This window comes from Sarcophilus harrisii, chromosome 4 (genome assembly GCF_902635505.1).
Source record: "Sarcophilus harrisii chromosome 4, mSarHar1.11, whole genome shotgun sequence".
In the NCBI taxonomy this organism is placed as follows: Eukaryota; Metazoa; Chordata; class Mammalia; order Dasyuromorphia; family Dasyuridae; genus Sarcophilus; species Sarcophilus harrisii.
The window spans coordinates 429140103-429284281 of NC_045429.1; the positions used below are offsets into that span (position 1 = coordinate 429140103).

The 144179-nt window shown below is 39.9% G+C and overlaps 4 protein-coding genes across 13 annotated transcripts; 2 read left to right on the top strand and 2 right to left on the bottom strand.

Moving 5' to 3' along the window:
* The first annotated feature begins 229 nt into the window (after positions 1-229).
* RFFL (ring finger and FYVE like domain containing E3 ubiquitin protein ligase) lies at positions 230-45650 on the top strand. 9 transcript variants are annotated; one of them, XM_031967591.1, is made up of 9 exons: positions 240-522; positions 17732-17789; positions 25441-25650; positions 28021-28208; positions 35627-36037; positions 38744-38827; positions 39344-39554; positions 40048-40071; positions 42973-45650. In XM_031967591.1, exons 4-9 carry the CDS (start codon positions 28029-28031, stop codon positions 43152-43154), a joined length of 1092 nt encoding a protein of 363 aa, XP_031823451.1. In that variant the 5' UTR covers positions 240-522; positions 17732-17789; positions 25441-25650; positions 28021-28028; the 3' UTR covers positions 43155-45650. The 9 variants fall into 9 exon arrangements, with proteins under 9 accessions (XP_031823450.1, XP_023359368.1, XP_031823449.1 ...); XM_031967593.1 differs by lacking the exon at positions 240-522 and adding an exon at positions 8683-8762; XM_023503600.2 differs by lacking the exon at positions 25441-25650 and having other exon boundaries at positions 239-522.
* Positions 45651-48237: 2587 nt separating this feature from the next.
* LIG3 (DNA ligase 3) lies at positions 48238-70133 on the bottom strand. Of its 2 annotated transcripts, none has more exons than XM_031967596.1 (20): positions 69963-70133; positions 64465-65009; positions 63582-63725; positions 59833-60030; positions 59431-59582; positions 59095-59261; positions 58899-58976; positions 58495-58663; positions 56443-56598; positions 55669-55800; positions 55153-55232; positions 54668-54755; positions 53587-53664; positions 53048-53171; positions 52526-52668; positions 52215-52289; positions 51985-52131; positions 51104-51311; positions 49967-50064; positions 48238-49023 (listed from the first exon to the last, which is right to left on the bottom strand). In XM_031967596.1, the coding sequence occupies exons 2-20, from the start codon at positions 65003-65005 to the stop codon at positions 48790-48792; spliced, it is 3012 nt and encodes a 1003-aa protein (XP_031823456.1). In that variant the 5' UTR covers positions 65006-65009; positions 69963-70133; the 3' UTR covers positions 48238-48789. The 2 variants fall into 2 exon arrangements, with proteins under 2 accessions (XP_031823456.1, XP_031823457.1); XM_031967597.1 differs by lacking the exon at positions 48238-49023 and adding an exon at positions 49032-49733.
* A 17716-nt stretch (positions 70134-87849) lies between these two features.
* Positions 87850-89444, bottom strand: ZNF830 (zinc finger protein 830). Its single transcript, XM_012549760.3, has one exon. It carries the CDS (start codon positions 89419-89421, stop codon positions 88327-88329), a length of 1095 nt encoding a protein of 364 aa, XP_012405214.2. The 5' UTR covers positions 89422-89444; the 3' UTR covers positions 87850-88326.
* On the top strand, positions 89433-122441 carry CCT6B (chaperonin containing TCP1 subunit 6B). The gene is made up of 14 exons (XM_031967598.1): positions 89433-89759; positions 93239-93302; positions 93930-94064; positions 99594-99767; positions 107779-107882; positions 109072-109182; positions 109344-109503; positions 109611-109693; positions 111949-112045; positions 112339-112486; positions 113743-113876; positions 120252-120354; positions 121404-121476; positions 122244-122441. The coding sequence occupies exons 1-14, from the start codon at positions 89623-89625 to the stop codon at positions 122314-122316; spliced, it is 1596 nt and encodes a 531-aa protein (XP_031823458.1). The 5' UTR covers positions 89433-89622; the 3' UTR covers positions 122317-122441.
* The last annotated feature ends 21738 nt before the right edge of the window (positions 122442-144179 follow it).

The window sequence follows — 144179 nt, forward strand, 5'->3', positions numbered from 1 at the left end:
ATCCACTGCTAATATTAAAATGGTTTCCCAGAGGAATTAGATGAATGAGTTTTATGCTGAAAGCAACAGGCCCCTTTGTCATATTTATGGGAAGGCCCAAAAGAGACATCCAAGAGATTTAATTGGAGACACCCAAGGGAGTAAGAGATAGAGACAAGACAAGGATACTAGGACAGCCTAATGATCCCCTCAATGGGGTCAGGACTGACACCTCCAAACTAGGACAGCCCTTTAACCCCCTCACAATGGGTATGGTACTGACACCTCCAAACTTGGGTTAGCCCACCAAACCCCCCCTCACACTGGGGTGGCTAACACTTCAAAAGTGGGATTGGGAAGGGATACCACCAGGGATGTCACCAGAGAGCCTCAGGCAGGATGGTATTCAAGTCATAGCTGAAAGAAGAAATCCACAATGGACCCTTGAGTCCATTCTTCGAGGCAACTCAGGCAGCCCTTGGATCAGGGCAGCTCCTGAATCAGCTACAGTGTCATGGCCAACCCGGGATCAGAGTGGCTCAGGTGTTTTTATAGGGTGGGGAGGAGTCCTAGCCAGGAAGGGCTGATTGGTTTCCCACTCCTGAGGTCACAGGCAGGGAAGTGCCAATCACCTAGGAAACAGGAAGTTTCTAGCCTAGAGTGTTCCAAATATACAGGTTTCCAGACCTGGTGGGGTTGGGAAATTTCTTAGAAAAGGGGGCAGGGTAGGACTGTGGAAGAAATATAAATATGCAATAAACAGTCTATTGTACAAAGAAAGAGTAGGCCAGGAAAGTCAGAGCTTTCTTCCAGGTTTCAACACTTATGCTCAGGGGGAATTAAGTTAACATGGTCATACATTGTGCAGGATGTTGGACATTCTACAATGGAGATTCCTATTTGGGGATTCCGTTTTGCTTATGAATTTTATACTTTGATTTCATGTGGCTATTCTTTGCAGTACTGAATTGGGCAAGCCTATCTATATCTTCTTTAGGGTTAACTGTTTCTTGCAAATCCTACACAGGATAAATTCTCAGTCCCTTTGGGGGCTTTTGTGTAGTTCTGATGTGTGCATATGCAGGCTGTCCGTCAGTTTTGTCTGGTTCTTGGGTGTGACTGTCCTGTTTTGTTTTAGTTGGTGTCTTCCTGGTGAGATGCTTCTATTGTACAGAGTTCTTAGTGATGTATTGCAGCTTATTCACATGCAGCATTTGCTTTTATATTGTTCATTGGGGATCTCCATTTTAATTTTTTAATTTTTTGACTCTAATATCTATGCGTTGGGGCATGGATAGGATCATCACTAGTAGATTGGTTCCTCTACCATCCCCTCTCACTAGTCATCAATCTCTCCTTGTCTATTGGCTGCTTTCTAATTGCTGACAAACATACCTATGTCTCCCCAGCCTCAAAAAAAACTCACTTGACTCATCCATCCCTGCTAGCCTATTGTCCAATATCTCTTTCTTTGTATGGCTTAACTTCTTGAGTAGTCAGTCTCCATTCAGGGCCTCTACTTCCTTTTCTTTCATTCCTTTCTTAACTCTCTGTAATCTGGCTTCTGACCTTATCATTCAACTGAAACTGCTCTCTGTGAAGTTACTAAACGATCTTGTAATCATCAAATCTAATGAGCTTTTCTCAGCCTTTGTCCCTTTTGACCTCCTTATAGCCTTTGACACTGCTGATCACTTTCTTGTCCTTGATATGATATTCCCTCTCATTAGATATTTGTGACATTGGTCTCCCCTACCTTTCCTCCTGTCTTGCTGACCTCTCATATCTTCATATCTACATCACATTATTTTGATTACATGTTTCCTTGACTCTTTTCTCTCTCCATACCCTTTTCCTTGGCGATATCCAATCCCATGGATTCAACTATTAGCTCAGTGTAGACGATTCTGACTTCTAGTCCTGAATATCTTACTGACTCTTGGACACTTCACACTGGGATGGCCTGTAGACATCTTAGAGTCAGCATGTCCAAAACTAAACTCATAATTTTACCATTCCTAGCTTTCATCTATTCTTAACTTGTCTGTTGTTATTATAGATACCTCCAACTTCTCAGATATCATGTCTTACAATTTAGCTGTATCAGCCTTGATTTCTCACTCTCTCATCCCTTTTATTCAATTGGTTGCTGACACTTGTCATTTTTGCCTTTTTAACATCTCATCTATACATATTCCCTTCACTCCTGACATTGCCACTGTCTGGTTGTAGGCCCTTACTGCCGCAAACTAGACTTTTGCAGAAGCCTTCTGAAGCTCATAAGGTCTCTTGACCTTGTCTTTCCCTGCCGCAAACTAGACTTTTGCAGAAGCCTTCTGAAGCTCATAAGGTCTCTTGACCTTGTCTTTCCCTGTCTCTAGTCAACTGTCCAAAAGTATAATGTTCCTGTTCACTCAGTTGTTTCCAAGATCAAATATGAAATCCTTTATTTGGCTTCTAAATTTTTGCACAAATGTTGCCCTTTCTACCTTTTCAGTGCTTTCACACTTCCCCTTTCCACCCTAACATCCTACCACGTGTCAGATACAGTAACTCTGGCAATTTGCTCTTCCACAAACATGATACTGTCTCCCTATTGTGGATATTTTCAGTGGCAGTACTATATGCTTACAATTATACATCCTCATGATGTCATTGGTCTTTGAGAATGAAGGATGAATAAAAAATTCCCTCCTCATCTTTGATTCCTAGAATCTCTGGCTTCCTTCACTATATAGCCTTTTTCAGTCCTTTCTAATTTTAGTACCTTCTGAGATTATCTCAGTTTAGCAAATAATGTATTTTTGTTGTAAACCTTCACCAAGATCCTTGAAAACAAGGGAAGGTTTTTTGCCTCCTTCTGTATCTCTTATGCTTAGTATAGCACCTGGCACATAGTAGGTGCTGTATAAATGACACCAGAATAATATCAGTGTTGAAAAGCTCAGCTTTTGTTTCAGGGAGAAGCTTAGGGGTCCTTAAAGAACTGCATAATTCCCCAAAAGTGCTAAGTTGTAGGATGTTGCAGAGCCATAATTCAAAAGAACTGGACTTGGCCATACACACAGGGAAAACCCAAGTGGATACTGACTGCTTATCAAAATTATATGAAAGGCAGATGAATGAACAGATAGATGATGCTGGTCCATCAGTCAGTATATTTTGGCCAACACTGTGGACAGTGAGCTTGGATTCAGAAGTGATCAGGAGTTGGAGATGGGACTGATTGCCTCTAGAAGGTTGTGCAGTGTTTTTAATCACACCCGGCTACTCCCAGAAACAAAGACCCATTCTATTCTCTAAAATAACTGTTATTGTGGTGCTTTTGTGTAGTGAGATAAGGATGGGAGATTACTTTCAGATCTCCATTCTGTTGAAATAAAGAGCTGGGTCAAAATGAGAAGTAAAACCCAAACTTGATCTATTTTGTGATCTTGATCTTGCTTTGGAATATGTCTTGCTGTCTGTACATTAGTACCTTAAGAAAGCACTGAGAGGGGAAGCATATGGGAACCATTGGCAATATTACTGTTCCCAGATCTCTTCTCTCTCGTTAAAATTGTTACTGTGACAGTTGCTATAACTTTTGTAAGAAAACTGTTTGCATAAGCCTGTCAGATGTGTGGTACCACACCTGGTGAGTACATCTTCCATGTATTTCACTGCGTTAATTTGTCTAATTAATGCTAAGGTATATTTGATTCCAGGCAGATACTAGTTAGATCCTGAATTAATTAATTGGACTACTCAATTCTGGATAGGCTCTGCCAATTCCATTCTGGCCTAATCGGCACCAGGATAGCTTGGATAAAAATACATACCAAGAAGGGGCAGGATTCAGGTAGGGATTGCAATTGAATTTAGGTATCTGGGCTAGAAAAGTAATCGAAATTTATTTTTTTTTCCTGGCCAATTCATATGTACAAAGTGCAGGTTGATTAGATTATGTCATAAAACTGGTAAAAAAATTAAGCTTTTTTTCTTGAGTTTTATCATGAAATATTTAGTCCTGTATATAGTTGTATACTTTTCTCAATAATTCCTCAATCTATTTCTATGAATGCATTTCCAAATAAACTGAAAGTACTTCAGAATGGATCTAAAAAAACCTTTCTTTGCTCAGCTTTAAAACTTAAATGGACTTCACCAATTGGGCTTTCCTTCTGAGCACTTGCGTTTTCTTTTATATGAGGAAAGGACAATGAATACTTTAGAAAAAGCTAAGAAACATTTTTGAATTCACAGTTGCATTTGGGTTTAAATAAACTTGAAGTTTATTTCCAAATAAACCGGAAGGCATTTATTCCTGTATGTTACTGTATTTTTCCATTTTATTATAAATAATGTAAGCCAGATTTTATGATGAGAACTCTTACAGAACCTCAGGGGGGGGGAGAGAGAGAGAGAGAGAGAGCACGAGCGAGCAGTGTGCACAGTAATCTTTAGAGAGTATACAGTCTTTTGGGAATTCATCTTCTCATCAGCCATGTAGGTAGATGGAGTGTTTTCTTAAGCACTACTGAAATGTGCAGTTCAGTGCTGATTCTGGAATCTCTCCTGCCTTCTCTGCCTCTCCCATCACTTTGCTTGGATGGACCATTTATGCTGTACAGGCTTATTCTTTTATTTCTCTATCCTGCAGAAACCAGTTTGAAGATTAACTGTCAGTGAACAGGTAATCTAATCTACTTGGCTGAAACTGTCTGTCAAAGTGAAACAGTATGGGCAACTGTCAATGAAGGTTCTATTAGGCTGAGGGATAAGGTAGAGAAGTATCTCAGTTTTTGCCATTTTTAGTGGAAATCATGGTGAAAATTCATCTAGAAAGGAAGGTTTAACTAATAAGATAAAGATGAAACAGGAAAGATATCCAATAATCAGGAATTTTAGCAAATTTCTAGTCCTTCATGAACTCTCCATCTAGATTGCAGAATTTCAGTCTATTGTCATTCCCCTGAGAGTTGTTTACGGAGGTAAGGGAGAACGATGTAACATTTGTCACTTTATTTTCCTGCCTTTAAATTTATTCAGTAATATTAGCGGCTTTATCTCCCATCATTCCTTCCCTCCTATCTCCTCCCACTCCTCCAATATCTCCTTTGAATTAGCAGCTCAGCAGTAGCTTTGTGTAGGAAATTACTCTTGCTGAAGGTTTCCAAGAATTTGGATGCTAAGTTTCTGAGATGAGCTGCTCAGGATAATGATTTAGTCAAGTCACCGGCTTCCCATCCATGTACTAATGCATAGCTTTCACTTTCTTTTTTAAGAATAATGAGTGCTATGGGCTGTTGGAACCCTGGGCTGCCTGAGGTCCTTTGTCTGTAAATGAAAGTGGCTCCTTAAAGATTAAAGGGACTGGCAGTCTTTCTGGCCCCAGGATGGAATGATCCCTGTTATGGCGACAGGTTTTATATCCCAGGAGAGGCTACTTTATACAGCAGGTCTTTGCTTCCAGGGTTACACTGAGCCTGTATTTGCTGATGTTGCAGAGATAAGTTGGCATTGGGGTACTCTTAAGATACTTGAGCTGAAGTATATTGAGGTTTGAATTTCTAGGTAAAACTTGCATATCAGTAAGTCAAAAGCTTTCCCCCTCCCTTTTGTTTTATTTGACTTAGAGTTAAGTGAGCTTTAATTTGCACAGGGGTAAAAATAACATTATTGTGACATCTCAGGTGCAAAAATGTCTCTGAGTAACAAGACTTCATTTGACAGTTGAAATACTTAATAGAAATTAGGATCATTGACCCTGGAACCTCCAAAAAATGAATGGTTTAACCCTCAAAATTAATAAAATTTAATTTGTTTATTCCCTGGGTGTTATTAAGGACAAGAGACAATTCATTTGGGGGATTTTGCGCTAGTAAGTAAAATCTAGCTTGTGTAGTCTTTGTAAAAACAATTGAATTTTTCTATAGTGAAAGCAGAGGGGGTTTGGTGAGTTAGGAGAACTGAGTTGCTGGAAACATCTGCCACTGGGGACTGAGCTAGATGTGGATTCTGCCTTTTTTCCACCCCTGTCCTACCAATGTGATTCCTACATATCATATTAAAATTATTTTTATATTCAATGCCATGTCATCTTCTAGGGAAGAAAGAATGTTAGGGGAGAGTAAGGCAACTTAGAAACTTCAAGTTATATATATAATGTTGTATAGTTTTTTCCTTGTGAGCATACAGAAATTGCCAGATAGATTAAACTCACTATATTCTTTGGTTGTGGTGTATTTCATAGCACTGAGAACTGATATATTTTGCCTCTGTTCTGACAAGTACTTATTGTTTATAATCTAAAATACATGGGAAGAAAAGGGAATGTGGGCTGTGAAGAGCATTACATATTTCCTCTGGAGCAAAATAACATGGGTGTGTGTATATATAAACTTTAAACATCTGTTGTGACCACCCATGAAAAATAAAACAACCTATTTTAAATTGCTGTTGGGTGGTAAATTACCTGTCTAAATTTTGAAATACTGTACTGAAAGAGCTTTGAATCTAAAGCTCAGTTTTATTTTCTCCTACTTAGCAACTTTGTGTATTTTCATGAAGTCTCTGGTGTCTGAAGCAATGGAATGTCTGGAATGTGGGAATAGTATGTATTGAATGAAAATCAGTATTTTTTTATAGGGCAAAAGTCTTCTCCCTCCCTTACTCAAAGAAGATTATGGGTTGAACAAGTTATTGTTGTTTAGTCACTTCAAGTTGTGTGACTCTTTGTGATCTCAATTGGAGTTTTCTTGGCAAAAAATATGGGAAAAGGCAATTTGCCATTGCCTTCTTTAGCTTATTTGACAGATGGGGAACTGAGGCAGGCAAGGTGAAATGACTTACCTAGGATCATACAGCTAGGACGTGTCTGAGGCCAGATTTGAATTCAGGAAGATGAATCTTCCTATTTGGGGGGCTTCCTACCTGTCTGCTCCCTTGTACAAATAACAGCACTCTTTTGTCATTCTGGTGTCTTAAAGGAGAGGATTAATGCAGGTGCTAAAGGCCATTTCCTATTAGGCATCTATAATACATAGTTTTCTTCAGGAAACAACATTTTTAATATCAAGGGGCTCTAATAGTAAAAAACAACTGGGACAGGTGTTCTTTTTTATCTTTCCAGTTTCTAAAATTCCTGTTTGTTTTGGTGTGGCACCACAGCTGGCATCTTACCCTTTGTGTTTCCAAACCAATGAAGGAACCATTTTGCTTTCTCAAGTGTGTCAGTAAAAAGAAGCCAGACGTCATTCTTTGTCCTGAGTCTTTTCCCTGAAGTTGCTACGGTAGTAGTCTTAACTTTGAGAGCTGTTTTACCTACAGTTTCTTACCTTTATCTTTCGCTACCAAACTATTTTAGCAGCATGGCATGTGAGATAACAGTTTCCACCAAATGCAGCTAAAGTAGACACAATACTCATCATTTTAAAACTGTTGATTAACAAATAAATTTTAGGGAGTCTTCTTAAGCTTAAATATAACCTTTTCTGTAAAGAAAGATGTTCTAAAAAGAAACTGTTTTATGTAATATTATAAAACTTTAATTATTTTAGCAAATACCCTACTTAAATAATGGTATTAAAGAAGTCCAAGGAGTTTGGGGATAAAGAATTAAGTTGAATACAACCTCTCCTCCTCTTTCTCCTTTCCCTCCCTCCCCTCCCCCTCTCCCTCCTCCTTCCTCTCTATTCCTTTTCCTTTATTTATTCTCTTTTCCTTTCAGCTTCTGACTAGATGTATATATTTTAGGCGGTTTTCTTTCCAGATGTGCTCTTGTACAAAGTAGGGATTTTGTCTCTGTATGGCACCATTAGAATTGCCACTGTGGTTGGAGAATTTTGTAAATATTAACAGATGATGATCGACTAGTTAAAAAAAAAAAAGTTTTAAATAAGCAAAACAAGAAATGAAAATTCACTAGCTCTTAAGGAACTTGGAAAGTGGGTATTAATAGATGCTTCGGTTTGAATTTCATGGCTATTTTTTAATATTCTTGTTTTTCTTTATTTATTATAGTGGCAGGATAATTTAGTTTTTCTTTGCCTCACTGGAAACCTTTAGAGAAAGTGGTAACTGATAGAATGGCTGAAGTGCTTCTGTAATAATAAGCCAGGCTTTGTGTAGTTAAAGAAAATGGAGAGGAGAGTCCTGAGGGAAAAAAGAAATGAGCCAGGTTTGAATTGACAAATTCACCCGAATGATCCGACTCGCCTGGGCTGAATGGACAAGTAAGTTCCCAGGGGCCAGTGACCCAGATGCAAAGTAACTTTCTTTATCCCCTTCCTTGGGAAATCATCAGAATTTACCAATGAAGCAGAGGCCGGTAACCTAGCACCCCTAGCACCGTTGAACTCCCCTGCAGTTTTCAGATGGAATTTCAGAAACTGCCCACAGGGGCTCTCAGGAAAAGTGTCCCCAGACTGCGGGAGCCCTGGTGCAAGCAATACTGCCAGTGTACCGTGAGTGCTTTACTTCATCTGAGTCATTGGTTCTAAATTTTAAAAAGTCGGACTCAACTTGATCATCTTCTCTTGCTCATAGAGGGCATCCAGAGGCTTTGGGTAAATTCCAGTTTTGCACGGCATGAGTCAGCACTTCTCAGAGTAAAGTTTGCACTGTGGCAGTATTGCTTGCCAAAGACACATCCCCAGGAGGCACCATTCACTTTTCCTGAAAGCTGCTGCTGTTGGTTCCTGAGATGATCTCATCTGGAAATGGCTCTGATGTCTCCAGCTGCAGGAACTGGAAGGAGCTTGCTTTCTGCTTGGGCGATGTTCTGAAACAGGCAAAACGAGGTAAATGTGACATATTTCTCTGTAGTTCCTAGATTCTGGATCAGGGAAAGTTACTAAGTCATTAGACCCTAATACCTTAGATCTTTTTATTTCGAAGTTAATAATAGGACTCTCTGAAGAAGTCATGGAGGGAGGAAAAGTTTAATTTCAGCTTTCAGTTGGCTTAATTCTAGCCTATTTTGACTAGTTAGGCTTAAATTAAATTCAACACCTGATAGAACAAAATTGTAGTATGGTTATTCTCTGCTCCTCTTGGGTCAATCTTATGAGATGTTTTTGTCACACAGCTGTTGCAAAAGGTAGGAAGACCTGAGTCATTGTAAACCCAATATGATAATGAAGTAGTGGTATCTTTTATGGTCAGAACCCTGCATGAATTTCCCTCAATGCTGATGAAACATTGCCTTTTACACTAGGGATGTTTACCTTTGCGATGTTGCCAGTGCCTTTGCTCTGATATCCCATAATCTTTTTTTGGGAGATATACTAGAAAGGATTTGTGGTAGAGTCAGGATCAGAACTCTTCTGTTTTGACTACTATGCTACCCTTGACGGGAAAGAAGAGGGAAGAAAAAGGAAAACCCCTGATTTGATTAATTTGAGCTTTTGTTTGTCAGCTTCCTGAGAATGTTGAAGTCAATTTCTAAAACCATCTCTCTGATCAGTTAGCATTATTTAGAGGATTTTGAAGGACTTTCTATAGGCAAGTTTTAATTAACATATAGATAGGAAATTGAAGACATCATCCAGAATGCCTTTTTGACTGTGACTGTGACTGTGACTTTGACTGTGAAGTTTAGATTTAGTTAATTTTTTGTTTTAAGTTAAACATATTGATGTGCTTTGCTAGCTCTAACAACATGACGATAACTAAAGTATTGGTAGCTACCAAAGACTATTTATCATGGATTAATTTGGGATCATTTCATCGTTTGGGCAGAAAGAGCATTAGGGCTTACCAAGGGGCCTAAATATTCAAAATTTCTAGGAGGCCTAGAAATAGACAAATGTTTTGAGACATTCATTTTTTTCCTTAAGCAGCTTCATCTTGCCCCAGCCCAGGTCCATTTAATTTAACAAAAAGTAGATAGTATGCACTACATGCAAGGTGCTATGGGTATTCTTGATAGAACCGCAGAGTTGACATAGATCTTGCTTTTTAAGTTTATAGGTCTAATGGGGAGAGAATAAATATATCAGTCCCACTCACATCACAGTCCCTTGTACTCTGGCTTCTGTCAAGTTGCCTTCTACAAAGTCAATGTTACTCTTTTTTTTTTTTTTTTTTTTCCTAAATCCAGTTGTTGTTTTTTCAGTTTTCAATCTTCTTGACCTCTTTTCTCATTTGACGTTGTTGATCACTCCTCCTTCAGTGTGCTCTTTCCTCTCTATGTTTTCATGGCACTGATCTTTGTTCTCTTTCTAGCTCTTGATTGAGTTTAACTTTCTCTTAGGTCTCTTTTTCACCATCTCTGTCCTGACACTTATGTGTAGGTGTGCCCAGGATAGCGTTATGGGTCCCTCTTCTCTCTCTAGAAGACAGTCTTGGTGATCTCATCAGCATTTATGGATTTGATCATCAGCTCAGCTCTTTGCAGAAAATTTCCAAATCTTATTTGCAGCTCTCATTACTGTCCTGAACTCTAATTTCAACTCTTCCTGTCTGCTTGACACTTCTACTTAGATATTCCATAAGTATCTTCCATCCTTCTCTCTTTACTCATACCACACCAATCTGAGGCCAGCTTCTGATTATTTTCTTCCTGAACTCTTGGGAAAATGTATTCATGGTAACTTCTTTACATTCTCACTTGCTTTCTTGCATTTAATTATAATCTCTTTGGAAGTGAATTCCCAAATCTGTGCAGCCATCTCTCTTCTGCGTTCCAGTGCTTAATCGCAAATTTCCTACTAGACATTTTCAGTTGGATGTCCTGAAGACATCTCTAACTCAGCATGTCTAAATAGAACTCATTAAATTTCCCTTCAATTCATCTCTGTGCCAAACTGATGAGATCACCACTATTTTTCTAGTCATCCAACTTCTTGAAAACTGGTCTCATCCTTCTCTCATCCTTCCTTTCATTCTATATATCCAGTTAGTTGTCAGATCTTATCATTTCTACCTTCACAACATCTTTGGGGGTGACTGGATCCTTTACAAGTCCATATGTGGAATTCGGGAGGACATAATTGGGGGAGGTCGATCATGGAAAATCTTGAGTGGCAGGCTAAGAAGCTTGGATGATATTTGAATAGACATTAGGGAACCATTGGAAGTTTTTTTTTAAAAGCAGGAAAAGTGACAGGGGCAGCTAGTTGGTGTAGTGGATAGAGCACCGGCCCTGAAGTCAGGAGAACCTGAGTTCAAATCTTATCTCAGACACTTATCACTTCCTAGCTGTGTGACCCTGAGCAAATCACTTAACCTCAATTGCCTCAGCAAAAAAGAGAGAGGAAAGAGAGAGAAATGACAGCACCAGAGCTGGCATTTGAAGAATTCACCTTCAAGTGATATATTGAATGGATTAGAGGTAAGAGATTATTGTGTACCTCCTAAGAGGTTTGAGAGGTAGTGAGGATTTGATTTGTATGGCGTTGGCCATAAAAGGGTAAAGGAGAACAGAAATACTGCTGAGAGGTACTTGCTGACTGAGTAAAGAAGGAGGCACTGAGGAGCAGGGGAGGAGGGAAGCTTCTGATTGAGTAAATGGAAAGCAAGGAACAGAATTAGGGAGAAAAAGCTGATTGGGGAAGAAGGTGTTGAGTTCGATTTGGAGATTTCCTAAGCACTTAGCAGGAAAGGATGGGACCGAAGACACAGCTCTGGGATGGGAGGCTTTCTTGGAGTTGACATTGTGGGAGTGACTGAATTTACCAAGGGAGAGAGAATTATAGAGAAAGGAGGGAGGGTCAAGAACAAACAAAACCTTAGGGAATGCCTCAAATAAAGAAAGGGTGGGGATGAGGAGGACAGAGGAAAGGAATTGGAGAAGAGGAACAGTAAGAAAGGTCAGAGAAATGGGATAGGGCAGTGTCATAGAAGCCAGAGGAGGAGATGGCATCAAATGGGTCAAGGAATAGGTCAGTAATAGCTAACTTTTATATTGGGCTTAAAGGTGTGCTGAGTGCTGCACAAATATTTTCTCATAGATTTGTAATACAGCCCTGAGCAATAGATGCTCTTAATTATCTTCAGTTTACAGGTGAGAAAACTGAGGCAGACAGAAGCTAACTTGCAGATGGTCTTGCAACTAGTACCAATCAGCCTGAATTTGGATTTGGGTCTTCCTGATTTCAAGTTCATCATCCTATCTATTCACTGCATCATCTAGGAACTTTGATTTATCTATGAGAAGACCTCTGATCCTTCTCTTTGGTTCCTCAGACTACCCATATTATCCCTTTTCCCTTTCTTCTGAGCAGAGGACCTTCTTTTATACTTGTCCACAAGCATTGAGACTGTCTGTCATGAGCTCCCTATTCTTATTCAGATACACACTTAACATCATCCCCAATTTTCTTCCTCTGTTGCTCCAGCCTTGTAAGAAAAAGTGGCCCTTTTTCCTTGCCAATATCAAATCTTTCTCTTTATCCATTGTCTTCCTGTCTTCTCCAGGAGCTCTTCCCTTGGACCATATCTTCTCTCTAATTTTTAGTTTGCCATTATCCTGTGTCTCCTTTCAGCCTAGTTAATAATATGCTTAGATCTCTCTCATCCTTTAAGCCTCCCACTATCCCCTTAAGCTTTCATACCACATTCTCCCTTTCACAGCTCAACTCCTACAAAAAACTGTCTCTCCTCCCAGTTACCCCCATTTTCTTATTTTCCATTTCTTTCTCAAAAGCTTTAGAGTTTGGCTTCTGACTGACTTTGAAGCTGTTCTCTCTAAGGCCTTTTTCTGAATCCAGTGACCTTTTCTCATTTCTCATTCTTGACCAAGATCTTTGTAGCATTTGACCACTCCCTCCTCTTCAACACTATCTTTTCAAAGGGTAATTATTGTGTATGTGTGTATACATATACACACACATATATGTATGTATGTGTATATATATATATACACACACATATAGTCTCTCTTTGTCCTCTCTGCCTGTCTGATCACTACTTCCCTGTCAGTCTCTCTATCTATCTATCTATTGGCTTTTCCCCTTCTCCTTATATAGTCTCTGTCTTTTGGTGAGTTCATTAGTTCTTTTCTAGCCTCCTTCTGCTGATGACTTCCAGATCTGTATAAATCAGCTATAATCTTTTTTCTGACCTTCAGGCCTACATCAACTACCTTTCTGTGCCACTAAGAGTCAAGATGATTTTCAGCCATATCCTGCCCCAAGCACTTACTCTAGTTATATGATACAGGGCAAAGCATTAACTCCCCTCAGTCTTAGTTTCCTTATTTGTAAAATGAGGAGCTTGGAGTTGAAGCCTTCTAAGGGTCCTTTCAGCTCTAAATCTAGGATCTTATAATGTGAGGGTCTGATTTCCAATAGGATGTCCTGTAAGCATCACGAACTCAAAATTCATTCAGAATCGGAACTCACCTTTTCTTTAAACCCTCCCGTCCATCTAACTTCCTTATTTCTGTTGGAAATGCCATCATCCTTCCAGTTAGCCAAATCCATAACTCCAGAGACATCCTTAACGGGTTGGTTATTCTCTCACTCCCTCTCCTCGCCATTAAATTGCCCTGGCTTGTCTATTCTGTGTCTTCCTCAGACAACTCTTGCATTCTTTTTCACGAATGATTCAGGTCTTTATCACCCCTCACTATTGTAATAATTGCCTGATTAGTCGCCTCTCCTCTTACCAATCCCCTTTCCAGTCCGTCTTCTGTGCAGCTGTTAAATTATTATACCTGTCCAGATTTGACCATATCACCCACTTTCCCATCCCCCACACAAAGCTCCAGGGACTTTTTCCTGTTACCTCTAGACTTAAATGCATTGTGCTCTGTTTGGTGTCTAAAGAAAGCCCTTTTCTGTCTCCCTCCAGCTCAGCTCCTGAGGTTTGTTATACATTTTTGTCCTTCATCGATTCTCTGTTTTAGTTAGACTTGCCTCTTTACACCTTCCCTTTCATGACATTCCAGCTCTCTGCCTCATCTCTGCCTCCCAGAAGCCCTTGTTTTCCTGCTTAGCTCCAGTGCCACCTGGTTATAGGAAGCCTCTCCTGATCATCCAAATCGCTAGTGCATTACTATGTATCTGTTTGATATTACTGTTTCAGTGTATACAGCCCTAAGACTTTAAGCTTCTTGAGGGCAATGGATTTGATTTTTTTTTTTTTAAAAACATCTCCAGGGGTAACATCTGGCACTATCTTCTCAGTAATGTTGGGAGAGTGAGTGGTAGAGGCAGTGGTGAGGATTTGGGGAAAGTGAGTTGGGAAGGGTTGGAAGAACACTAGGAAATACGAGAGAGTTCCTTAACATGCTTGTTTTCCTTTTTTTTTTTTTTTTTTTAACTTGACAGAAGGTACTTGATAATTACCATCTTCAAATCCTGGCACTACCCATCCTTCCCCTTACTTGTGGATGAATGAATTGATGATCTTCTAGAGAATATTTTTAGTTGTTTATAGGAACCACATGACAGAGTGCAAGGGTATAATAAGTTGGTGAGGAATCAGAACAGTCATAATAAATTTTAAGTCTAAGGACTGGAAAAGTTACCAGTCTGTGGTTCTGTGCTAATGTGGCAAAACCATATTGACAGGGAAAAATCTTTGGTATAAAGGAGACTGAAGAAGGAAATACTGGAAATGGAGTGGGGAGGAATTAGGGAGAAGAGAGGATTTGAGAAAAAACAGAGTGGAGGAGGATACATTTAGAAGATCACCATTGAAAATACCATGGAATTGCTAAGCAGTAGCAGTGAGGGACAAATTGAAGTTAAAAAACCATCCATTTGTTATGGACTTTGCTATAACATTGGGTAGCCCTATAGCAAGAATGGAGAAAGCATATTATATTCTTATTTAGGGTTGGGAATTGGCAAAAGGGATGGCTCTTGATCTTGTTCTGGGGTCTTAACGAGATGATCGTTCAAAAGGAGAATGATGAGATGAATAGATAGAGTAGGGAGGCAAATAACACCAGAAGGGTATTGTGGTGGGTTTGGTAAACTGGGATAATGGAGCATTGGAAGGGCTGGAGGCTCAGGACAGATTCAAGGAAATAGAAGGTGCTAATTAGGTAACTAATCTGTGATGAGGCTTTCTTTTCTTGGACCATTGTTTCCTTATTCTGTAGCAAGTCAGTTCTTTTTATATCTTACTAGCCCATTTGTTATCCACATATCCCCTACAGCTGTTCCAAACCAGTCTTCCTATGACAACCTCTCCCTTTGCCTTCTCACTGTTCAGGACTTTGCTCTCTTTGTTTACTGAGAAAATTGAGGCTATTTGTATTTCACTCCATCCTCTCTCCCCTCCTCATCTCATATCACTTGAGAGAAATATTTCTCTGCTTTCTTCATTGAAGAGTTCCAGGGTAAACCCCTTTCCATATACCTTTCATCTCTTCCCTTCCCAACCCAGCCTAGGCAGCTAGGTGACGCTATGGACGCCCATAGTGCCTGCAGTTAGGACCTCCTCAATTCAAACAGATAATAATAGTGTCCACCTTCCAGGGTTGTTGTGAGCATCAAATGAGATAATATTTGTAAAGGGCACTGGTACACAGTAGGTGTTACATAAATACTTAATTCTTTTTCCTCTTCCCCTATCCGTCTTTTCCAGTAAATTGCCCCTTTCAGCCACCCCATAGAGATTGAATATGTGCAAAATAGAGCTTACCTCTCCCCCAGGAACCATACCAAAAGACAAGAAATCCATCCTCTTCCCTCTTCTAAACTTCTCCGCTCAGCCAGGATCTCGGTGATCTGTCCACTCTCATTCTCCAGATCTTGTTCTATCTCCATAATATCCTGGTCTGGGTGCTTTCCTCTCACAACCAGCATCCGGTACAGGTTCTCATCACCTCTCTACCTGCACTGCAGCAGTCACCTGTTAGTTGGACTCCCTGCCTCTTTATACCCTTCAGTCCATCCTACAGTCAACTACCAAAGGGATTTATTAAAACCCTCTAAGTCCATCAATTCCAGAGGCTCCCCATTACTGACAGGATCAAGTATAAAACCACCTTTTAGACTTTGGAAACCTTCCATTACTTGGTCTTTTCGTTCCTTACTCTTCTGGTTCAATCATAGCTGTCCTACTTGTTGTTCTTTGTACATGATTCTCCTTTACTAGTTGCCTCTCTAGACCTGGAATGCTTTTCAACGTCTTCTTCCTATCTTTCTTCAAAATTAAGTTCAGTCACCTTCTATGGAAGATCTGCAGGAGACAACTTGATGTTGCATGGACAGAGAATTGGTTCTAGATTCAGGAAAATCTAGTTCCGTTCCAGCCTCAGATACTTAGTAGCTTTGTGACCCTGAGCAAATCACTTGAATACTTTGCCTTGGTTTCTTCAACTTGTAAACTGGAAATCATAATATCATCTGCCTTGCAGGGTTGTTGTGAGAATCAGATAATACCTGGTACATAATAGGCACTGTATAATTGCTTATTTCCTGCCTCTTTCTCTTTCCTTACTGCCAATCCCTTTCCTATGAAATTACCTGCCATGTACAGTATAAATCATGCGCACACCTTTTCTGCTTTTTGTCTTCCCCATTCGAATGTGAGCTTTTTAGCCTCACTGCTTAGCCCAGTGCAGGGTGTTTAGTAAGAACTTAATAAATTCTTGTTGATTGATTCTCAGCTTCCTTTTTCCTCTACCTTGCTTGTTTGTCTTATTTAAATTTTTTTGTTTCTTCCCTTGAATGGATTCATCTATGTTTTGTACCCCCTTTTTGTGTTGATTTTGTTCCATTCTTTCCCTTTAACATTTGGTGGGTGGGAATACCACATGCTGGGAGTTAAATTTTATGTGACCATCTTATCTTCCTTTTGAGTCCTCTTACTGGTGTGGGAACAGTTCTGATTACATTACACAGCCTTAGAAAGCTAAGCAGCAGTTTTTGAGGCTCTCTTGCCTGCTGCTTCCATTTGAAAGTAAGTTTCAGATCCATTTAAAGGAATTAATGAGGAAAATCTTTTCATTTATTTTGAGGAAAGATCAAAGCTCTAGATTCACATTATAGGATACCTGAGGTGTCCCTTCTTGTCACCATAGTACAACAACAAGATAGTAGGGAAACTTGAACCATTAAAGTTGGCCCAGGATTATAGGATTTTTTCAAGCTGGTAGGGACTTTAGAGAGTATCTTCTCTAATGCTTTCATTTTGCATAAGAGAAACTGAAGATTACCTAAAGTTACACAGACACAGATGTTAGGTAGTTTAGGATTGATGAATTTCTTTCTTTCTTTCTTTTTTTTTTTTTTTGGCTCAGGATTTGCATTCCTCCTCAGAGATCTTAGCATTTTGGTCTTACAGGTTGCTTGTAGGTCACTTCAGTTCCAAGACTTGAAGATCAGTTGCCTAAATTATGCAGTGTGGTGTAAGAAAGCGATCTCTTTGGAGTTTTGCTTTAGGTGGAGGGAATGTTTCTTTCTGTTTGCTCTCTTCCATTATAGGTATCAGTTACATGATCTTTCCTTATTGGTGATCAGTCTTTTGTATAATAGAATGTCCAAAACCAATTCATTTGAGAAGTGGCCAAATGTGCAATTATTTAAACTTTGCAGAGTTTTCTTGTTTGCTTTTTGTAGCTTTACATTATAAATTTTTGCTTCAAATTTGTTTCTACCACCTGGGTATCATTTGCCACTATAGAGTAAGTATCAGAGTTGTATCAATCAGTCCAAAGTGACTGTTGCCACGAAGCCTGGATTTTCTGAAGTCTAGGAAACTTCTCTGAGATTTTGGGTTATTTTATAGGTGCCCATTATTCAAGACCAGCTGTAATCATTTTATGCTTAGTGAGGGTAATTCATCTTGTTCTCTTCTGTACAACTAGGAATCTAATACTTAAACTGCTTACCTAACTGGATGTGAGGAAGATCAAAAGAGATAAGGTATGTAAGAAAGGGTCAGGTAATTAAATGTTAGCTCTTGTTAACAACAGACATTAAAAGACTGTTCTGTAAGTCAGGTGTAAGTTAGTTGTGATAACATATGAGAAAGGATATGTGTTTGTTGTCCACTTCCTGATACTCAAGTTTTTTTGTTGGTTTAGGGAGCAATAGTGAAAGAGACTGCACTGCACAGAACAGGAAGTTGATTGCAAACAGGATATTCTGGTCTTCCACTGTACCTTGTGACCTTGAGCTTTAAAGCTTGGGGTAGTTGAAAGTAGAAAGCACTGTCTTGGATCTGGACTTATACAAATGCTATGATCTTTCAAGTGTGGAACAAAGCTTTGTGTGAATTTGACTCCACCCACTAAAGTCCAGGCCTTTCTCCTTTCAAAGAGTTAATTTCCTCCCCCCTAGCTATTACAGCATATTGCATCCATATGAATTGTAAAATGAAACCTTTGATGGTTGAACTGTGGCTTTGGGGAAGACAATCTTTTCTGGGCTATATGGTTTGTAACAGCAGAAGGAAATGTTAGACAACACTGGAAAATACAAATTCTTTACTATTCTAACTTTTTATATAGGTCCTTTAATTGGAACTTATTCTCTGTGCTTAGATTGGTGTGTGTTTGGGCACACTTCCAGAGCTTAACTACTATTTCCCTATAGAAATTCTTGGAAGATTGGCACCAAGATTTGATATGATGGTTATAATATTGAAATATACCTTGTTTCTGATAGACTGGTTCATTTGCTGTTCCCCGTTTATGACATTCTATATCTGGTATCTTTTGCCTTTGTTTGGAACCCACCCACCTCCTGACCTCTTTGTGAAGCCTTTCTTCAAGTGTCAGGAGATTTAGGCCTTTCCTAAGTGGTGAGGACTTCTCATTTGGAAGTGACTTTGTGCTTATTTTGCTTACAATTTGTATTCATTTATCTATTTTCTTATGCCCCTAATCACTCTATTGATATGGACAAGTAGGGAGGTCACAACTATTAGACAGTAATTGGTGGAGGAAAGGGAAGAGAAGCTTTGATGAGGAGAGTATTGGAAAACTGGGAGACTTGTGGAAAGCTATTGAGATAAATACCAAGGTTTGGTATCTAATCTCTAAACATTTTGCTTTCCTGTATTTGTTTTTCTGTTTTAGATGTAAAATTTCCTTTATATTAGTAAACTTAACATTAGTAAAAAAAAATCCTTATCTCAGTACTTGATCAAAGTAGTTGAAGAAATCCTTGATCCAATGAAGGTGATACAAAAAGCTGATGTCAGTCTTGGTTTAAGGAATCCCTGATCAATGCAAGGATTTGTTAATGACAGTGACTAAGCAGGTCTAGGAACTCAGAGGTGGGGCCTGATTTCGGACTGCAATCTGGACTATGGTCTTGTACATAAACTAGTGACATGGCTAGCCCAACAACTTCCGCCTCTATTAAATCAAAGGAAAGTGATGAAACTGCTGACGGTACCTTTCTGCCTCTCCTCTTAGATTTGGTGGTGATGTCACTAATGGGTTGATTTGATTGAGTTTTGTTCTTTGTACATTGTAGAGTTCAGAGCTTACAGTAAAACAGGAAGGAGACCTAAATTTGAAAGTCAAAATAGCTTCAATTCTATGGAGTTGAAAAATCATATTCTGCGACTTGGGGATGTTGTTAAATGATTGTGGATATTCAAAGGGTAAGAACAAAAGTGTGGACTTTGGAGTTTGGGGATCAAAATGCCAAGTAAAAGCTTCTTAAGTGGTGATCTGTCTGTTGTTTGACCTAAATCACAGAAGTTGAACCTAGTTTTAGTATTTATTAAGGATCTCCCTCCTGTATGTTTAGCATTGACTTCTTGATTAGTCCCAGTAAGGAAATGCTAGAAAACCTGTATTTAATTCTATGTCAAGTCAATAAGTACTTAACTATATGCCAGGCATTGGGCTAAACTCCAGTGACTCGAAGAAAGACCCTAGACTCTGCCCTCAAGAAGCACTTAATCCGCTGGGGGAAACAACATGCATCACTCTGTATAGGAAATGAGTATAGAGAGAAGGATTGACACAGAGAAGGCCCTAAGATAGACTTTTTTGTAGATATGCTACTTTAGCTGGGACTTGAAGGAAGGCTGGGAAACCAGGAAGTGTGGACACTGCTGGGAATGGTTCTGGGTACATCCAAGGACTTGTCTGTTCTCTATCCCTCTCTAAATTCAGGAGCAGAAAGGGATGAGACTGTACAGAAACTGGGGAAATCAGTAAGTAGAGATGGGATTCCCTTCAGGTTCTGCTAAAATCCTAGGAGGGAAGAGAGTCCCAGGAATAGAAGATAGTGAGAAAAAATTCCTGGAATCAGGAAATATGGACTGTTGTGTGTTCAGGGAGCAGTTCTTTTGATAGTAGAAAATATAACCTCCCTTCCTTCTTGTCCAACAGGTTGGATTTGGACCCTTTTTAGTCTTAATAGACTTTGTCAGGTAATTAAGCTACAGGTCTATTTATTCTTGGTCTTCAAGATTATTAGTTGGCTTCTCTTTGAACTGCTCTTTCCTGACTGAGTTAGTCCCCAGGGCAAGAATGACTAGGCTGGAATTAAATGTGTGGGCTTCTCTTTCACAGTGTTCAATCTGTTAGCTATTCTGAATCCTACCCAGATTAGAAGCTACCATATCATTTATCAGACCCGAGGGCAATATTTTGGCACAGTTCCATTGGTCAGAATTACTTTTTATTAAACTGTCTCTGGCAGCTATGGCAAGCCTCCTCATCTGTATTTGTCATAAACTAGGTGGAACAAGAGGGAATTCCTAATAATATTTACAATTCAGAGTGATTGTCCCCTGTAAGGGGGGCTCTGTTCCCCCTCCCCCCCCAATTTTTTTTTTTGCGTTTTTCTAGTGAAATTCTCGTTTTCCATAATCACATGGTTGGTATGAATATGCTGCTCTAGACTCAGGTATTTATTAGTGATTCTACTGCACGTTCCCCTATCCCCACCTTCTTTAGCCTACAAGGTAAATTGTAGGCTACCTTGTATTATTTTGTAAATACTTTATACAGATATAGAATATACTTAAGTGTTATCTCCCTTGCTAGAATGTAAGCTGCTTTGGATATACTGAATGGTTTAGTTCCTAGCTGCTACTGGAACAACATGTCCAAGCCCAACTTTGACATTTTAATGCTACTTTTTTTTTGCAAATGGATCTGTGGTTCCATCTTTGTACTGAGCTCCTAATGAAAAGTTCTATGGTGCAATTGATTACCCAGGGTACTGAGCATTTAAAACTTGTCTCAAGGTCACCCCCAGGCTGCTCAGGTCCTGGCAAAAGATCGGACTGGAACCAAGTCTTCCTGACTCCTTGGATGCTGCTTTTCTACTACTTTAAGAACTTAAAAGTCTTGTCATCATTCTTGTTGCAAATTCTTCCTGAGATGTTCTAGTATCAGATTTTTTTCTTCAAGAGTTTCATGATGGCTATAACACTGAGCAAACTAGATATAGTGTGGTTGGGAGTGGGATGGAGTTTAGACATAAATTTAGGTAATTGTCCTCTTATTATCATTAGCTACATGTCACAGATCACACAACTGTAATTGAGATATTGACAGTGAGAAAAATCCAATTTGAAACTGGTTTGGAAAACCATTGAGACAGAAACATTCTTTCTAAATGTCAATAGTTTTAAGGCTTTATCAATTTACATCATGGAGTTTTTATAGTGCTCTGTAAGTTGAAGTATTAGAAGATTAATTAGCATAGTCAGTGAAACAATCAGTAGTTTAAATCCAAGATCTCTAAGGAAAAATCTGCAAAGGCTCCACTATCCTCCAGACCTGGAAGTTCCCTTTCTTCTGTATATGCTACCCCCCCCCCCCCCGAATCTCTTGGGGGCTATCTTGGGCAGTAGTTTGCCCCACTATTATTGGTATTCTTGAAAAGTAGAAAATATTTGCATCCTTTGGTTGCTATTTTCTCACCTGGTTCTTTAGGTTAAAATGAAACTTGGATGCAAGCACAAATTATTCATTCATTCCCTAACTGTATCCATGTACCCCAATTCAGGGCTGTCTTTGAGGATGGAGTATCAGTTACCATTTAAAACCTTGTAAGTGCTTTCAACACCATGAACCAGCCTTGCAGAAATGTGCCTTGTTTATGTCCTGCCCATTCACCACTGCAGTGGTGGAGTTTATACTAATTCAAACCCTTCGGTCTGAGCACTTGTCTCCTTTATGACTAAGGTGCTCTATATTTTATGTTCTAAAATAAATATCTTTGAAATAATCTTAGCTTCACAAAGAACATGTTTCATTGCCTAGAATCCAGTAAGTTAAACTAGGTAGTTATTTCATGATTTACAATGTAATTTTCTTATTTGTCCCTACCATAGCAGTGTCATTTTTACTCTTATCCTTGTTATCTTTTAAATCTTCCTGGCCAAGATGGATAACAGGTTTACTGGAAAATTCTATTTGCCACTTTTAAGATTTGTTTTAAAATTAAACAGTTTTAGGTGCATTCTTGTGTCCTTATTAAATTTTCTTGTGAAATAAGTAAACCCCCAAATTTAGATGTTTAAAGCACCATGTATCGTAATATTTAAGTTCTCAAGCTAGGTAACAGTTTACTAGATGCTGCTGACTGTTTCTAGACCTTCATGCTGCTAAGTTCACAACACTGCATTGAAAGCATTTACAAATCTGATGGACTTTGGCCTTTATCCTTGAAGACAAGTGCTCAGTACTTCTGAATTCTTCCTGGGTCCATTTTTTCTCTTGATTCTTGATTGATTATATTTCCTGTTTTTAATAAAGGTACTTTAGATAGAGATTCAGTCTTAACATTCTCATTTTATAGGTAGAGAAGTTAAGGTCAGGCAGATCACTCAGAAGTGACTTGTTTAAGATTATCACATCATTGGTTATTGGCAGAATCCATCTGAAGGGGCCAGGTTTCCCGAATCCTATTCTGCTTCCATGAAAGTGGAGCCCAGGATTCCATACTGTCTCCATCTTGTAGTTTTAAGTGTATCATTCTTGATCCAGTAATGGTTTAAAGTGTAGAGTACTGAGTTTACAATCAGGAGTTCGGATCTAGCTTGATACCTCCAGCTGTGTGACACTGGGCAAGTCCTTAACTTCTGCCTACCTTTTCTCATCTGTAAATGGGAATTATGTTGCAGGGTTGTTGTAAGCATCAAACGAAATAATATCTAGAAAGCACTTAGCCCATAATAAGAGCATATAAATGTAAGTTAGTATTACTTTGTTTGTGAAGAGGAGCAACCAGAAATTCTTCTGTCTCAGAGCCTGAGACCATGAACATGAAAACCTTTAAACCATATCGAGATTTGGATGGATAAACTGCACTCGGTAATTGTTAGCATTGTTTCTGGCTACATATTCAGCCCTGATTTAAATCTTACCCTTCAATATCTCTTCCAGTCTTTCTGGTAACACCTAAAGGCCCTCATCCTGCAGGTTGATAGTTATTGATTTTCAGGTGGAGACACCATTTGTCCCTACCCTGCCCCTATTTGGGACAATTTTTTTTTTACCTTCTCACCACCTTTTCCCACTTTGATTTTTCATATTTGTTTTCCTTTGCTTCTGGTTTTTTGTTTTCTATCCTATAAAGGTCATGTCACTTGATTGCTATTTTGTTCTACCCACCATTTTTGGGATTTCCCAGTCCCAAACTCCCCTTTCTGGTTACCAAACCCTTATATCAGTTGTCTTCCTTATTAAACAATAATTTTTTTTGTGGAACAGGCACTGCCTTTCTGTATGTATGTCCCCAGTATAGTTCTTGTCACATAGTGAGTACTTAATAAATTCTCATTCATTCATTCATGTTAACTCGAACCTTGCAAGTCTTTCTTACTCTGAATTTATGCTGTTTTATTGGACATAGTGAGTACTTAATAAATTCTCATTCATTCATTCATGTTAACTCTAACCTTGTAAGTCCTTCTTACTCTGTATTTATGCTATTTTAATATTAGACTGGCTTAAATACTAAAATTTAAACTATCCTTTAAGAGAGTTATTTACAACAAAAACAATTAGCATGCTTTTTTTTTTTTTTTTAAACTTCTCAATATATATCATTACTTAAAATTATTTCCAAGGAATTTAGCTAAACTGTTTTGATAGGTTATTCAGGGCACTTGATTGCAGTCATTATAGTTACAACTCTGATTTACTTTTTTGAGGGTACCAGACAAGATGAAGGACATTCTATATGAATGAGGCACAGTATGCTTCTCTGTCTCTCCTCATAGCAGCATAAATACTTTTAACTGCTCCTGGAAAGTATTAGTGAGAATAGGAAAAGCTGCCCTAAGTAAAATACTGAAATCCTTAGGAGTTCCATACTCTTTAAGTAAAAAAGCTAGTTTATGTCAGTAATGTGATTCTTTGAACTTTGGGTCATTTTAATTAGATTTTGCAAAAGACTAAAACACTATTGAGGCAATATATATATATTTTAAATTTCATTGGTTTAGGAAGATTCCAGATGATGAAATTCCTTCTATCAAGAAGAGATGTTCCCAGCAAAGTAGATGTATGTACATGGATGGATTACACGGTATAGAAGAACCGTGACAATTTAAAGCAGTTAACTTTGAAATAGACAAGACTTCAACTGTGGAGAGTTAGCTGATTCTTTGTGTTGTGCTTAATTGGAATGAGCTTTTCCAAGTAGTAATGCAAATTAGCACCAGAATTTACTAGGCATTAAAAAAAAAATCCTCCTTTCCCTGGAAGCACTTTAAATATTGCTAATTGCGTTTATATTATTTGCCCTAGGCAAGTAGGCCAAAATTTTTTATAGAAGTTGATCTTTTGTGGCAGGGAGAGGCCCACTTCTGACATCCTGAATGTAACTAGGACTTAATGCACCCCACCTGCAGTAGAGAATTCATCCTACCCAGTTGTTAACATTTTAATTTTCCTTTTGAGCAGGTGAACGTGAATATTGAGAAAATGGATATAATATGTAACATATTGGTCCTACTTGCCTACCAGGAACTGGTTTACAAAATCCTTCCCCTCATCTTTTCCTTTTTAAGATAAATACAAGGCTAGAGACAAGGTGATTTAAAAACCATGGCGAGTGTCAGAGCACCCTGGCCACTTTTGATTACTTAATAGGAAATGAAAGCCCACCTTTTTTTGAAAAACTTGCTGAAAATTGGTAGGAAATTTTTTTTTCCAAGATCACTCACTAAGGGGATTGAATACTGGAGACTTTTATTTGATCATATTCAAAATTTCTTAGGAAGGATCCTCTTCTCATAACCGATCTTGCATTTGAGAGGTTCTGCTGCCTGGGACAACCCTTGTAAAATGGAAACATTGAGTAGGACTGAGAAATAAAGGCTTGTCCGTGAGCTAAAGTGTCTGTTTGATGCTGCATGGCCTAGGGTTTTACCGCAGGCACCCCCAGATCTAGTTTTGGATTTGGTTTAGGATTTCTTGAGGCCTCCAGAATAGATTCTGAATAAATTCCGTTTTGCCTTGATCGATTAGCTAGCTGGCCTCCCCAGGTGCAGGACTGTGCTGAATTTGATAGACAGCGTGAGGAATTAGTTGGAGATTAAAGGTCCAGAGCACTAAAAGCTCTCTCCTTTCCATCCGTTCTGCATCAGTGAGGAATGGGGAGAAGCAGATCTTCATCTGAACTCTTCAGACAGTGCCAGCTTCTTCCCCAGGAGCCCACCATGGTGTTGAGTAACAACTAGAGGAGCCTTTTCTTCCAGAGATACTCCGGAAGTGATCCTGAGCTCGAGTTGAGACAGAGCTGGCCATAGTGCCGAGAATTGAGAGGTGATTCTCCAACTCCAGCCAGAACAGAGCCTGTAAGCCAGAGAGGATGATAGTTTAGTAATGAATTAAGAAATGTGTAGAGCTCACTAACTTGCTTGTCTAATTGAATTCTGTAGCCATATTCCTAGCCTTGACTCTTCTGATGAATAGTGTTACCATATAAAAGTAGAAAGACTTATTTCCCCTTTTTTTTCCCATTCAAAATTTTAGGCAAAATTAAATTTAAAATTTATCTTGTTATCTTGGGATAGACTGGGGAGAGAGTGAGATCATACCTCAAGTGGCCCAAGATTATTTACATTTTAAAATTCTAAACTTTTCTCTATTTTTCTGTGCCTCCAAAGGCCAGAAGCTTGTGACTCTTTCTCTCTTGATTTACTCTGTGATGTTGGTCAAATTAAAGGATAAATTAGGACCTTCAACTGTCTGGGCCTTCCCAAATTCTCATGGGAAGAGAGGATTGTTAAAAATACATACATCCGTAAATAATAGATTTATGATTATTTTGAGGGAGAGATGTTGGTTTTACTCGATGTTCCAGGGGCCTGAAATCGAAAGATTTCTGCCAATACTGTTTGCACAGTATTTCTTTTAGAGCCCCATGTCTAAGTGAAGCTGTATTATTTATCTGACAAGGCAAATAAGATAAATTAGATGGGTGCCTTCTTGGGGTTTAATCAATTAAAACAAATAGAACTGAGCCAGGAGAAAGTGCTTGGGATTATAAAAGATTATTTATTGAACATTAAATATTAAATAGATCCTTAAATAGTTAAGCTTAAACATTTGCACTTTGTGTAGTTGGTTTTATAGGAGCTATAATATATGCCTTAGAAATAGAGGGACTTGATTTTATATCTTTGCATTTCTTTTAGTTGGGGGCAACAATACATTGTCCATAACAGACATTTTAAAAGTCTTTGAATAAATGAAGATGAGTTTTTTTTTTTACTGTTGAGGTAAAAACTCTATTTCTTTTGTGTGGATTAGTTTCAAGCAATAAAGTATTTAATTTTTAACCTCCAATAACAAAAGCCTTTATTGCCTCTGTTAGTCCACCAAGAACATGCAATCTTTGTATCACATGACATGGTGAAAGTTAGATTTAAATGGACTCTCCTGTAGCTGTTTAGGTTGCTCTGAAATACTGATTAGATCTGGAAGTACTTGTAGAGCAGGTGAGTAGAAATCAAGGGATCAGATTGTATAGTCTTTTTTCAGAGCTCCAGGTTCCCACTTGTGAATGGGGTATATAATCCCTGGTCTCTCAATAAAGTTATTGTGATGGAGAAACTGTGCATTTGGACAGAAATGGCCCTATTTTCTCCTTTTAAAAAAAAATTATCTTTCATTTTTATATCATCTTCATTTTTAAATATCTTTTCCCCCTCTTCCCTACCCTAGTATCTCTTGTAACAAAGAATCAAAAAGAAAAAAAAAATAAAGTCAAGGTATTCTAATCAGAGGCCAATATGAACCAATTCTGAGAGTATATACAGTGTTCTACTCCCCTACCTCTTCTCAGAAAGGAAGGAAGTACATTTTTCCCCTCACTTATTCTCAGGGGTCATGTTTGGTCATTATAATTTCAGTGTTCATTTGGGGTTTTTTTCTTTTCTGTTTACATTGTTATAGTCATCATGTATATTTTAAAGATAATTTATATATATATTTTGCTCTGCAATTGGAGTTGAGTGACTTACCCAGGGTCTCACAACTAGTAGGTGTCAAAAGTCTGGGGACTAATTTGAATGTAGGTCCTCCTGATTCCAGAGCTCTCTCCATGATATCACTTAACTGCCCCTTAGTTTTATATACTTTATTATATACTTTATTCTGAACCATTTCACTTAAGTTTCTTTCTCTGAATCATCCTTCATATTTGTCACTTCTTATAATGTAATAATATTCAGATATATTCATACCACAGTGTGTTTGGCCATTCCCCAATTGATTGAAAAGCCTCTTATTTTAAAAATAAAATGTCCTGTAAAATATTTTGATTCATACTTAAAATGTTACTTTGGTTTTATTGTTAGTGGAAAATTTTATTACAGTAGAGTTTTTTTTAGGGATTGACAGTCTTTGATAAATGGGATGCCAAGTTAATGACTCCCCTCTAATTTGACATGAGGCTGGTGTGGTGGTGGTGGGATATTAATGACTTTTAGTGATTGTAATGTCATGATGAGAATGACTAGATGATAGTAGCAGCCATTGAAAACTCTGGCTTGTGTGCCATTCTTGTGAAGCGGCCATATTAAAGATAAGCCCAGCGGGTCCTGGAGGTAGTCCTCCAACTGCCCTGATTTTGTGTCATTAACTCTAGTCCTAGAGAATGCAACAATAGATGCCACATGTTAATTCTGCTGTTTCATTTTTTTTTTTCCATCTTAAACCAGGTTTTACCATGTGGGCAACTTGCTGTAACTGGTTCTGTCAGGATGGACATTCTGAGGAAACTCAGCAGGCCCAGGGAGCCAGAACACAAGCCTATTCCAACCCTGGGTACAGCTCCTTCCCTTCTCCTACCAGCTCTGAACCTAGCTGCAAGAACTGTGGGACTCACTTTGGAAGCACAACTAGGAAAGTAAGCATCAAGCTCTCTTCCTCCTCCCCCTTTTCTCCCCTTTTGGCTACTCTGTCACTTTGCTGTGCCCTTGGACAAATCGGCCAAGCTCGTGACTCCTCTTTGTAAATTGCTATTGTTGTTAGTCCTTCATTCTCTAGGAGGACTGTGGCATCAGGGAGGGATGCCATGACTTGCAAATGAATTGGATTTAAATGAGGGAGGGCTGTGGAGGTCACCTGCCTCACTGTCTCTTCCTCGGCCATCTGGGACCAGTGGCCAGACATAAATCAGGACAACTGGAGATGGCCCTGGATGTAATGGAAAACCTTGGTCTTTTCAAGTTAAGGTCGTTCCCAAGTCTCAGTTTGACTGAGGCAATGCCCATTCAGTGATTTAGATTAGGTAAGAAATGAGGCAAAGAAAAACAAACGTGTTTTAATTTAATTTAAAAGAAAAATCGGTCTGAGAGAAGACTCTTTCTGGCCAAAACAGAAACAATTGCTCTTTACATTCACTTTGAGCCATCTGGGCCCAAACAATGACCTAGTGAGGCTTGTGCTGGGACCTATTGTTGGCCAGTAAATGAGAGCCAGAGTCATTTGGGTTTAAGGCTTGGTTCTTAAGAAATGTAGTGCTTAGCAAGATATCTTGGGCACAGCTTCCATAAGAAATGGTTTATGGCTGTGGGCTACCAATCTGCTGATGCTGCATGATCAAGGGTTCCCAGGGGCCAAGAGTTAGAGGAACAATAGGAAGAAGACCCCGACCCTTAGAAGTGGTTTTCAGAACCCACTCATAAAAGAAGATGGAGGTTTGGGTGCTGAGAATACCCCTTATTTTTCCAATTTAAGGCTTGTGGAGGATTGGAACTTTTAGTCCTGGACATGAATATGAGTAGGAGGTTGGGCAAAAAAACCCCAGAATACTATATGGTCATTCTTTTAAAAGCTGTCATCCTGAGAGGATGCTTCATGTTGACAAATGTCCCTTTGTGTCATGATGAAGGATCCTAGTTTGTTGTTTGAATCAGTTTTGGAAGCAGAGATCTGGTTAGAGGACATATAATCAGACTCCTAGCTGTTACCATCTGACAGAAAAGCTCTTTGGTCCAGAGAGCAATAATGGAAAGTTTTTCTATGTCCAACAAGTTCCTTCTGGGATTTTCAAGTAGCTCCTTGTCCTTTTGTTAAACTCATTCTCTCAGGGATGATTAACTGGGTGCAGAAGCACAGTGCTTACCTGGGACGGGGAAGATAATATTTGGCTTAAAAATGGGCTCTGGCCTCATGAAATTTACGATGTAGGAGGGGATTTCAAGACCAAGGTAAGGGAATGACTAATAATTCAGTAGATCTGAGCTCTTGTTGTCCATACAGAATTCTTCCTTTCATTATAGGTAGTCTTTAGGAAGTTTCAAATGAGTCTTCTGTATGGTTTAGGGTAATAAAAGTCATCACTAAGTGAATGGAATATCAGAGCAGACTAAGGAGGGGGGGGGAGGAAGAACATTATAAGCACCATATGAATGGGGCAAAAAAAGAGTAAGTAGCACCAAGAACAGTTTCCTTTGCAACATTGATTATCTGGAAGAAGTATGAGACAAAGTGGGAGAGAGGGAGTATGGTGGCAGCAAGTTATGGAGAGCTTGCAGGCTGGGGAAAGGACAGGGAACCAGTGCAGATTCTTGTGTGGAAAAGTGACAAAAGATAAATACATCAGTTAATGAGATAGTGTGGCAATAGTAGGTGAGGGAAGGGGAAGCAGTGGGAAGAGGAAGATGACAGGATCGGAGGGAGAAATTTGGGAGCAAGCCACATCAAAGTTAGCATACCACAATTTACAAGACCACTTTGATATTCATTATCTTGTGTTATTTAATTTACCAAAACTCTGTGACTTAAGTGAGACAATCATTATTTTCATTTTATAAATGAGAAAACGGTGACTCAGGTTAAGCAATTTGTCAAGGTCATGACTGCCTGGTGGCTCAGTGGGCAGTGGATAGTGTTTGGGGTCTAAAGTAGGAAGACCTGAGTTCAGATGTGGCCTCAGACATGTAGTAGCTGTGTGATGCTGGGCAAATCACAGTTAACCTTGGCTTGCCTCTTTATCTGTAAAATGGGGGTAATAACAGCACTTAAGTTTCAGGATTATCATGAGAATCAAATGAAATAATATTTTGTACCTAGCCCAGTGTCTGGCACATAGGAGGCCCTATATAAACATTAGCTTTATGATGATGGGGATGATGACAATAACTGGTAAATGGTAGCACCATGACTACCAGTTTGATCTCCATGACTTCCTAGTCAGGTGATCTTGCCATTATACCACTCTGCTTTTCTACTCTAGGCCACAGATGATATGAAAGTGAGTGTTAGTGAGCTGAAGAGGGCAGAGAGCAGGCTGAACCTTGAGAAACGCCCACTGTTATAAGGGTGAAAGGACGGAAAGGGAAGCAGTGGAGGGGAATTAAAAGGAATGTTCTGAGAGGTAGGAAAGAAAAAGGCTAGGGATTCCTTCAGAAAGGATAGGGATTGTTCCACCAGGGTCAGATGTTGTACAGGTCACTAAGATTGCGAGGTGAGACATGGGCTTTTGTCTTGATAGGTAAGTTAGCTGGTGATGTAAGACTTTTTGTTCAAGTATGGCTTCCAGTGAAGATGTGGAGGCTCTGGGGGCTTAGAATAAAGGCAAAGGGAGGAAAATGGGGAGCAGGCCTAAGTAAGGAGATCACTATGTGCAGAATTTTGAGAGAGAAAAAAAGTCAGGTTTATGGAGGTATGGGACAGCTTTTAGGGAAAAGATTTTCAAGGGCATGACTACGTCTATTTTAGGCTCCTTGAGGATGGGAGTTTTAGTTTTCTCTTTGTATGCACAGGTTCCTGATAATGTTTATCAGATTGGTTGTTTGAAAGCAGGGTAGGTCCCTAGAGAGAAGGACTGAAGTTGAATCAGAGTAAGGCAGGACAAGGTTCTGGAGGAGGAGTTGGGAGGGGATGGATTGGAAGGACATGTTGAAGGATTTAGGAACTTTGCCATGGAATAGGGACTGCTTATTTTTTTGAAGGTGGATATGCTATGATTCATATTTGAGAGGGAGAAGGTAGATCAGATGATCTAAATTTAATTTTTCAAGGAAAAGATGGGACTCGTTCTTCAAGAGGGTTTTGGAGTGAAATGAAAGGCTTTAATTAAAAGAATTACAATCAGAGAGTTTGGTGCATGATGCGGCATCACTTCAAAGTCGTGAGCAGATAGGAAGGATGCAGCCCAGGTCACACTATCTTTCTGACCTGCCTTGTCCCAGGATATTCCCCTTTCATGAATTTTAAATATAGGCTTACCTTTGAACCCTGTCCTTTTTGTCTGCCAGGCCCTTGAACCTTCTTGGCTTCAAAGGTCTGCAGCATCCGATCCTCTGTGGTGCTGGCAACTCGGCTCCACAGGAGGATGGGGAGACCCTGTGTCAGCTTTACTTTCCCTTCCTACTCTCTGACCTCAAGCCATGAGCATTTCTGGCTCTGAATCTTTTGAGATTTAAGTATTTTCTTAGGATTTGTTTATAAGGCAAAAGGAAAATTTAGTAGGACCAGATAAAAGTGTAAATAATGAGATTTGATAGTACATAATTTATTCCCTCTATATCTGCTCACTGTTCTCTGAGCTCACCTGATTTGCTCTAAGCCTAGAATGTCACTTTTGGTAGCTCACTGTCTACAAGAGCTTCTTCTTCTTCTTTTTTATTATTATAGCTTTTTATTTATAAGATATGCATGGGTAATTTTTCAGCATTGACAATTACAAAACATTTTGTTCCAATTTTTCCCTTCCCTCCACCCCCTCCTCGAGATGGCAGATTGACCAATACATGTTAAATATGTTAAAGTATATGTTAAATGCAATATATGTATAAGTGAAGGACAGAGCTTCTTAAACTGAGTTGGTGATATGTTCCACTGGACTCTTTAGATCAGATCCATTCCATTCTGTGATTCCTAGCTTACTCTTAGTCCATAAAGAAGCCTCTACATGGCATGGAGTGGGATTTTGTTGCTGCAACCATAGAGGCCTATCATTTTACTAATAAAAGTGCTTAAATTCTTTTAATATTTTATTTTTTCCTCAATTACATGTAGAACAATTAACATTCGTTTTTAAAACTAAGTTCTAGATTCTCTCCCTCCCTCTCTTCCTACCTTTTCTTCCATTGAGAAGACATATGTAAAATTACTCAAAACATTTCCATAAAAGTCATGCTGTAAAAGTCCCCCCCCCAAAAAAAAACCCAAAAAAAAACCAAAACTCCTCAATAAAAATAAAATAAAAAGATACAACTGATTGTGTCTTTCTCTGGGTGTGGATAGCATTTTTCATCATAAGTCCTTCATAGTAGTCTTGGATCATTTTATTGCTGACAATAGCAAAGTCACTCACAGCTGATTATCCCACAACATTGCTTATTACTTTGTATACTGTACATTTTACTTTGCTTGAGCTGATGGAGGACTTTTTCAAGTTTTTCTGAGAGCATCTGCTTATTTCTTATAGGATAATAGTATTCCATCGTAATCACATACCACACTTTATTTAGCCAGTCCCTAATGATGGACATCCTCTCAATTTCCAATTCTTTGCCCTGAGTAAAAAACTGCTATAAATATTTTTTGCATATATAGGTCCTTTTCCTTTTTTTTTTTTTTTTTTTTTTAAATCTTGTGATACGTGTTGAGTAGTAATATTACTAGGTAAAAGTGTATGCATGATTTTATAACAAGAACCTATATTCTAAAAAGGGGAGGCAGCATACTTATATTTATAAAGCACATTTGGGGTAACGGTGGTGGGTAAGCACTTCGGGCAGTTGGGGAAACAAGAAAGGCCTCATTTCAAAGGTAGTATTTGAGCTGAGCCTTGAAAGAAAATTGATTCCAAGAAGTGGAACTGTAGAGGGAGAATATTCTAGGAAGGAGGAATAGCAAAGATTACAAAGAGTTTCTTATATAAAGAATAGCAAGTATTGCTAGACTATAAAAGGTGGGGAAGAAATAAAATAATGCATATTAAAGCTGAAAAATGATACAAGGAGCCCAGGTTTGTGAGGAGCTTTGAATGCCAAAGAGAAGAGTTTCTACTTCTATAAGAGGCAATGAATAGAGAGATACTGAAATTTATTGAATAGGAGATGAGAGAGTGACATAACATGTATTTTTCCCTTTAAGAAGATCACTGTGGCAGTAATGTGGAAAATGGATTAGAACTGGGGAAAGACAAGAAGCAGGAAAATCAATTGGGAAACCATTTCACTAGTCCAGGCAAGAGATGATAAGGATCTGAATGAAGGTGGTGAGGCTGAATGTATAAGTGGAAGAAAGTCTAAAAGGGGTTGTGGAGTTAGAAACTGCAAGAAATGTGCCAACAAGTGTTGGATGTGTGAGGGCTAAGAGAATGAGTCACTGATGATACTGATCCTGAGTATTGGGAAGGATGGCAGTGCCTTGGACGTAAATTGAGTGGTTAGAAAAAAGAGTAGCTTTGGGAGGAAGGAGAATGAGCTTTGAGTTGAGGTAGCAGCCCAGGGGTCTTCCTTAAAGGCATAGGTGCTTACTGGAGATTTAAATGAATGTATGTAGTAGGCCTGAATGGAACTGAGTAAGTGGGTTGAGGGTCTGTGTTGGCTGTTTGGTAGAGGAATTGGCAACAATGGTTTAATCTCCTGTCTCTCTTCCCCCTCCCCCAAAGTGACTTTCCCTTCTTTTTCTTAGCAGCGTTTTATTGATGCTTAACATTTTAGTTAAGTACTCTTGGCAGTTTCATAGAAACATTTATTGAGATAATTTATCTTCCAGCCACCTTGCCTCTCACTTGTTTTGAGCAGATTGTAGTGTTTACATGTAAGTCAGTGTTTCCTGTGCTAATTCTACCTATATTTGTTGACAGATTACTTTTTTAAACCTTTTTTTCTCCTTTCCTGTCTTTTTGGACTAGGATTTTAGCTTCAGGCATTTCTTACTCATTTATGATGCATCTCAGAAAGCTACTTATTCAGAATCATCCCTGGTGTGCTGGGTACATGGGTAGCTATAGCTCAGATTTAAATGATGCTGTCTTTGCGTTTTGATCTCATACCTAACAAGCCAAGTACATTTGGAGAGAAGACTCTGAGACCACTGGGAACTTCACTGATTGGTAGAGCAACTCAAAGCTTTTATAATTTATTAGATATTCCACAAAGCTGTGTCTTGTAAAACTACATTGTCTTGAGCAATGTTTCTCGTCACAACCTGAGGCTTTATGACTCTCAAGTCTCTAGATTTCAAAATCTATCATCCTAAACGGGGACTAATTGAGTACATCACATTCCCAATAGACAATTCTACTTCACATATGGATGAACTTAAACAAAACAAAAAAAAAAACCCATCCATTTTCCAGTTGAATGCTGTTGTTCCCAGAATTGCTCCTAATCTTAGTTCATATGGGCATTCAATTCAGTTAGGCTTTCTGAAAATTTTCTTGTGATACTAAAACTTTTTTGGAGAATACTGGGGATGGTTTTTGTCCTGAGATTGAAAAGTCAAAATTGAGATGAGATAAAACAACATATTAAATACATAGAACTTGTTTTTATTTTGATTATTACATTGGTAGTATACATGAAAGAGAATGAATTGTCTGAACCTTTGATTTAATTCCATGCATAACTATTGAATATGAGAATCTTCATTTAGTTTGGATAATTCCCAGGATATACAAGTGCATTTCTGCATTTAAAAGCAGTAAAGCAAAGTTATGTAGATTATATTTTAAATTAGAAAAAAGTTTTGTGATGTCTTGGAAGGATTAGTGAGAAACTTTCTAAGGTGAAACCTCCAAGGTACATGAGCATAACCTGTTCTTTCTTTTGACCAAATGTCACTATAATATCTCACTTTCGGGAGGAACAGCTGAGAGAGACACTTTGTTGTAAATAGACTGACAAACTTGCTAGATAGTACCAGCTTACATCTCAGATCCTTGACTCGAACTTTTAAAAAACATGTACGCTTTCACAAAGGAGAACCTTGATATTCCAATAACTGTCTAAATATATAAATTGGGATGTGGTCTTATGTACAGAGCATCTTATTTAAACTCGTTGTCAGGAGGCCTCGTCATTGCGGCCAGATTGTGGCTGGATTTGGAGTTGGAAATGTGGATGGGGCACTTTGCCGTGGGGTTCGGTGAGACCTGACAGGAACTTCACTTGACTGTCAATTGGGTCTGATGAGACTGTCCTCCGACTCCCGCACTGGGCTTGGTGAACTGTGTGGGGCCCTGAAAGAGGGGCGAGCTTTCTTGCTGAGCCACCATTGACTAGCCCCCCGTCCAGCTGGTTCCCTCCTCCTACAGCCTGACCCTGTGCTCATTTTCTCCCCCTTCCTTCCACTGAGCAGCACACGTGCTTGGATTGTAAGAAGGATTTCTGCATTTCCTGTTCGAGCCAAGTAGGGAATGGTGCCCGCCTCTGCTATCTCTGCCAGCGTTTCCGCGCCACAGCCTTTCATCGAGAAGAGCTGATGAAAATGAAGGTGAAGGACCTGAGGGACTATCTCAGTCTCCATGACATCTCCTCTGAAATGTGCAGGGAGAAGGAGGAGCTGGTGTTCTTGGTGCTTGGTCAGCAGCCGGTGATCACACAGGAAGACAGGACTTGTAATACCCCTTTCCCCTCAGGCCTTCCTGAGCATCAGGCCTTCCTGGCCCAGCCTCATACCAGCACAGCACCTCCTACCTCTCCCAACCTCCCTCCGTCACCGGCACAGCCCACGTGCACTCCCTCAGCCCAGGCTCAGGAAAACCAGCAGGTATGGGCCCGTTTTCAGTCTATGCTACTCTGGGCTCGACTGCCCTTTGCTCCAGCTTCTGAAAGCTAGACGTTGGAGAGTGTGCGTATATATGCTTCTGATTTTCTTGGAAGTCTATCTATATAAACTCTCTCTGTTCATTCATTTTTCTCCTATAGAGTCAGGAGCTGCTTACTGGACATTGCTTTGGCAACCTTAACAAGGGGCTCTTGCCTGGATGCAGGCTACTAGCAGACTTTGAAACCTGTTTTTATTCCCTTTCTTGGTTGTCATTTGCTGAATGTAGGTATTTTGGTTGGAGCTTTTGTAATTATATAGTCTAGCATCCTCACCCTTCCCCTCCACAATTTTAGAAAACCCATGTACCAGCCTCTGAATTCAGCTACCTGTCAGAATAAAACATAATCAAACACCTGTCATTCCCACCTTGTCTTAACCTGTGGGGAAGGATAATTTTAATTTTCCAAAGTTTACCAGTAGGTCTAGAAAATAATGTATTTGCTGTGGGACAAATGAGGGAATAATTTGAGTTCTGTGATCAGATCTAAGAAATGACCTCTTTCCTATGACCCTGCTTTAATCTTTAGCCTGTTTTACAGCCAAACAAAGTGGCCTTGTTTCTCTCTTATTGTATGCTAGGGAGCAGTGATTTGAGAGCCATGAACCTGTATGGAAGTGTCTTAGTTACTTTCTTATTCACTAATTTTAACACAGGGTATATTGGGAAATAGAGGCCTGGTTTTCACTTGGCTTTGTTACTGATTCTCGATTCCCCGTGGGTAAATCCGTTCATCTCTTGGCCTTTAAATCAAAATGGGGAATGCAGTGAATGGCCACAAGCATGGAAAGTCACCAATTCCAAGATGTTATCGATCACTTTTCCCTTGATGCTTTCTCAGTTCCTGCCTGTTGGGCATATCTGGTGTATTTTCTGGGCAGGATGGAGTGCTGGTAGGTGCTGGAAGTGTTTATTTTGCAAAAGGAGAAAAACAAAAAAGTCACATGTTTCCCTAATGATACACCAAGGTAGCAATGGAGCTAGGCCTTCTCTTCAGAGCCCTGGAGTGTCATCATAACAGTACCGGAGTACAGTGTTTATAACTTTAAGCAAGTTTTCTAAACACATTTCAGTTTCCTAGTAGGGGGAATAAAAAAGTAATTAAGCTCCCTTCCCTTCTCTCTCAATCCTTAATTCCTTTAAAGGATGACAAGAGGTTAAATTGAGAGTCATATATGAAAGAGCTTCCTAGAAGAGATCAACTGGAATTTCATGCACTCCAGCTCTTTCTAGCTTGAGCAATAGGTTATTGGGGACAGAAGGTAAACTTTATTCCGCAAGTTCTCCTTCACAGTGAAGGAGAGGAAAAGGCAGGCTGAAGTCCAATAGCAGAAGGAATCGATCTTATAGGGAGGACTTGGTTTAGGTACATTTTCTAGGTTGGTTTTAGAGGAAGGTACTAGTTTATGGTCAGAATCCTTTTGATCTTGGTGAGGGAAATTCAGGTATTTTACTTTTAAATGAAATAAGAAATCTTTATTAATTAACTCTCAGGGGAAATCCTCCATATATTCTAGGTGGGGACATTTGAAATTTTAGTATCCTGTGAAGAGTAAGACTCAAGGGGAAAATTGTGCACACTTTTATGTTAACATGGTGTGAGTGAAGAGTGTTCAAATCTAGAGAGATGTTACTCCCATTGTACTGTGCTGCTAAGACCAAATAAGTACATCACACACAGCCCATTTGAAAGGGAAATTTGGTAAATAAGAGTGCATCCAGGGTGTGCTAGAAAAGAATGGTCAGGGGCCTAGAAAAACCATATTCTGTGAGGAATCATTAAAGGGATAGTATGGAAAAGAGGTGGCTTTCTAGAGTTGTGATAGTTGTTTCCAGGTATTTGAGTGTTGATATTACTAACAGCTGACTTTTCTTTGTGTGCATTTCTGGTTGATCCTCACAACATTTCTTTGTAGATTTGCTCAGTAACAATTCTTTGTAGATTTGCTCACTGTATGTCCAGAAGGCAGAACAAGAATCAGTAAGATGGGCATTATGGAGTAAATACATTTTGGCTAGATATAATGAACAACTTGCTGACAATTTGAGCAGTCTAACATTGGAATGGTCTTGCCTGGTCAAATCCTTTTAAGTCTTCAGGAGTAGGAGATGAGATTCTAGAGATGCTGGAGAAGGGAGAGATGTTCTGGAGTAGATGATCTCCAAGGCCCTTCCCACTCAAAAAATGTTATAATTCCATTTACATTCCCCCGTCCAAGTAGTTGGCATGTGGTGGATATTTAATACGTGATACAAAGAAGTAAATGAGGTTGTAAAACAAAACTGGGCTCAGTAACCCATGTTTCCTGCATCTTTTTATTCTCAGTCTCAGTGGTGCCAACCAGGATTAAGTTAATAGGAACCATTATCCATAAGCCAAAAGCTGTGGAGTTATTTTGAATGGCTTTTATTTGTCTATTTTCACAGCACCTATCTCCTGGCAAGGTAGTACTCAGCGAGATCATATTTGGGACCATTATTTTGGGCGATTTCCTCTCTCCTTGACAGATTTCTGGGTAGATTCTTGAGTTCATTGTCAGGTCTGGAGTATAGTGAAAAAAAAGGGCTGGTGTTACAGAATCCTAACTGTTACCCAGGAATCCTCTGAGACTTCCCTCCAGCTGTGACCATATCTTTCTTTCTTACAGGCTAATGGCCATGTGCCCCAGGACCAAGAAGAAGTGACATGTGTGGAGAATGTAGCAAGTGCTCCTGTGGAGGATGAAACACAGGTGACTCCAAAGGTCCAATGATAGGCAAGAAAACCAGTCCGTGGGAGTGGCCCCTGGGAAATCCCATTCCTGTTGTGGAAAAAAATACTTCCATCCCATCCAGAATCTTGAAACAGTTACAGCTGTGGGAGGGGGCTTGGCTCCCTGAAGAGCTCAGGGGAATGTCTAGCTGAGGCTCTATTATAGTCACTCTGACACCTTTTGCTAGGGGTGGGAACACAGTGCCATGTAATGAAGTTTCCTTCCTCTTTCCAGCCAGTGCTGGAGAGAACATCTAGGAGCTCTAGTCTCAGGTCTCCCAGCAAAGGCCGGGGCCTGGGAAAGGCTTGTGAGAGTGGAGTACTGAATGCCAAGGACAGAACTTGGCCTTGGCACCGAATCTAGAACCCGGGGTCATGGCTCCGGAACTGTTTGGAAGTCAGAGGCTGGCGATCTAGGACCATCGCTGAGCAGAAGCAGTGCAGTGGGCTCTGGGCAGCGAGGCTGCCATCATCGTTTGTCCTTTGTGTTTTGCAGTCCATCGATTCCGAGGACAACTTGGTGCCGGGGCGGAGGGCCTCCCTGTCTGACCTGGTGAATGTGGAGGACATTGAGGCCCTCACTGTGCGGCAGCTCAAGGAGATCTTGGCCCGGAACTTTGTGAACTACAAAGGCTGCTGCGAGAAGTGGGAGCTGATGGAGCGGGTGACCCGGCTGTACAGGGAGCAGAAGGACCTCCAGCATTTGGGTAATGGGCAACTTTGGGGTGCTTGCTACTCTTAGATACTTTTCCTTCTGCTTTGATCTGTGTACTTCTGAACTCTTGAGACATTTCCTACACTTTTGAAATGGAAAGAGGAAAAAAAATATGCTATTTCTCCAGAGAGAGCTCCCTACACTGGGGATACTCCTAGAATGCTCCTACTCCACATATAGGATCTCTTCAGCAATCTGGAATGATGGCATTCCTGGTTTTTTTCCCCAGACCTATTCCAACTTGGTAGTTTTCCAGTACACACACTATTCCTACTTGGTTCAGGCAAGGTGCAACAAAGGGACCAAGGGTTTTCCTATGTTCTAGGCAAGGTAGGACGGGCAGACTCCTGTCTTAGTGACTGGCACCCAGGGTATGCCTATAGGGAAGGAAGTCAGAAGTCAGCTTGGGGAGAGGGAGGAGGGGCTTTTCTTGTTTACCATGTCACCAAATAACATCTTTCTTTTTTTTTTTTTTTTGGTTGCAGTATCTGGCACTGCAGATCAAAATGGTATGTCCTATTTATTTATTTACTTTTTGAGAATTGGCTTAATATTTTTCCTTTTCTTCTTCCTTCCTCCTTTTGATTTCTGTTAACTGCCTAAGAGGTCTGAGCATCTATGTATCACAAAGAATTGTATGGAAAATTTAGAGATAAGTAGGGCTTGTCAGCATCTTTTTGACATCCTCCTAACTCTTCCCCTGATGATGGAAGAACTGCAGTCGACCCTTGAGCAAGCTCATTTGCAAATCTCTGTGTTGCCAGAGTTCAGAAGCTGAAGCTCATAAAATATTGAACAAAGCTAGTGGTGACTTACATCACACTTACTCTGTTTTTCATCTTCTTGGCACTGAGGTGCTTCCGCTTCCCCCACCTTTCCCTGTGGTTGTGGACTGTGTGGGGCAGCCTTTGAGCCAGCTCTTAGGCCTTCTCCCTCCCAGCAGCTGGAGTGGCCCATTGTGCTGCCCACATGGAAGGCCCTGAGCTGTTAGAGCAGACTCAAAGGGAGAGGCACACAGGAAGAACAGAACACATCTCGGCCTCCCCGGACAGACAGGGGCTCTCGCCTTCCCTGCTGCCTGCCTTCTTCTGAGCCCGAACTTCCCCTTGCTGGGCTGCTAAGAAGGATCTGTTAGTCTGGAAAAGATCCCCATCTTGAGACAACCTTTTTCCTTGGCCTAACCAAGATAAGAGAAGTCGTCATTGAAATTCATATAATCTCCTTCCTCCTTTTGACTGCCAAGTAGAGTCCCCCAAAGCATTTCTTTGATGTTTTTGCCTCTTCCCACTGGCCATGTCCAGAAATGGAGGAGGAAAGGGGGAAGCAGAAGTAGCTTCAGGGCAAAGGTGGGGTAATGGTTAGTCTGCCAGAGGCCTGAGCAGGCCCTGTGTTGGTGGAGTACAGCTTCACTGAGCACTCTCCCTAATAAAGTTACTCAAGATAGGCTCTTCTTTTGGCTTTGGCCGGGCTGAGACAGCACCTCCAGGAATCGAGGCCCTAGATCTAGAACTGGGAGGGAAATCGCCCTTCATGGTTCAGTGGCTGAAACCCCGAAGCCCTGAGGGGTTGCTCCAGGCTGTGTCTGTTACCCAGGCAGTTGATGATGGACTGGAGTTTGAACCAAGACTGTCTGCCTCCAGGTCCCATGTTCTTCCCACTGTACCACATTGTGCCCTTCAGGAACATGGCTGTCCAGATGTCTCTTAATTTCTCTTAATGCTGTCTAACACTGCTCCAGGGGCCTCAACTACCATCAACTCAAACCACGATGTCCCTTTCCAGTTTCTTGTCATTAGTCCAGGACTCCCCTGCTCCTCCTGTGCATGTGCATGAGATATCCCTCAGCACGGTGCACCAAGTGTCGGGGCACACTGTCTCCTCCTACCCTGAAGTACAAGGTCATCTGGACCTAGCCAAGCACAGCCAGTACTACCTATTCATGGGCTTGTTTGCATTTTGCCAGAAAGATGGGAGCTGAGATTGCCGTAGACAAGAGAAGGCAGCCACAGTTTATCTTCCATTCAGTTGGCAAGACAGCCCCAAAAGTTGGGGAACTTCACAGCCCTGTCATTTCATAGGAGGAGGAGGAAGAGGAGGAGGAGGAGGAGGAGAGACAGGCTCAGAGAGCCTCCAAAATCAATCAGGGTTCTGAAGTGAATTAATTGGCAGAACTGGTTCAGGCATTTAGGTCTTTTGATAGCCAGTCCACACTGGCATCCTAAAGCAAACCTAACTCTTGGTGAGATCACCTGATTAAGGACGAAAACAATGAAAATTGTGCTGTGGGAGGGGGAAGAATTGGAGCAGAATGATTCCATAAACCTAAAAGCTTAAACTTGATTTTCCTACTCAGAAGTTTTCTACCTATCAAGCTTAAAAAGTTGGAATCTCTTTCCCTCGAACAAAAATGTAAAGGGACTCTCTTGTCACCCCTTGTAAAAACAGCTTTTCTTCTTCAACTTTCCCACTCTTTTGGAAAGAAGAGGAGAATAATTACTGCCATTCTGGGTCAGAGCGGTAACAGTCTATCGGTGCTGATGGTGGTGGCCCTCAAGGGACATTTTGCAGCGAAGCCTGTGGCTTTCTGGGACATTATTCTCAGAGGGTGGGGTCGGAAGCCTTCCAATGCCAGAGCTAGCAGATGCCCGTGTCCCCCCCCCCCCCCCCCCCCCCCCCCCCATCAGCTCTGCCAACAGCTTTCTGAATGACTCACTACTGAGCCTCAGCTTCAGGTTGCACTGGGCCACAGGTTTTTAACATAGGGTTTGTGGACAGATTATTTTGGGAGGATAGATTATTTAGTCTGTGAATTTAAAAAGGGAAAAAAAAAACTTTCTTTTCACTAATCTTTGGTTTCCTTTATAATCCCATATTTTTGTTGAATTTAAAAACATCCTGAGGAGTCCAAAGGCTTCCCCCACACCGCCAGTGGTCCCAAGTAGCGTCTCTCTCTTTTTGGTAAAATATTTAGGATTGAGTGACTTGCCTCCCAGAGTCATGCAGCTAGTAAATAGCAAGTGTCCGAGTCTGGATTTGAACTTGGGGCCTCATGACTCCAGGACCAGTGCTCTATCCACTCTCTCCATCTTTTAACTCACCTTAACCAGCCTACTCTATCTCTATTTCTATTGAAACTTTTCCTGAACCTATTTATATTTCCAAGTTGTACCTAATTTAGGGGTAACATCCCATTTGTCCCCAAACTAGTTTTCAGATTTCATGGGGCTCCTTTAACTGAATCTAATGATTGGGGTTCAGTGATGAGGCCGTCAGAGGAGAACCCAGAAGTGGTCCGGCTGGCTGGGCCGGTCGGGAGAGGCGCCTCCTGAAAGGAGCTGAGTTTGGGGCTCCAGGCCTTTGGCTCCCACGTCCTCCTTGACCTCTCGCCTTCTTTCTTTGTGTGTGTATAGGGGAGCCGGCGCCATCTAGTGCAGAGGAAAATCTATGTAAGATCTGCATGGACTCCCCTATCGACTGTGTCCTGTTGGAGTGTGGCCACATGGTCACCTGCACCAAGTGTGGGAAACGGATGAACGAGTGCCCCATCTGCCGCCAGTATGTGATCCGGGCTGTGCACGTCTTCAGATCCTGATGGCTGCGACCGTGCCCCTCCGTGCCTTCTGGGGCAGAGCAGTTCATTTGTGGTTTGACTGAGAAATTTGCAAAGTATCATCCTAAGGTCGTGGCCAGCAAGGACAGGAAGAAACCCTGGGAGCTTCCTGTTTGTCTGGTCATTTGTGCCCTTTTCACCACATTTTCAATCTCAGTGTTGGGATCTGATAGGGCTCCCTAGCCAATGGGGATTTATTAGCCCTGCTTGGGGCAGAAATCAAATGGGCTCAGTCCCTGTTTCATACGATCAATTGGTGACAATAAATTTGTGATGAACACAAACTTCCCAGCACTCAGACCATGTTGGAGTACTTTTTCCTCCCTTCAGTACAAATAGTTTTTAAGGATTTTTTTCTGCAGAATTATCCCACGCTATCGTAATTCATCCTTCTGTGGAGACAACTCAGTGCTGGCTTTTTAATCATTCAGAAATGTTGGGTTTTTTCCTATTATACACATGGCTGTGTTTTTTTGGTTTAATTCAGTCACTGCTAATTTCTCTCCTCATGTCTTCCTTTGGATTTTTCAGTTCAGAAGCATTAATGTCCTCAAGAGTGAGTAACTGGCTATAAATGCTGTCACTAAAACCAAAAGGACGGTGTGCTTATATTAGACATAAGCCATGATGTCTTTTCCTGTCCCATCTGTCATGTTGTGAGGAGGCAGAGGAAGCTCTGGGACCATGGGATCCAACTTTCCCCATGGATTTTGACTGACTCCTGTTTTGTTTTGTGCTGTTTAGTGCCTTAGACTGACAAGAAAACAAAATTTTTATGCCAGTGAGTCTTTTGCTCAATGAAGATGAATCTTTGAAATGTTAAGAAGCCTCAACATAAGTGTTGATTACTTGAGTGCATGATGGGAAGGTATTTGTGTCTATAAAGACTTGCAGTGACTTCTTGAGGCTGCCTGATTAAGCAGCATCACTCCCAAGATGGACTTCTCATTGTGAGGACTTTTTTTTACCTACCTTGGAAGCCAAAAAAAGTTTGGCTTGCACATGAAAGATGAAATTCTAAGGCCCAGAGAGAGGGGAAACTTGAAAGGCGGACTTAAAGTTGCCGTGCAAGATGTGGGTGGTTTACCTCTGTCCATCCCCTTGAGTGAAAGGAATGCCTCCTGCCGTTCTCTGAGCTTAGTCTGCTTGGTTCTCTTGTTTTCTGGTGCCTTGAATAGTCTCTGGGGACTCAGGTACAGGTTCTTTCTCAGCTGTCCTCCATCGGAGTATACTCAGTGGGACAGTTAGCACAAGATCTTGGACATGGCTTCTTTTCAGTGTGGACAGATGACAAGAAAGCCTTAAAACTCCCAGGTGTCTTGGGGGGAAACTCCTGATTCCTAGTTCTTTTCTTCTGTTGTTTCTGTTCAGCATTGGCAGAAAGGAGGACTGCTCTTCCTTGGCGGTTCATTTTCAAATCTGTCCAGTGGCTGATGGAGGAACAGCAACGCAGTGAGCAGGCTCAGCGTTGGCAGAGAGAGCCATTCTAGGAACTGTATTCTTCGGGGCTGGGCTATTTGTAGAAAGCTACCACAGCAAAGCACAAAGCAAACCAGGTGCCTAGTTACTTAGCAACTATGCAAAACTTAGCCACAACCAATCTTGGCCATCCTTAGCAGACCCCCACTGTGTGCAGCCTTGCTTGATCCCTTTAATCATAAAGGGTGAAAACTACTATTTTGGAAGATGAGGTGAAATTGCTCTCTCCTAAGGAGAATTGGTAATAATAGTACAGATTTTGTAATGATTTCCTTTCCTCTAACTTCCTTTGGAAAGAAGAGACAATTTCAGGAACTGTTGGCTTAAGTACTCATTTGTTTATTTGGACGTTAGATCAGGTCTTGGGGATCCCATTCAAGAAGCTTCATCCTTTTTGTCTTTCACTGCTTATAGCCTGTAGCATTTCTGAAAAGGGCTGTTCAGTTGTCAAGTGATTCCACTGTGAAATCAGTATGTATGCAAATCAATCATCATTTAGAAATAAGCTCAGAGCAGGAACAGGTCCTCTACCCGTTTATTATGCTTTCTTTCTCTTCTGAGATTGGGAACAGTGTTCTAGCTTTGGGGTTTAGGAGGTTTTCCACATGTTGAAAGTGGCCCTACCACTGGATGAACTGAGGATGGGGGCAGGCCTGCATAACCAGTTCCCCACTTGGTCATGAAGCAGAGCCCTACCAATTTTCAGTCTTGATTCCTACCAGACAGGTAAAAGTGAAATAAGTTTGTTTCTCCGGGGGTAGATTCCCGATTTGCAGGTTTATTAGAAGACCGTGATAACTTTAGCTCTATTTTCTTGGTGGGTGATTTTCCATCCAGGGAAATCCTAATCTTGTGCTAATTTTCTATTTTTACAGAATGGGGGGGGGGGGTGTGAGTCTATGACCATGTATGTCACCTTAGTGAGAAATTTGATTTTACTCCTGAATTACCTCCTGCTTCCCTCCCCATATCTTGGAGTACTTAACTTTCACTGCAATGGCTAATTACCCTTCCAACAGTTTCTTTATTTTTGATACAGTTGCTGAGATTTCTGATTGAGACTTCTAGAAAACTGTCTGGTGCACAGTCTAGTGGTATAGATGCATCCAAACTAAGAAAAAAAGCTGTTAATGAGTGCTTCATGTAAATTGTGTAAATTTAAGTCTTTTGAAAGTTTCTGAGCTGCTTGAAATAGCTGAAACTGAGATTCTCTCTGACTTCTAGTGGGTGTTAAAGCAAGCCGAAATGTGTATTTTTTTTTTTTTTTTTTTTTGGTTACAGAGTTGTGCTTTATAATTTTGTAATAAAGTTGAAATATGACTGAAGAAACCTGTCTTGATATCTGGTGTGATATTATTCAGTTAACCCGGTGGCACAGGCCACTTCTGCAGAGAACCTAGAAACTGGGTTATATGTACTTCAGTTAACATTAAGCTTTTGTGTGCAAGGCTGTGTATTTTGTACTTTGTACATTAGACTTTATAAATTAGTCTTCAGTGGTTGATGATTTCTTATCCTTCAGTCTTGCTTCCAATGAATGTCTGTAAATCAAACGTGCATTGGGCTTGCTGTTCACTGTCAAAGAAATCCTAGCAGCTCTACAAATGGCCCAACCCAGAGGTTAATTTTGAATTGAATGACTGCTTCTAAGTGGTTTGGAACTTGAATAGAAAAAAAAAATTTTTTTTTTTTATTTCTATATAATGTTTCATGTACTTTTAAAACATTCTGAGAAGGGATTTCTAGGTTTCACCAGACTGACTGCTACATGGGAACTGAGGCTCAGGCCAGCACTGGCTTGGGGGGAAGGAAGAAGGGTAGAACATGAACATGGACATGCACAGCCCTCCAGATGGTTTGAAAAGTCTCCTTGGGGCAGAGGTGTCGGGCATCTTTAGGCATTGTCATGAAATACAAGGAGCTTGGTAGAGGATATGACAAAGATGCCTCCAGGGGTGTGAGGGTGGATACTTCTGCCTGTGCCTTAATGGTGGGGTGGTAGCAGCACGGGGGAGTGGGAAGGGCACTGGATTTATGAGCCATAAGACTGGAGTCCAGATTCTCAAGGGTGAATCATCTTGTTCCTCTAGTTCTTGGCTTTTTTTTTCTTATCATTAAAGCACTTCCATTCTCCTCATTTCTGCCTTTCATGTGACAGATGAGGAGACCGAGGCAAACAGGTCCAGGGTCACACAGCATCTGTGAGCATCTTAGGCCAGATTTGAATTTGGGATGACTCATCTTGACTGTTGGCCTGATGCACTGTGGTGCTACCCCAATGATTAATTAGAAACCAATGGCTGGGGATAGCTCACCCTGTACAATGGCCCCCAAAGTAGCTTCCTCCTTTCGGTTTTACTAGCGTCATTCATTATTCCCCTTTTCTAGATGAATTAGTTCAGTAAGGCACAAGACGTTAAGAGCATTGCAGAACACAAAGTTGCCAGACTCTGACTTTAGATACAGTTTTCATGCTGCTTCTATAAATGACCTATTGCTCCAAAATGTTCTAAAGCAGAGCTAATAAGTGGGCTCATGGGAGGAGTGGAAGGCAGATTAGGAAAACATCCCATTCACTTAGTCTGGCATTAGTGACTGCTGTCCTTCATGAAATAATCTAGGAATTCTCCCATGGGGAGTGGCACACGAATCCTAAGAGGAACCTGCCTCTGCCTGGATGATTTGGGCAAAATGTCTCATGTTTCCTGGGAGGAAATACGGGCAGGCGTATGGCTCCCAGACCAACTTGCCCACGGCATCAATGTAGGATGCTTCAGGCTGGCATTGAGGGAGAGCTGAATCCAAACTCTTGCCATATCTGTAACCTTCATTATCATGGGCAGCTTATACCATCTTGTGATGGATCTTACTAAAATTGTGGGGGGATTGGGCTTAGTTCTTGTCTTCCAGCTCAGCTGATCCTATGGTATTTGGGACACAGAATGGAAGAGACTGACTCAGCTTCATAGGAGAGTTTGGCCTGTTTCAGCCAGAAACAATTTATTTATTTATTTATTTATTTTATTTATTTTTGCTGAGCCAATTGGGGTTAAGTGGCTTACTCAGGGTCACACAGCTAGGAAGTTAAGTGTCTGAGACCACATTTGAACTCGGGTCCTCCTGACTTCAGAGCCAGAGCTCACTTTACTGTGCCATCTGGCCCACTAACAACATGACTACCAGTCTAGCTTTCTCTTGGGGGGGGGGGGGGGGGGGGGGGGGGGGGGGGGGGGGAGCGCGCGTCTCGTGCTTGCCATGGGGGTTTGGGGCCCTCAAGCTCAGCCCATGGCACAGAGGTCTGGAGCAGCTGGCCCACCTGAGCTGTGCCCAGCTAGCCTGGCAAGGAAAAGTTTGTAGAGCCGGGACTCCAGACCCTGCCTCCTGTTTGGGCACAAACTGATGAGTGCAGGCAACACTAACAAGCACTCTTAAGAAGGACCTTTCCGCATCCAAAAAGCCCCCAAGGTGGGAAACCCCAGGGGCGGCATCTACTTGCCTCCTGCTGCATCTTCCTCACCATGAGCACCGGTGTCAGGGTGGCCAAACAGGCCATGCCCGCCCCACAGAGCCGCGCTGACACAAGGCAGGGTCTTTCAGAGGAGTTTATTCCACTAATCTTTTAAAACTGATGCCCCCACAGAGGGCGGGCCAGACTACAGCCATCTGCATTTTGCTTTTTTGGGAAAAGTACTTTGCCAGTCAGTCTTTTTAAAATACCTTTTAAAAATATTGAGTGAATAATGGTGAGAAAGGGCAGAATGGCCCTCCCCGGGCCTCTCTGCCCACCCAAGAGCACCAGGACAGGAACCGGGCAGGAGGGTGAAGCCGCTCTCAAGATCAGTTATACAAATACCTGGGCTTCTCAGACACAAACGAGAACAAGAAAGGACAGAGCCAGCACCTGGATTGCCAAGGCCTCTCCAGACAAGTAAGGGAAATGGGTTTTCCTCCTTCCTCCCCATCACCCCCACGTTCCGGCTCTGAGGTCGGGGGCACGGTTCACGTCTGCTCTGGGAAGACAAGGCTGGAGCACCTCGGGGAGGATCCTCGCAGCCTTTCTGTCCTTGGTTGCCTCATGCCAGGGGCCTCAATGTCCGCCCCATGGGAGATATGGGAAGGGAAGAGTTGACCTCGGGCCCTAGCAAGGTGCCACCAGCCTCCTTTTCCGGATACACGCCCAGATCCATTCAGGAGAAACCTGCTGGGCCTCAGGGCTCTTGTCCCCACTGCCCACCACGTGAGTGGCAGAGGCCATGTCGTATTCTTGGACCAGATCCCCATTATAGGCCACGAAGTAGCGGCGGAGCTGGCTGAAATCCTGCGTGGAGGGCGGCAGGTAAAGCCGCACACCTGTGAAGATGTCCAGCAGCGTCTGCAAGTACGACAGTCCAAGGCAGTGAAAGAGAGGGGTTAATGAGGGCGTGGGGAGAAGGTCCTTGCCAGTCAGTGTCCCCTGGGGGATGGGCCTGATGCGGCACAGCCTCAGGGAAGCCCGGCCCCAGCCCTCTCCAGAGAACGGCCATTCCATCTGCCGAAAGAGGAGGCCTCCTGGGGCCGGCAACTCCACCTTAGGAGAAGGGGCTTGAAGTCTTCCCTGGAAAAACTTTTAGGCCCTAAGGGAACAATGCAAATGGCAGCAGAAAAGAAGGAAGCAAGAGCCCTGAGAGGGCAAGGTGGCAGCGTGCTGAGGGGGAGAGAGAGGTGCCCTTCGACTGCTGTCCAGAACAGGCAGAGACACGGGCAGTGAGGACACAGGGATGCCCAGGCTGGGCCCCTGCCCTAGAGTGTCAGGCAGCCCTGTCAGCCTCACTCAGGCCCCCTAGTGCCAAGGGGGCAGGTGGGAGTTCCTGAACACAGCTCAGAGGGAGAGGAAGATTGTAGGTCAGAACTGGGGTGGGGAGGGAGGGGAAGGGGGCCTCCCGACCTTGTACACACAGTCACAGGCCTATTCTCAGCTGTACTTTAGCCCTTTAATGGAAATCACAAGTCTGGTTAAATGGCTGCCGAGCCTCGAGCCTGGCTGCTCTACTTCCTGCCTGCGTGCACATCTCTCCTTCCTCTTTGCTCTGCAGCCAGTCTCCTCTGCAAGGCAACGAGAGGCTTCTGAGTCCTAGGGGGGGGCCATCCCCCACTGTGCACACCCATGCCCGGGAAGTCCTGGCCTGGGGGGGGCCTGTAAGTTTTTTCCTATTGTTCCCATCACACTGTGGGGTGGGGTAGGGAATGATTGGGGCCTGGGACAGCCCCAAGAAGAGAAAGCTCAATGACTGGCTTTTTCCCCCCCTTTCCCCCTCCCACCAGGCCCTGGTCATCACCTTCTTTGGGCTTGGGTTTCCTTCCTCGGGGGCCTTCCTTTTCTCCCCTTTCCTCTCCTCCACTTTCCCGGGGGGAGGTTTCATGGTGGGCTTGTTGCCTGTGAGGAAGAGAAGGGAAGGGATGAGTGCACTGGACCCCCTTGGGCAGGCTAGTGACACCTACAGATTCTCAGAATCGCAAAAAAACCCGATGATTAACAGTAAAATACGTTTGATCACAAAGGAAAAACCAATCATCAAATTAAGTCATCAAAATATTTTTTAACAAAATTTCCCAGATGGACTTGGCTCTTCTCAATGATGCGATGATTCCAGGCAATTCCAACAGAGTGGGGATGGGAAATGCCAGTCACATCCTGAGAGAACCATGGACCGAATGTGGATCCAAGCATTGTATTTTCACCTTTTTTGTTTGTTTTTTCTTTTTTATGTTTTTTTCCCTTTTGGTCTGATTTTTCTTGCATAACATGACAGATATGAGAATACATTTAAAGGGACTGCAACAGATTTAACCTGTGTCAGATTGCCGGCTGCCTTGGGGAAGAGAATGGGAGAAAAATTTGGAAAACAGTCTTAGAAAAATGTTACACGTGTGTGGAAAAATAAAATCCTACTGAAGTTTAAAAAAAAATTTCATAGAGCCTAGTTTGAGATTAAGAATCCAGGCTCTAAAGGCAGAAAATAACTCCCCACCCCCCCACTCCCACCCCATTAGAATAAGGTTGAGAGCCTGATGCCGTCCTCTGCCTGGGCACCAGTCAGGCTTTTTGACTGTTGGGTAACAAAATCTTCCCCACAATTCTGTGCTGGGGAGGACAGCTGGTGTGGCTCAGCCTCCCCAGGATCCATCATTCTGCACAGACAAATACTCAGCCCCCAGACTCGGCGGGAAGCTGCTATGGAACATAAATGAGGATGCCCAAGGAGGCTGGCTTCTGAGCCCCACAGAGAAAGGCCCGGACCAGCCCAGGGGACAGCACTGGGCCTGGAGGCAGAAAGCCAAGTTCAAATGAGACCTTTATAAAGCATTTCATTACCTAACGGCCCAGCACTTTAATGACAGTTATGACTGCTTAGCTCTCGGGCCAGGCTGCAGCCATGCTGTTCCCTTCCACCTTCCCCTGGCTGCCATCTTACCTGCTTTACTCGGAGGGCCATTCATCTTTCTTTCTGCTTTTTTGGCTGGGCCAGAGGCCTTATTGGGAGAGGCTTTGGAGGCTTTTCGAGAGGTGGAAGGCCCCATGTTGCCCTCATTCTCTCCACTGCTGCTACTAGTCACCGAACTCCCCTCATCTGCAGCCACCACAGTGAAGTCGGCCTTTTCCTTGGAGAGCTGGTACAGCTTCTAAGGAGGAGGACAAACCCCCCAGACTGTGAGCAAGGTGTGGCTGGCAGCTCCCAATGGGGGGGTTGGCCGCCCTGTTCTGGGATGCCCCCCAACTTAGAGAGGACCTAAATCACTCCACGCCACAGTGCAGTGAACTGGGGGGAGGCAGGAGCTGGGCTTCCCTCCCTCTGCCTTTCCTCAGCTTCTCTTGGGACCAAAGCCGTTCAGTGCAATCTGACTCCACCTGTGTGTGAACAAGTGGCCCCTTCTGTACCCCAGGCTGTCCTCAGCGTCCCCCCTGTATTTGGGAAGCTCAGCCCCTCAGCCCCTTGGGCCGTCTCCCAGTGTGTCTGGCCCTGCTGCGGCTCCTCACCTGCAGCCCCCTGCCCATGGGCACCCTGTCGTGTTCCCCTCCCCGTTTCCAGCTCCCTCAGGTGCCTTACAGCCAGGGATTCTCTGACGAGCATCTTGAACTTCACCCACCTTACAAGACAACCCTCCAGAGAGGTCCCACAGGGACTCAAGGAGAAGGCTCTCCTCTCTATGGAGACAGCAACCCCCTGCCCCTCATCTTCCATGAGACAGAGGAAAGTAGCAAAGACGGCACTTTATGGGACTAGGCTGGAGGGCCTGAGCCATCCCAATTAACCAGTGCACCGGGTAGAAGAGGGGCCCTGGGGAGCCCAAGTACCTTCAGCTGTGGGAGGTTGGTGGCCGACTTCCAATCTTTATCATCACGAATGCGGGTGCAGCGGGGGAAGCGGATGGAGATGCCATCGGCTGTGTGGGCCTCGGCCTTGGAGAACTCTGCCCCTGTGATCTCCCAAACAGGAGCTTTCTGCAAAGAGGCAGGGAATTAGTTGGGGAAGAGATCATTGTGGGCCAGGCTGAAGAGGGAAGGAGGCAGCATGAGGGCAGTACCTTTGGATCCGGGACGATGAAGTCAGGGTAGTAGTTCTTATTGATTTTCAGCCAACTGGGAATCTTACTGGGATCCTAGGGATCAAGAGCAGAGATGCCAATTAGCCTTCTCACTGTGGTTCACCGTTTTACTGAAGGAGGGAGTGGATTGAGGGGAGCTAATTTATATATGAGCCAGGGTCAGACTTAATTTTCAGTGTTAGTGGGAAGCATCAGTCCAGAGGCTCCTTCCCAGAAGGCCGGTGGTCAGCGGTCTGCTCTAATGCTGCTGCTTCTTCCTCACTCCATTTGCAGACCCTGCTGCCCCCTACCTTGCTGATCTTCACCATGTCCAGCTCATTCTGCAGGCGAGCGAGGGTGGCGTCGTCGTGGCCGCCGGCGCACTTGGTGACAGTGCACCACTTCTGGCTGCTGGGGTCATAGCAGCCCATCAGGAAGATAGACATCATGCCCCCTAAAGGAAGGATGGGACAGAGGAGGATGGCCCTGAGGGACAAATGCTTTTAGCCAAGGACACTCAACCAGGCAGTTCAGGTGGCTGAGTCCTTGGGCGTGACTCCCCCCTCTCTGCCCCAGGCCCAGATTTCCCTTCCAGGCTGGGCAGCAGCCCGTCGCTGACTCGGACAAGTAGAGGGGTGCTCAGTTTCTTAGGGAAGAATGACCAAGCAGACTTCTGATGCAGCCGCAGCTCCCAGGGCTGTCAGTTTTGCCTCTGGGATATGGCCCAGGCAGGTCATCCACCAAGGTCTAGCCAGGAAACAGCCCCCCTTCCAGCCAGGTGCCCTCCCCCCAACAAGGATCCCCAAGCACAGCCCAGGGAGGGTCAGACTGACCTTTGTTCCCTTGCCCATAGAAGGCTCCAAGGACCACCAGATCTGCCGTGTCTGCCATGGCCCCCTCGTTCAGGTAGTCCTTCTTCACTTTTAGCCAGTGCCGCTTCCCTGGCTCATAAGTACCCTGAGGAAGACCAGAGGGGTACAAAATGCTGTGGTCCACATACCAGGCAAAGGAGAGTCTCTTGAGATGCTTGATGAAAAAGATCTGGTGGGCTCCACAATGGGCCTGTACTATATATATAAACTGCCCCCAGAGATTCTGTCACCTACAAATCCTGCTCATTTCTGTACAGCTTTACAGTTAACAGAATGTGCTGCCATACGTTCCTATTTAATCCATAACCACCCTGTAAGTTTTTGTCTCTATCTCAATGGAGATTCCGAAAGCTTAAGACTTGTTCTCAGTAAAAACCAGGAATACAATTCCCAGGAACTTGCTTCCATCTGCCACTCCCAGGCAAGAACAGTTGGAGGTGAGGCTCATCACAGGCAGAGGAAGCAACCAGAAATCTCTTGGGTAGAAAGCAATACCTCACCTTCACATCTTTTAGCACCAGTCCTTCCAGCCCTTCCCGGATGACACGATTAATCATATCAGCCAAATCTGAAGCTTTCTGTGGGACAGAACAAGAATGTGTTACATCAGTTTGTGGGTAGAGAATGGCTAGGGATTTCTGTTTCCTTTCTAACTTCTCCTTTTCCTCCCAACCCAGCTCTCCCTACTTTTTTAGCATCCAAATTAATCAACTGTCTACCAGGAATCTGGAGGTCACAGTTTGTGCCTTTGAGCAATTTTCCTTGTACCCTTTTCTCTTATTTTTATTTTGTTTTAATTTTTTAGGTTGTATATGTATATATTTAAAAAAAAAAACAACATATTTCCATTCGAGTAATGTTGGGAGAGAAAAATCAGAACAAAAGGGAAAAACCATGAAAAAGAGAAAAAAAAAGGTGCCAATTGTGTGCATATTGATCCACATTCAGTCTTTACAGTTCTCTCTTTGGATACAGATGGTGTTTTCCACCCAAAGTTTATTGGGATTGTCTTGGATACTGAATTGCTAAGAAGAGCCAAGTCCATCACAGTTGGTCATTATATAATCTTTTTGTTGCTGTGTGTAATGTTTTCTTGGTTCTGCTCACTTCACTTAACATCAGTTCATGTAAATCTCTCCAATCCTTTCTAAAACCATCCTGCGAACAATAATATTCCATAGCATTCATCTACTATAACTTATTTAGCCATTCCCCAATTGATAGGCTTCCACTCAGTTTCCAGTTCCTTGCCAGTCCAAAAAGGGCTGCCACAAACATTTTTGTACATGTGGGTCCTTTTTCTGATTTTATAATCTCTCTGGGCCAATAGTGGCACTGCTAGATCAGAGGGTATTGCATGGTTTTTATAGGTCTTTGGGCATAGTTCCAAGTGAGCATCTCCCTTATTACATGAGAAAATATAAACCAATGAATCAGAAACCAAAATAAAATAGGATAAAATAAAATAAAAATAACTTCACAGGATCATTCAGAGGGAGCTGCCACACTGCTGATCAAGTGAAATATATATGTGTCAACTCCCTCCTGGGCAAACTGCACTAAGGAAGTGTTCCTACTCACTGTGACGTGCTTCATTTCAGAGAAAAGGATCCGATTGGGGATTTCAACCATGTTGTCATGGAGAAACTTCCGCCGTTCACACAATGGTCTGTAGGAGACAAAAAAGAGGTCAGGCTGGCCTTCAGAATACAGTTATGTCATCCTGGAGACTGTTCTGAGTAGGACCCAAAGGAAGAAAGGGAACAACCAAATTCAAGGTGACTCTTAAATCAGCCACCTCTGGTGACTCTTAAATCAAGAGCACTATGTCTGTGGTCAGCTCCTTTGAATCCTTCACATGACTTCCCTGAAGAATTGCCCACCTCAAGCCCTCCATGATGTGGTTGCTCAGTCCCTACATTCTACCACGGTGCTCCCTTCTCTGAGGCAGAGAAATCAAGGTGAAAGCACATGGGCTGTGGTTTCCAGAAGTCCAGTCCTTCTCTGCTGGCTTCAGAACTAAAGTTGGACTTTGGGGTTTCAGAATTCTCATCAAGCACACCCACCTGTCCATCAGGCTGATGTCATTGAAGTAGATGCAGTCAAACACAAATAAGCAGACGTTGGCATCCTGGAAAGCTGCTTTCTGAAAGGGAATTCAACATGACTAAGGCTGACAGGCTCTCCAGCCAGCCACCTCACTGCACAACATGGTGACCAACACTTGGAGGCAGCAGCTGTTATGAGGTGCCCACAGGGAAGCTCCTGGAAAGGCCAGTTTATGCTCTGGAAGGTCATGGCCACACAATCCTCAGCTAATCCCAATCACACATGTCCCATTGGATTGATGTTGAAAAAATTATTCTCCCAATATTTACTTTCTTTTTTCAGAGAGAACCAAGAGATCATCATTTATGAACTGAGGGATGACTTCAGAATCATTTACCAGCAAAAATGAAACTCCACTCAAAGCAAAGATGCTTTACATACAGAATAAGTCAACAGAATATACTTGTGTAAGTGCACACACACACACACATATATATCCATATACATACAGTCTGACAACTGCCATGTTGTACCTTATGCACACCCAGAGTCCCAAAGGGCAAAGGTTTGCTTGTTTTGGTGTCGATCAGAAGGACCTCGGAGTCTAGGATCATGCTCTGGCCCCCTGGGAATGCCTGAGGGATGTAGTCCTTAAAATGGGCCACCTAGAGACAGAAAGGCAGTATAGCTCAGAGGGCTTCAGGGAGAGGATGAATGGGCCATAGGCAGTCTCCCATAGGGATGGAGAGTTTAAGGAAAGGAGAAATTTTCATGAAGGGGAAGGAAAAAAATTAATAAATGGAAGCCAAGGTTCATTTACACATTAACTGAATCAGACATGATTTTAAGCCTTTATGTGTATTCAGTATTATAATGTCCAGCTTTTCAGCTGGTAGTATACATTTATAGTTTCCAGATGAAAGCCATAATAAATATCACTGAGCACCTAAGGAAAAGGGAGAGCCAAAGGCTTTGGGCCCAGGTACCTTCATTCTGAAGACGCATGGTTCATCCTTTTCCATTCTGGGTCATGTGAGGTACCCATTTACCACCAGGCATCAGTGGAGAGTTCTGTATTGGTGTGGTTTGGATGGCAGCAAACAAACTTATCTAAGCTAAAAGTGCCTGCCAGGAGGGCCCTTGGTCCCGCTTTGGAGCTCCCAGCACAAATGGTCCAATTTCACGTAAGCAACTGGTGACAAGGCTGGACAAAGCCTCGGTCCTCAGTTCGGACAGTGCTCTCCCGTCTGGAGGCTCCCTGACTAGGCTCAGTGAAAGGGCTTCTGAGGACTCAAAGGGGCACTTACTTTGTGAGGTAGGACAGGCTTGAGGCTTCGGCTGAAGTAGCTGAACTGATCCCCCTTCTTGTGCACCTGCACTCGCTCCCCGTCATACTTGATCTCAGAGAACATCCCATTGGGACACTTCTTCATTGCATATTCAATGGATTTGCAGGCTTCAGCCTGAGGGGAACACAGGAGGAGACAGTTGGGAAGAGGCAGGAGTACAGAAAGGCTCCATGGGTTTTCACATGGGTCTTAACTGTGGATTCCTCTGAGTGTGGGGTAAAGACAGTCTGAGGGGGCTGAAGGTGGGAGAGGAGTATCTTACATGGTAAACTCCTCACCTACTGTGGAGAGGAAATGTGGCTAGTCCACCAGGAGTGCAAAGTGCTACTGAATGCAGGCTGGTCCTTCAGATGACATCCCTGCAGCTTGTCAGGACCTCTCTTAACTTAGGGTCACCTTTATGCTACACGGAGGCACTGGAGCTCAATTTAAAAACTCAGATATTGGGGTTTACTCTCCAGGAGAATCACTGTCTACTTTGTACATAAATGAGCAGTTTTCAAGGAACTACAACACAAGGTATACTTAAAGTCATACTGAATGTCATTTAATCATTTTTAATATATCAAAAAGTACAAACAATGCTCTTTAAAATTGTTGCAGGCTTCAGGGTCACTGTTATGAATATCAGTTTGCTGTGTGACACATGCACACTAGTGCATGGCCTGCTTCACAGACTGTCACCAGATAAGTCTCCCTCTTTTTAAGTCAATAGTATAGTGGAAAGTAAATGGACTGGGACTCCAAGGAGCTGGGTCCTCTGGGTGACTTTGGGCTGTTCTCACTTCCAGATGATATCTGAGGGGACTTTCTCCTTTCTTCCAAAACAGGCTTCTAATTACATGAACCGATCTGTGGTAACACGTGTCTGACCCACCCATGGTCACGGTTCCTCAACAGGCAGAAAGCTGCACAGATCCTTGAGGCCGCAAAGCCCCGAGAATGCCCGACACTTCTGAAGGGAAACTACAGCTGTCACCACATCAGAACCAGGGACATCTCAGACCCCAACCCCATGATCCACATTCAACATGCCCCATGTCAACTCAGCCTCCCACACTTCTGGATGTAGTTATTAAACACCATTTCCATGTTAAAGTCGAGAACGATGAATTGGGGGATAAGAGCTGGGTGGATGAGACCACCACATGGAAAGCCTCCTGGATCCAGGATCCCTTTCTTTCTCCATCTTGCTTAAGAGCACATATTCCCTGCCTCAAACATAACAATCTGGGCCATAGAGAAGTCCAATACAGAAAAGAGCAAAACAAACCAACCCTACATTCTTAACAAGGCCAGGGAAGCCTCTTTAGCTATTCAGGAAAATCAAACAGTCATCACTGGCAAATGCAGTACTGGAGAGCCTTTTAGGTTGAAGTTCTGCTAAGTCTGCAAGACTTCCTGGTAGTGAATTAATGTGATGGGAAAAGCATGAGATCAGAAAAATAAATCACATTTCCCATGAAATGAGCAGATGCTGCAAAGAACCTCTGTCAAGCCAAGATCCCCCATGTCCAACTATTCTGGTGTTGGGGGCACAGATCTGTCTCTGATCTACGAGAAGTGCAGGCAAAGCAGGAACCCTGGTGGTACAAATGAACTTCCAGAGCCCCTTAGTCATCCCTGTTTTTGACTCGGGCTCCTGGGGAGTGCCTGAGACCAGCCCAGAGAATTAGGCCTAGAAGAGACCCCACCCATTATTCAGTCCAAGCTCTCATTTCAGAGGAGGAACAGGAAACCTAAGAGACAGCAGGGATTTGTCCATGGTCATACACATAATCTATATAGAACAAGGACTAATCCTCGAGTCCCTGCTCCAAGGCTACGTCATATTTTTGGTCTCCCTCAATTGTCAAATGGGAAAGTCACTCTTGTCCCTACCCTTGCTGTCTCTTCTAGTCTCCAGGAATGTAAGGTCTTAGGCCTTTAAACTGCTCTAAGTATCTTTGAACCAAAACAATGGGGCAGGGACAGCCCCTGAGTCTGCCAGGGTTAGAGAGCTTTCCTCACCAGCATGGGCTGCACGGGGGTCATGAGAGCTGCCTGGACGCTGAGTGCCCGTTTCATTCCCGGTGCCTTCTCGGACTCCTGCTGGTTTGCCAGGACACGTTCCACCACATCCTGGAGGTTCCGCGAAGCCTTGAAAGCTTCATAGGCATTCGGATCCAGGGCATCTAGCCTGCCCAAAGAAGGGGAGATGGATTCCCAAATCAGCTCCTTCCAGGAATGAGAGCTGACACCCTGGATGAAGAAGACCACTGCAGGCAAAGGCGGAACGCTCCACCTGCTAACAGGGTCTAGAGAAGGGCCTGTACTTTGTGCCAGAGGAGGAGCCCCAGGCAGGGGACAGAGGCCCAGCCCACTCCATTCTGCCACCTGCAGGGTGTCCACCAGGCAGAGGGCATGGTACTTACACATGCTTGGCACCCGAATTCATCTTGAGGTCATGCTTAATGAGTCTGATGATGCACTTCAGGTCATTGGCTGTGCACCTAAAGGGAAATGAGGGTTTCTCCCTCTGAGCCATGCCAAGGGGCCATGCTCTTCTGGGACATTAGCTCTCCGGCCCTGGCCTGCCGTCCGGTCCCCACAGTGGCACTGGGCTCTCACCTGGAGGCAATGTCCTGCAGCACACTTTGCTGGTCATCCTCTTTAGTGAGTTTGGACAACTGCAGTAGGAACTCGTCTACTTCCTGAATGGTGAGAAGGCTCTTGGCTGCAGGGGGGAAGGACCGGCTCTGCTCGAAGAACACGCGCACTGTCTCGGACACGTCTCCCTGTCTCCAGAAACCAAAATGCCACCACCACAATTCACTAGCAAGGCTGAGCCAGGGCGAAAATCTGCAGCCATCCCCCCAAATTCTCCAAGCAAAAAGCCTCTCTTCTTCAGGATGAGTCACCCTACCGCCAAATTAAGCAAAAGTAGCTGTCTGTCTGCATACTGACCTGCTCCAAGTCCCGGACCATGTCATCCTGACTGCAGTTAAAAATCCGACTGAAAAGCTTCACAATCTGTTTGTCATTCAGGTTATAAACGCTTTTAATGACCCCCGGCAGGAGCAGCTTCACTGTCAAGTACACATCGCCATGGAAACCATCTGGAGGCAGGAGAAAAGGAATTCCGCATGGGAGTTGGAACTTGCTTCAAAAACATAAAAGAAAAAAGGGAGACTTCCGGGGTTAAGCAGGGAAGACTATGATGAACTGGGCGTTGTGCACTTTGGGATTTTGAACAAGTCACATGTTAGTCCTATAGCCATCACCACAATAGGAGAGGAAAGAGAGGACCAAGTGAATTCTTTAGACAGAAGGCAGGGGAATTGAGCTAAAGTGGGTCAAGTCTCATACCGCCGCCCGATCCTTTCTGAAGAAAGTCATGGATGATCTGGGTCTTCACGTTGTAGCTGGGCTTGTCAGCCACCATGGCACAGAGTTTCCGAAACTCCCGCAACAAGCAGTCCTTGTGCTTTGGGTCACACTTCCCAGCTGACAGGGTGGTCTTGGAGGGAGGGTTTGAGAGGGGTCCCTCAGAGGTGCTTGGCTTAGCTGTTAGGAACATAAAGAAATGGAAGCAAAAAGAGATTACTGCCTTCTCCTCACCAAGGCTGACCCAGAGTGCCAGGGACATTTATGAATTGAAATACTTATGAAATTTCTTCTATGTGCCAGGCACTGAGATATCTTAAAAAATTAAATTTGTTATCCTTTCCCCCATGAAGATTATCACATACTAGAGGATATAAAACATAAATAGCTCAAACTGCAAAATCAGAACTAAGGGCATAAAAAGATTCTCTTTAAAGTGTTAAGAGAGACCTACAGTGGGAACACATCATTCCTAGCTGAGGGAAAGATTGGGGAGGTTTCGAAGAGGAGAGGAAGTAGCACTGGAAGAACCTTTTATAAGATAAAATTTCAGTTAGTAGAAGGGAATGGACAAAGGAGCAAAGGAGAGAAGGTGGAAAAAACACAGTATTCTAGTTAAGTAAAGCAATGGAAAGAATGGGGGGGGGGGGGGGGGCGGCGACAACAAATAGCAAAGTTCATATTCTTACAGCTGCTGGAGAGGTAGGCCAGCATCAGATTACAAGAAGCTTTGGATACAAGGGCCTTTTGTTGGGAAATAAGAGGGAGATGGAGACGGTTGCTGTGTAATGGAGCAGCATGAATGAATGCATCATGAATAGTCTGATTAGCAGTGGAATGAAAGACAACTTGGAATGGGGAGAGGGTAGAGCTGAGAAAACCGTCCCCTTACCTGGGAAGCTGATACTTCCCAGAATCCCTCTCTTCTTTCAAGACAAAGCTCTAGCATTGTCTTCTCGGAGAAGCCTTTATCAAAGCCACAGCTAATGTGTCTCCTCCAAACTCCTATTTCCTTGTGCTTATTCCAAGTATACTTATTTATGTCTAAATATCTCCCCAGTAAAACTGTAAATTTTGTATCCAGTGCCTAAGGATATGAAAGGAGGCATTTAGTCAATACTTGTTGACTGAGTAAAGGCTTAACTTTAAAGTACTGTATTATACTAAGTACTGTACTGTACTAAGTATGGCCACAGGGACTGCAAGTGTACAGTGGACAGGAGAGGGACTATTCTGGGGGAGTGGCAGTGGGGCTGGATGGAAGAACTGTAGACAAAGAATGTGACTGGTTGTTAAGAGAAAGATGAGTCGAAGACCAATAAATCAAGAAGCAAACGCATATTAAGAGCCTTTAGTCAGACACAGCACTAAGCACCGGGTATACAAATCCAAAAGGGAGACAAATCTTGCCCTCAAGGAGCTTCTAGCCATGATCAAGAGCAGCTGTGTGGAGAATGGACTGAAAAAAGAAGAGACTTGGAAGTCTGGAGACCACTGTGACAGGTGGGAAATAAGGTGCTGATGGTACAAGTACAATTAAGGGAACAGTTTGTGGCATAAACAAATTAGGTTCAAAGAGAAAATTAAGACTGAAAAGATGAGAAACTGTGTTAGGTGAAAAGTGGTGCCAACCAATAAAAAGTTAAGTCAGAAAATGTTTTAGGGTAAAATGGACTAATGAGAGAATGTTAAGTACTCCATTTTTACTTTAAAGACACACACACACACACACACACACACACACACACACACACACACTGACCTGACTTCTAGAGAGCAAAGAAAGTCAAACAGGTGACTGATATACACCCTACACCTTCTTACAGAAGAACTATGGTTCAATTTTATGCTCCGGAAATCCAAAATTGAAGAATCAGACCAATATGAAAAATAATTGCAGCTCCCCCAATTTCCATCCTTTCCCAACTTACTGTACTTTCATAATGAATAAAGGATGGTCAAAAAAATAACTTCCTGCCAGATCCTAGAAGAATTTCCAAACCAAATTATTAAGTGTTTTCCCTTTTCCCCTCTCATTTCCATTTGCAAAACAAATTTAATTTTGTATGCTGGTAGCAATATCATTAGCAAATTTGCTGCTGATGCAAGCTGTCCCTTTGTTTAATTTTTTTTTTTTAAAACAAATTCTTAATCCATTCTCATTTGCAATCTACTGTTTTTTTTTTTTTTGGGGGGGGGGATTCATTTCTTTTTCTTTTTTAAAAATAGCTCTTTATTTACAAAACATATGCATGAATAATTTTTCAACATCGACCTTGCAAAACTTTCTGTTCCAACTTTTTCCCTCCTTCCCCCCAACCCCTCCTGTAGATGGCAGGTAAGGGCTATTGTTTCAAAGAACATCCTTCAAGGTGACAGAGAAATCTGAGGAAGAAACTTTAGGGTCAATGCTCAGCCATGTTTCAGGACAAATGGGACCTCCTGTATAATAAACACGAAATTTTTCTCATTCTATATCCTGGCATGACTGGGTCTTCATCAGTATTACTCTCTCACCTCTGAAATTCTATCATGGTCCACTCTTCATAGAAGCACAACTAAAAATCCTATTACAAGACTAGCCTCTGTTTAAAATAGCTCTTTCTTGACATTGTAATTATACTGTACTAATCTCACCATAAGGAAGTAATTTAAAGAATTTAAATCTAGAAAGCATTCATTTAGGCTGAATTTTCTTTTACAGAGGAGGAGGCCCAGAGAGGCCTGCTGGATTATCTGAAGCCACAAAGGAAGGAAAGAGCAGAGTAAGACTCTGAATTTATAATCTTGGACTCTTTTCACTATACCACACTGATTATACCTAGTCTTTATAAAATATTTTAATTTAATAGCTTATTAGTCAATCTTCTTTGACTATATGCAATTTATAAGGCAGATAAGAAAAGAGCAGAAGAGAAATTTATAATTTTTTGTCTTATGAACTGTAACGATCTTGCTTCAACTCCCTTATAGTCATAAGGGACTCAAATAGTCAAGTTCTTACAAAAAGCCATTAGATGATCCGAGAGTAGCAGATTTCTAACTCTTACAAAGTGACAATCACAACAAGTTGGTACTTAATCAGTCAGACTGATTAGGTATGTAATATATTACTGTAAATGAGCATAGTAACCTATTATTTGATAAATCCAAAGATTCCAGATTTTGGGGTAAGAACTCATTATTAAATAAAAATTGCTGGGAGAATTGAAAAGCAGTATAGCATAAATTAACGTCTTATTCTATATACCAAAACAAGATAAAAATGGGTATACTATTTAGATATGAAGGGTAATATCACAGAAATTCAGGGGAACATGGAAATTCAAATCTATGGATAAGGAAAGAGTTTATGATTAAAGAAGAGATAGACAGGACCTTGGGAAGTAAATGGATAATTCTGATAACATGAAATTAAAAAGTTTCTACATAAACAAAACCAAAACAACCAAAATTAAAAGGAAAGCATGAAAGTGTGAGAAAATTTACAGCAAATTTCTCTTAGATCTTATTTTTCAAATATATAATGAACTGAGCCAAAGTTATTAAAAAGAATTAATCATTCCTCAAATGATAAGTGGTCAAAGGATACAAACAAGTAGTTTTCAAGAGAAGAAAGCAAAACTAACAAAAGTCATGTTAAAAAAAAAAGCTCTAAATCAGTAATAGAGAAATGCATGAAATAAGAAGAAAATACTCTGTCTGAAACCCCAGGCAGTGCACTATCTTACCTGCGAAGCCAGAGAATTTCCGGGGATTGGTGTTCGTGACTGAGGAGGCTCCTTTGTGTGGAGAAACCACCTGGCCAGTGGGGGTCAGCTTGGCCTGGACCGTGGCTCTCTTGGTTGGTGTGCTTGCTGCCTTGGAGGAGAGTGCTATGGGACAAACAAAAAGATCATCAGGGGACGGGACAGAGACGGGTACACCCTGAGGGTGATCACCAGTAGGTCAAGTTGATATGGAAACTCTATTTTTTCAAATTCCAAGCCAACTGCCCCCGCCACATACAACTTCTTCCATCTTTTAGGCATTCTCTATGGAGACAGAAATTCAGTTGGCAGCTAAGGTTTCCCAGTATCCCTCGCTCCAGCACCGATTTCAAGACTGTAGGCAAATCTTATCTTATAAGAGAGCAAACTGTGGTAGAGTGGGCTGGTAACCTGAAGGTCACAGAGGAAGAGCACTGACTTCGCTGAGATGGCTGACCTCTAGGGGAGACAACTCTCTCCACCAGGGCCTCTCAGCATCTTGAAAGCCGAGGGCTGCCCAAGGCACTGAGGGCTTTACCCCAAGTCTCCAAGGCCACCAGGCTTTGCTGCTTCTAGAATAAACAATAAGCTAAAGTAGCAGAAAGAGATGGAGAGCTCCCAGGGACTGAATACCCCACACCAGACCACACCAGACCACATCTGCCACGGGAGGCTGACAGCTGTGCATGGAAGAGTACGTGTACGTCTAGCCTAGAAGCTTGCTCCTTTCTAAGGCAGGTTTGGTGCCCTTCTTCTGTGGGCTGTTAATAGCTGCTACTTCCCCAACTGTCTTCCCTTAAGAAAATGAAGCCCTCATCCCCTGCCCGTGCTTCCAGAAGGCCCCAAGCTCTGCCTAGTGCCTCACCTGCAATCAGCTCACTGATTTGATCTTTCTCTGGGTCCTGAAGTTCTTCCCAGCCCTCAAGCTCAGTCAGGTCCTCAATCTTCTTGGTGGTCGCCCGGGCCCGTTCCAGCTTCTCAAACATGCACTTGATATGGTACCACTCTTTCATATCGCCCCCGGATTCTGAGAAGGGGTTGGGGACCACCTTGCCTATGCGGCACATGCCCTTCACTATTTTTTCCTTGCATTTCTTACAGCTGGCTGTGCCACGCTTGGCATAGTCCACACAGTATCGCTGTTCAGCCATCTCAGAAACTCCTGTGCAGAACCCCATATGTGACACAGGTAGGCAGGCAAAGCGAGCAGTACATGGCCCTGGGATGCCCCGCCTGAACCAGAGACAAGGCTGCTTCTTCAAAAGGAGCCAGAATCCATGAAAGGGACCACTGGAGAGCTGGCTACTTAACAGCCACCGTGATGGGTCCTGGAGCAAATGTGGAACTGTCCTTTGGCCAAAAGCTCTGCAAGTCTGCTGGAAGAGCACAGCCAAAGCCAATGGCATGCAGCTGCAGAATAGACACAAAAAAGGGAGAGATGAGAGCCCCAACTCTCTTGCAGTAGTCCGAAGACGTAGACATAAAGCTGAATAATCAAACATTTTTCCAAAAGCAGTCCACTCTTACTCAAATAGTACTGAATAGAGCTAGAAGAAGTCAGGTCATCATGTTTAGGACTCTAATCTCAACTGAACCCTGGCTAGAGGAAGACAATTGCTCTCCAACCGATTTTCTGTCCCACTGCCCATAGACACTTCCCCTAAACTCTTTTCTCCTTAATCTTCATGCTGCTACTTTCTGAGATTAGGATGTCAATTTTATTCTTTACAGAGAAAACAAAGGCCATTTTCTATGAGCTCTCTCTCCTCCCAGTATCTACATCTCATAACAACTTGATGTAATCTCCCACTATCTCCTCCTTTACTCCAGATTTTGATGTAAAAGTGGAAGCCTACCGCCTCCTGTCTCATAAATGCCCTCACAACCATTCCTTCTTTTTTTTTAATCTTCAATTTCTCCCTACTGGTCTTTTCTTCTCTGGATATTCCTACTCTTTAAAAACTTCCCCTGGATTCTTCCATCCCTTCTTGTAATTATCCTCTCTCCTCCCTTCATCAACCAAACTCCTAGAAAAAGCTGTCTATAATCAATGATGCCTCCATTTCCTTTCCTTTCTTCTTACTTCTCAACCTTTTGCCATCTGGTTTCAGATCTTTATTACTTAACTGAAATTGTTCACTCAAAGAAATTGTAACTGCCAAATTTGATAGACTTTTTAAAGTCTGCATTTTTTCTGAGTTCTCCAAAGATTCTGGCATTGCTGATTACCTCAACAATCTCTTCTTCCCTAGGATGCTAATGCTGCTCTAATGATGCTCTCTCAAGGTTCTCTTTCAGATCTATTTCTCCTTTATTAGATCATTATGCACATTAAAGTCCTCTAATGGTAGTAAATATAAAAACTGTGTCTTGATTCTCCTTTTCTTCTCTCTATATTCAGTGACCTTATCAATTCCTATGAATATAATTAATATCTCAATGCAGGTGATTCCTAATTATAGATATCCATCTTTAATTTCTCTCCTGAGATCCAATCCCACATTAAAAAAAAATGGACATTTGGAATTGGATGTCCTATAGGCATTTCAAACTCAACATTTCAATAGAACTCATTATCTCTTCCCACAAACTCAACCCCTCTCCCAAACTTCCTTATTTCTTTTGAAGGAAAAACTATTCTGCCTGCTGGTCACTCAGGTTTATCACCTTCAACTCCTTTCCCTTATCCCACACATTCAAACATTTGTTAGATCTTGCTTTTTCTATGTCCATCACATCCCTCACAGTCTTATCTTCATCCAAAAAAAAAAAAAAGTCAACATCCCAATGGCTCTTTTCAACAGCAAGGTGATTCAGGCCAGTTCCAATGGTCTTCTAATGAAGAGAGCCATTTGAACCCAGAGAGAGAACTAGGGGGATTGAGTGTGGATCACAACATAGCATTTCCACCTTTTTGTTGCTTGCTTGCATTTTATTTTCTTTATCATTTTTTCCTTTTTTTAATCTGATTTTTCTTGTGCAGCATGATAAATGTACAAATATGTATAGAACTGCACATGTTTAACATATATTGGATTAAATGCCGTCTGAGGGGGTTAAGGGGGGAGAAAAAAATTTGGAAAACAAGGTTTTGCAAGAATATCTATGCATGTTTTGAAAATAAAAACGCTTTATTTAAAAATATCATCATTCTAGTTCATATCTTTCCTCATCTCTTAACTGAACTACTGCTATATTCTAATTGGTCTCTTGGACTCCAGTCTCTCCACTCAAATCAATGCTCTGAGAGAAGTTAATATTTTGCTATAATATTAATAACCAATTATTAGATCAGGATTCAGGGTTTTCTCCTTTTATTTTCTCATTTAAGACCCAGCCCCTATTAAAAAAAAAAATCTCTGAAGGACATGGCTGATTGATGGGATTGTCCTAGCCTTCAAAGTATACACTCTTCAATTTTAGATGGGAGCCCACTGAACTAAGAAAACTTATTCTTTTTTCAAGTGTAAAAATAATCCAGTCTGGATGAGTTCTTGCTCCAAGGAAATGAGCTCTAGTTCTTGTACCCATCCATTGGAGTTTAGGATAACCCTGCTCATTAAGGAAAAAAAAACAATCAGAGTGGTCTAGAAGGAGATGGCTTCCTCTGTACAGACTCCTGAAGCTGCTGAATCTCATGATTAAGGTACATTCTCAACAGAAAGAGCTGAAGACTTTTAGCCTACCTCCTCAGGCTTAATTTTCCTTTCAAAAAATATCTAACGCATTCATTGTCTCCACTGGGGGGAGGGGGAGAACTTTGGTTATGGAGAGAAACCAATGAATCAATTTGTGATTAGCTAGCCTAATTAATAAATTGATTATATATATAGAAATGCCAAAGATTTTCCTAAAGCCCAAGTCCAACCATGTCATTTCCCTTTGCAAACTCCAGATTATCTCTAGGATCAAACACAAAGTCCTTTTTGGCCTTTAAAGCCCTTCATATCCTGGCCCAAATATCATTCCCTCCATATACTCCACAGTACAAACTAGTCTTTTTTACTGGTCCTCATAAACCACATTACAGCTCCTGTCTCCAAGCCTTGGCAAATCCTTATCCATCCCCCTGAATGCTAACCTCTTCCTTCTGAGATTTCCTCCCATTTACTTTGCAAGTGTCTTGTTTGTACATGGTTGTTCCCATATGGTCTCCCCCCATTAGACTGGGAAATCCTTCCAGGTGGGGCTTTTCTTGGTATCCCCAGCTCCTGGCCTAGATCCTGCTATGTCTATAGTTGGTCTAACTTGTTCTTCCTGCCTGGCATGCATTCTTTTTTACTCCTAGGCTCTTTAGTCTTTTTGAGACTCTTAAAGGGCCACCTTCTATCTAGGAACCTTTCTAATTCCATCTGGCTGCTAGCTCTCATCCCCACCCTCCTCCTCCAGCCCAAAACCTTTTATCTACTCTGAATATACTTAAATAGATACTTGTAGATTCCTCAAGCTAAAATGTTAAGATTTCTGAGGGCAAGGATTGCGACACTTCTGTCTTTGTATCCTCAACCGCTAGCACCATAAGTATTTAATATGTTTTTGACTGTTTAACACAGACAATCCTCTTTTTTCAAAGAAACCCACACAGAAAAATCTAGTTTACCTAACAAATGATACCCTTACACCGATATCCAGTTTTCATGATGACTCTTAAGACACTTTAAGACTCTTGACTGTCTTTTTAAAAACTGAGATTAGTGTTAATTATACAGCTGTCGGTAAGTGTTAAGTTACAACAATTTCACAGAATCAAAGAATGTTAGAGCTGGAAAAGCCTTTCACGATCATCTCGTTCCCCCGCCATCCATACAACACAAACATATTAAAGCTAAGATGCAGGAGTTATAAATTGGCTAAAAGTGCAAAGGCGAGTAGTAGAGCTGAAACTAGAAGTTAGTTCTCTAGATCTTTAGTCTACAGCTTCACGCCTACTAATTCATCTAATTCTTGAAAAATTAGTGATTCACGACATACACATTAAATATTAAGCAGAACACTCAATTATTCAAAAGGGATTAATTTAAAAGTGCGGTTTTCTTGGATCATTTAAAGGTTTGGTGAAAGCTCAGCAACTACCTTAACGTAAAATGAGCATGTTATACTACGACATATTCAACATGTATAGGACTGCTTGCCATCTAGGGGAGGGGGTGGAGGGAAAAATCGGAACAGAAGTGAGTGCAAGGGATAATGTTGTAAAAAAAAATTACCCTGGCGTGGGTTATGTCAATAAAAATTACTATAATTAAAAAAAAAGTATATATAATTAAAATAATAATTAAAATAATTAAAATATATATAATTTTTAAAAAAGTATATATATATATATATATATATATATATATATATAAATGAGCACGTTATCGGTACTGAGTAGTAAAGGGAAGCCAGAAGAACTTGCCAGCTACAAATCAATCAGAAGAAATCTTTATGAAATCATAAAGCAAATCAGTTGGAAGATATTTCTGTTCAATGTACACCAACTGTTCAGAGAACTTCCCACCCCCAAGTTCATCTGTAGGTTCGAACCGCAGGGAAACGCTCCTCAGGTGGGTAACGAAATCGGATGCTCGTCAGCTGTTCCCAGCAGCGGCCAGAGCCCTCTAGCGGGTGGGTCAGCGGCTCAGCCCCCAGGAAACTAACCAAAAGGACACCAGCCGAGCCTACACCCCGCCTGGGGAAGGGTTTTCTTTTCGTCATTAAGGCTGGTTTTGGGTGGGAGGGAGAGGATGGATAAAGGAGACAGGGGCTGCGCAGAAAGTGGAGGCCGGGGGGGGCGCTCCGAAAGGACAGGGGAGCCAGTCCGGAGGTCTCAGCTGGGAGGAGGGGCGGGGAGACTGCGGTGACGGGGGACAGATTGGAGAGAGGGCGTGTATGGGGGGAGGGGCGCGGTGTGTGCGCGCGGAGATCCACGAGTACGAAAACTATGGGATGGGGGACCCCGGGGGTGGGGTGAGCTGGGGCGCCCCCGGGCGGGGCGGCGTCATTATGTGCGGGCCCACTATCGGGGACTGAGCGCCAGAGGGGGTGGGGGCGGGGGGACACGTGTTCGTTGGTGTTGGGGGGGGCAACTGTTTGGAGCGGGGTACTCTGCTGGTAGCTGACGGGATGGAGCCGACTCGCGGTGGGAGGAGGGGGTTACGCGGGGGGGCGGGGTGCCACGTGTAGATAAGTATATGGGAGGGCGGTGGAAAAGCTTTGGGGAGAGGGCCCGGGTCAGCGGGGGGCATTTTCTTGGACCAGAAGGTCGGGGTCTCCGGGGACTAAGGCCTCACGGGAGCTGCGAGCCCCCTCCTCCCGCGCTCTGGCCGCGCGGTGGGAGGGGCCTCCTGGAAGCCACCGGGCTTCCTCTTTTGTCCCCCTTACCTGTCTCATTTGTCTCCCGGCTCCGACCTGACCAGGCCCGGCTCCGGAACTCGGGAAAAGCCGGAACCTAGTGGGGAGAGGCCTCGCGCCAGAGGTAGTTAAAACTACGATCACTTTAAATCCGGGTTCTTGGACACGGCGACAGGGCGCAGACGCAGAAGGACGCGGGGCGGTGCTAATCGCGAGAGCTTGTTCCCTGCACCGAGGACCCGCCCCCAGGGCAAGAGGACCGCCCCTACTCCGGAGGGTCCGCCCCCAGAGAGGGTCCGCCTCCAGAGAGGTCCGCCTCCAGAGAGGTCCGCCTCCAGAGAGTAGGGTCCGCCTCCAGAGAGGTCCGCCTCCAGAGAGGTCCGCCTCCAGAGAGGTCCGCCTCCAGAGAGTAGGGTCCGCCCCCAGAGAGGTCCGCCTCCAGAGAGTAGGGTCCGCCCCCAGAGAGGTCCGCCTCCAGAGAGGTCCGCCTCCAGAGAGTAGGGTCCGCCCCCAGAGAGGTCCGCCTCCAGAGAGTAGGGTCCGCCCCCAGAGAGGTCCGCCCCCAGAGAGGTCCGCCCCCAGAGAGGTCCGCCTCCAGAGAGTAAGGTCCGCCTCCAGAAGGACAGCAAAAGGTGCCCTCTTGCCCGGCAAAGCAACTCGGAACTTATTATTCCTTCATCTTTCTCTGGTCCCGGGCAGCAAAGAACAAAGTAAGAAGCGTGGCCAGCCAGGGGTCTCGTATAAACTGAAACACTTTTAAAAATCAATATCTTTAATTTTTATATCACTTATAAAACTCACCGTTCCGTCTCCCTGAAAGCTAGTTCTTTTCTTTCAAATTTATTTTCAATAATGTCATCTTTATATTAGCTTATTTCATATTGTATCTCCCTTGAACTCCTTGAAAATAGGGACTGTATACTGGGCTTAGCCCAGTTCTCGTCACACTGTAGGCGATGAACAAATGCTTGCTGACTTGCCCCGAATTCACGCGTCTCACAATAACTCTCTCCTAACTCGCTCAGAGATTCATTCCTTAAAATAAAGAATTATGAGGGAAGTTCCAATTCCGTCTCTCTCTCTCTCTCCCTCCAATCCTATCAAATCTCACAAATGACTGGAAGGATGCAGGGGGAGGATAAGGCAGCATCATTTCCAGATAATTGGACCCCTAGGAATGATATCTGTTAATACGGTCTATTTTGCAGGATAAATAAATGTAATAGAATTTCACAAACGTTTTAGCTCTCTGCTTGTTTGCTATCAATTTCATCCTAAGGGAGCCCTTAATGCTTTCTGCTCTGAAGTTCTCCATCTGTAGAATGGAGCCAAGACAGGTTGTCTGTCATTTCCAACACGGGGAAAATGGGAGATGTGGTAAGCTTGGATGAGATACAGGAGCTTTTCAGTGATAAGAAAGGGAGAGGTGAGAGAGAGGCAGGATGTATTGGAGGGAGTCATCTCATTTTTAGTATGATGAGCATTTATACCTTGAAAATCAGCAAATGCTTCAAATCAGTACTTGATTTATTGTTTTGTTCACAATTTAGGCGTAAGTAAATGATAGAGAAGTCAATAATGCACAATAAATTTAAAAGTATTTGAGCATCCTTCTTTACTCCATTCCCCTCCATTTACTAATATGCCCCTGGAAATAGTTCTGCTCATTTTTTAACTCACATGAATAGCTTTACTAATGCTTAAAACTGCACAAATATTTTTAGGATATCTTGTGTTTGTTAAGTTTCTATTAAATTCCAAGTGAGAGGCATTGCAGATAGAAAACCTGGCTCCAGTGCTAGACTTAGATTCAAGTATAGGATCTTCATGAGTCTGAGCAAGTCATTTAATCTCTCAACAAGCATCAGTCTTCATTGATATATTGGGCTTCTCACTGGGAACTCCTTACTGATGGTGAAAGCACAAGTACAGTCCCCATCTCTGTGTGCCAAGCATGGTGCTATTCTTTCTAATTTTTTTTAAAATTTTACAGATGAGGAAACTGAGAACAACAGATAGTGATTTGATCTAGTTCATATAGATTGGATCATTTTTATAAGACATGCTGTAGGTTCTCAGGTAGCTTGGCATTTTTAACTAGAAGAAAAGAGATGCCAAAGGACAGCTTCTGCTTATTTTAAGCATTGAGAAATTTTAAAAATATTGATATATTTCACTTTTGACATCACAATCATGAGGTACTGTCCAAGTTACTGGAGACAATGTACATGTATATCCTCTTGACTCTCCCAGAATTAGGATTCTCACTCAGTGTTTCCATAAGTGGGACACTATCCCAGATGCTCCAAGTATGTACCACAACCCTTTTAGAATATGATGCAATAATTTAGGATCAACCTCCCATTTTGCAGATCAGAAAAATAAATTAGGCATTGTGCCCAAGAATGCATACTCTTGACTCTTTCCACTACATCACAATGTCTACGTTATGTCACATTCCTATGCCACAATTTGTTTGGCTAGATAGATAAATTGCTGGACCTGAAGTTACAAAGACTTGAATGCAGGTCATATAGATATATAAGAAATCATTTAACCTTTTTCTTTGTTTTCTTATCTAAAAAATAAGGATGATAATAGCATCATCTCAAAGGACTGTTGTGAGAATCAAGTGAAATATTTGTTAAGTACTTAGTGTGGTGCCTGTTATAAGTATATTCTTAATAATTGATTATTATTACTGGTTTTTAAAAAAATATTGATTTCCTATTTCATGGGCACTTTTTTCTCCCTACAAAAGGCATTACTTTGGATATTTTAACATATATGTCATTGACCTCATTGGGGTTATATGCCCTATAGACAGAAAGGTGGGTCAAAAAGCATAAATAATTCATTAACTTATTTTTCATAAATCTAAACTGCTTTATATAATAGTTTCAACCAATTCACAACCCAACTTAAAACATATCATCACTCTGTTGTTGTTCTTTCGTGTCTGACTCTTGGTGAGCCCATTTGGGATTTTCTTGACAAAGATGCTGTAATGGTTTACCATTTCCCATTCTACCTCATTTCAGGAAACTGAAGCAAACAGGATGAATTGACTTACTCAGGATCACACAGATAGAAAGTGTCTGAGGTCAGATTTGAACTCCTGAAAGTGAGTCTTCCAGACGCGTGCCAGCCCTCTGTGCTCTAGAGCGTCACTTAGCTGCTGTCATCACCACAGCATTGATTGGTTACCCAGATGGTTTTCTTGTGGTTTTTCTACATTACTTTATTGACAATAAAGGCGATTAGTTTGCTTCAAGGCCTGAAACTGATTACATAGCAAAAGGGTCAACTGATGGGAAAGGCTCTATGGGTTAGCTATTGGGCAGATGGAGATGGTCTATAAGAGAAGGCACTAAATTGAAAACCAGAATGGCTGACTCATGTCTGTTCCCATGGAAACTTCTCAAGATTCTGGGGCTTAAGAGAGACTTCCAGAAGTCATGTTGTCCTTTGTCTTAGAATCACATTTCCTCTGGGGAATCTAGTCTATTTTCTTTGCTGATCAGAGCCTCAGTTTCTCCACTTCAGACTGTTCCATCCCTAGCTTCCACCTTAAAATTCTTGGTGGATCTTCCAAATGGTAAAAGAACAAATAACCAACCTTGGGAAATAAAAGCATTTATATTTCCATTTTCCAAGCGACTCATCTAGAAAAGGTTAGAACCACTGAGAGGAAGGAGGAAGATGTTTCATCCCTGCCTGCATACATCCCCTTGGCTAGCAATCTCAAGGGGCTCTTTTTTTCTTTCTTTTTTTATTTTAATAAGAGCCAGGCTATGAATTCCATAAATCTCAGCAGATAGAGCTGGTTTTACAGCTTGGTTTGCTTAAAAGGCACATAATTAAAATAAGTTGTAAAGATGTTGGTGTCATTTGCCAAGATAAATATTTAAAAGGGAACAGCTGCAAGGAATACCTAACAACTCAAATAAGCTCTTGGCTTTTCCTTTTCAGAACAGAAATGGCCATGGTTTGTCTTTAGTGAGGGAGGTTTTCTGGCTTTTTTTCCTTCTTGTCCTTATATCTCTTGGAGGCAAGAAAGATTTGGAAGAATTGCAGGGGACCTCTGGAACCAGACTCAATTCTCCATTCAGTTAGACTACAGAAGGCAAAAAGTCACTCATCTTAGTATGATGGAGAAAGCATTGTATTTGGAATCAAAGGACCAAAGTTCAAATTCCAGTTTACTTACCCCCCTCTAGGATCTTGATTCAATCCCATAGTTTCTTGGGATCTCAGGAAAGTCATCTCTAAAATGAGAGAGTTCAGGTAGGGTAAAGAGAATAGGCATAGGCACAAGTGAGCAAGCCAGTTTGGTTAGAGCAGAATAGTGGAAAATGATGATATTGTAAGTAGGGGCAAGATTATGTAGAGCCTTGAATGCCAAGGTAAAAATCATATGTTTTATCCTGGAGGCAAGAGGGAGCCACTGAAGATTACTGAGAACAGAATCCTTTATGCCCCTAGAGAAAGGTCTGAGAAAGAACTGAAACTGGTGAGTATAGAAATTTGCAGTGTGGAGCTGGGGAAAGCAGGTTAGGATTAAGATTTTTCTGCTTTCAGCATTCATTTTCCCTTCCTTCCACCTTTATCCACTGATATATAATCTGCCTTTCAAAATCTATACTCTGATACGGTGCACAGCACAAAGTAGGTGTTTTAAAACTTTGTTGAGTAAAAGAATTAATGAATGAAATGAGAAAGACCAATATCATAGAGGGACAAATTGTGTGGCACCTTTTGTGAAACCTAAACTTCATGGAAACTAAGAATTCTGAATTTCCACTGATAAGTCATTAACAGGATCAGCATGTTGTTTAGCAGTATGAGTATGTTGCCATGCTCATCTTTTATAATTCTTTATATATTATAAGTATTTAATTGATATTTGTTGTGTTGAATCAAATCTAAAAATCACAGAAACAATTATAGGTATCATTGTTTCCCCACTTCTGATGATACCTGAAAGATTATTCCATCTAGTTTTAAGTTATCTAATATTCCTTAATATTTAATAGCCAATTTTCCCAAGCTTAATTAGAAATTCTTCTTTTTATCTCTCCATAAATAGATACCATGTCATCATTGAAAGAAACCTAGTTTGGGAGATAAGCCAAATCTAGTCCTTGGTCGTCAACTTGCCTTTGAGACCAAGTCACTCCACAGTCTTAATTTCATTATTTGGCCCCAACTCTTTGGGAGACGTCTGTTTTGAGGGTTAGGGGCAGGAGTTGTCAGGACGTAGAAGATCTAGTGAGACTCTATGAAAGACTTTCTCATTTCATCCATTAATTCTTTTATTCAACAAAGTTATAAAACACCTACTTTGTGCTGTGCACCGTACCAGAATATAGATTTTGAAGGATAGATTATATATCAGTGGATGAAGGTAGAAGGAAGGGAAAATGAATGCTGAAAGCAAAAAAATCTTAATCCTAACCTGCTTTCCCCAGCTCTACACTGCAAATTTCTATACTTACCAGTTCAGTTCTTTCTCAGAGTTGGGAGTAAAGTGAAAAAATTAAAAGCAAGGCACAAATATAGAAAAAAAAATATTATTGTTTAAAAAGTATTGGCAATTTAGTTCTAATATCCCTTGCCAAAATCTTAGCCATAACTTAATGTAGGATGGAGGTGACCTTGATTTTGAGCTCTCAAAGGCTATTTCATTGGAGCACAAATTCTGGCAGTTCCAAATTGGATGAGCTTTTCAGTACATATACAGTCATGGATTCCCCATCTGTTATTCAAAGTCTAGCCTTATTAAAATGGAGAGGCTTGGGGTTTAAGGAAGGTTGGTCACCTGATGTCAGGCACATTGTGGGCTGGCCTTTTTATACCCTGGGTGATGTGGAAATTTTATCAATGGCTCAACCCCTAATGTCCTGACCCAAGGAAATCTAGGGGACAGCTTTTCCAGCCTATGTGGCAAGGATCTCAGTAGATGTTGTTCCAGTGTAACTTAGCAAGAACCTTTTAATGGGATGATTACAGTTAAATTCTGCAAACATTTATTAAGTGCCTACTATGTGCGAGGCATCATGTTAAGTACTGAGGATTACAAACAAGAAAAAGAAAGACAGTCCCTTTCCTCTAGAGCTTACAATATAATGAAGGAAGATAGCACACAAAAGAAAGATGAAAAGTAGAGGGAGGCAACAAGGAGTATCCAGACCATGGATATGATGTTCATGTTATTGATTTTTTGAACCCAAATGTAGGATTTAACATTTATACTCCACTTTGCAATGGATCTATCATTTCATTAACATAGATATTTCCTTCAGTGATGTAATTTTCAATCCACCATGCAACTCATCCCTCGTGACTCTTGTCTAATCCTCCCACATATTCACGAAAAGGGGTTCACCTAGTGTATTATTGGCCTCCCTTAAATTCTATTGACATAAAGATGCTAAAGTAGAATATGGGCTGTACAGAAGTTATCCCATGCCCTTGCTAAATAATCATCTATTACAAACATATTATTGGATGAATCCTTTGTTGTACTTCTTTATTTTAAATTTCATCTTATTAGATATGATCCATAATTGTAATTTATTCTCATCCAGTGTGCTAACTACCCCTTTTAGCTCGGTGTTATCTGCAGATCTGATAAGCATGTCATCTTTGCTTTCTTCCTAATGAACAGTACTACCCATTCTTCCCAGAAAGGTCCTTTGCTTTCTTAAAGCTACAAGGAATCCCTGTTGGGCAACAGAGAGGAAATCTTTATATCATACATCTCTCTTCATATTCACTTTTCATTAGGAACATCATTCATAAGAAAGGAAGGTATATTATGGGAGATGAGACTGAGAGGAAGGTTATCAAATGATTGCATTTTCTAAGAAAGTCCCAATAAAACTTTTTTTTCTTTTGGTGAGTTCCATGGTTTGGTGACTTTATCACTCCTTTAAGTAAATGTGCTTAATGAATACTTAATGAGTGAAATATTTCCTGTTCACAGGCAAGGGCAGTGACAGACAACCAGAAAACTAATCTAATTCTAAATTCTGAATATCAAGACTAAATAAATTCTCCAGAAGTTTTCTAAGCCTAGAGTCTCAAGCTCAAATTGTACATTTGTTTTTTGTTCCCCTTAAATTTATGCTGTTTTTCACAGTTTTGTTTATTGGATTATATATTTATCTGAAGAAAAGGACAATAATACACTTTGGTAAGTTATAAACAGCATGACCTGATTTGAAGTAACAGTTTTTAGGCCATCTTGGAACTATCCTGAATGGGTGGTTTTTGTTTTAATTTTTAAAGGATCTCTACCTAGTGATTTCTTCTCTTCTCCCATGGTGCCTATTCAAATAAAGACAGTTTGTTGTTGAAAGTCTTTGAATTAGTCTATATTCTCTAGCTACAAGTTTAAAGACCACATCTTCTACTTTATCCAAATTTATTACTCTATCCTACTGGGTGTTTTCTATTTATTTCCATAAAATTCTCTTTCTTCTTTGTTAATTAATTCAGTTCCTGGCTCAGTCTTTAATTTTACCCTAATTTTTACCTTTGTATTGGGAGACTTTAAAAATACATGGTAATGTTCCCTCACCTCTCAGTTTTTCAAACTCCTCTGTCTTCAGGACCTATTTCTTTATTCCACCTCAGTTATTTAAAGACCCTTGATCTTGCCATCATCTATAAATTTTCCATTTCTGGGATCAAGAACTCTTAAAATTCCTCTGAAGGAACACAATCTTTATCATTTTACCTCCTCTTATGTCTCACTTCTCCTAAACCTATTCTTTCTTCTCACCATCACTTCCATTTTCATATTTTTACCCCTGTTCTTGCTATACTCAACTGCCAAAGTGATTTTCCTAAAGCATGGATCTGTCTTTGTCACTCAAAAATGCTAATGATTCCTTATTATCTCTAAGATCAAGTATAGATTTCTCTCCTTAACATTTAAATCTCTTCCTCACCCTGGTCTCTTCCTTTCTCTCCATGATTACACTATTGTACAAACATATTGACCTATTTGCTTTCTTCACACACAATGCTTTCTTTCCCATCGTCATGCTTCATGGGATACTATACCTTATGCCTAATATGCTCTTCTTTACCACTGATTCTTATAGTCCCTGAATTCATACAAGACTCAGCTGAAGTTCTACCTTCTTTAGGAAAACTTTAGGAATCTTTCTCAGTCTCCTCTACTCCCAAAGTTTTCCTATCAAATGTTACCACGTTTGCTTTATGTGTCTCTTGCATATATTTATGCATACAATATTATTTCCATGACAGAATCTTAGATAACTCATTCAGAGCAGAATCTGTTTCATTTTTGAAACTCTAATGCTTAGTTCAATGCCTAGAAATAGTAGATACATAATAAATGGTTGCTGATTGGTTGATGTGCTTCAATAATAAGTCCCCACAAAGTTCCACATTATTGGGAGTCTGTGGGCAGAGCCCGTATCACCACTGCACAGAGTGCATATATGCCATATGGGGAATTCATGTTCAAGTATGGAATGGATTAGAACATTAGTGTCAAACTGAAAGAGAAATAGGAGCCACTAAACCCATACATAAAGATTCCTGCAGACTACATATTGACTTAGAAAGCCACATCTTATTTGTTGTATTGTGTATTTATTTTGCTAAATATTCCCCAATCACATTTTAATCTAGTTTAGACCACACTCAGAATGTTGTGGTTGCAGTTTTGACACCTCTTGACAACATGATTCATGAAGTACATTGAAATACTGAGATTTTTTAAGTCAATGAATATTATCATTTGCAGATGCTGCAGATCAATAGTTTTTCCTTTAATATCCAGAGGAATTGTGATAAGACCAGTGGGGAGGGGCTACATTATGTTATTCCTTAGTTTGGTTTTTAATTCCAATGCCCATTTCATGGTGAGGTTCCCTTCAAAGTTAGAGCATGGTAATTAGAAGGAATCCCAGCTTCCAATGTAACTGTAGAAAGGTAGGAACTTTGAAAGATATATACATACTCACTCTCTCTCTCTCTCCCTCCCTACTTCCCTCATTTCTTCTTTCCTTCCTTCCTTCTCTCCTTCATTCCTTTTTTTCCCTTTCTTCATTTCTTCTCTTTCTACTTTAATTTCTTTCCTTCTTCCTTTTCTTTTTCTTTTTCTATCTCTATCCATTTTTAAAGACCCTGACTAGGAGCATCTGTTCCTAAGGCCAATGGAAAAGTGGTGAGGACCATTCCAAAGTGGGATCTGAGATGGATGCATCTCCATGTCTTTTGATTCCTCTATTTCTCTCTTCACTGATATCCTTCTTCCTATGCAATACAGGGCTTTGTAACAGGAAATGAAAGGTATTTGACATCTCTAATGTCTGATGTCTTTGCTTAGGACTTATATAGCATTTGGGACATAAACTAATCCCTTCCATCATAGAATGCCTTTTGTCCTGTCTTATGGAAGAGGAGAATTTGTCTTTGTCCTAGTTTTGGTTTGGTGGAATTAAAAAGACTTAAATCAGAAATTCTTCATCTTTTTGGTGTCATGGATTCATCCTTTGACAATATGGCAAAGTCTGTGGATCCTTTCTCAGAATGTTTTTAAATTTATAAAATAAAATGCATGGGATTATAAAACCAATTATATATTTTAATCAAAATATTTTAAAAATAAAATAAGTTCATGGCACTTAGATTAAGAACTTTTGACTTAAGTGTATGGCTATGCCCTAATCTCTCTCTTTATCTGTATTCTCCCTCTGCATCCTTATGTAATCTTTGATTTTAGGACTTTTTTTTTTTGTAGAGGCAGTTGGGGTTAAGTGACTTGTCTAGGCTCACCCAGCTAATAAGTGTGAAGTTGTCTGAATTCATATTTGAATCTGGATCCTTCTTACTTCAGCACTGGTTTACCTTTCTATTATGCCACTTATCTTCCCTAGGCTCAATGTTTTGCCTATAGTCAATGTTTGTTGCAAATAATCTAATATTACTTTTTATAGGAGATCTCCTACACCCTTTGATGGGGGTATATTTTATCTTATACTTATTGGGGAAAAGGATAGATAGGATAAAAACTACTTGTCTTCCTCCTCCAGTTTTTATCCTTTCTAATACATTATGTTAAGATCATTAAAAAAAAAAATTGTCCTGAATTTACCAAATACTGAATAGAACAAGTTCTTCCACTTACAGAGTAGAACAGAAAAAGAGGATTGTAAATAAAACTGTAAATCTCTCTTATGTACACTTTGCTTTTCCCTTTAAGTATATAATAAATTTAAAATGTGACTCTCAAAGTTTTCTTGATTATCTATGTTTCCTTCTGGCTTTTTTTCTTCTGAACATTTAAAAATGCTTCCATGCCCCTCATCTCTTTCTCTCTCTATCCCTTTCCTTTGCCTTTTTAGCAGGCTCATTACTAGTTCTTTTTCCCACCTACTTCTTCTTTAGAAAATAAAAGAAAAATAAAAGCAAAGTTTTGCAATAAATACTCATAATCACGCAAAAAAAAATTTCCCACATTGACCAAGACTCAAAATGTCTGTCTCATTCTAGAACTTGAGTCCATCACTTTTCTATCAGGAAGTGAGTAGCATAAAATATCTTTAGACCTCTGGAAAAGTGATTATGGCATTGATAAGAATTCTTAAGTCTTGGACAGTAATGTTTGTCTTTGTAATGTTGCTGTTATATTAGAAATTATTCTATTGCTTTTAAGGTCAATTTTTCAAAAAAACATTATTCTTATTGTATCAATCCTTTGATAAAAACAAAACAAAACAAAACAATAACAACCCACAAAACAATAACAAAAACTACCTTTGGCCTGCAGGAGGTGGAAGTATAATTTTGTGAACATGGCATTAATTTTTTTCCATAATCTGTTGCTTGCCTATCTTCTCAGCCTTATTTTACCCTATTCTCCAACATAAATCCCTCAATCCGACTTACTATATCATTATTTTATATGTAATATAATTCTATTATTTTCAACCATGTTATTTATTGTTCTTGAATGTATATTTTCACCTTTATCTAGTCTCTTCATTTTCCCTGTTATTCCTTCTCTCTTCTTTACTTACCCAGATTCTACCCATTCTTTAAGCTCCAACTTAATTTTCTTTTTCATTAAGTCTTACTTGACCATCCCAATCTGAACTCTTCTCATTTATTATGCAGTGCGAACATTGATTTCTTCTGAAATTAACACATTACTTGTATGATTATCATCTTCTATCACGTCAAATAATATTCTACCTTTGTGACATTTCTTGTATTTCCCATGCATATTTTATATCTTGTTTCCCCAACTCGACTGTTGATTCTTTGAGATTTCATCCTATTAAATCTTTGTGTCTCTCAGAGTACTTAGCATAGTGCCTTGTACATCACAGGTGTTCAATAATGATTTGTTGATTGATGAAGATTTAGGATCTAGCCTAAACAGCTATAAGAAACATTCTAGCATGAAAGCCTGAAAGAGGCTGAGACTGAGTACCAAGGCTAGACCTTGACCGACAGAGAGGGGTCTAACTGCGCAGAATGCAGGAAAAGGTCACAACTGGCAACTCTGTTGCTTACTGCCCAGTTCCTGGTCACAGATCCAGTGGGTCACTAAGTAAGGGACCTTTCCCTAAGGGTGGCAGTCTGGGGGAAGGAGCAGTTGTGTATTGAACAAGGGGCAAATACAGAACCAAGCAGCAGATTTGTAGTTTGATTTTGAGGTATTAGAGCTGAGTCTTAAGAGTTTCAGCCCTTGGCCCTATCTGGTTTGCAGGGGAAATAAACTAAATGAGCCAAAAATGTAAGAAAAGAAAGCCAAACTCTCTCAAGGACTGAACCCAGTTTGGACCTTTAGGGAGAGGGAATGAGTATAATGCTCCAGCCTCCTGGGATTTCATTGCAGAAATCCCAGACTAAAGGGGGAACTTCCAGTTCTCTTAGTCTGATCATGCAGAGATTTCCACCTGGCTGTAAATTAAAAAATAATTTAAAGAAATTAAAAAAAACAACAACACTAATGTGGACTCATAAACAAGACCCAAGCATGTTCCAAGCACTCTGAAGTGAAGTCATCAAAGGAATTCATTGTAGTCCCACTTCAAGCAAGAGTCATCCTGAAATAGATTTTACCAAAGTTTTAATTAGCTCTAGGAACCTGTCAAAAATGTTTTAGTTGTCTTAAAAGTGGAAAATTGCATTGCTAATAAGGCAGCATTGCTACAGTGTTTAAAGATTCAGTTTTAAGGAGAAGGCAGAATCAAGAAGGGACAGCTAGGTGGCTCAGTGGATAGAGAGCTGGACCTGGAGTCAGGGAAACTCATCCTCCTGCATTCCAATCTGCCTTCAGATCCTCACCAGCTGTGTGTGACCATGGTCAAGTCACCTAACCCTGATTGCCTCAGTTACTCATCTGTAAAATAAACTGGGGAAGGAAATGGCAAAAGAAAAAAATCCAAGTATAGTCACGAAGAATCAGACACGATGAAAATGATTGAACAATAGAGCCAAAATGGTAGAGAAGCTGGAAGTTTAGCTAGGCTCTCCTGTCTCCCACCAACAATTCCTCCAAACAGATCTAGAAAATGCATGAGCTCAAATCTTGATTGGAAAAACCCAGAAAAAATCAGTGAGTTATTTTTCCAGTACTTTGGAAGGTAGTCAGAGAAGTCTATAGGCCCTGGTGATGAAATATTGGCCAGAAACCATAGCACAGAGCAAGAAGAGGTCCCATACTTAGTAGAGAAGGGCTTGTCCAGGATACAGAAAAGGTGCAAACTGAAAGCTCTTGCTTATCACTTAATTCCAAGTCAAGACTACAGTGGAGGGAGAGTTGTGTATGAATTTTTTTTTTTTTTTTTTTTTTTTGTTGAGGATGATTGTGCATTCATTGTAGTCTCTGAGGTGGAGATGCAACAAAATATAGATCTATTCTCTGTTGTTTGTGCTAATTTTGGCCTGACAATTAACACCAAGGCAACAGAGGTTTTCTACCAGCTATCAGTATACCATCCATATGTGGAATCCTCAATTACAGCAAATGGAAAATTTTTGAATGCTGTGGATAAATTCGCTTACCTTGACAGTATATTTTTCAGGGATCTACATGTAGATGAGATTGATAGATGCATTGCCAGAGCTAGATTATTATTTGGGAAGCTCTGAAGGAAAGTGTGGGAGAGAACAGGTATTAGATTGAATACCAAACTGAGGATCCACAGAGCTGCTGTGCTGATTTCGTTGTTGTATGTCTGTAAAACCTGGATAGTATACCAGTGCCTTGCCTGGAAACTGAAACACTTCCATTTGAATTGCCTCAGGAAAATTAAAGATCACCTGGCAAGATAAGGTCCCAGACATGGAGGATTTTTCTCAAGCTGAACTGCCAACCATTCAAACTCTACTGCAGAGAGCACAACTATGATGGACTGGCCACCTTTGAATATCAAATGTAGGTTTATCTAAGACTATTTTATGAATTCATGCAAAGTAAGCCCTCACACGAAGGACAGAAGCAGCATATGAGGACATTCTCAAAGTCTCTCTGAAGAATTTTGGAATTATAACAAAAGAGACACTGCCAGAGAACTGGCCAGCATGGTGTGCCCACATCAAAGGGGATGCTGTGCTCTGTGGCTCAAGAGAAACACAAGATGTGCAAATGTGGACATCTCACTTCAAATGTTCATGTGGACCACTTGTGCCCAATCTGTGAGAAAGCCTTCAGGGCTTGGATTGGTTTCATCAGCCACCAATGAACCTGACAGTGATATCAGGAATTAAAGCATCACCAACCAACCTGAATCCCAATTCCTTGTTCTACTGCTTATGATAAACCTTGCCAAACCCCATTCTTAGTCACTAGTGCCCTTGACGTGCAGCTCCCCTATTCATCTAGCAATAAACAGAGCTGGAGAAAATCCCAAAACTATGCTGACTGGATACACTGTCAATGTGTTAAGTGCATTCTGCTGGGCCCCCTTTGCCAGAAGACCAGGATTCTCTTCCACCCAATCAGTGTTATCCCATTTTCCTTCGTAGCTATTTAAAACTTTATTGCTCCTCACTCCTCCCAAGCCACCTTCTTTTTTCCTGATTTGGTTGAGGATATTATTTTACTGAAAAAAATGCCCTTCTTTCCTCTTCTTCTCCTATCACTTCATCTTCCCCCAGTAGCTTATTTTACTCATCTCAGATGAAGAGGTAACAGTATATGCACCTTTGATCCCTTTCTGTTCCTTCTTTTGCCATAGACTATCAATGTAATTCCCACTCTTTGTTCCCTGGCTTCTTCTCTATACCCACAAACAAGTCTGTGTTTCCCAATCCTTAGAAACAAAACCCTTTATCTGACCCTTGTTTTTATTTTCCCACTCCTTCCTTCCTAAACTTGAGACATTTACAGTGTTTTCACTTCCAAATGCTCTAAAATCTGGCTTCTGACATCATTATACTGAAACTGTTCTTTCCAATTTTATCAATGACCTTTTAACTGCAAAAGCTAAAGACTTTTCTCAGTACTTCATTTATTGACCTCTGTGGCTTCTTATACCATTAAGCACTCTTTTCTTGAATACATAAGTTTTTGTTATTAGTCTCTTGGATCTCTACCTATTTATCTTGGCCTCCTTTGTTGGTTCTTCATTTCTCACGTCCACAAATTGTAGGTTCCCCAGAGGGCTGTCATGAGTTCCCTTTTCTTTATATCTCATGTAGGTTTCCATAGCTTCAATTATTATTTCTTCAGTTAAATGATAAAACTTTTTTGAACATCTATATTTCAGGCCTGGTCGTAAGGGCGGGGGATGTAAAAATGGCAAAAGACAATCCTTGCTCTCAAGGAGCTTACAATCTAATTGGAGAGGCAAGTAAAGAAAGATAAAGAAGCCATATACAGAATAGGAAATAATTGAGAAGGAACTAGAATTATGAAGCACTAAGAAGAGCTTTCTATAGAAGGGATTTTAGGTGGGGTTAAAAGGAAGCCAATGAATAGAGATAAGAGAAAGCATTTCAGGAATGGAAAATAGCTAGAGAAAATACCTGGGAATAAATAAGTTGTGGACTAAGGTCTAAAAAGGCTGGAATGGTAGGAGGGCTAGGTTGTGAAGGGCTTTGAATGCTAGAGGATTTTTTTCACTCCTGGAGGTGAGAGGGAACCACTGGAGCTTATTAAAAACGGGGGTGTTTGAATTGGCACTTTAGGAAAATCACTTTAATGACTGGAGGAAAGATTGGAACAGGGAGAGAGACTTGAGGTCAGCAGATCTACCAGCAGATTATTACAATAGTCTGATTGTGAGGTAATGAGGGATTGTACGGGGATGATGGCAATTTGAAAGAAGAGGGGTTTTGAGAAATGTTGCAAAAGTTAAATGGACAGCTCTGGGGAATAGATTGGATGTGTGTGAGATGGATAGGAATCTAAGATGACTCAGTTTTGAGGGGCTGGAGGGATGGCATTTCCCTTAATGGGAGAGAAGGTTAGGTAAAGAATTTAGGGGGAAAGATGAGTTTTGTTTTGAACATGTTGAATTTTCAATGTCTCCACTGGTCATCCAGTTCAAGATGTCTAAAAGGATAAGATGTGAAATGAGACATCAGACATCTAAAACTGTTAAGTAGATTAAAAGGCTCAGGACAGAATTCTGAAGAATATGTGGTTAGATGGTATGATCTGGAGAATCTAGCAAAGAAATCAGAGAAGCCACCAGATAGGTAGGAAAATCAAGAGTGGTAGCTGAAAAACCTATAGATGAGTATATCAAGGAGTTATTAATAGGGTCAAAAGCTGCAGAGAAGTAAAAAAGAATGACTGAGGAAAGCCCATTGGATTTGGCAACTAAGAGATTATTACTTTAGAAAAGTTTGGTGGAATAATTTAGTCACTAGCCAGATCTATTTACTCACTCCTAACCTCACCACCCAGTTTCAGTCTCACAACACTCATTTTTTCCCTATCTACTCTTCCATCATCTGCCAGTGATTTTCTGGACAAGACAAAATAATGGTCTGGACTGTTGCACCCTAACTTACATTCTAACAGCAACATGTGTGTATGTGTCTATTAGCCTCCTTACTCAAACTATGTGGACTAATCGTAACTCGAAGATCAAACACAAACCTGGTGTTTAAAGCCCTTTACTTCCTGCCTTTGGAGCCCTCTTTACCCCTCTCCACACATTTTATGATCAGTGAATCTTGATGCTCCAATCTTTCACTAGTATCTCCTATGCCTGAACATGCTCAAATACTATCTTTTTAGATTCTGAATATACAGCTTTTTGTATGTTGTCTCTCCACTATAACATATGTTCCTTTGAAGGCAGGAACACATTTCTGCCTAGAACTTGTCTTGTAGATGGACTTGGGGTTCCCAACTGCTTTTAAAATAAAACAAACTTTCTCATTTAGCTTTTAAGACTCTTCACAACCTTGCCCCAAATTTCCCCCATCTCATTGCATGCTATTCATCACTTACATATGTTGTGATCAAGCTTTCTCAGAGAATGTTCCATCTCATTGACTTTGCAATGTCTCTCTTGGATGACTAAACTACTGAAAACTTCCTCCTTGCTTATACTTCATAGAATCCTTCTACTAAAACCCAGCTCAAATACTACTTACTATATGAATTCTTTTCTAGAACATTTCTCACTCTCAAACGCTCTCCTTCAATTTTGCTTTTTATTTATATTTATCTTTTGCTACATACAAGTATGTATATATATACGTATTCACATACACACGTTGCTGTTAGAATGTAAGCTAATAGGAAGTTTCATTTTTTGTATCTCTAGTAGCAAGGAATGCTTATAATGTAGTAAGTGCATAATATTTCATTTTTCCATCTCAAAAATGTCTGTTACATCTAAGCCTTCATTTCTGTTCTCATTGCCTGGGCAATAGTCCAGACTATCATCTTGTCATTATCCTTTTGCTATTTCATCAAGCTCTTTGAAGGTGGAGAGCTAAGTTTATGGTGTTAAGAGTCTCCTAGGTTGCCTAAGATTTTAAGACTTTAATGGTTACATGTTTGGGCAGCTTTTCCATCTTAATCTAAAATTATCTTTCTCCTTAGGTCCAGAGATGGATGAACTGCTCCATTGGGCTGTTTGAAAAACACCTTAGAGAGAGAGAGGGAAATCTGGAATAAAGGGGTGTGTTAGTTAGCCTGAGAGAAGAGTCATGAAAGGTGATTTTCTTCAGGTCTCTCTTCTTGGCTACAAGGGATTCTCCAGCTTAGTACCTAAACTTATTTATTGGACAATTCTTATTTATAAGGCCAGAGCTTCTCATTGAGAAATTATCTTCTTGGTTACAGAGAGGGAATGGAGAGTTTTCATACAGGGGAAGGGAGGTCAGTTCTCATTGTGGGATTTAAACCTTGCAAAATTCCAAATAAATTCAGAGGTAATATATTTGGTGCAAAGAGCAACAGTCTAGTGCCACTGGGAAAAAAAAAAATTCTTACTCCCTGTTAGACCCCTTCTTTATGTGCTTCTACTACACCTACCATAAATATTGTCTGCTCATAAAAAGGCCAGTCTTCTGACTCCTACAGAGGTGGGCTCCAATAAGCCCAATCCTTTGGACTCTGAATATCTGATATTGTTGTATATACACCAACTACATTCCTGACCCTGAATGGTCATTTTACAAACCCCTATTAGTAGTCATATAAATGTTAATGAAAATAAGGTTGGCCCAGCACAAAGCCTGTCATTACTATTCAAAAGAACTATTAACAGTGGACATACACTCATTAAAAAAAACCCCAAAACCAAAAAACATGGAATTGGGAACAAATAAAGGCAGTTAATACTTTACAGAGCTGATAGTAAATTTATAGAACCTACTACGTCAAAACCGTCATATAGTCTATAAATAAAATAGGTCCAAAGAGTGTTGTGTTGAGGTAAATTACTGATTGGACTTTTTTTTTTTTGGGGGGGGGGTGTATGTGGATAATCAGGGTGTAAAGACTTGCCCAGAGTCACACAGTTAAGTGTCAAAAAGTGTGAAGCTATCTGTATTGGACCTCAGGTCTTCCTGACTCCAGAGTTTGGGCTCATCCACTGTGTCCCCTAGATCCCCCTCGACATTTTTAAACGGAAGCTTGCACTGTTTGGGCCGTTTCCTCCAGTGTCACTGTCAGAGGGACAGAGAACAATGAACTAATGTTTCTGACACTGCCTGTACTCTTGTCACCGTCTTTGAAACCGTCAGACAAGGGGAAAGGTGGAGCCCTGGACAAAGCGTGTCTGCCTTCCGACACTGACCCTCAATGGCTAGTTCTGCCACAGGAACCGGAGCCTGGGAATATCAGAAACGGCCAATAACAAATATATTTCGCTTTGTACAACATTTACAATACAAAATAGCTGCTGCGTGTGGGCCCAGACCCCCGGGGCTACAGGAGGGCCCCCTTCACCCTCCAGTCCTGCGAGAGCAAGTCCTGCAGCTCGCCCTCGTCGTCGCTGCCCGGCTTCTCGTCCTCTCGGCCCGGCGGGCCCCGGCGGCGCAGCGCCTGCTGCAGCTGGCTCCGCAGCCGGTCCTGCCGGTCCCGCAGGAGCTCCACGCGCCGGTAGCACTCGATCTGCTCGTCAATCTCGCCGATCTGCCGGTCCAGTCGCCCCTCCTCATCCTCCTCGGCCACGATGGCCTCCGACACGCTGCTCACCTGCCGCATGGCCTTCTGAAACTCGTCCCACTCTTTGTCCATCTGGTCCTTGGGCGCGTCCACCTTGCGCACCCGGGCATCGATCTCGGGGTCGTCGAAGAAGCCCTCGGGCAGCGCCTCTGCCGTGTTTTCGCGCCGCTCCACCACCTTCTCGGGGCCCTCGGCCTTCTGGATGGAGCCCGAGTGGAAAACGAGCGGGGCCGCGGGGGCGTCCTGGTCAAAGAAGTCGGGGGGCAGCGCGCTGGCTGCGGGGGCTTCTCCGGCCTCGCTCGTCCTTGGCTCCTCCGCCCCCCCCTCCTCCTCCTCCTCCTCGTCGTCATCTCCGTAGTCGGGGAGCAAACTGAGCGCGGCAGCTTTCCGGGGCGCCTCCTTCGCGCCGGCGTCAAAGAAGTCCCCGGGCAGCCCGGCGGCCGAGGCTTGAGGCCCCGCTGCTCGCGCTCTCTTGGCGTCTGCCGGGTCCTCCGGCTCGGGGCCGCTCCTCTTGGCCGGCGGCGTTGGTGCCGCGGGGCCCGGCCCGGCCTCCTTGGGGCCCTTGAGCAGCGCCACCTTCTCCTTGTGCTGCTTCCCCAGGACGTGGGTGGGCCACAGCAGCTCGCTTTTCACGGGGACGCCACACAGCGAGCAGCTCAGCTGCCCCAAACGGTTGTACTTGGCGAAGGGGGACTCCACCCGCTTGCGGCTGGCGCTCAGCCGCTGCTTCTCCGACTTCATGAGCCGGCGCAGCTCGTCCTGCTTCACGGTCCGCTTCCCGGCCGACGCCATCTTGGTGGCCGGACTGCGCCGGGTCAGCTTCGCTTCCGCCTCCCGGCTCACCTTCCACAACATCCGCCAGCGTCACTTCCAGCCGCGGCCGCGGCACGCCGGCTCGCCGATTGGCTGGGAGTCTGACCAATGAAGAAAGGGGCGGGCCGTTTCTCGCAACCGCCGCGGTCGGGTGTGGGCGTTGGTCGCGGCTGTCTACGATCAAGCTCATCTATTTTCCACCCCCCTCCTTCTTTTGGCCTTTGTTTTTAGAGGAGCGCAGGGATGGCGGCTGTGAAGGCACTCAACCCCAGGGCGGAGGTGGCGCGAGCGCAAGCCGCGCTGTCTGTCAATATCTGTGCGGCTCGGGGGCTGCAGGACGTACTGAGGACCAACCTGGGGCCCAAGGGCACCATGAAAATGTGAGGGGAGGGGGGGTCAGCGGCGCGCGGCCGGGCGGCCGTTTAGAACATCGCCCGCGGAGGGGCGTGGCCAGGGAAGGGCGTGGCCAGGGAAGGGCGTGGCCAGGGAAGGCGTGGCCAGGGAAGGGCGTGGCCAGGGAAGGGCGTGGCCAGGGAAGGGCGCGGGCGATGCCACGGCCGGTTTTGATCGTGGGAAAGCTGGAGGGGGCGGGGAGAGGGCGTGGTTCCCACGAGACCCAAGCTGCCGCTTTTCGCTCCCCTGCCGCGATGTTAGTGGGAGAGAGGCGTTCAGTTCCAAAGTCCCCATTGCCCGTTACCCCGTGGGACGGCGGGGGCGGCTCCTCTGACAAAGCGGGGGTGGGGGAGTGTGTGTCACGTAACATCTCCCGAGGCTCCTCCCAGCTATAGATCTATATAGACGGAAGGAAAGGAACAAGCACTTTTACAAGTACTTAAAATACTTAAAAGTGCCGAGCTCACTACAAATACCTTATTTGATCTTCACAACTCCAGGTGCTACTATACCTATTTTACATCTGAGTAAACTGAGGCGGGGGTGGGGGTGGCTAGGTGGTGTGAAGTGGATAGAGCACTACGGTGAGAACCAGACTCATTTCCGTGAGTTCACACTTAACTGTGTGACCCTGAGTAAGATAACATAACCTTGTTCGTCTCAGTTTCCTCGTCTGTAAAATGAGCTGGAGAAGGAAATGGCAAACCATTGCGGTATCTTTGCAAAGAAGAATGCAAATGGGATCAGAGAGAGTGGACACACGAAAAATGATTTTTTCACGAAAAACACCTTGCCCAGGGTCACACATTTTGTATCAATGAGAGAACTTGAACCCAGGTATTGTAGATTTCCAGCTCAGTGCTCTCTCCACTGCAGCCCTAGCTTCACTACCTCCTGCTGAAAGAGGCAGAGCTCTCCCTCTCCCATTTTCCGTGTGGTGGCTCCAGTTTGCCTATTCCTCAGCAGAGCGAGGTTTGAGCTAGGCCTAAGGAAGGGAGCTTCCTCCTCATGACCCAGCGCTGACAAGAGTAAGTGTAGGGTCACAGAAAAATTAAAAGCAACTTTGGATCCTGAGAGCATAGAACTAAAGCTAGAAGGAACATCTCATTTTACCTGAGGAAATGGACTCGGGTTAACTGATTTGTTTAAAGCCACACCAGGTGATAATTTGCTGGATTTGAACTGAATTAAAAATACTATAGAATAACTATCTAAAAATATCGTGTATTAAGGTTTGCAAAGGAGGAATGTGCTGTTATTTTACATTTTATAGATGAAGAAACTGAGGCAGACAAAATGTTAAGTGATTTCCCTAGTCACCATAGCTATTAAGTGTCTGAGGCTGGATTTGAACTTGGATTTTCCAGGTTTTAAGTTTTCTGTTCTACCCACTATTCCCCTATTCTGCTAGTCTAGTCAAAGTGTTTAAAATTTCAGATCATAAAGAGACAGAGACTAAACTTGTAATTTATATAAAGAACTCCCTGAATAATAAAACAAAACAAAACGTCCTTTCCACAAGTGTCTGCATTTATTTTGCTATTTAAACTCAGAGAGTTGCCTTGATCAGTTATATATCATGGGAACGTAAGCCTTTAATAGTAGAAAACTATCTGGAATGAATGTGGAAAAGTAGAAGGGACACATGATTTGAAATCAGGGACTAGTATGGAATCTAACTTCTTTATCTTGTATATCACTGTATTTTTGTAACTGGAAGGAATTTTGTAACTGGAAGGAATTTTGTAACTGAGAGATGATCCAACCCAGGCCCCTAATGCTACAAATGAAGCAAGTTGGGTACAAAAAGGTTGGGCTTTGACCAGGATCTCTGTTAGTATGTCAGTTAGCCTGAGTTTGTTTCAAGTCCAGGGCTCCTTTCCTAATAACAAACCACTTTCCTTAGTTGCATGGCTCTAGGCAAGTCACTTTGAGGCTCAGTTTCTTTATCTGAAAAAACGGGGTGGGGGTGAATTAGAGGACTAGCAATAGGTAGGGGAGGTCAGGGAGAGCTTGCTTCAAACACAGCCTCACAGGCTTAATCTCTCAGTAGTTTCTATATCTGGAAATTGAATGCCTGATAGCTACTCCATGGCTTGCTTCTAAGTTTGCTTCTAGCTCTTAATTTATGATCCTAAAAACCTACTTCAGCTTTGCATAATGGCAAATGGTAAACTTTCAGTGTGACTGGGGCTGGAACAACTGACCTAGGCCCGGTGCCGGGCAGAAATCAGAACAACGGGAAGGCAAGCGTTTCTGTACTACAGCTTTCTCGTAAAATGGTGGAGGATAGAATTGTGGGAAGCTGAGCATATTTCTATGCTTTCAGTGGGAGTGTGTGTGTGTGTGTGTGGGGGGGGGGGATGTCTGTCCTTCAGCTGCAGAAAAGATTGTGAGGCCAGCAAGTGAAGTGAATTACCATAAACTGTTTTTAATTCAATTTTATTTTCATGTTTGTACTTCCCTCCCCATTGAAAAAACAAAACAAAACTATCATAAACATGTATAGTCATCAAAATAAATTCCTCTATTGGCCATGTGAAAAAAAAAAAAAAAAAGAAAAAGTGTCAATCTGCTCATCACCTTTCTATTTGGAGGTAAGTGGGCAGCATTTTTCAACATGAATCTTCAGGATTGTGGCTGGTTATTGTGTTGATCAGAATTCCCAACTCAGTTGTTTGTTTCTGCTGAATTATTTTTATATTATCATAAACTAATGTCGAATGAAATAATAAACCTTGGTGAGCACAAGATTTGCATTTTGGTAGCCCCTCTTGTCCAAGGATGAAAGATCTAAATGGATGATTAAATTCTGGGAGAAAAGGATCATATATTTATACTGAAAGAGGCCTTAGTGGTCATATACTCTAATCCTTTCATTTTACAGATTAGTAAACTAACCCCTAAAGAAGTTACTTGTCTAACATCAGAAAGTAAAGTAACAGCAGAGGACTTTTGACCTGGGCTCTTTGACCCCAAATCCAGTCTTCTTTTTAATATACTAAATTTTTTGGAAGACAAGGATGGGAGCAAAAAGGGAAAAGAGCACTAAAAAAGGAAAGAAAATATTGAGTGATGAGATAAAGGGAAGCTTGGTAGGTTCTGAGATGCATCTGATTTAATTTCTGTAGACTTTTAATTATCCTCTTTAATTTTTTTAATTAAAATTTTTTAAATTTTAAAAATTTAATTAAATTTTTAAATTTTATCCTCTCCATTTTTGAATGAGGTGATTCTAACAGCAGTTCATCTTAAGAGGAAAATTATTTTCTGGACTGCAGTGGTAGTGGCTAGAATAAGGGCTATAAGAAACACTTAAGAGGTTTCCATTATCTGTCTTTGAGGATTATAGGGGATCCAGTTCTTTGAATTTAAGTTGGGTGCTGGTAGATGACAGATGACAGAGGAGTAGCAGCAAGCACTCTTACCATATGCATTTATTAATAATATATTGTTCTTTGAACAGGCTTGTTTCTGGTGCAGGAGACATTAAGCTTACCAAAGATGGCAATGTTCTGCTCCATGAAATGGTGAGCCACTCATACCTGCTTTCCCCAAAATATTTATAAACAGACATTAATTAAGGAAAAAGGGAGTGCTAATCTAGATTTAAAAAAAATCCAAGATAGGCAGTTTAATATGGTAGTGTTAAAACAAATTAGGTTAAGTTTCTCTTGTCAGCAGCTTTTAAAATTTCATATGTATCCTGAAAAATGGTTGAGGAATACCTTTAAGCTAAAGTCATTTTAAAAACACACTATATCTTATTCTATGTGATTAGGGAACAATCAGTCACCCTTTGCAATTTTAGTAAATGTATTCATCTTTTAGATGGAAGAATTTAATCTTATCTTAGAAGTGTCATGTCAACAGAATACATGCCAAAGCAATTGTTTTATTGTACATTATAACGCAGTCTTGAACTTTGAGATGGTGTACTAGCCAATTAACTTCCTCACTTTTATTTCAGAATAGTTCTGCTCACCTAATAGAGACTAGAGATAGAGTTTGTAAATTTGTGAAATAAACCTCAATTTTATCTTTGTGTTTGTTGGTTGAATATAGCATTGATGCTTTAATCAGCCTGCTCATTGCTTTGCTTTTCCTTTTACTCATCACTTATTTCATTTTAAAGAAATCTGTTGCCTCATTTGTAGCAAATTCAGCATCCTACTGCTTCTTTGATAGCAAAAGTAGCAACAGCCCAAGATGACATTACTGGTGATGGTACTACTTCAAATGTTCTGATCATTGGAGAGCTCCTGAAACAGGCAGACCTTTACATCTCAGAGGTATTTACATTTCATGAGATTTTTTTCTGGAAGAAAAATAATGTCTATTGAGTCAAATGAATTAAGTTTATAGAATAACCTTATCTTACTGGATAAGGAAAACTTACATGTTTTATGAGGTTTAACTTATACATTTCTGCAAAAGACTGGTTCTTAAATAAATTGTGTCTCCATGTATATTTATTCACTCAATAGAATACAAATAGAAGAAAAAAAATAATGCGAAAAATTGAGTGACTTTTGTTATTTGCGATATGGCTTTGGCCTATTTCTAATCTTGTACCTTGTATTGTACTCAAATTAGCACTTGTGCACTTAAACACAACATATTGAAAGGCATTTCTGTCTTTTTTCATTCACTCCCATCTGCAGTGTTCTGATTCTTTTAAATCATGTTCTTCATCTTCAAGACTGAGCTTAAGTCACATTTTCTAACTCTCTATATCATCCTTGCAATAATTTTTTCTTGTAGCTTCTATAGCATTTATTGGCTATACTGACATCTCCCCATCACTGTCTTGCGATATTTTTCATATTGTGGTCTTTATTATTATTATTTAACTTTACATATGTCTTTTTTTTTTTCTGAGCTAGATCATAAAGTCCTTTAAAGCAGGCATTGTCATCCAGCCCCATAGCTTTCTACTTTGTTCAAAAAAATGTCATGAAAAACTTTGTCAGATACCTCGCTGAACTATGTGTATACTATGTTTAGCTCTTTGATGCACCATTCTTGTAAACCTGTCAAAGTAGGGAATGAAGTTAGTTTGAAATGATTTTTTCCTTAGTTAAACCATGCTTATTTTTAGTGAAGAGTATTGACCTTTCTAAGTGCTCACACACCATTCATTAGTAAATTGTTTTATAATTTAGTTGGTTTAATTATAGATATATCTTTGTTGTTTCTGGAATATGCTATTTTGAAAATGGAGACTACATTTGGTTATTTGCTTGGCTTCTACATTTCTCTGTGTAGAGTGAATTCAAGGAAGACTAGTACCTCTGAAGTGAAGGATGCCAGCTCTTTTACAGGGCTGCTTTCCACCTTTGGTGTCCACCTGATCCACCTCTCACCTGTGGCTCTGAGAAGCTGTAGCACCTGGTTAGCTGTTTAGGCAGGTGAGCTAAACTAGGGTTGAGGATAACCAGGGGGTTTCAAAGAACTTCCCCTGGTGGAATGGATGGATCCCCATATTCCACTGGCCATGAAGGCAGGTGAAGCAGGTGTTGTGGAGCATGTAGAGCTTGGTTAGACATCGAAGACACCAAAGTTATCCATTGCATTTCAAGTCATCGCCACTCAACTTGACTCTCTCCTGCCACTGGACAGTGATGACTCTGGAAGAGAAAGTTAAGCCTAAGTAATAGGTGACTGAGACTTTATTGGGTCCGGGGCAAAAACTTCCGAATGTGTATTGTGGGAGACATGTTGTTGTTCAGTGAGATTTCTCAGTTTGAGGAATGGGTACTTTACTGTCCTTGGTTGTCCTAGCATGTTCTGGGTTCTCAAGCCTGTATTACTACTCACAGAGGCTTTTCTCAGTGGGATATAGTCAGCAGTTGCTTGGTCTTAGCCACGTACATGAGGCAGTGACCACCTAGACATGCATTGTAGAGAATAGCATATTCTTCAAAGTAGTGTGGAGTATATTCTCAGCAGATTCCACCATGGAAAATGTAAGTCAGCAGGGAAGAACTTGTTGTCCTTATTGTTCCATTATTTCTGTATAGTCCTGGTGATAGGTACAGAGTCATTGTACATTTAGTTTGTTCTGAGATTGCCTCTAGAACTAGATATTATGATTTATTTAAGGTCATATAGAGCAGAGTAGAGCCTCAAGTCCAGTTTTTATAATGCTAAATCTAGTGTCTTTTGTAACACTCCATGTTAATCTGTTGGTTCTGAAGCCTGCCTTATTGATCAGAGATGGCATAGCTTATTAAATGGGCAGGTGGTGTGTCCTCAGAATTGTAATTAAATCCATTGCCTTTTTGGAGCAGGATTGAGTTGATATGGAAAATGGTTCTAGGAGTTTCCTTTGCCCCCTCCTCCAGGACTGCTTGGTCCTTTGGCATTTTCTGATGTACCAACATACATTCTGGGCTTTGATGGATCCCTTGTAATACCTTCAAATCTGGGCATCATGTTATAATTACTTGACTTCCTCTAAACAGGACTATGTGACTACTACCATAGATCCTTTGTGATAGCCCAACCATATTTTTTCTGATCCTCCTGGTTCAGGTGTATAACTATTCATAGTTCTTTAATGGTCCCTCACCCTCTACTACCATCATCTTGGCTCCTGATAAGTACAAGAGAAAGAAAACAGCACTCAATGTTTATGCAAACAGGACAAAACATAGACATTAAATATAATAAACTTTTCTGGTCAATAATATTTCTAATGACATGTCTGTACTAGGCCTCTTCAAGATGATGGCAGACCTCCAAGGTACTTAAAAAAGTTTTATTTATGACTTTTGTTTTTTATATCAAATTCATCTGATAATATACTTCCTTATACAAGAGATTAGTTACAAGAAATTACTGCCTTGTAATTAAGAAAAACAGGTAAAGCCAATTGGCACAGATTTTACGTGTGCTTTAGCCTCCTATTAAATAGAAGGGAAGTTTGCTTCAATGTATGTCCAGAGGAATCAAAATGAGTTATTTCATCTGATCTGAGTTTTTGTTGTTTTCATTTATGCTGCTGTGTTATGAATATTATTGTTCTGGCTCTGCTTTGATCTGCCTGTTAATCTTCCCATATTTTTCAGAATTCCTCATCTTCATTACTTTCTTAAGGCACAATAATAATTTGTCATATATCATAATTTGTTTAGCTATTATCCAGTTGATAGACCTACACTTTGTTTCTAATTTGTTGTTACTTTCAAACAGTGCCATTGAATAGTTGAACATGTATCAAACATTTCATTTTTACTTTCGATCTCTTTGGAGTACCTGGTATGGTACTGAATAAGTAAATTACCTTAGGAGGAATTGTCATTTTTATTATATTGACAATGGTCTACTTTTGCGCAATTAATATTTCTTTATTTAGGTCTGTCTTAATTGCTGATTAGAGTGTTTTGTAGTTTCTTTCCTATGGTTCCCATGTGTCTGGTAGATAGACTCCTAAGTATTTTGTTATTAATCAAAATAATAGCTAGTGTTTAAATAGCACTTTAGGGTCTGCAAAATGCTTTAAAATTATTATGTCATTTGATTTTCACAACAACTCTGGGGAATAGGCATTATTATCCCCATTTTTCAGATGAGAAAACCGAGGCAGACAAAGGCTAAGTGACTTGCTCTGTTAGACAAAAAGTAAATATCTGAGATTGAATTTGAGCTTCCTTCTTTCTGGCTCCAGTTCTAACATTCTATCCAAAGGACCAGCTAATTTTCTCTTGTAGTACATTTTGTAGCTATTTGAAATGGAATTTCTTTTTCTTTCAGCTGGGTTTTGTTGGCAATATACAGATGTACTAATGAATTATGTGGATTTTATATCTTGCATCTTTACAGAATTTATTGTTTGTTATTTTTAGGGCTCTTTTGATGAACCATCATATTATTTGCAAAAAAGATAGTAACTTTTTTTCTGTTTGCTGCTATAAACTTTCTAGCCTTGAAGGCTACTAGACCTGCTACTATTTAAACCTACCTCACCTCTTCCTTTTGTCTGTAATCTAAAAGTTTATTTGTCCATGTTTTAGCATCAAGAATTAGTACTGCTCTATCAATTGCTAGACAGAAAAACAAGACTACAATCAGCAGATACAGAAACTGCTTGCCAAAATATTCTAAAATCAATAATCTCTTTGCTAAGCCTGTTAACTGCTGCCCATTCTTATTATACTTTTTATATACTCCATAGTTTGTTAGTACTGTGCTGTATAAATATAATTAATCATTAAATATTTGGTGAATTAAGGAGTGAGTATAGCAGAAATTGGCAAATGTAGTCTATGTTAAAAGTGACACCTTCCCTGGTATTCCATTCAATGTGAAGAAAGATGGTACAGCTCCCCTCAGTCTCTGTTTGAAATTTGTATCTTGATAGCACACTGAGCCCTCTGATGATGTTAAAAAAACAAAACAAAACAAAAAACTCCTTTAAAACAAGGGAACTAAAGAAACTTTGCCATATTTTAAAAATAATTATTTGCACCTGTGTGCAGTTTAGAATTCGCACTTAATCTCGGGGCAATTTGGAGGCAAGGGAACCCCAAGGTATACTTAAAACAAAGGAAAGAAGACCAATATAGTTAGGCCTTTTGCTAAAATTTCTTCTAGCAGACCGCAGGAAAACAGATCACCTCTAAAGAAAGTAACTCTGACGTTTGTGTAAATGTATCTCATGAGTAGGTTGGCATCAACCAAAAATATAGTTATGGAAACACGAATGAGATGTACATAAATGCCCTGGAAGCAAAGCTCTTCTAGTACTCTATGGAGGAGGGAGGGAAGACAACTCTTTAGGGGAAAAAATTGATAACTCTTGACAAAAATTTGCTATAATAGTTTTATTTTTACCTAAAATTTGGGACCATTAACCTTTTGGTGGGCTTCTTTTCTTCTTACTTGCAGTGGGAAAAAGATACCAGTTTCTAGATGTAGAAAGTAAGGAATGTCACTTTCATTTAGAGACTTAATATTCTATAGAATAAAATTGCATCTTATAACAGTTTCAAATATTAACCCTAAAATTTTTTTTGTAGCCACCAGCAGACAGTAAAGGAAAGGAAGAATTCTTAAAGATGGATCTCAATGAATGGACAGGGAAAAATATTTGCAAACAAATCATACAGAAAGCTTGAGCAAGAGTCCTTTTAGATTGCTTCATGTGTACTACTGATGTTAACTTCCAGTAACATTTGGAAAACATAATTTTGATTTCAATATAGGCTGCTTCTAATGATAGATTTCTCTTATAACACCATTTAGTATGGTATATGATGAAAAATAATTACCATGTTGGGTTTATACAAAATTACCATGGAAAAGATATAGTTGCTATAAAATATTTTTTCCTTTAATTTAAATAAAATGTTTTATTCATTATTACTGCTCTCCTAGGCTTTAATACTTTTGTTTTTTTTTATTAAGAGCTATGATTTATAGGTTGTAATCAGTGTTTAAGTCAAAATTTGAGAAAAAACTGACCTTTATCTGTACCATTACGATATTTTTTCAAATGATAATTACAGAATTTTTGCCCCTAGATAAAATCCTGATTCATTGACACCTAAATGTGATTAAACTCTTTGTCATGGTAATATTTGTATTTTTCCTTTGCATTAAAAGGAGTCTCTTTTTCTTTCTCTATAAAATATATGTAAGTTAAGATTTTCATATTCAGAGGGAAAGTACATAGGAAACATTAGTACTATTATTGGTTTAGAGTAACAATAAATTCTGTGCATTAAAATGTTAAATAATCCCTGACATAAGAAAATGGTTGCATCCATTTGGTTAGCTTTAATAATGGTAATTTTATGGCAATATGATTGTAATAGGGTCTACATCCAAGGATAATAACTGAAGGCTTTGAAGCAGCAAAGATAAAAGCACTTGAAGTTCTGGAGGAGATTAAAATAGAGAAAGACATGAACCGAGAAATCCTTCGAGATGTGGCTAGAACATCTCTCCATACTAAAGTTCACACTGAGTTGGCCGGTGTATTAACAGAGGTATGTGTTAAACTTTTTGCTTGAAACATAAGCATTTTCCTAAATCATCTTTCAAATTAGCACAGAAAGTTTATTATTTTTTATTAAAGCTTTTATTTTCAAAATATATATGCATGGATAATTTTTCAACATTGACCCTTGCAAAACCTTGTATTCCAAATTTTCCTCCCATTCTCTCCCCCCCCCCCCCCCCATGGCAAGTAATCCAATATATGTTAAACATGTTAAAATATATGTTAAATCCAATATATGTATACATATTTCCACAGTTATCTTGCTGCACAAGAAAAATCAGATCAAAAAGAAAAAAAAATGAGAAAGAAAACAAAATGCAAGCAAACAACAAGAGTGAAAATGCTATGTTGTGGTCCACACTCAGTTCCCACAGACCTCTCTGGGTATAGATGGCTCTCTTCATCACAAGATCATTGGAACTGGCCTGAATCATCTCATTGTTGGAAAGAATCACATCCATCAGAATTGATCATCGTATAATCTTGTTGTTGTGTACAATGATCTCCTGGTTCTGCTCATTTCACTTAGCTCATTTCATGTAAATCTCCCCAGGCCTCTCTGAAATCATCCTTCTGATCATTTCTTATAGAACAATAAATATTCTATAACATTCATATATCATAATTTATTCAACCATTCTCCAATTGATGGACATCCACTCAGTTTCCAGTTTCTGGCCACTACAAAGAGGGCTGCCACATTCTTGCACATACAGGTCCCTTACCCTTCTTTAAATTAATTGTAATTTAAATTTAAGAGTAATTGCTCTCCAGAATGACTGGATCCATTCACAATTCCACCAACAATGTATCAGTGTCCCAGGTTTTCCACATCTTCTCCAACATTTGTTATTATCTTTTCCTGTCATCTTAGCCAATCTGAGAGGTGTGTAGTGATATCTCAGACTTGTCTTAATTTCCATTTCTCTGATCAATAAGGAAGAAAGTTTATTATGAACTTTGTAACTATTGACAAGGACAAATAACCAAGGAAACATGCAAAAGGACGTCTAGAATCTTAGATGAAATTTATTCAAGAATATTGTTGTTAGTTCAGTCATGTCTGACACTTCTTGACCTCCACTGTCTTCTAAGTCTGTCTAAGCTCATGTGCATTGCTTTTGTGACACTATCTATCCATCTTATCCTCTGCTCTCCCCCTTTCCTTTTCTCTTTAATCTTTCCAAGTGTCAGAATCTTTTTCAATATGAATCTGCCTTCTTATTATGTGGCCAGAGTATTTAAACTTCAGCTTTAGTATTTGACCTTCCAGTGAATAGTCTGAATTAATTTCTTTAATTATTGATTGATTTCATCTCCTTCCTGTCCAAAGTACTCTCAAAAGTCTTTTCCAGCACCATAATGTGAAAGTATCGATTCTGCGACACCCAGCTTTCCTTATATTCCATCTCTCACAGCATCTGTTGCTACAGTAAAAACCATAATTTTGACTGTGGATTTTTATTGGCAAGGTGATGTGGCTGCTTTTTAGCATGTGTTCCAGCATTGTCATAGCTTTCCTTTAAAGGAGCAAGTGTCTTTTAATTTCATGGCTTTGTCACTTCATGGAATGATCTTTGAACCCAAGAATATAAAATCTGACACTGTTTCTATTTCTTCTTCTATTTTGCCAGGAAGTAATGGGACTAGTTGCCATAATCTTTGGGTTGGCTGTGTGTGTGTGTGTGTGATTTTAAGTTGAAGCCAGCTTTTAAACTCTCCTCTTTTACCCTCATTAAGTGGCTTCATAATTCTTAATTTTTCTTTACTTTTTGCCATCAGTGTGTTATCATATGCATATCTGAGACTGTTGATATTTCTTCCAGCAACTTTAATTCTGGCTTTTGATTCATCCAACCTGGTATTTTGCATGCTAGGACTCTCTGCATATAAGTTTAATAAATAAAGGGACAATATAAAGTCATTTTATACTCTTTTCTAAACCAGTCAGTTATTCCATGTTTGCTTCTGTTGCTTTTTTTGACTCACAGGTTCCTCAGGAAACATAAAATGATCTAGTACTCTCATCTCTGAGGACTTGCCACATTTCATTGTGATCTACACAGCTTTTTAGTGTCAATGAAGCACAAGTAGATGTTTTTCTGGAACTCTCTTACTTTTTCCATATTCCACAAAATGTTGGCAATTTGGTCTCTAATTCCTCTGTCTTTTAAAAAACTGACCTGCTTCTCCACATATTGCTGAACCCTAATTTGCAGAATCTTAAGCATACCTTGCTGGCGTATGCAAAGAGGGCAACTGTTCAGTAATTTGGGCATTGCCCTTCTTTAGGATTAAGCTGTAAACTGATCTTTTCCAATCTAGTGGCCACTGTTGAGTTTTCCAGGTTTGCTAGCATATTGAGTGAGGTATTTTTTTTTAACTGTATGTCTCTGCTGGAATTTGTTACTTCTACTAGCTCTATTGTTAGTAATGCTTCCTAAGGACCTACTTGACTTCATTCCCCAGGCTCTCTGGCTCTATGTCAGCAACCATACCATCATAATTTTCAATGATGTTAAGATTTTTCCTTTATGGTCCTTCTGTATATTCTTGCCACTTCTTAATCTTTTACTTGTATTAATTACCTACCATTTTTGTCTATACCATACCAAGTTTTGTATGAAATGTTCCCTGGATAGCTCTTAATTTTCTTGAAGAGATATTCTAGTTCTGCTATTTTCTTCTCTTTTAAGAAAATCTTATCTGTTCTTTCTGTTCTTTGGAATTCTGCATTCAATTGAATATGTCCTTTCTGTTCTCCTTTCCCTTATGCTTTCCCTCTCTCTTTAGCTATACGTAAAGCTGTCAGATAGCCAGTTTGCTTTTTTGCTCATCTTTTTCTTTGGAATGTTTTTTTGTTGCTGCCTCCTATACAGTATTACAAACCTCCATCCAGAATTCTTCAGGAATTCTCTCTACTAGGTCTAATCTCTTAAATCTATTTATCACTTCTAATTCATATCCATAAGGGATGTTATTTAGGTCACACTTAGATTTGATAATTTTCCTTACTTAATTTTGAAGTCTGAATTTTGCAGTAGAAGCTCAAAGTCTGAGCCACAGTCAGCTCCAGGCCTTGTTTTAGCTGTATTGAGTCTCTTCACTTTTGACAGCAAAGTATATAATCAATCCCATTTCAATATTGACCATCTGGTGATAACTGTGTAGAGTAGGATTTTTGGATTGTTGAAAAAGACTGTTTTCTATGATGAGTGAGTTATTTTCATAAAATGCCTATTAGTTTCTGCTTCATTTTTAACTCTTAAGACCAAGCTTGTCTGCTATTTCAATATCTTTTGATTTCCTAATTATTCCAATCTTTTGTGATAAACGTGACATTTTTTGATGTTTTTAGATGTAGGTCTTCATAGAATTGATCAACTTTGTTGTTTACTTGCTTTTTCTCATTTTTTCCTTTTTGATCTGATTTTTCTTGTTCAGCATGATAAATATGGAACTATATATAGAAGAATTGCACATATTTAGCATATATGGGATTACTTGCTGTCTAGGGGAGAGGAGGGGGAAAGGGAGAGAGAAAAATTTAGAACACATGATTTTGCAAGGGTAAATGTTGAAAATTATCTTTACATATATTTTGAAAATAAAAATCTGTTGTTGAACGGTTTGCCTTGGATTTGAATAAATATCATTCTGTCATTTTTGAGATTTTGATACCCCAAGACTACTGTTATCACCCTTTTATTGACTATGAAAATGACTTCATTCCAAGTAATTCTTGCCCACAGTATATTATATGTAATGATCACCTGAATTAATTCACTCTTTCCTATCCATTTAAACACCCAAGATGTTGATAACATTTACTCTTTGCATCTCTTGTTTGACCATGGTTGGTGGCTCTTACATTCTGGATTCCTATGCAATATTGAGCCTTACAGCACTGGAAATTCCTTTTCTTATCACTGAGGATAAGCTTTTTTTTGGTTTTGGTCCAGCTATTTCACTAATTCTGGAGCTATTTGTTGTTGTCTTCTGCTCTTCCCCACTAGTGTGTTGGATGTCTTCCAACTTGAAGGGTTTGTCTTCTGATGTCATATGTTTTATAATTTTAATACTGGGGTTTTCTTGGCAAAGATACTAGAGCAGTTTTCCATTCCCTTCTCCAGGAGATCACTTTTTGTCAGAATTCTCCATTATGACCTGTCCATCTTAGATGATTCTGCACAGCATAGCTCATAGTTTCACTGAACCACCTAAGCCTCTCCACCAGGCTTAGGAACTAGGTCTAGACTAGGAAATGGTCTAGAAAGGGATTTAAGAATGTAGAATCAACAAAGTCTCAAAACAAATAAATTTTTTCTGTATCTTTTTCCAAGTCCTAAAGGGGTTCTGCTTCTTTGGTTTTGAATTTGTTTTGTTTGTGGATCATTATTTATATGGTTTTTGTTGTCATCCTAAACAGAGCATTATCAAACATTTTTTTTATCCAATATGATCTTTTATATCTAATACCATAGATAAAACATACATATTTATGAACTTTTTAGCCTATTAGACTTAGCATATCAGACACATGCTTGGAAATGATCCAGAAGTGAGCCTTCATTTTCCATTTGTTCACTGTCTCATAATTAGAATGGAGATGTTCATGATTGGTTACCTTGCTAGCTACCCACAGATTATTTGGTTAAGTTAATGTTGGCTCCTGGATTCTTTAAATGGGATGATAACTTTGGCTGTGAGTCACAGAATCTTAAAGGAAAGTAGGAACTCATAGTTAATCTAATCAAATTGATACCCAAGCAAGAATCTCCCCTGTAGTCTGTCTAAGTGAGAAGTAAAAATAGTCATTAACTTGCCCGGCATATGGGGAGGAGTGAATTGAGGTAATCAAAGTTGGATGACTTCAATATTACTATAAAAGGTGAGGTTATCAGTGAAGATGGAGAGATTAGGGATTATCTGGGAATTTTGGGAGAGGGGAGATATAGAACAGTTATTTTGGGGAATATCCTAGTGAGTCAGTAAGATAAAAGTTTACATACTACACACAACATACTAGTTGAGAGTTAGTAGCATACATTTGAAATACACTCGGCAACATCTGGTGATTTCATTTAGCAACATTTGACTTTTTGGTAGATGAGGAAAAGCCATACAGTTGGCAGTTTATGGGTTTTGGGGTTAACAGATTGGGAAACACATGAGATTATTGAATCAATTTAAGGTAAGAAGGGAACTAAATAAAGCCAGAATGAAGGGTTGGATGGAAAGAGAAACACAGATGCCCAGATCTGTCAGAGATCACGAAAAGCAGGTGGTTAGGCTACTGTAATCAGAAAAGGGAATTTCATGGTTAGGAAGAAGAACATGTCGGTTGGGTTCCAGTCATCCACATACTACCGTGGATACCTGTGACTGCTAGGCAGCTAAAATCATCTCAAGTACTAAAGTGCTGCCACCTACTGTGAAAGCTAAGGAAACTGTTTCTGAGGTACTTGATGTGATTGTGGACCTAGGTAGAATATCTTATAGCTAATGTGTAATATAATGCTTTTCCTCTCCTTTTTTCTTTCTTTCTTTCTTTTTTTAATCTTGATACAGTTGTAAATAATTAAAAGAAAGTTTTTGTTTTTTGGAAGTAGAATGTATTGTCATGTAAGGACTGTTTGAGATTGCTTAAGGGTTGAGTTTACCTTGGTGGAGTCACTCCAAATAAACTATCAGAAACTTAAATTTATTATTTCACTGAGAGTTGATGAACTGGACCCCAAGGTCCATCCAATTTTTGCTAACCAGACACATGAAAATGATTTACAAACCAGTATTTCAGTTTATTTTATGCTGATAAATAAGAACTAGAATCATAACTAGTGAAATAAGAACTAGAATATTCACCCAAGGTGGTGGTCTCAGCATGCCCTTTCTTAGGTAGGACAATCTCTTGTAATAACCATGAATTTAGTATTGAAGGTGAATCATCACAAGCAGTAAGTGCCCACTGTGTCTTTGGCACTGCACTAGGCACTGGGAATAGAGAGGAAGATAGCGATTATATCTGTGATTTCACTGGTATAGAGAGAGAACTTCAAGGTGAGAAAATTGTATCTACCAAAGCTAATTGGCATGATGTCACTTGTCCAGGACACACAGTAGATTTCAGAGGTGGGACTTCCTGTTTGGAGACTGATTCACCATCCCCAACGAAGTCCACACTTGCCTCTGCCAAACGTTGCAAGTACAAAGGGAAAGATAAAATATGCTCTGCTCTCAAGGAGCTTACATTTTACTGGGAGAAGCAACATTTGCATACGTTTATATGTAATACATCAAAAATAAGTACAAAATGATATGGGGAGAAAGAAGGCAGCAGCAGGGAAAGTCCTTATGTGGAAAATTAAGGTTGATTTATGTTTTAAAGGAAATAAGGGATTCTAAGAAGAGATGAGGACAGAAAATTAATGGGTGACAGCCATGCTTAAAAACTTGGGAAACTTAAAAACTTAGAGTTGAGTTGAAAGATAGAGGGTCATAGGTGAGGAACAAGAAGAAGGGCAATTTGGTTGGCTTTGCAGAGTGAATGAATAAGAGTAATGTAATAAGTCTGGGAGAGGGTACATTGGAGCCAGGACTAAGTATCAAACAGGAATTCACATTTGATTCTAGGGTCAGGAGGGAGGAGCCACTGGAGTTTATTGAATAGGGGAATTGATGTCATCAGATCTATGTTTATAAAAAATTGTGGAGGATGGAAAGGGTATAAAGCCCTGAGCCTGGGGGACAATTAGAAGGCTATTGCAATAGTTTAGGAGGATGAAAACTTGAACTTAAAGTGAATTGGTGACTGTTGATATAGAGACAAGGAGACAGATGTGATTTTGAAAATAGAAATCACAAGATTTGGCAACTGATTGGATTGCTGGGTGATGTCAAGGATAATACTGAGATCACAAACCTGTGTAATTGGAGGAATGGAAGTATCTGTGACAGAAGGAGGAACGTTTGGAGGAGGAATAGGTTTGGGAGAGTGGTTAGGAATAATGAGTTTAATTTTGAGTATGTTGAGTTTGAGATGAGAATTTGGCTTTGAATACTGGATCTGTCATTATTACCTGTATGATCCTGAACACATTTTTTAACTTTTTTGAGCTACATTTTTCTTATTTGTAAAATGGAACACTTGGACTTAATGACCTCTAAATCCTTTTCAGTTCTAAATCCTATGATCCTGGATGTTACAAATTAAGGTCAGGTTTCTTAGTGAGTATAGAGCAAAAGGAATTTGTGTGATTTTAAAATCATAGCATTATCAGACTATGGTAGCCTAATGGTTACTCTATGTTACTGTATTTGTGAAGTGAATTGGAATATTTATGTATTCCAATGGCTCTGGCAACTCAGATTAGTATGAAAGAAGTTTTGAATAATTTATTCTTTTACAATATTTTTTGTTGATTATTAAAATGTTTATCTTATTTATTAGATTATGGATTATTTTATGTCAGTTACATGTTAAATGTGTTAACTTAATCCAATCAGTAACTTGTGCATGATTTCTGGGAGAGTCAGTACACTCTAATGAACTGAACACTGGCCTACAAGTCAGGCATACTAGATCTTACTTCTGGATCTGCTCTTAGCTTGATGTTGGACTTCAGACTATTCATTTAACATCTGTCTTGTTTCTGACTTTTAACCTCTAAAAGACTATATGTTCTATATCCCTGTCATTGGACAGATCCTCTCCAGTTACACATAAGCGTAAACGTAAAGGCTTAGCAGTTAGAGCAACATTAATTGTTGAGTTTGTCTTTGTGTTTTGGGCTACACATTAATTTCTAGGCACGTAATGCTGTATTTACTACAGAATATCGTAGAACATACACATAAATATATATGGTGTTCAGCATTTTTGTTTTTACATCTAATCTCATGTAACTTGGAGGAAAAGTAAGGGAAAAACTGGGACAATGGACTGTGGGTTAAGAGTACAAATTGTTTCACAGTTGTATTTGTTTTTGTTATTATAGGCTGTGGTAGAATCTCTTTTGGCCATTAGAAGACCAGGTTTTCCCATTGACCTTTTCATGATAGAGATAATGGAAATGAAGCACAAGTCAGAAACTGATACAACGTAAGTCATGTAGAATGTTGATAAAATGTGACCAACATTAGATAGATTTAGATAAATATCTTTAACTTGGCTTCATTAAGTGAATATTTTATGCTGAATATTAGAAATATCTTTTGCTAGTCTTCTGAAAACCAAGCTGTTTTCACATATAGATAGGAGTTAGAATACCAATAATTAAAAATTTTTCTAATTATTTTAAGCAGCTAATAAGAAAAAGAAATCATATGCTTAACTTTACTTCATCAGATTGAGATAATTCTATGGCGGGTGATATTTTAATAATGAATATAGTCACACTCAGCTGTGTGTGCCTTGAATGCCTTACCTGGTGTGGAGTTAACCCTGAGTTTGTGAAGACTATGTCAACATTTAGAGAGTTATACTGACAGGCCTTTACAAACTGAAAAGTCTTAGAATATGGGCCTGATGATGGACTGTCTGTCACTTGGGAAGTAGTCTTTTTAAGACTGTAAGAGTTTAATCATGGAATTGGCTCCATGGCAATGGATTTTTTAGTTCCAGCAACTCTCAAAGATGTATTAATTCATGGAAGGGGGTTATAATCTGAATTAGTGAAGGGAGCACAGAGACTGATGAGTCATATATTTTGAAGTGAAGTAATGTCATTGTGCTATGTAAAAAAGATTCTCTTTAGAAACTGTCAAGTTTATGCTTAATTTGAAGTTGGGGTAATTATTTAGAGGATATAGCAATTATTTTTATAGATAGTATTAATGAAAAGAATACTGAATTTAGGAATGAAAGAGTAGAGTTCAAGGCCTAGTTCTTCTCATTTTCTAGCCATGTGTCTATGAAGTCAGAATACAGAGTTATCTCCGCAATTTATAATGTGTGATTTAATTTATCACAAGACCCTAATATCTTCTTTTGTGAAATGAGGGGTCCAACCAAATCCCCTCTATGAACTGTTTTAGGACTAGATCTTAATCTGATCTTTTGTTTCTTTATGTGACAAACGGAAGTAATAATATGCATACTAGCCTTTCTTATGAGCTTGTTTTCAGAATCAAATAACATTTAAAAGCATGTAAAATATTTGCTAACTCTAAATAGTTGTATAAATGTGAGATATCATCATCATTGCTGTCATCATCACCATCATCACTGTCATCAAAATGTACTTAGTATGTTATTTCCTAGATATTAAAGAACTGAATTATTTTACCAGGTTGATCAGAGGTCTAGTTTTAGACCATGGTGCTCGTCATCCTGATATGAAGAAGAGAGTTGAAGATGCTTTTATTCTCACTTGCAATGTATCACTAGAATATGAAAAAACGTAAGGAGTTGTTTCTTCTTTATAACATAATGAAAATTTAAGTCTTTTTCCCTTCCCATTTCTCTTGTATCTGCTTATTTGCTGCTTCTTCTGCTGCTACTGCTGCTGCTACTGCTGCTGCTGTGTGTGTGTCTGTGTATTCATAATTTTTTTTTTTTTAGAGAAGTGAACTCTGGTTTCTTCTACAAGACTGCAGAAGAGAGAGAAAAATTAGTAAAAGCTGAAAGACAGTTTATTGAAGATAGAGTGAATAAAATAATAAAACTGAAAAGAATGGTCTGTAGTGATGGAAACAAAGGATTCATTGTTCTTAATCAGAAGGTGAGAATGAAATTTTAAACATGTAAGTGTATTTAAGTGCTTGTAACATTTAACTTGGTAATGGAGAATGCTTAAATCCTACTTGTAATTTCTCTATTTGATTACAGGGCATTGATCCATTTTCCTTAGATGTCCTTGCAAAAGAAGGTATTGTGGCTCTTCGCAGGGCTAAAAGAAGGAATATGGAGCGGTAAGCCTAATATATACATGAAATAACCATTTCTTCTATTATTTTGCTCTTTTGTATACTTGTACATTAAAGATTTATCATTTCTACAAAAATGCAATTGCCCAAAAATTACCTAATTCAGGTAAAAACAAATTAGATTGTTATATCTAGAGTTTTGTGAGAGTTTTATGAATGAGCAATGCAAAAAAGCTCCATAAAATTTTTCTTGAAATGAACCAGAATTTTACAATCTCTTTAAAACTGATCTTTTAAAATTAAATTTTATTTTTTAATCATCAATAATATGCCTTTTCTACTAACAATTTAGAAATAAAAATAAAAATAAACTTTTATTTACAATATATAGCTAAGTAAAACAAATTCCTGAATTGACTGTGATCTGGTCCTTTCATCAATAATGCTTAAAATCATCTATTTCATTAAAAAGCGCATTTCCTCTCATCTTTTGCTAGATAAGTTATTCTTGGTTGTAATCTTTGCCTTTTGGAATGTCATATCACTTTGCTCCTTTAAAGGAGTGGCAGTTAAATCATGTGTGATCCTGGCTATAGTCCTCACTATTTGAATTCTTTCTTTGTTTGCACTATTTTTTTTTTTTTTTCCTTTGATTCAGGAATTAGGAATTTCGTGTAAGTGTTTTCATTTTAGGGTTTCTATTAAGAGGTGACTGGTGGATTATTTCTATTTCTACTTTGCCTTCTGGTTCTAAGAGATATGGGCATTTATCTTTTTTGATTTTTTGAAATATAATGTTGAAACTCTTTTTATGGTCATAGCTTTTAGGTAGTCTAGTGATTTTTAAAATTATCTCTCTTGATGTGTTTTTCAGGTTATTTGTTTTTGTTTTGAGATAACTCAAATTTTTTATCCTTTTGATTTTGTTTTAATATTGTTGGTTATAAGAGTTATTTTTCCTTTTGGTCCATTCTAATTTTCAGGAGTTTATTGCTTGGCAAGGCATTATACCTCCTGTATTAAGCTGTTAATTCCCTTTCCAATTTTTTCTTCCATAACTCGTATTTTTTTCTTTCAACTTTCCCCTCTAGTATTTTTCATTTCATTTGTAAAAAACAAAACATTTTCAACTTTTAAAAAAATTCTTGCTTTATCTCTTTCAGGAAATCCAGTTGAATTTGTGCCCAAGTTGTGTTTTTCTTTTGAGTCTGCTTGTGAATGTTTCACAATCATTCTGTTCTGCATTTTTGTCTTGGGTTCCCTTCTCAACATAATAGCTCTTTTTGATGTGATATTTTTATTTGTTTGTTCTTTCAGCCTGACTTTGGGCTTTGTCTTAGGGCTATACACTTCTGGAGGGAAGGTCAGTGTTAGTCCTGCTGCTGCTTTCTTGAACTCTTGAGTATTATTTCAGGATCTCAGGAATAGCTCAGGCTGAAGATGTGCAAACTTTCACTGCTCCCAGAGTGGTCTGCTACAGCTTCATGGATTTGGGTTTGAACACCAGGCCTATAAGCTGATCCCATTTGGAATTCCAATAGGCTGCTGCTATAATGTCTCTAGAGGTAGGCTCAGAGTCTCAGAACTGAAGGTTCCATTTTGGTATAGGATTCATGCTCTGGTTATTCCACTGTACACTTCAGACTGGTCTGGAGTCTGGAATAGAGCCAAAACTGAGACTTTTCTTCTCTGGGATCCTAGACACACAGATGTTGCTTATGGATTTGTTCCTTGTTCGTTATATAGCTTAGGGCCCACTTCCAGTTCTTGCCCTGAAATACCAGCCCTAGCTGCAAATAACACCTTCAGCATCTCTTTGGATCTTTGAGCAGGAGATAGGTGGTAAGAAACAGAGCTTCCAGTTTGCATCCCTTCTGTACCCTGGACAAATGTGGCATTTCAGTTCTGAATATGGGACCTCTTCTTTCCCTGGTACACAGCTTCTCCTTGTACTAGAGTGCTCTTCAGATCCATCACCAGGGATTGCTGGCTTCTCTGACTGTCTTCTTTGTGGACTTGGGCTGGAAAAATAACTGGCTATGATTTTTTTCTTGGCTTTCCTAATCAGGATTTGGTTGGGTGCATTTTCTAGGTCTGTTTGGAGGAATTGTTGCTGTGGAAGAGAAGAACCTGACTGTACTTCTCTTGCCACCTTGTCTCTACCTTCTCCTTACAACTAAATTTTAAAGCACAGTGGCAATGCTGCATTATTAGCAATATGACTTTACACTTTTAAGATGATTAGAACATTTTGGGCAGCTCCCTAAAACTAATTAACATTTTGGTAAAACACATTTCAGGCTCACTCTTGCTTGTGGTGGCATTGCAATGAATTCTCTTGATGACCTCACTCCGGAGTGCTTGGGCCATGCTGGACTTGTTTATGAATATACATTAGTAAGTATTTTTTTTTGTTTATGTAAATTATTGAATAATTACCATGAAGCTGTCAAGTTGTGAAGTTTGAAATCCATACAATACAGACATTAACTTGTACAAGTTATTCATGTAAATTTCACTTGTGTTCATGTATAAGAACCAAAGACTACTTTTACTACTTTTATTTATGTCTAACAAGAAGAGCCACATAAAAGTTTTTGCCTGCAATGGATTTTTATAAGTTTTAGAGCAATTGAATATATTTTATAATCACATGACAGGAAATATGTGACATCTTGGATGTGCTTTAGGGGGAAGAAAAGTTCACCTTTATCGAGAAATGTGACAACCCTCGTTCTGTAACTCTGTTGGTGAAAGGCCCAAATAAGCACACGCTCACACAAATCAAGGATGCTATCAGAGATGGACTGCGTGCTGTCAAAAATGCTCTTGATGATCGTAAGCTATCTTTTGCTTTGGTCATGAACTCCTTGAAGGTAATTTTCAAAGTAATAATAAACCCATGGAGAGGCAGTGAGATATAGACAATCAAATCCAGGAAGAACTGTCTCTTAATACACCCTTGCTTATGAGATCCTAGGCAAGTCACTTGACTTCCTAATACTTTGGGCTTTTCAACTATCTTAAGATGCTAAGTTCAAAGAAAGTGCTGACCTATACTGGTAGAAGGTCTTTCTTTACCTGGGAGTTCCTTCTATCAGGTCTAGTCTTTATCCCTAGTACTGAGAAATCTACCATGATACTGTAACACCCTGTTTTTGTTATACTATAAAGTGAGACATATTACTGTGCTTATTCATTAATGGTTTATATAGCCAGACACCAATCTAAAATAAGTACTTTATATTTTAATGATAGACTTGCTTTTAAATTAATGTATAATTATGAAAGGTACATGAACATATTTTAATTTATTTAAAATTGCCTTATAGTTTTTTATAGTTTTTCACAGCACTTTCCCCTCCTGGCTCTCATTCAGTCCTTATAGCCACCCTGTAAGGGAGGCCAGATGGATATTATTATTATCTCCATTTTATAGAGGAATAAAGCAAGCCATGCTGAAGTTAGAGAAGCTGTGCCATGGGTAGTGCTTTGGAGTGGTCCTGGAGCCAGGCATCTCACCCTGGTTTTTTGTGTCTACACAGTGTTGTCATAATCATTTTTGAAGGAGTTTGCTTTTAAAGTTATTCCAAATTAAGGGTTTGATTAATATTGATCACTAGATAGCTTATCTGCTATCTTGACAATAATGCAAAATAGCCTTAAGGACAATGGGAGAGAAGAGAATAAATCAAGTTTTTAAAAGCCACCACTTCTGAAATGTAGTCTAGAGGAGATACTCCAAAATAGAGGGGAGTAGCTATCTAGATGTTTCTTTTGGCCTTAGCTGTTAGGGAGTAAACAATGAAAGAGGAAATTGGAGGTGGGGGGGGGGGGGAAGAAGAGATTCTGTTTAAAGTCCTTCATCTGTATCACAATTAATTATTTATTTAACTGCATCTACCTTTAAAGCTTCATAAGGCAACCTCATAATCACTGGGCTGTGAAGCTTTTACTTGTCAGATTTCTGTGCGTATTTAAATACCATTCTGATATTTGTGTGAAATAGCACACACTTGACTACACTAATTGCATTCTTTCATATTTTTTCTGGATGGTATGTCTTGTCAATCGTTTCTTTTCCTTTCCAATAGACTGTGTAGTTCCGGGTGCTGGCGCAGTTGAAGTGGCAATATCTGAAGCTCTTGTCAAACACAAATCCAGTATCAAAGGGAGAGCCCGTCTTGGAGTCCAGGCTTTTGCTGATGCTTTACTCATTATTCCCAAGGTGTTGATCTATCCTATTGGTCAGAGGAGAGATGGTTAGAAGGATGCTTAAGTAATCATAAGGTGTCTTAATAGGTGATATAATAAAAAGATAGCACATGTATTTACTTGCTTCTACTCACAATTTCCCTCTTCATTTGCAGATATTTTGCTTCTAAAATGGGGGAAATTATGTGGTGATAGCTGTGAACACTGTGAGAAGCTTCATGAGGGGGGATAATTTCTCCCCTGGGAAGCTTCTTAGATAACAGCATTGGAAGTTCTTTTCATAAAGGGATCAGTTTGAAAGGGTACTGATAACCAGAACTCTTATCCTTTGTTGACCAGAGCTAAGGTATCATCAACTTAAACTTTTATCATTGAAGGCTTCAGGATGCTTAACTTCCTCTCCTCTGCCCCTAGTTACTAGCCCTGGTTTGACAGCTTTGACTTGAGATATTATTTTCATTTGTACAGGAAAAAAATGCCAGATTTCTTTAGGGGAAACAGAAGAAATATAAAATAAACTTTCTTTGTCACAATTTGGATTCAAACCACTACTGGAAGACAAGCCATCCTTCTCCCTTCAAATAGACTTATTTTAGCCTGAATTCACAATTTACTAGGAAATCAAGTCAAATAGCACTTCTCTATTCTGACTACTGCAAAACCATCCATTATTTGCAAAGCCATGAGTCAGAGATTGAACTTCTTTTCCCCATTAAATAACAGGAACAATAAATAATAGTGTCCTAGACAATACCTGTCTGTTAACATGCCTAAGATTTATTATAGGAAAGTATTTATTATAGGAAGTACACAGCATCTACCAAAAAAGGGGAAAACAGTGGAGGGGAGATGAGCTCTTGAAATGGGTGTCTCCTTGAGTGAGTAAATACTGAGTAAAATCGATTGTTGACAGACTCCACTACATCCTGATCTTTTAAACTATTTTTTATGGTTACTCCACATTTATCCCAGATGATTTAAATAAACAAAACACCAACTCTTTCTCGAGAGTGCTGCATCTATTGTACACTTCCCCACTGGAGTCCACTCCCTTTTGCCTTGGAGCTGACATACTCCTTTTCCCAAACTACTGCTTCTAGTCCAGCCCTCTTGCCACTCTTTTCAACCTACTTTGCTTTCTGGAAATATGTATAGTTCATTAATACCAACCCTGCATGCTGTCATCTCCAGGCCTTTCTTCAGCACTTGCCTCTTGGGCAGCATGGTGTGGGGTCCAAATCCTACCTCTTGCTAATGCGGTGACCATGTATAAATTATTAACATCTCAAAGCCTCCATTTCCTCTTCTATAAATTGGGATAATAATACTTATACTTCTTACTTTATAGTATCATTAGAAAGAAAGTGCTTTGAGAACCTTCAAGTGTTTTATAACTGAATTCATTTTGTTATTGTTCCTTTCTACCCCTTTCATATGATATAATTTATGAAGTTCTTAGCATAACGCACACAGTAGGTTCTTAATAAATGCTTGTTTCCTTCATTTCTTCCCTTCTGTTTTTTTATCATATCTTCATGCATACTCATGATTCTTAACAATCTGAGTGCACAATTCTCCATCTCTAAGGAACTTCTCTAACCCACTTCTCCAACCCAACTTGGTGTGGTCACACCTCAGCCTTCACCATCTTGGAATCTTGACTTCTACAAGATTCTGACTATTGAAATTCTAGTTTCTGTTTATGGTTTTTGGTCTCTCCATTGCTGTCATACCACATCTCCCCTCACCCAACATATCCCCACCTATTCTACCAAACTTCACTAGCCATGATGCTAGAATTGCTTGTTCCTCCAGCCTTATTCTATTCCTGGCCTACTGCCCCCTTTGGGGAACTTCTATCATCAGTTTATTTTTGTGTGCCTTGTTTCCAGATTGTTGAGTGTTTTGAAAAGTCACAAAACTGAGCTGCTTTTGCTGTCTACACATTGATGATATAAAGCCTCGGCTTGGCCCTTACAGCTGCTGGACCACCTTTCTACTTTGCTTTTCCAAGCTCCTGATCTCATTGCCACAAAGAGTGCTCCAGGCCTTTGATTCTGTCACCAAGTATCCAAGTACACACCATGACTGCTTAACAATAGATGGCTAAGTCTTGTAACTTGGTGATGTTTAGCATTTGACATGAGAAGCCTTAATTCCTTTCATTCTGGAAACCTCTCTGCATTTTCTTCTTTCTGCTCTTTCCCTTTAGTCATTTAAGAGGTAGCCCCAAATCTTTGTGTGACCCCTGTCTTCTTTATCTCTTTGAGGTGAATATTCCCCAAAAATCTGTTCTTTGACTTCTGTCTCTAAGCATTCATCCTCAAGAATCTGACCATTGCTTTTATGCAGATAACTACAATTCTTAAACTCACATTTTGTGTTTTTTAAAAATTTCTGAATTTTTGTGAACAGCTTTTGTTTTTACAATGTATTTTCAGATATGCCCCATTCCTATATCCTGTCCTGCAAACCATCTCTTGAAACACTTAACAAAAAAAAGAGGAAAAAAGCATTTCAGCAAAATTAACCAGTATTCTGAATCTAAAAGTATAGACTATGTTCTTCACCCATAGTTTTCCACCTCTGCAAAGAATGAAGAGGGACTATCTCCTCTTTAAGGACAAGCATGAGCAGAAATGCACTGGCAGATCTTTGATGCTTGGATATCTTATAACTACCTTAGATTTAGCCTGTCAAAAATGCATTTATTTTCTTTCCTCCTAAATGGTTTTCTTCTTGACTTCATTCCTTTTGTCAATGTCACCAACAGTTATCCATTTTTCCATTATCTATGTTATCTTTATGTATTCTGGGAACAAGCTGAACTGGTGGGCTTGCTGTTCTCATATTTTAAAAATTATTTTTTTCAATAGTATTTTATTTATATTTATTTATATTTAATTTTTCCAAACACACATAAAGATTATTTTCAACATTTTTTATAAGATTTTGTGTTCCAATTTTTTCTTCCTCCCGTCCTTATGTTCCTCCATCTTATATAAGACAGCAAGCGATCTTATATAAGTTAAATATGTGCAATCCTTTTAAATATATTTCCAAATTTGTCAGGTTGTTCTTGCTGTTCTTAGTATATATGTTTCTATTGTCTTTCTCCATGCCTTTGTACAATGTTCCTTATTCCTGGGATGCTTTCCTTCTTCACCTCGAACACTTTAAATCCCTACATGCCTTCAAAGCTCAGCTCAAATACCACCTTCTCTGAGTCTACCCCACCAAAACTACTTTGTATTTACTTTGTTATATAATTTTTTCTTTCTACCCAATAGAACATGAGCACTTAGAGGACTTGGGGTGTTTCATTTTTTGTTTTGCATCCTCCATGATAGGCCCTTAATAAATGCTTTTGAATTGATTGATTCACCCTTTTACTTCTCATATTCAAGTAGTTTTCAATTTTCAATTTCTGTTAGTTCCATCTCTTAACATCTCTCCCTCTTTCCTTTCTATTTCAGGCATCATGATCACCTGCCCTGGTATCAATAGTTTCCTAATACATCTTTCTGTCCTCATTCTCTCCACCCTCCATTCTAATTTATGTTGTTGCTAAATTAGTATTCTTTCTATAGAGATACAATCTTACCCTTTTTCATAAGGCCTTAGAAATGATTTGTCTTTTGCTGTCATCTCTGCACTTGGCAAGTCTATCAAATGCTGACTCAAGTGCTTTCTGGCTCTTTTGTTGTTCTTAATGGCAATTTACAAAGCCTAAACTTTTGAATCAAAATGATTGTTAAATTTTAGTTGTTCATTTCCTATTTTTCATAACCAGTTGTTTAAATATTTCAATATTGAGTTGTTTCTATTGTATGACACCTACTTCTCATTTTTCTTCTTGTTCTTTACTTATTCTCATATTTGCTCAGATAAGTCAGTGCTCTGACTGGATAAAGAGAGATAATTCAGGAATAACTTTTTTACAGCAATGAGTTATATTCTGTCTGTTAAAGTAGAATCCATTTCACTTTTTGTTCTATTGATTGATCCTCATCATGCCCCAAGCCTATATATTTTTTCCTTGAAGAAAATGTTCATGTTGTTAAGGTATGGGATTCCTTTTTTATGAATCATGCTGTTATCTTCCACCTTTGTGTGATATCAGAATAATTTTATAATTTACAGAGTAATTTGTAATTACTTTGTAATTTAATTTAGAGTTTTATCTACTTTCCTGTAGAATTTCTCAACTTCTTTGTCCCCTGCAATTGTTGGTTTGTTCATAAGCTACAATTATTTTAATGGTGAATCTTTTTGCAAATATTTGCCTAGAAGACTATTATTCAATATGATCAAATATTCTGTGGAATAATATTTCTAATGACCTTTGTATAGGTAATCAAAATATTAAAATAAATAAAAATACAACCCAATTCCCCTTTCCTTTTCTTTGTCCCTTAGAAGTATATTTGTGAGCTAATCTTCCTTAGCTACAATGCTACAACTTTATTTTTTCTTGGGTTTCTTTCTTTCTTTCTTTTTTTTTTTTGATAGTGAATGTCAAGATTGATGATTCCGCTCCATTGATGGTATGTCCACTTGTTGGTCATTGGACAAGGACCTCACATTTAAGAGTATCAACATTCAAAGTTATAGATACTTTATACCTTTCTCCCCAACTTTCACCAATGCAAAATTGGAAGGAGACTGCACAGGCCTGGGAAACATTTTGTATTTTGGTTTGCTTCATAGTTTGCCATGGTCCAAAATAATAACATCACCAAGTAGTCATCCTACTGGTGGTAAGGCCCTTTGTCCATGGTGAAGCTGGTTCTTGAGTAGATAAGCAGCTGTTTATTCGGCTCTTGACAGAGAAGTGATAAACTCAGAACATAAGATGAGACATCATTTTTGTACATGGACAACATGGGGGCTTGTTTTGTTTATGTGTATTTGTTATAATGGTTTTATTTTATTTCCAGTTTTTGAGGGGAGGATGGAAGGATAGGAGGAATAGTGTGCTAGAAAGAGGATTCTACCATTCTCCATCTCCAAAAAGAAGAAAACAGAAGGACCTGAAGAAGCATATAAGCAAGAATTTATAAACTTGAAAAGAAAGTTAGCTTTATGTAATAGACATTTGCAGTTTTATGCACAGTTCTTTCTCTTTCTGCAATATATACAGTACTACTCATACTATTGACAAATCTAAGCCTTTTCTCTTTCCTCATTCTTTTTAACCTCTGTGTAACTGTTGATATTATTGACTTTTCTCTCTTGCTGGATTGTTTCTCTTCTCTGAGTTGTTTTTCCCTCCCTTGTTTCTCCTTTTTCCTGAATGAGTATCCTTTCACTATCTCCTTTATTGGATTATTTATATCACAAGCCATTGTTAGAGTCACTCTAAAACTCTCTCTGTTCTTTGAGGGTGGCATCAGCTTCCATGGTTTTAATTATTATCATCTCTATGCCTTGAAATCCTAAGCTTCAGTCCCTTGTCACACCCACAAATTGCCATATCTTATTTCTACTTCCATCTCTCATGGCTGTATTCTGACCGAATAGTTAGAAGTCCATCATCCTAGTTCTGGACTTAATTACCTCTTTCTCAACTGTTAAAACAACCTGCAAATTGTTATTCTTAAATCTCTTTCCACTCCAATCTGTCTTCCACATAGCAGCAACTTAATATTTCTAAAATATAGATCTGACCATGTCATTCCCCTGCTCAAGAAGCCTCATTTAATCAATGGCTCCCATTGGTTAAAGAATAAACTAAATACTTCTCTGTTTGGCTTTAAAAATTCTGAATGACTTAATTAAACTACTATAGGAATACTACAATCGATAGTCTAACCAAAGCATCCTTCTTGCTGTTCCTCACATGTGACATTCCTGTCTGTGGTTTGAATTGGTTGTCTCTAAGCCCAGGATGCATTCTCTTTTCCCCTATATCCTAAAGGAGCCCCAATTTCTTTCAAATATTACTCCAGAATTCTTTTCTACATGAATCTTTTTTATACCTATCAAGCAGACTTGTGCTTACTTTGTCTGTTTTTACATAGGTACACATTATCTTCTGGATTCTTTCTCCTGTCTGGGTTTTTGTGACATTGCCTTATCTTTTTTTTTTTTTTTTTAGAGTTATCTTTGATGATTTGGATCCTTTTTATTTTTATTTTTGCATCCCTAGCTATGTCCTCTGGTATATAGCAAGCACTTAACAAATGTGATTAGAGCAGAATAGAAACTTGTAGTTTATGTCATTCAATTTGAAGTATGAATTTCTTCTTTAATTCAGAATTGGATTTCTAAAAATAGATGTATTATGATAGTATTTTGTGCATATATCCTTCATAACTAGAGAACTGAAAATTTTAATTTCACCACTAGACATTCATATACATATATGTTTTTTTCTCTATTAAAGGTTCTTGCTCAAAATTCTGGCTTTGATCTCCAAGAAACACTTGTAAAAATTCAGGCAGAACATGCAGAAACAGGAAAACTTTATGGCATAGATCTGAACACAGGTAATAGAAAGGTAGTAATCATGAACAAAATCCTTAGATGCTTATTAAAGAAATTCATTTTATGGCAATGTAGTAAATTGTCTCCAAAAATGTTGATAGTTGTTTTATCATTGTCATTTTCTTTCACATAATTTTTAATTGTTCCTATGAGTTACTCTTTGATCAATTTATTATTTAGTATTTTATTATTAAGACTCAATTTGAGTCTGTTTTTTGTGCTCCCTGAATTCATTACTGTTTTTATTATGTTGTGTTCTGCAAAGAATATGTTTACTATTTCTGCCTTTATCATTTATTTGCAATATTTCTATGTTTTAATACATAGTCAGTTTTTGCAAATATTCCATGTGGTGCTGAGAAATTTGTATATTCTTTTGCAGTCCCTTTTAGAAAATGCCATATGTTTTTAAGCTCTTGATTTTTAGCAATTTGTTCAAATATGCATTTTCTCTTTTGCTTGTTTTTCTGCTGGATTTATCCAAAACTCTGTCTCCCACTGCTTGTATTTACTGTCTGCCTTTTTGTATTGGGTTATTTTTTTCTTTTCTGACTTAATAAACATTTAGAACATATAAGCTTAGTATTAATATCAGGTTGTTGTCTATGTTTTCTTTTAGTATGATGTAGTTTCCTTTTTTTAAACCTCTTTTAATATTGTAAATTTTTGTTTTTGCTTTATCTGAGATCAGGATTACAGATCCTGTTTTTTGGATTCACTTGATATATAAATATATTCTTCAAGCCTTTCATCCTTAATTGATGCATGTTGTTAGCAATAGATTGTGGGAATTTTGTTTTTTTACCCAATCTGTCATTCTTTTTGGATTGTTTAACCCAGGCACATTTAAGGTTATCAAAAGTAGGGTTTTTTTCTGTTTATTTCTAATATTATCTTTTTTTCTCTTGGATTAAAATTCTCTCCTTTCTCTTCCCCCATGTGGCATTTTTTATATGAGAGAATACTTGTTTATTATTTGGTTTTAGCTTTTTTGAAGAATTAGACATAGATATGTAGCAGTAGTATTAAGTGATTTTATTTTACTTTCTAGGTGCACCAATGCTTCCTGCAGAATCAGGAATTTGGGACAACTATTGTGTGAAGAAACAACTTCTTCACTCCTGGTAATTTCTTGTGTTTAAATTGTCTTGAATTTCTTGTGAAAAAGGAGAAAAAACCCTCATGATCCCATTTGATAGTTTTTTTTCCCCTTAAAAACAAAATTTTTTGTGAATTTTTTCAGTTAGATTCAGAAACAGAAAATGCATCATTTTTGAAAAAGTTTGATATTCATCATTAGATTGTGCTGCAATTTTTCAGTAATTTTATTTTTCTTTCTTAAGAGGAAAACTTGTTTTCCTTGTTCATTCAATAATAAGCATTTATTAAGCACATGTTCCAGTCATTGTGCTAAATGCTAGGGATACAAAGGAGGGTGAAAACAGTTCCCACCTCCTAGGAATTTGCAATTTAACTGGGAGAATTTTTAAAAGAATAGCATTGTTAAATTACTATTGAACATATGTGTACATATATTCATTATATGTGTATGTACATATATGTTGGAGTTGGAAATGACAAATCACTCCATTATCTTAGCCAAAAAAACCCCAGATGGTCTCACAAGGTTGGATATGACTGAAAACAACAAGAGAATTGAGGGAGAGAAAGAGAGACAGAGAAATAGACACAGAGAAAAAGAATCAAACAAATTTTACAGTGCTTCTAAGGGACAGTATTTCTATTTTTAATAGCTAGCATCACCTTTTGCTCATAAAAACTTTAAACTTAGTGAAAATTGAAGAATGAAGTTCCCAGTGTAGCTAAAGATTGATAGGGGAAGGAAGGATGGGTTGATGTACATTACTAAATCTGTCATCTGTTTCTTTAGCACAGTGATTGCTACAAACATTCTCTTGGTTGATGAAATTATGCGAGCTGGTATGTCTTCTCTCAGAGGATGAATTGAATTCCAAACCAGCCTTGGAAGTTGAGTTTGAGTACATCTGTGCAGCACTTCCCCACATATTCCAATACATTCTGAATTTTTACAAATAAATGCAGGTTTTTTGCCTTCAGTGGATTTAAACTAGTCTTAAAATATTTTTCATGAAAATTCATAAAACAGAAAGTGATTATGTTAAAGAAATTGTGACATCAACCTTAATTGTAGAACTCAAAATCTGCAGTTGAATAACAGTGTCCAATATAGTGATTGTGAGGAGGCACAGTGGAGAGTGCTGTACTTGGAGTAAAGGAGAAAACTAGGTTGGAATCTCACCTCTGACATTTATTGGCCATGGCTCACATAGCCAAATCATTTACTACCCTCTCCAACCCTCAATTTGTTCATCTGTAAAACCAGGGATTATAATGCCTTTAGTAAGTACTTCAGAGTTCTTAAAAAGATCAAATGAGTTAATATAAGTGTTAGCTATCCATCATCATTATTATTTTACTGGGATGAGTTTATATACCATAATCATTAATATCAGGTAGGACTTCTGTTGGGAGTGACATGGCTCCTTACTTGGGACTGGATTTCCTCTATTTCATTTTAATAGCAACAGTTTTTCTGGGTCATCTCCAATCATCCTGATCTATATCTGCCCACTGGACTCAGATGATCATGTTTCCAGGGGAGAAAGTGAGGCTGGTGGTCTGCAGAGCTCCCACTCAGATCCAGTTCATTTGCATGTCATGACATCTTCCATAACATGACGGTCGTCTTTGAGAACAAAGTACAAACAACCACAATAGTTTTCTGTAACATGGTGCTATCACTTTTTCTTCTAAATATAAAAATAGAATTATAGAATATTAGAGTTAAAAGGAACATCATAATTTGCCTGGTATAATCACATCTGAAACAGGAATTCTCTAGGGCATACCTGATGAAATTCTTCCACTTGGAACCTCAATGACAATGAACTCATTACTTCCTAAGGCAGCCTACAGCATTTTTGGTTGGCTTTAATTGATAGGAAGTTCATTCTTACATTGAGCCAATCGGGCAAGATTAACCTTCTAATTAGTAGGAAGAAGTTATAGACTGTAGCCTGTTTTAAGTTAATTTGTTAAACCATATTATACATGATCCGACTTTGTAGTTACTAGTTAGGGATAGAAAGCTGATCTAAGATTATATATTGTACAAGTAGCCAGTAATCAGTGCTATAATATTAGTTCACATAACTGCTTAATTGGATTCTAGGATGAAGCAAGTTTCAAGTAGTTTAGTGTTCAAATTTGCCATTCAGTAAATGGATAATTATGGTAACTGCATTCCCAGATGTTAGGCACTAAAACCTGGAAGGGATTATTTTGGTCTCTACATAAATGCAGCTTCTAGATATTCTAGCTGTTTTTCTTATTGCACTTGCTACTTCCTACTAGATGTCCCTGTGGTAACTTCTTTTCAAGGGCATGCACCGGTATTTGACTGAAATAACAAACTTGCACAAATGGAGCTTCAATCAGTCTCCACTCTGTGTACATAAGGGACATAGGGATGTAGGCTGAAGGTTTTACTATTTGGTTAGCTGTGCCTGTTTTCCCAGATCAGATGTATACACGGACACGGGAGAGATCTTCTTTTGACTATAGTGACAAATTCAATATATCTTGCATCTGGTTCTCACCTCTCCACATTCAGAATGAACAAGATGAATAGAAACTGTGGGAAAAGGAAATGGGCTGATCATGTAGCAAGAATGAGACAACAGCTTTAGTGGAACGTTGGTACCCCAGAGATACTAAAAAGAACAAGAGAAAAATCTACAGCATGTTGGATAGATCCTCATGAGAATTTCTAGGAATAATAATAGTACAAGATGATAAAAGCATAAAGAGCTATGGTAGCAACAGCATTTGCTATATACATATGATTGGGATCCAGGGTATCAGGTCCTTTTGGTGCAGAGATAGAAATTTTTCATACATTGGCCCAAGAAGAATGGAATGTCTGCCACATAAACTAGTTTTTCTCTAAAAAGACAATGTAAGTATCCTTGGGACCCAGTTGGTCTAGACTAAAGTTCAAATCATTGTTATTTTCTAGTTGTCTAAGATATAAAAGCTTAGGGTATGACTATTTGAGAGCAGTTAGGTTGGACAGTGTATAGTGTACTTCACCGAAGTTAGGAAAACTCATCTTTCTGAGTTCAAATCTGACCTCAGACACTTACTAGCTGTGTGATGTTGAATAAGTCATTTCACCCTGTTTGCCTCAGTTTCCTCATCTGTAAAATGAGCTAGAGAAAGAAATGGCAAACCATTCTAGTATCTTTGCCAAAAACAAAACAAACCAAAAAACCCCAAACTTCACACAGCTCCCCCACCTTAGTCATCTAAAAAGGGACAAAAGAATTTGACACAACTGAAAATGAGCAGATAACATGAATATTTGGGACTCCTTGGGTTAGGTGGGCTTGCCATTCAGGATAATATATCTTTCTAATCAAGTATACCATCTATACTTGAGGCTATTGAATCAATGCTGAATTTTTACTAAATAAACTTTCCTTGCTATTAGTGAATAAATCTCTTTTTACTATAGTTTGATGATCTATGATCTACGAGAGTCATTTTGGTTTAGTTCAGAGTTTGAACTACTGTGTAAAGAACATTCAGTATGACAGGAAGGATTGTCCTGGATTGAACTTCATGGTTGGGGCTAACCTCATGGTTGAAATGGGAACAGGACAATGCACAGGGAGGAGAGATGGTTGGGTAGCTTGAAAAAGAAGTTTGGGACCTTGTAGAGGTGTCTCAGTTGGACAGAGAGGGAACCTTTCCCTGTGTTTATCCTGCCGGGAGTTTGAGATTGACAAAATAGAAGTACCATCAGCATTAGCATTTCCTGTCTATTACTAGTGATTCTAGAAAAGCTGTTATCATTAGCTTAAGGAAAATGAAAGTAAACTATCCATGGATACCTGACAACTCGACACAGAAGTATATGTGCTTTTGACCTTTAAGGACTCTGTTCTGAAAGCAGAGCAACTCATGGACTTAGTAACAGCCCAAGTAAAAGAGTAATTATACTGGTTGGGGCAGGGACCAACTTGCAGGTGACTAGTATGGTTTCTGATCCAAAGGCTTCACTGAACATTATATTGAACTGACAACAGGACTAATGAGGGAAAAAAACATAGGAGTGGGAATGAGGTTAAGAACTGGAGTCTGTTTTAATGGTAAGAGAACCTTGGGTCTACCTATTAAATTGCCACACCTTCAGGTAACTTCTTCCACAGGGAGTTTGGATCCCAATGAATTTGGGAAGCTGAGGAACAAGTTTAAACAAGTTAAGGCATTAAGATAATGAGGGCATAACCTGATGGGGCCAATGTGGAGATCCTCTTGGCCACAGTTCATTGATTTAGGGATCTGATAGAAATCTATAAAGCCTGAGCCTGGGGCTCTGAATGGGTATAGTCTTTTGTCCCTTTTTAGATGACTAAGGTGGGGGAGCTGTGCAAACCATACTTTACCACAAGGAAGAATTCTCTTTGCATGTTTTCTAAGTGTCAGCAAGAGATAAGAGTAACAGTCCAAAGAGATGGGTTTAATGGTATGTCTCTATACCACTCTTTGTGGGTCCTCCATGTTCTGAGTAGCTGGCATTAGAAACACATCTTGCCTTCTGGGTAAAATCCAAGTGGAGTAGTGAGGAATAGCAGGCTTTAGCCATGCACTTTCCCCTAATGTGCCATCTTATAGGCGATAGCAAATTAATGGGTGAAATTTGAATGGGAAATCCAGCCCACCACAGTTGACCACCATGCAAATACAGGTGAGTAGACAAGATGGTGGGATAAGATTTAGGACCTTCTGCCCCTCACAGTGAGGAGAGCTCTTCTATAAAAAACTTTGAGAGTAGCTTCTGAAAGGGATGAAAAGGAGAGTAATGGCCCGTTTATGAAGGGTAATAAAACTAATACTAAAAATCTTGAGTTTGGGCCAGTAAGGGGCCTGCCTAACTGCCCTACTTAAACTAGGCATGCCCTAAAACTCCCAACCCATTTGGTGGTATGGAATCCAAGTATTAACTAGACTTGAGGGATTTCTGGGATGTTTTCCTCTAGGTCCCCCAAGATCAGGCTGCTTCTAAAGGAAGGACAAAATGAGTGTGTCAGTTAACATTAGTTAAGCACCTAACTGCTAAGCCCTGGGGGTGCAAAGACCCTGTCCTCCAACTCATAATCTAATGGAGGGGAGGACAATAAGCAAATATTTGGCAAGAGTGCATGTGAATGAGGAAGCTCTGCAGTGAAACTACAAACCTGTGTACCTGCGAGAATGGTGTCACCCTGGAGAATAGGAAGTTCAGAAGGGGTGTGATTGGTGGGGGAAAGATGAGTTTTAAGATGCATCTGAGACATCTAGTTCAAAATGTCCAACAGAGAGTCAGGGTCAGAGAATTAAAGCCTAGGGCTGGATTTACAGATCTGGGAGTCATCAGCTTTGAGATAATTGAGCCCATGGCAGTTGATGAGATCACTGTGAGAATATATAGAGAAAAGACAATAGGACCCTTGTCAAAAGCTCTGGGAGACAGGCAAGATGCAAAGATCCAGTAAAAGAAATAAGAATGGGCAGACTAGTAGGAGTTTGGGAAGAGGGCAGTATCTCAGAAAAAGAGTATCCAGGAAGGAGAGAATCTCCAGGAGGAGGAAAAAGTGACCAACAAATTCAAATATGGGCAACAAGGAGGAGGAAGAGGACCTAGACAATGTGAGATGAATACCTGGAGAAGGCAGTTTCAGCTGAATAATGATGAAGCTGAAGCTAGTAATGAATGGTTTTTGGTAGAGAACTGAGCTTTGTTTTTCTGCAAACCTCTTCCAGGTAAGTTCCTTGGAAATAATTAGGATTTAGTAGCCACCTTGAACCATACTTTCCTCCAGGTACTTTCCCCTGTACTCTAGTTTTGCTTCTTGTCTAACTAGGGATTTCTATCCACTGACTCTCTATCCTGGGACAAGACTTCACTAGATCTATTTTTGATAAAAATTGAAACTCGTTTCTCCATTTTGGAAAGGCAGCTGACTTTTAAGTAAACAAGGAAATAAAGACTATCATAATTTTATTTCATCTGTTTAAAATCTAGAATTGCTTCATAACTCTCCAGAATAAAGTAAAAATATCACAAGCCAAGAATCGTAATCCCCCTGTCTGCCATTCTCCTAATCGTTTGTTTCTTACCTCTGTTTTTACTGACCTTTTTCTAACAGTAACTATTTCGGTGAGATCACTTTATGGGTGCCATCTCTGTTGCTTTATGTTTCGATCCTGTCTGATAGTCGTACATTACTATCATCCCAGCCTCCCACAGCACCACTGCAATGCCAGGGGTTTGGGCTCTTGAACATAATTCAATTTAATATCTCCAAGTATTAGGGCCTTGTAACAATCAATTCCCTCTTCCTTTACAGCTGCCTATATAATTGTCAAAGAGATCTAGGGGAACAAGGATACAGTCATTAAGACATCCCTAGTGACTCTGTAAATATTCTATTTCCTTTACCCCATTCTATATCAAGGTCTTTAAGCTTATCAGACAGGAAGCCAAGCTCACCATGAATTAGATTTCATCTTCAATGAAGTTTTTCTTGGTGATTCGAATAGGTTATCTACAATAGTGACAATGGGGTATCTCCAGAAGGGACACAGTTTTACAGTTGCCTTGGTCAAAAAATTATTTTTAAAAAATAAAGCTTAGTTTAATGAATCAATCCTATGAATTTAACTTTGATGGGCCCCAGTTTACTATTCTATAAAATGAGGGGATTGGACTTGACAGCCTCTAAGGAGACATGATCCTATGACCTCTGAAGTGCTTTCAACTTTAAGATATGTGAATTCACACCAGAAACAGCCCATGTTCTCCTAGGACTTAAAATCAAATAGGGCACCTAGATGGCACCATAGCGCATAGCATGCCAGTCCTGGAGTCAGGAAGACTCATCTTCTCTAGTTCATATCTGACCCCAGAAATGGACTTAGCAGGGTGATCCTGGGAAAGTCACTGCACTCTGCCTCAGTTTCCTTCTCTGTCAAAATGATCTGAAGAAGGAAATGGCCAACCACTCCAGTGTTTCTGTCAAGAAAACCCCAGATGGAGTCAGATAAGACTGAATAACAAAAGACCTGGTGAATCAGATTAACATGGCAATGAGTATTTATGAAGTACCTACTGTACTACTGTGTACTATTCTAGATGCTCAGACTATGAATACAAATACCAGTTAGACTCTATCTGAATATAATACCAAATAAATGAAAACTTTTTCTCACAAAGTCATAGAATCTCAGACTTCAGAAGCCTCATGTCCAACCCATACACCAAAGAAATCCCCATTGCCATCATGGAGAAGCCTTAGTTTCTTCATCTAAAATGAGAACTTTGGATTGGCTAGTCTCTCAGGTTCCTTCTAGCTCTAATTATGATCCTATGACGACCTTACGTTTACTCATCTGGAGAATAATGGGAATGGCTGAATGGCTCTTTTGAGATCTCTTTTAGCTTTAGATCCATTATCCTATTCTTCTGTGAATTCAATTCCTAGCTACCATGTGATACATGTGAAAGGCAGCTGACTTAAATACAATTTTATTTCATCTGTTTAAAATTTAGAATTCATAATTCCCCAGAATTCAGTAAAAGTATCATAAGCCAAGAATCATAAGCCCCCTGCCTGCCATTCTTGCTATACCTGCCCACCATATATATATATATATATATATATATATATATATATATATAACTATATAAGTACATACCTTATAGTTAGGACCTGGGGATGCAGAACTATTTGATACAAGAACTTGGTACAACTTTATTCACCACTCAGGGTAAAGTGGGAGTCAGCATATGTTCCAAAGCCAGTTTTTTTTTTCTTTACCTATATAAGATCCTCATCCTTTTGTCCTCCACCCTTCTCCTTTACTCAACTGTTTCCCATCACAAAGGTCAGCTTCCTTTGCAAACAAACTCAGCCCTGGATGAAGCTTCCTCATAAATAGGAAGAGAAAACAATTTGAACATACAGCTAATCTCTTGCCCTATTTGCCTTTGTTGAATACGGATAGCTACCAATTCTAGTGATTCTGTATCTGGGATCACCTTAACATAACACTAAAACTGACCTCAACTCTAGGGCTTCATACTAATTATGTTTCCATACTAAAATCAGTAGTGCGTTAGATGTTTAATAACTGGTTCTCCAGGAAAATAGCAATGTGCCCACAATACATTTTAAAATTTAATCTCTATTTTAAACATTTTCTCCACTTAAGTCTGGACAATTACTCAGTTTCTGATTTGTTGTATTTGCCCATTTCTGAGCTATAAATACGCTGAAAATTGAACAAGTAGCTCTTGCTAGCCATTTGAGTTGGCTCTGGTGCATCCCTAATAAACTCATTCTGTGCCTAGGGGTACAGTGAAAAAAATACAGTATTTGGAGACAGACAACCTGAATTTAAATTCTGGCTCTTGATTATTAGTAAATTGATATTAGATAACTTTTCAGAACCTTATTTTCCTCCTCTGTAAAGTGAGTTGGACGATCTCTAAGGTCCCTTCCAGCTTTAAATCTTTGATTTCCTAACGCGCTATCCTTTTGTTATTCCAGTAAATAGTTAACTTTGTAAGCTGGTCTTGAGAAGTGAAAAATACTCGAGTGGAATTTTTTTTATGATGGATTTTGATTAAGAACCATGGGAAGTTCCAGAAAGAGTCGCAGAGAGTATATCCTCACCCTCAATTCTACCCCATCTCCCAGTAGTAGAAGGAATGGGAGCTTCCTTGTGCCTACCCTACTATTTCCCCCAAGTGTGCCCTCCACTTGACTATGGCATTAACTAGCCAGCTGCCTTTGGTCTTGATGAGGAATGCCCTTTGCAGCCACCTTCCATGTTTTCAATTATCCATCTATTACATCTTGGAGAGAGAGAAAGAGAGAGATAGCTTTTTTGACACTTCTCAGCATCCCAGTTCCAAGACAGTTGGCACAATCTCCTGTCTCTTTGCTGCCTGGATGTGGCTCTAGCCAAGTGTCTTGTTGGACAAATAGCCAGTGGGCTGGGAACTGGCTCCTGCCAGCACCTTGGAGATCTATTCACTGCACCAGTTCTGATAGGTGGAGAAAATCAGGAGGAACAGGTGCATGCCATATGCTTGTCTGGCAAGTATCTCATGAAGCAGGAGAGATTGGATTGGAAAGCAGGCCAGCTAAGAGGATCTGTACAGTCCTCCATTCCACTCTGTGGAGTGAGCCACACACTGTGCCATACTAATGGAATCCAGACTTTTAATTGTTCTGGAATCCACCCTCAGAGATTTCTCATTTTGATCACCTCATTCAATAGCTGAGTTGAGTCCCAGATCTAACATGTAATACCTTCTCACCCCTAGTACCCTTTAAAGCTTAGCTTAGATTCTACCTTTTATAAGAAGTCTTTCATAATGCTTAGTGGTTCTTTTCCACCTCCCATCTAACTACTTTGCATTTATTTTGTATGTAGTCTTTATTTTAAAAAAATCTGTATTTGCCTTCCAGTAGAATGTAAGCTCTTTGAGAGCAGGGACTGTTCTCTTTCATTTTTATCTTTGTATTCCCAGCTTTTTCAGGATCCAGCACATAGCAGGTATTTAATGAATTTTTATTCTTGAATCTTGAAGTGATAGAATGTATATATATGTATATATATATACACACACACACTATTCTAAAGATAATGCTATATAGACCTAACTTGGCACAGGGAAATAACTTTTCAGTAGTGGGGATCAGCAGACATTGAGCTGGATATGTAGCCTGTAGCCTGCATTTGTAAAGGTATTGGGGGTAGAGATATATTCTGAAATGAGAGAATAATTACTAATCATGTTAACTTAGTTCTTTAAGATTTTTAAAAAATACATTTTTATTGACACCTTTTCTTTTTATATCATCTATATTTCCCAATGTATACTCCCTCACTCTCCTCTAAGCCAACCCTTATAACAAAGAATAAAAAGGAGAAAAAACCCTAGACAAAACTAACCCATGTAAAAAAATCTTGATAATATATTCAATATTCCACAACTATAGTATCTTGCCTTTGTAAAGAAGTGAAGGTAAGTACTTTCTCCTATCTCTTCTTTGGAGTCAAGCTTGGCCATTGTAATTTCATAGTCTTCAGTTTCAAGTATTTTATTCTTGTCCTTTCTATTTACATTGTTCTGGTCATTGTATATTTTAAACACAAGTATATTGTTAATTTCCCTGTGTATCAGTCAGTGTCTTCCTAAGCTTCTCTGTAGTCATTTCTTACAGTGCAATAATATTTCATTCACGTACCAAAATTTGTTTAGCCATTCCCCCATCTATGGGCATATATTTTGTTACCACTATCACTACCACAAAGAATGCTTCTATAAATATTTTGGTGTATATGGGGGCCTTTCTTTTTGTCATTACCTCCTTGGAGAATATACCTAAAAGTGGAATCTCTGGATCTAAAGGAATGGACATTTTCATAACTTTATATCATTCCAAAAGCTTTCCAAAATACTTTTCCAGAATGGTTGCACCAATTCATAGTGCTCTTAGGTTGGTAAAGTGTTCTCCTCACAATAACCTTGTTGAAGTGCATAGTATAAGTATTATTTTCATATTTGAGAGCAGGAAATCTAAGCTCAGTAAGTAGAATTGAAATACCTCTGGTGACAGCTAAGTGTCAGGGCTGGCTTTTAAACTCAGGTTTCCTGACTCTGGGGCTTTTTCCACACCACTGTGCTGCTATATGTATATAGCAGGATAAAGTGAACCAGAGTAAATCCAGGATAAAGTTAACCAGTTCATATTTGTGATGATTTTGGCTCTGATACTTACCCTCTTAGCTAAGAAAATGTCAGAATTCTCTTGATGTTAGAGTCAGAATTGTGATTTCCCCAGTGGAGATCCTGGTCCTTGGAGCTGCTTTGGGTATCTTCCAGCCTAGCAGCTTCCCAGCAAGAAATGGCAAGACAAAAAAGAGGAGAGTCATGTTTATTATGGGTTTGTTGACTTGACTTCAAGGTGAGGTCAGGATTGGAGCAAAGGGTTCAAACCAATTCATAAGGTAGTTTTGACTTATCAGATTATTAGCTGCTCCTTAAGTTGGCTCCCTTAGGCTTTTCTATCAGGCACAGTCATATACAGAGAATTCAAGCATGATATCACTCCAATATAATTTATAGCTCAACATGGAGCTCCATACCCTGTTCTCCAAACACTATGGAGCCCCCAGACATCTTCTGTGCACCCATCACAGTCCTAAAAGGGGCATAAACAATATCTGCTCTTTGGGTGTCATTTGGTCTAGGGGATTTGTGGTCTATCTTTCTGAAGTAGAACTGTGATGAAGTGTGATGAAGAATTCTAAATTTTCAGTTTTAGGACAGTTCTGAAGGGTAAAATTACTCAAATTAGGGATATCAGCATTTCTACTTGAGAAGTTAGGATCATGGCCAGTCTTATTTGTGAGAGGTAGAGGCCCAGATGATCTTAACAGGGATTTTTGAAGTCTATGAATCTGTTTTCTTTTTTTTAAATATAAAACTATTTCAATATAGTCGATTTCCTTTGTAAGCTTATGAATTTCATTTTATGCACTTAAAAGCATTATTTTGAGGAAGGGGCCATAGACTTTAGCAAACTTCCAAAAAGGCCCAGGATTGCCCTAAAGCTTTTCTCCACTGCCTCATCTTGGTCTGGAGGTAGTCCTGGTTAGGGCACAAATAGTGCCCACCTGTGAAGGCTTCAAGTATACACTTGATTATGAGAGATATCTTTAGAAGGGATGCTTGTTCATATTGAAGTTAGACTGAATGCCCTCTGAGGTCCCTTGCAACTCTGAAAACTCTGATTCTATGTAGTTCTCCCTTCCAGTGATACACATGGTCACCTCTCATCTGTCACTTAGAACTAGAAAGGACTTCAGAGATCATTTAGTCCAAGCCATTCATTTTGTTATTCATTAAAGAACCTGAGGATGAGAGAGAAGTGATTTGCCTGAGGTCAAGTAAGTTAGTAGCAGGGAGAAAGTCTGAATTCAGGTCCTTTAACTATCCAATTCTCTTTCACTGCTTCACAATGATTCTGTGTCTCAGTAGATTATTCCATCGATTTCTATAGGCAAAAAAATATTGCTTAGTGGCCAGCCTCCTGAGAATGAGGCTCTCCATATTTAGCTAGACTAGTTTTTTTTTTTTAATAACATGCATATCCAACATGTCACCAGGTTTACACCCAAAGCCTTTCAAACTTGTAAAGACCAGCTAGATTGCACATTGCACTGGAATAGACTTTGGGATCCCAGAGTCAGGTCCATAGTTTTGGGTGCCAGTAGAGTAGGCCTTTACTGGCGGGGGAAAGGAAGGATTAAAAAACAAAACAACAAAAAACACCAACACCAAAATAAACCGACTGCTCAGGCAGTGTATCTTTAGAGAATTTAGATTTGTCTTCCTGCCAGCTAAGTCAACTGTAATGAGGAAGGCAATCTGCTGAGAGAAAATCTTGTAATGTTTTCCAAAGCCAAAGGGAGAGCTGCTGGGAATATTATCTAAACTATTTTTGTCCTTTCATTTGGGTAGTTGAGAATAACCTTTCTAAGTCTTTGATCCCAGGTACTTGCAGGGTCCCTCTACTTAATTTGGCCCTTCATTCCCTACCCCCATCTTTCAATCCCCAAACTGGTCCAGATAAACTGAAGGATTTTGATCCCATCTGTTGTTGGACTCTGCTCAGAGAATGGGTGAAAGGAGCAGTTTGTCAGATCAATGAGGTTTATTTTCTACAGTGTTCATGAGTTTGTAGACTTTAGAACTGTATGGGACCTTGGAGATTAGGGAGCCCAACTCTTCATTTTGCAGTGGAGGTAACTGAGGCCTAGAGGAAGGTTAAGCTATTTGGCTAAGGTTATTCAGTAAATGACATACAGGATTAAAACCCAGCCTTCTAATCTCATTTTGTGACTCTCTTGCTGAAAAACCTAGGATAGAATCCAGTGTCAAGTCCAAATGCCTTGGCTGGCTTTGGAGGACTTCCACAGTATGGCCCCATCCCACTCTCCTTGCCTTATCTCTCCCACTCTTCCCAGTACCCACTTTCTACTCCATTTAGGCCAGGTTTCTACACACACCATGCTCATTCTCAGTTCCATGTCTTTATGTGTATTATCTCTTAACCAATTAGATTTCCTCTCTTTTCTCCCCAGTGGATAGATACCCAAATCTTACACATTCTTCAAGACCCAAGTGAAACCTTGCCTTTCTCCTGGAAACTAGCCTTATCTAGTTACTTTTGCCTTTTAGTATGGAAAACCTAATTGTATACTGTTTAGATATAATAACAACCCACCTTTTTAGTCTTATTTACTCAGCTAAACTAAACTCCCAGAAGGCAACACTTATTTTGAATTGCTACATTTAGCACAGGAGTAGGTATATACAGCAGCACTTACTATATACTTTATAGGGATCCAGAATCTGAGTTGAAAGGGACCTCAAAGACTTTCTAAACTATGGATTTATGTACAGATTCCTTAACTTGTTCCCACCGTGTTCCCCGTGGATCCCTTCTCAGAATCACATTTTTATTTTCTTTAAGTTTTATTGATATGTTTTGTTTTTATATTATAAACATTTACAGCTCACCCCTCCTTCATGAGTGTATTCTCGTAACAAAACAAAATTAAATAAAACTAATAACACAGTGATTGCATCTGAAAGTACATATAACATTCCATATCCGTAGCACTCCCACCCCTTCTATTAAAAAAAAATGAACAAAAATTTATTATCTCTCCCTCTTGGTTTCCACCCTATTGGGGAAAAACAAAAGAAAATAAATTCCTTATAAATATACAGCCATAAAAACCAAATCTTGTCATTGGCTGTATTTTATATGGATATGGATATAAATATGTGTACATATATACATATATATAATGGGAGTAAATGTACACATACATATATCCTTCTATCTAGCTATATCATCATCTTAGGAATTAAGAATGGTCATTATATTGATAATAGTTTTTACAACTTTCCAAGTTGTTTGTTTTTATATTGTGGTTATTATATAAATTGTTCTCCTGGTTTTGCTCATTTCATTCTTTGGTTTATAAAAAAGGCTTCAAAGTTGTTCATTTTTATAATAATAATATTGTAGCATGTAAATTATGATTTTTGATCTCCTTCATTCTGTATCAGTTCATATAGTTCTTTCCATGTCTTTTAAAAATTTATTTTGTTATTTCTTAAATAACAATAGTATTCCATCATGTTCATATACTACAACTTAATCATCCCTCAATTGATATACATCCCCTTGATTTCCAGGATTATTTTGCTATCACAAAATAAATATTTTTTATACATATAGGGTCTATGTATCTTTGATCTCTTTTAGGTATAAGTCTATTGATGGTATAATTAGGTCAAAGGGCATTCATTTTTGTGAAAAATTCCAAACTGCTTTCTAAAATGATCATTGTTGTGATACGAGAACCAGCTGCCAGTAGCTGCTGGAGATCTAACTTAGATCTGTAGAATGAATATCTTCATGTGAGAGGATGAAGATGATACAAGGAGACTGAGAGGTCATTGTGTTCTCTGACCTCTCTCCTCTTCTCTCTTGCCTCCAGTTTATTTCATTCCCAATCTACAAGGAACATCTGTGTTAGTAAAGGCTGCTTTGCAACTCCTTCAAGTGTTTATGATTCATAGCTGTGGAGGCTCTCGAAGAATTGACCTGCCCCTTCACCTAGACATAGTCCTTAACAGATCATGATACATAAACCAAGGTCAATCAAAACAGAAAAAGGAAAACTATAGACCAAGCCCTAATGAACAGCTAAACAATGGATCATAAATATTATACTTTTATGACCAAGTTGGATTTATACCAAGAATATAGGGATGGCTTAATATTAGGAAAATGATAAACAATGAACTGACATATAAATATATCAATAGATGTAGAAAAATCTTTTGACAAAATATACTATCAAATTCTGTTAAAAATACCAGAAAACATAGGAATAGATTATTTTCCCTTGAAGTAATACATATCTAAAATTAAGAACTACTATTATATGTTCTGGAGACAAATTAGAATCTTTCCAAGAATTTCAGGGTTGAAACAAGATTGTTTATTGTTACCAATTCTATTTGACATAGTGGTAGAAGTGTTGGCTATACTAACAAGACAAGAAAAAGAAAATAAGAAAATTACCACCATTAAAGAAAAAATGAAATGATCACTTTTTATAGATGATATGGTGATCAATTAATTTAATGGAAACAACAAACTTGTAGGATACAAAATAATGCTTCCCTTAAAGTAGCCTGATTGCATCAACTTTTGGGGGGCTTCTATGTTAATGGGTTAACTCATATTGAGCTTGTGGTCTCCCATGACTTGATCTTTTTTCTTCTGCACTGTTGCCTAGCTGTACTTTCCCTATATAGTACTAGTAGGTTAGGCATTTTCACTGGCTGTTCCCCATGCCTGCAACTCTCTCCCTCCTCATCTTTGCCTTTTGGTTTGCCTGATTTCCTTCAAGTTGACTCTACAATATTCTCTACAAGAAGTCTTTCCCAATCCCTCTTAATGTTAATGTCTTTCCTCTTTTGAATATCTCCAATTTACCTGTATAAAACTTGTTTGTACATAGTTATTTGGATATTGTCTCCACCATTAGACTGTGAGCTCCTTGAGAGCAGGAATTGTCTGTTGTCTTTATATCCCCAGTGCTTGCTAGGCCCTGTGCCAAGAGCTTTCACACAGATAATCTCACTTGAGTAAGCACTTAATAACATGGTTTATTGACTATTGTAAAGGTGATTTTCTGAAGCCAAGCATATGACTTCAGATCTATCTCTATTAAATTTCATCTATTAGTTTTAGTTCATTGTTCTAACCTGTCAAATTCATTTTCATCCTGATTCTGTTTACCAAAGTGTTAAGCTATCCTCCTCTGCTTCGTGTCATGTATAAACTCAATAAGTATGCCATCTATGCCTTCATTTATTCTAAACTATTGATAAAAAGAATATTGACCCATCCTAAAGTTCCATCTCTGGGGGACTCCATTAAAGACCTCTACCATTTGGAAGTGAATTGTTGCTGAACACACTTTGGCTCCAGACATGCAAGTGTTTCTTAATTCATTCTATTATACTATCATCTTCTCATTATCCACAAAGAGAACATGAGGGATTTCTGTAAAAAAAATAACAACAAAAAGAAAAACAAATTCCAAACTTTGCTGAAATCTAGGGAAACTACAGACTGTCTCATTTTAGCAATTCTTGGCAAAAAGTCAATGAGGTTAGGCTGGTAGATCGTGTTCTTGCCAAAGGTATACTGGCCCCTTGGCTCATCGTTTCCCTCCCTGGACGTTCACTAATGCTAATGATTCATTCAAGATTTGTCCAGTTGTGATGGTCAAAGTCACTGACCTCTTCCTTCTTTTGAAAAGCAGGAAACCTGTCCATTTTCTGGTACTGAAGCATCTCTCAGATTCTCTACCTCCTTTTGGAGATCACTAACTGGCCCAACAATCACATTCTCTACTTTTTTCACTTTCCTTGTCAGTGGATTGCTCAGTTGCTGCTCTGTCATCTGTCCCTGGACAAAGATTCATACTGATCTCCCAGTTGGATCTCCCCTCCTGCCATCCTCTGCTTCTGCTTCATTGGAATCAAGTCTCTTTCCTGACCCCACTTCTGGGGTTCATGTTTCTTCTCCATGCCCTTATAGAAGTCTTAGAAGAGAGGGCAGAGGGATCCTAATTCCTCCCCTCCCAGTTCATTCCCTCCTTGACCTGGGTTACTTGGGTGTGACAGCAGTATGAGGCTGTGTACATGGGCTGCACTTGGAGTCAGGAGGAGCATAATCTATTTCTTAGTTCTGCTAGGTAGGGGAATTGAGTGGACCTGGCAGGTCATTTCTCCTTAGACCCCATTTCTCATTTGAAAACCGTGGGATTGGAGCAGCTAAGTAGCACTTCAGTGGACAGAGTGCTTGACCCTGGAGTCAGAAGGATCTGAGTTCAAACATGGCCTCAGACATTTGACACTATAAGCTGTATGATCCTGGGCAAGTCACTTAACCCCAATTGCTTTGCAGAAAATCAAAACCAAAACAAACAACAGAAAATGAAGGATTGGACTCAGTGACCTTTGAGGTCCATTTCAGCTTTTAACTCCTTCCATTTGCAGCTCCTTCCTTGGTGGGCTTGCTGCCGTTGGGATCCTTCCTTCCCAGCTGCTTTCCATTCTGTGTCCCAATGCCAGGAACTGGTTTTCTATGCTGTGTAATGTGCTAACTAGCCAACCTGGGAATTTAATCCGTGCAATATGCTAATGAAATAGGGCTGGCAGCAAGTGTAACTCGTGGAGATTTCTGGAGGTAGTACACTTTCCCTTTTGCTATCTCCTCATTAGTAACTAATAGTGGAAATTTCAGGTTAAGTATATGATTTTTAAAAAAGTAAATATAAAGTCATTTGAGGATAAGGAAAGTGCTGATATTTAACCAGGAGGTGAGGAGGTATCAGGAGAAACCTTATATGGGGAGGTGGCCCTTTAAGTGAACATTGAATGGAGCTAAGAGGTGAAAGTGAGGAAACATGGGGGACAATCTGTACAAAGGCATGTAGGTGGGAGATGGGTTGTACTTCATGTACAAGAACATACACATAAGGACCACCAGTATGATTCCAGAGAGGCCTGGGGAGACTTACAAGAACTGATATTAAATGAAATGAGTAGAACCAGGAGATCATTGTACACAGCAACAGCAAAGTTATCCGATGATCACTTCTGATGGACGCAGCTCTTTCCAACAATGAGATGATTCAGACCAGTTCCAAAGGACTTGTGATGAAGAGAGCCATCTGCACCCAGAGAGAGGATTGCTGGAAGTGAGTGTGGACCATAACATAGCATTTTTACTTTTTTGTAGTTAGCTTGCATTTTATTTTCTTTCTCATTTTATTTCCTTTTTGATCTGATTTTTCTTGTGCAGCAAGATAATTCTATAAATATGTATGCATATATTGGATTTAGCATATATCTTAGAATATAACATATTCTATCATGCTTAATATATATTGGATTACTTGCCATCTAGGGAGTAGAGGAAGGGGAAGGAAGATTGGAACACAAGGTTTTGTAATGGTTAATGTTGAAAAATCTATGCACGTATTTTGAAGTTAAAAAGCTTTAATAAAAAAATAAGTTAAATTTTGCACCAAAAAAACTAATATATTTCTCAGGTTACATTTGAACTCAGGAAGATGAGTCTTTCTGACTGCCTCTTCTACCTTTTCCTGAGCTTTGGTGACCAAACTATGACCTTGATAGATGGACTTTTCAGTTATGGCTACTTTGGGAATTCAACTATTCCTCAAGACATGCATTGATTTGGATGGTGTGGGAAATATTCAAACAATGAAGAGCTGAAATATCAAGTAAGAAATCCTACAAGATGAGACTTTAGTAAGTAGTAACAAAATTTTTTTTAAGTATCAACTTCCTGGGAAAGTGTAAGAATTATGGGTTACTGTTTCATGTTTTCAGTCTTTGTCCATGTTTGCTTATGGATCTTTTGTGTTTTAAGCATTTCTTTAGGTTGAAGAAGAACATAGCTGTCCTACACTTGTATTTACTGTGTACATTGAATACTTTTCAGTAGAGGACCCTGTTGATTCCTTTTGGGGAGAAAGTAGTTGTGAGTCAAAGTGATTTTATCCTGATTCTGTTTACCAAAGTGTTAAGCTATCCTCCTCTGCTTCATGTGTAAACTCAATAAGTTCATTAAGTGATTCTCTTCAGGGCTTTAGAAGGAGCAGGTGCATGAGCCAGAGACAATGAGGATAGTCCCTTCTCTTTAGAGTCTGGGCTGCTCCAGGATTGAATCCCGTGCACACAAATCCAGAGCTGGGACTCTCTTAAATGGAAAAGGGCAGTCCCCCAGTGGTTCAGTGGTTATAACAACTCGATACCTGATATCCCCTGCTTTCTCCTCTTCTGACTCAGAGGAAGGAAGCAAACAAGCATTTATTAAGTGACATTTACATGCTAGGTTCTTTACAAATATCTTATTTAAGTCCATTCTGGTAGATTAATGTTATCACGATCCTCAATTTACAGCTGAGGAAATGGAAGCAATCAGAAGTCAAATGACTTACCTGGAGTCACACAGCCAGTCAGTGTCTAAGGTTTCATTTGAACTCAAGTCTTCCTGACTCTGGTCTGGCCTGAGTTCTATCTACTGCACTACCTAACAGCTTCACTGGTCTCCTACAACTCTTAGTCCTACTATTTTCTTCTCTCCTGACTTGGAGAGTTTGCTTCTTTGGTAAGGATGGTGCTTTCACAGACATTGTATTTTGTGTGACCCCTTTCCAAGCAGTCAGGACTGAAATTATTAAGCCCATTTTACAGGGGAAGAAACTGAGGAATTGTCCAAGAAGAAGATCTAGCACCAGGATACAAGGGATCCATTGAGCAGAATTATTTAAATAGTGAAGCCCCCTCAGAAAGTATACAGAACATCCTTGCAAAACCTTCATATTCCTACATGACCACTAGTCTAACAATTCCTCCCGTGGCTGAGGGCAAACAAGGTAAAGAAGAGGGTGAGAGTCTTAAAATTCTATTAGCCCAGATCCCTTTCTCCTCCATGATGCTGAGCAAGCATCTTTGATGATGAAGCCCAGCCAATGGGAGGAAGAGCCAGGGGGTGTGAGAGGGACTCCAGGTTAGGAATAAAAGTTTTGGGTTTGGTTGAGTTCTCCCTTACTGACCCCCTTTTGGTTGACACTGTGGGCGTCCTTTCTCATGAGAAAGCAATAAATTCCTTTTTGTCTCTTTTAAGACATGTCTCTGATTGATTAATTGAATGGGGGAGGGCAATGACCCTTAACTCACTATGAAGAGTCATCCCAAAAGACTTGTGAAGGTCAAGGGCATGGCCATTTTTCTGGAACTGTTTGTCATCTCCCACTATGGGACAGCCAATGAGTCACATAGGTCACTTCTTTTTTTTCCCCTTTCTTGGTTCAGGCCAGACCAGGCCAGATTGAGTCCCCATTATTGCCCAGGGTCCAGATGCTCAGGCTGCTGCTGCTATTTCTTTCCTCAGCCCAGGAAAGAACACCCAGGGCAAGTTGCCCCTCTCCCCCACTACTTACTTCCATCTCTCACACTCAGGACTGTGCTCCTGGTCCCAGACCCTTTGGGGACTTGCCCTTAAATGCCCTGGTCACATGTTTCCTGGCCTCTGGCTTTAGCTGTAGGCTATTAAGTACCCCCATCTGCTCTCTCCCATTTTAATTAAAAATACAGTGAACCATCTGCTCTCTCGAGGAAGAGGGGGGAGAGGCCCTGCCTGCTGGCTGCAGAGTTCTTATTTCTCTAGCTCAACTTTTATTAAAAAAAAGTTTTAAAGAAAAAACAATCCCCAACTAGATGAAGCTATCTAGGGCTAGTCAAGGTTACATGGGCTGAAGGTATAGGGCAGAGGAAGTGGTCCGCCTGATGCCTGCTGGGTGCTCAGTGGCCATGCATGGCTTATGGGGGCCCAGAGAGTTCCTGGCCAGAAGAGCCTCCTTAAACTAAACTACTAAACTGCAACTACTAAAGCCAAACAACTATTTATAGCTAGTCTAGCAGTGAGGGAGAGAGAGACACACAAAGAGAGACAGAGAGACAAAGAAAGAGAGAGAGAGAGAGAGAGAGAGAGAGAGAGAGAGACAGAGAGAGAGAGAAGAGGAGAGAGAAAAGAGAGAATGACAGAGAGAGAAGAGAAAAGAGAAAGAGAGAGAGAGAGACAGAGAGACAGAGAGAGAGGAGGAGAGGAGAGGAGAGGAGAGAAGAGGAGAGGAGAGGAGAGGACAAGAGAGGAGAAAAGAGGAGAGGGAGAGAAAATGGCTGGGAGAGTGGACTAGAGGGGAAAAGATCTCCCCTCTTCTCCCCAGGCTATTGTAATGGTCTAGGTGTGAGATGATGAGGATGTCAGTAGAGAGAACTGGTCTATTTGGGAGATGTTGCAGAGGTGAAATTGATAGATTTTGACAACAGCTTGGATTCAAAGAGTGAGAAGTCCAGGATGACTCCAAGGTTGTGAATCTGAGAGACTGGGGGAATGGGATTGTCATCTACAGTAATGTGGAAAGTAGAAGCAGGAGCAGAATCAAGGTGCTGAAAAGGAAAGACAATGAGTTCTGTTTTGTACATAATTGAGTTTAAGATGTCTATTGGTTTGGGATATCAGGAAGGTAGTTGGTGTTGAAAGTAGTTGCAAAAATGGGAGGTCAGCAGACAGATTGGGGCAGAATAGGTAGATTTAAGAATCATGAGCATAAAGATGGTAATTAAATCCTTGGGAGCTGATGACACCAAATCTAGGACTCCTTTCAGCACCCTATTCTACAGATCTGTAACTAGTCATTTGCAAGGTAGTCCTTCCATGTACTTGATTTTTTTGGGATGCTGGGGAGAACATTGTGAAGGGAGAGTCACACAAGGTGTAACTGGGTTAGGAAGATCTTTACCTGGGGTATAACCACCTCCTGGTCTTTTTCCATTTAATGATTCTCCAATGATAATCCATTAATGATTCTTGCTAAACTAGCTGCTGAATTCAGTTGTTCCTAATCTGTGAAGGATCCAAAGTGTTTTCAGTGGCCCTCTAAATTTGACCAAACTCTTTTGTTCCAAAAAGGTTACTGCTTTAGTTGAAACATTAAATTGATATTTCCCAGAAACTGAAAGGAATGGAGTATTATCTGGAGGAAAACAAAGATACATCATATATATCTACTTTTTTCATATGTCAATCCCACCCATTAAATGGGAAGAAAGTGAAATGAAATTTCTTGAATGTTTGGAATATTCTAGGATCAAATTAAATTGATTCTTTCTATAATCCTTCTAAAATTTCTATTTTGTGTGTGTGTAGGTTTCATAATGTAAAGGATTACTAGTAATTTAAAAGTAAATTATGCACATGTTGAGAGTAATGGTCAAAAACACAATATGTATATATAGAAAATGTTCTTCTAAATTTTGAGTTCCAAATTCTCTCCCTCCTTTCATCAGCTTCCACATTGAGAAAGCAAGAGATATGATATCTGTTATACATGTAAAACATGCAAAACATTAAAAAAATTGATGGAGTACATGATTAAAACATTTTTTTAGTGTATATTCCTTTGGGGGAACTGAATATCCACTCAGGGATCTGGAAAGATGCTTCTCAAACCCAGTCTTCCCAAAGTGTTCAGAGCTGTAGGTAGCTGTATAAATGTTGTGGCTGGTCCTGTCCAATAGGCTCTTAAATTGACCTCAAATTAGAATGAACATTTCTTGGGAGAAAGCAGGACTTTCAAAGGCAGATCTAATCTTTCCTTTCCAAAGTAATTGAGTCATTATTCTTGAATATTAAATCTTGAAACAACTTTAGATAATTTCTTAGTTCCTGCTTTTCTTCCCCCTCTTAGTTTAAACAGAGGAACCAACTGAGCCCCAGAAAAGGAGAATGACTTACTAAAAGTTACCAGGAGAGTTACTCACCTAGAACCCAGACTTCCTGGTTTCCAGGCTCTTTCCATGATACTAGGTTGCCTTTTTTTTTTTTTTGCCCTCAATTGGGATCAAGGGCAGATAGATTTTTGCCACTTAAAATGGGCTTCACGTAGTGACAATTTCTCTCTATCTAATCTTCCCAAATCAATTTGCAAAACTTCCATTAATACCCGTTAGGAAATCTGCAAGCTG

Coding starts and splice junctions, on each gene's coding strand:
- LIG3 (XM_031967596.1), bottom strand. CDS start 65,005: ATGCCATTGGCTTTGGCTGTGCTCTTCCAGCAGACTTGCAGAGCTTTT. Junction 56,599..58,494: donor CCCCCGTGCAGCCCATGCTG/GTGAGGAAAGCT, acceptor TGTTCCCCTCAG/GCTGAAGCCTGCAAATCCAT. Junction 52,290..52,525: donor ACATGGTGAAGATCAGCAAG/GTAGGGGGCAGC, acceptor CTTGATCCCTAG/GATCCCAGTAAGATTCCCAG.
- CCT6B (XM_031967598.1), top strand. CDS start 89,623: ATGGCGGCTGTGAAGGCACTCAACCCCAGGGCGGAGGTGGCGCGAGCG. Junction 112,487..113,742: donor CAAAAATGCTCTTGATGATC/GTAAGCTATCTT, acceptor CCTTTCCAATAG/ACTGTGTAGTTCCGGGTGCT. Junction 113,877..120,251: donor CTTTACTCATTATTCCCAAG/GTGTTGATCTAT, acceptor TCTCTATTAAAG/GTTCTTGCTCAAAATTCTGG.
- ZNF830 (XM_012549760.3), bottom strand. CDS start 89,421: ATGTTGTGGAAGGTGAGCCGGGAGGCGGAAGCGAAGCTGACCCGGCGC.
- RFFL (XM_031967589.1), top strand. CDS start 354: ATGTCACCAGAGAGCCTCAGGCAGGATGGTATTCAAGTCATAGCTGAA. Junction 523..28,020: donor CCGGGATCAGAGTGGCTCAG/GTGTTTTTATAG, acceptor ATCTTAAACCAG/GTTTTACCATGTGGGCAACT. Junction 38,828..39,343: donor CTGTGGAGGATGAAACACAG/GTGACTCCAAAG, acceptor TGTGTTTTGCAG/TCCATCGATTCCGAGGACAA.